The sequence below is a fragment of the Tamandua tetradactyla genome, chromosome 24 (genome assembly GCF_023851605.1).
Source record: "Tamandua tetradactyla isolate mTamTet1 chromosome 24, mTamTet1.pri, whole genome shotgun sequence".
NCBI lineage: Eukaryota > Metazoa > Chordata > Mammalia > Pilosa > Myrmecophagidae > Tamandua > Tamandua tetradactyla.
Window position 1 is genome coordinate 25,874,202 of NC_135350.1, and position 144,179 is coordinate 26,018,380.

Genomic DNA, 144,179 nt, shown 5'->3' on the forward strand with positions numbered 1-144,179 from the left:
TATGTTTATTAGGGAGATGGGCCTGAAGTTTTCCTTTCTTAAAGCATCCTTACCCAGTTTTGGTGTTAAAATCATATTAGCTTCATAAAGTGAATTAGGTAGTTTTCCTTTTTCTTCCATTTTTTGGAAAAGTTTGAGCAGGATTGGTATTAGTTCTTTTTCAAATATTTGATAACATACCCCTGTGAAGCCATCTGGATCTGGGATTTTCTTTGTAGGAAGATTTTTGATGACTGATTGAATCTCTTTACTTGCGATTGGTTTGTTGGGGTCTTCTACATCTTCCTGAGTCAGTGGAACTTGTTTGCGCATTTCCAGGAATTTGTCCACTTCCTCTAAGTTGTCTAATTCTTTGGCATATCATTGTTCATGGTATCATCTTATGATTTATTTTATTTCTTCAGTGCCTGGGGTAACACACCCTTCTCATTTCTTATCTTGTTAATTTGCACCTTTTCTCTTTTTTCTTTGTCAATCTTTCTAGTGGCCCATCAATTTTATGAATTTTCTCAAAGAACCAACTTTGTGTTTTATTGATTCATTCTATTGTTCTTTTGTTCTCCCATTCATTTAACTCTTTAATCTTTGTTATTTCTCTTCTTTTATTTGCTTTAGGGTTAGTTTGCTATTTTTTCTCAAGTTCCTACACATAAGCAGTTAAGTTCTCAATTTTTGCTCTTTCTTGTTATTTTAATATGGGCATTTAGGGCAATAAATTTCCCTCTCAGCACAGCCTTTACCACATCCCATAAGTTCTAATATGTTGTATTCTTGTTTTCACTTGTCTCCAGATAGCTACTGATTTCTCTAGCAATTTCTTCTTTGACCCACTGGTTGTTTAAGAGTGTGCTATTTAATCTACATATATTTGTGAATATTCTTACTTTTTGGTGGTTATTGAGATCCAGCTTCATTCCATTTGATCAGAGAAAGTGCTTTGAATAATTTCAATGTTTTAAAATTTATAAAGACCTGTTTTGTGCTCCAGCATATAATCCATCCTGGAGAATGTTCCGTGAGCACTAGAAAAGAATGTATAACCTGGTATTTTGGGGTGCAATGACCTATATGTCTGTTAGATTAATTCATTTATCAAGTTGTTTAACTTCTCTATTTCTTTGTTGATCTTCTGTCTGATTGTTCATCTATAGAGGAAAGTGGTATATTGAAGTGTCCTACTATTATTGTTGAAATATCTATCACTCCTTTCAGTTTTGCTAATATCTGTCTCATGTACATCAGAGCTCCTTGATTGGGGGCATAAATATTTATGATTGTATTTCTTCTTGGTTAATTGTCCCTTTAATTAATATATAGTGTCCTTCTTTGTCTCTTATGATGTCTTTATATTTAAAGTCTATTTTGTCCAATATTAGTATAGCTACTCCTATTTTCTTTTGGTGCAACTTGTGTGAACATATTTTTCCGTCCTTTCACTTTCAATCTATTTGTATCCTTGTGTCTAAGATGAGTCTCTTATAAGCAGCATACAGCAGGATTGTATTTCTTAATCCATTCTGCCAATACGGATCTTTTACTTGGTAAATTTAATCTACTAACATTCAAAGTTATTACTGAAAAGGCATTTCTTGAATCCACCATCTTATCTTTTGGTTTTTTTTTTTTTTTGGATCTATATATTCTTTTTCCACTCTTTCCATTTATCCTTCAAGTTACTGTTACTGGTACTCTTCAATTCTATGCCTTCCTCCTGTCTTTTTTTTTTCAACTGGCAGAATTCCCTTTAGTATTTCTTGTAGGACCAGTCTCTTGTTGATAAATTCTTTCCAGATTTGTTTGTCTGTGAAAATTTTTTTAACCTCTCCCTTAGTTTTGAAGGACAATTTGCCAGGGTACAGAATTCTTGGCTGGAAGTCTTTCTCTTTCAGGATCTTAATTTAACATACCACTGCCTTCTTGCCTCCATGGTGCCAGTTGAGCAGTCTAAACTCAGTTTTATGTGGTTTCCTGGTATGCAGTAGATGTTTTTTTCTCTTGCCAGTTCAGAATTTTCTGCTTCTCTTCAACATTTGACAGACTGATTAGTATGTGTCTTGGGGAAGGTCTATTTGGATTTATTCTATTTGGAGTTTGTTGAGCTCATTTGACTTGTATATTTATGTCTTTTATAAGGGTTGGAAAGTTTTCCCCTATTATATCCTCTACTACTCTTCATAGTCCTTTACTCCTCTCTTCCCCTTCTGGAACACCAGTGAGTCTTGTATTTGTGTGCTTTGTTTTGTCCATCATTTCCCTGAGATCCAATTCCAATTGTTTCATCTTTTTTTGCCATTTGCTGTTTTGAGTGTTCGAAATCAGTTATTCTGTCCTCTAGTTCACTTATTGTTTCTGCTGCCTCTTCAAATCTACTGTTGTGTGTCTCTAATATGTTTTTTATTTGGTCTACCAAATCTTTAATCTCTAAGATATCTGCTATTTTTCGATCTATTCTTTCAAATTCCTCTTTATGCTCGTCTAGGGTCTTTTTCTTCTCCTTTATGTCATTAGGCATCCCACTTACTTTATTTAGTAGAGTTATATGAACATCTTTGATTAGTTGTTCCAATGTCTGTGTCTCCTCTGGAGTTAATTTGGTCCCTAGGCTGGGCTATATGTGTTTGCAGAGTGATATAATTAGTGGCCTTTTGTGTTTTAACTCCATGTCAATATCATGATTGGTTTACTTTGGGAGTTGATTTCCTTCAGTAGTCTAAAGCCTTGTGTTTGTGGGATGGATGTGTAGCAGGATGCAGGGCACAGGGTGGGGCACAACAGTGTGGTAATGCATTGCAGTGCAGGAATAGGTGCAGGATAGGGATATTATGCTGATGCCTGTGAACGTGGGTGCCCAGTGGTTAGATGTGGTTGTGTGGCTTCATGGGTCTGGGGGGCATGGTGATGGGTCAGTGTTATGCCCCCATGGACTGGGAGCTGATGTGACCTGGATGCGCAGGTCAGGGCTTTCCTGGAACTGGGGGGCATGACTGGGTTTGTGCACATGCACAGGTCTAGGAGTGCCATACTTTTGTACTTGCATGGCAAGCTCAGGGGGACTGCGCCGGAGCTGTGTGACTGTATGGGCTGGGGATGGGTGTAACCTGGGTATGGAGGTTTGCACCCACAGTGTTTATGCACTGGCAACCACCTGAAAGGAGCAGAGAGGGGGAGATAGTGCTTGGAAGGGCACAGGAGAGATGGCTTGGGTTGCACCTGGGGTGGGGGTGGGGGGCTGTTATGTGTGCATGTAGTTGGTAAGGCAGGCAGCACTTGGAGCATGGGAAGTGGGAGCAGGTGACAGGTTCAGGTGTGTAGGGTGTGGGGTGAGTCACAGGTGCACTGGTGAGGGTAGCACATTCAAGGAACATAGCTTGGCTTACTTTCTAATCTCTCTGTCTGTGCACTCTTGAGGGCTCTGGCCTTCCACTTTAGGCTGTTTGCACCACTCAGATGTTTCCAGTTCTCTGCTTCTCAGTTCCTCAGAACCAGGTCTGCCCTATGTGATACAGAAGACTATCCCAGATCTGTTACACTCTGGAATCACCATCTCAGTCTCTCTCCCATTCCTTCTCTAACTTTTCCTTGGAGCAGGACTGAATTTGATCTATCCTATGCTGCCATCTTCCCAGAACCTCTCCAATAAACTTTAATATCCAGATCATATAAAAAAATTCTTCAACTTAACAATAAAAAGACCAAAAAATCCAATTTAAAAATGGGCAAAATGGTGGTGTGATGGTACCTCAGCAGGCAGAATTCTCACCTGCCATGCCAGAGACCTGGGTTCAATTCCCAGTGCCTGCTCATGCAAATAAAAATAATAATAATAAAATAATAAAAATAGGCAAAAGACTTGAATAGACATCTCTTTGATGAATATACACATGTAGCCAGAAAGCACATGAAAAGATACTCAACACCATTAGCAATCAGGGAAATACAAATAAAAACCACAATGAGATACTAGTTTGTACTCATTACAATGCTGCCAATAAAAAATAAAATAAAACAAATACCAAGTGTTGGAGAGGATGCAGAGAAATAGGAACACTCATTCATTGCTGGCAGCAATGTAAAATGGTGCATTCTTTGTGGAAGCAGTTTGGTCACCTCTAAGAAACTCAGTGTAGAACTACCATATGACCCTGAAATACAACTACTAGATATATACCCCAAAGAATTGAAAGTAGGGGCTCAAATATCTGCACAACAATATATGTAACAGCATTATTCACAATTGCCAGAAGATGGGAGCATCCCAAGTATCCATCAACCAATGAATGGATAAATAAAATGTGGAATTTATATACAATGAAATATTATTTGGCCATGGAAAAGAATGAATTCCTGATACATGCAACAACATGGATGAAACGTGAAAACATCATGTTGAGTGAAATAAGCTAAATACAAAAGGACAAATATTGTATGATATCACTGATTTGAAATAATTAAGAGTCCAGAATCTGGAATATAGGCTACAGTGGGATGGGATAGTGATAAGGAATGGAAGTTAAGGCTTAGAATATACATGACCTCCTTTTGAAATTATGGAAATGTTTAGGTAATGGATTGCTGTGATGGTACAGTAACATTGTAAATGTAATTAACAGTAATGAAATTTATATCTGACTATGATTAAAAGGGGAAATGTTAGGTTGTATATATGGTAACAGAATAAACATTTCTAAAAAATCCATGGAATTACACTATGCAAACAGGGAACCCTAAGTTAAATGATGGACTTTAAATAATAGTATGATTATAAAGGCATGTTATCATCAGTTGTAACAAAAGTTCCACACCAATGCAATGTACTGGTGATAGGGTGGGGTATAGAAATCCTGTAATTTATGCATGATTGTTTGGTAAAGAGTTCATCACCACAGGACTTGCCCTGAAAGCAATCTAAAGGTAGTTCTTCAGACTGAAAGGAAAGGACACTAGGTAAGGTTCAAAACAGCATAGAGAAATAAAGACTTGTGGTAAGGGTAATTATGTGGGGAATTACAAATACTGGTTTTATTATAGTGTTTTGTTTTGTACAGTATACTTCCTACTTCCAACAGATGCTAAATGTAAATACATAAAAAGTAATGATAAATCTATGGTTTGGGACATAAAACATACAAAGGTATAAGTGGTAGTAAGTGCAAAAAAGGTGGGGAGCAAAAAGATATAGGAGAAGAATATGTGTATGGTAATGAAGACTAGACAAACACTTCCCCCAAACAATAGAACTGAAATGCTTCTCAAGTGAAGATGAATCATTTTCCAGGTTAAACCATATATTAGTTCACAAAAGAAGTCTCAATATATTAAAAAACATTGAAATCATACAGTGTGTCTTCTCTGACCACAGTGTAATGAAGCTAGAAATCAATAACAGAGGGAGAAAAGAAAAATTCACAAACATGGAAAATGAACAGCATACTCTTAAAAATACTAATAGGTGAAAGAGGAAATGACAAATGAAATCAGGAAATATTTTGGAGCTAATGAAAATGAAAATACAACATACCAAAAGTTATGGGATGAAGCAAAGGCAATATGAGAGGAAAAATTATAGCTATAAATGCTTACATTAACATAGAAAAAGAACTTCAAATTAGAGACCTAACCTCAAAACTGGAAGAACTAGAAAAAGAAGAACAAACTAAATGCAAAGCAAGCAGAGGAAGGAAATAACAAAGATCAGAGTGGAAGAAAATAAAATAGAGAAAAAAACCAAGAGAGAGAATCAACCACCAAAATTTGATTCTTTGAAAAGATCAGTAAAATGGACAACCTTTAGCTAGACTGACAAAGAAATACTGAGGGGCTCCAAATAACAAAAATCAGAACCAAAAAAATCTGTATTACTACCAATCCCACTGAAATAAAGAGGATTATAAGAGGAAGAGGATACTATGAATAACTGTATTCTGATAAATAATAAGATAATCTAGATGAAATGGACTAATTTTAAGAAAAAAAGAAACCAACAAACTACTTACATTGACACCAAAAGATCTCAACAAGCCAATACTTTGGGAAAAAATAGAATCAGTAATCACAAACCTCCCAAAAAGAGAAGCCCAGGACCAAATGACTTCACAGGTGAATTTTGCCAAACATTCCCAGAGGAATGAACAGTTATCCTGTTCAAAACATTCCAAAAAATTGAAGAGGAGGCAACACCCTGTATTTCATTCTACGAGGCCAACACCATCCTCATACCAAAGCCAGATAGATACCACAAAAAATGAAAACTACAGTCCAATATCTCTTAGTAATATACATGGAAAAATTCTTAACAAAATACTAGCAAACTCAGACAACTTCCAGGAAGATGGTGGAATAAGGACAAGCAGAAACTCAGCTGCTCCACCAAAAGCACCTAGAAAACACACAGGAATTATCCAAAGCATTGGCTTTGGGCTTAGGAGACCAGGGAAGAACCACTGCAACGTATGAAGAAGAGCTGGATAAAAAAAGTGGAGAACCCATGACTGAGAAATTGTGGTGAGTGAATTCAGCCACAGCACTTGGTGCTTCTCCCCCAATCCTGAACCTAGCAGCTGCGGAATGGCTTGGTTCTCACCAGTTGGTGAGACAAAAGACAGTTCTGCTTCAACGGAAGGTCAGTGAAGTTAAGCCTCCTGGTCCCGCAGCCTAGAGCCTTTCCATACAGGGCTACGGAAGCTTGAAGCCCTTTTAATCACAGAAACTGAGAGACTGCAGTGAGAGACAAATCTCCACTGTGGCTCTCCAACCTCTACCCCAGGCCAACAGATACTGAGAAGTCCTGGGCAAACTTTTGGCTTACAGAGAAGTTAACCCTCTCTGTCCTGCAGCCTAGAGCCTTCCAAAACAGAGGCTCAAGAGCCTGCACTCAATTAGTTCCACAAACAGAGAGACTGTGGTGAGACACTGATCTCTACTGGGGTACCAAGCCCCCATCCCCCACCCCTGAGACTAGCAGATGCAGTCATCTCTGGCTCTCATCCATCTGGCTGCAGTAGAGTGGGAGAGATAGGGAGGCCCACCCCCTCTAGGAAAGTGGAGAATGTGGCACAGTCCTGTTCTAGCTATTTGCCAGAGACAGTGACCCCCTGGGTCTCACAGCTTTGAATCTTTCTACTCAGGAGCAAAGCATGCTCACCCCCACAATACCAAAGCTTGATAAAGATAATACAGGGAAAGAAGCTACAGATCAATCTCTCTAATGAATATAGATGCAAAAATCCTCAACAAAATACTTACAAATCAAATCCAAAGCAAATTAATAGAATTACACATTGTGAGTGACTAAGTGGACTTTATTCTAGGTATGCAAGAGGTGTTCAACACAATAAAATCAATTATGGTAATATACCACATCAACAAATCAAAAGGAAAGAACTACATGATCATCTTGGTGAAGCAAAAAAGCCATTTGACAAAATCCAGCATTCTTTCTTGATAAAAATACATCAAAAGGCAGAAATTGAAGGAAACGTCTTCAACATAATAAAGGGCATATATGAAAAATCCACTGCTAACATTGCACTCAGTGTGAGAGATCAAAACCTTTCCCTCTAAGATTTGGAATAAGAATAGGGTACCCACTGTCAACACCATTCAACATTAAGCTAGGGGCTCTAGCTAGAGCAATTAGGCAAGAAAAAGAAATAAAAGGTGTTCAAATCAGAAAGGGAAAAGAAAAACTTTTGCTATTTATAGACAACATGAGCTTATATTCAGAAAATCAAAAAAAAATCTATAACAAAGCTACTTGAGCTAATAAGTTCAGCAAAGTGACAGAATACAAGATCAACATGCAAAAATCAGTAGGGTTTCTATACATTAGTAATAACTTATTCAGGGAGATAATCAAGAAAAAATCCATTAATTATTGCAACTAAGTGAATTAAACAACTGGGAATAAATTTACTAAGGAAGTAAAAGACCTTTCACAGACACCTACAAAACATTGCTAAAACAAATCAAAGCAGGCCTAAATAAATGAAAAGAAATGCTGTGTTCATGATTGGAAGGCTAAATGTCATTAAGATGTGAATCTACCAAAATTGATCTACAACTTAAATATAATACCAATCAAAATTCCAACAGCCTACCTTGTAGAAATAAAAAAGCTAATTATCAAATTTATTTGGATGGGTAAGGGGCCTCAAATACCCAAAAACATTGAAACAGAAGAATAAAGTGAGAAGACTGACATTTCTGTACTTTAAATCATATTATAAAGTCTCAATGGTGAAAACAGCATGGTATTGGTATAAAGATAGGCATATTGATCAGGGGAATCAAATTGAGAGTTCAGAAACAGACCCCTAGATCTACAGTTAACTGATTTTTTGCAAGGCTCCCCAAATCACTCAACTGGGACAGAAGAGTCTCTTCAATAAATGATATGGAAGAACTGGATATCCATATCTGAAAGAATGAAAGAAGATGCTTATCTCACATCCTACACAAAAATTAATTCAAAATGGATCAAAGACCTAAATATAACAACCAGTGCCATAAAACTCCTAAAAGAAAATGTAGGGAAACAACTTCAAGGTCTAATGATAAGAGGTGGTGCCCAAGACCTTACACACAAAGCACGAGCAATAAAAGAACAGATACATAATTGCGACCTCCTCAACACTGAATATTTCTGTGCTCCAAAGGACTTTCTCAAAAGGGTGAAAAAAGAGCTTATTTGATGGGAGAAAACATTTGGAAACCACATATTTGATAAGGGCCTGATACCCAGAAAACATAAGGAAATTCTGTAACTCAACAATAAAAAGATGAACAGTTCAATTAAAAATGTGCTAAAAACATGAACAGACATTTTTCCAAAGAGGAATTACAAATGGCTAAAAAGCATGTGAAAAGATGCACAACTCCACTAGCTATCAGAGAAATACAAATAAAAACCACATTTCACACCTACTAGAATGGCCACTATTATACAAACAGGAAACCAGAAGTGTTGGAGAGCATGTAGAGAAATAGGAACACTTACTGCTGGTGGGAATGTAAAATGGTACAGCCACTGTGGAAGACAGTCTGGTCTGGTGGTTCCTTACCAGTACTAATCCCACTACTGGTATATACCCAGAAGATCTGAAAAACACTTGCACACTGATGTTCAGAGCAGCATTATTCACAATTACCAAAAAATGGAATCAACCCATGCCCATCAACAGATAAATGGATAAACAAAATATGGTGTAATAGGATGGAATATTATCCAGCAGTAAGAAGGAATGAAGATCTGAAGCACAAGACAACATGGTTGAACCTTAAGGACATTACGTTGAATGAAATAAGTCAGACACCAAAGGACAAATATTGTATGATCTCACTAATATGATCTATTTATAATATGCAAACTCATAGACATAAAATCCAGAACATAGGTTACCAGGAGATAGAATGAGGCTAGTGAATGGGGAGAAGATGCTTAATATATGCAGAATGTTTACTAGGTTGAACTTAAACATTTGGAAATGGATAGAGGTGGCAACAGCATATTGCTATGCATATAATTAACAGTGCTGAATTGTGAGTGAATGTAGTTGAAAGCAGTAGATTAAAGTCATGTGTGTCACCAGAATTAAAGCTAGAGGTGAAAACATGGGAATATATAATACTGTGATTCTTCTGGTGAGCAATGACTGTGATTAACAGTACAAATATAAATAAGTTCTCTCATGAACTAGAACAAATGTATGACACTATTACAAAGAGTTAATAATAGAAAGGTATTTGGGAGTAAATGTACCTATTGCAAACTAAGGATTATAATTAACAGTAGTATATTAATATTCTCTTATCAGCAGTAACAAATGTACTGCATCAATACTAGGGTTCAACAATAGGGGAAATAAAGGGTATGTGAAAATCTCTTCCACCTCTATTTAATTTAAGTTGTTAAAAGTCAAATTATATTAAAAGTGAACAACATAAAACCCATTAAGAGAAACTTTCTATATAAATTGTGGTAGTAATTACCATGGAAAAACTTTCCTTATCAAGAAAATATATAAATGGCATATATTGTTTAATTTTTTAAGTGATTAATGTAATCCTAGTAAAAACATACAGTACAACCCTGAGAAATATAGGAATTTATGTGTTTTTACAGAAATACAGTACAAAATTACCTACATATCAAGAGTGCAATACAGTGCAAGATTATATAGAAAGAGTTCATAATTAGCAGTTGATGCCAGAATATAAAGGCCTATTTTAATGGTGTTAATATGCAATTTGTACTTCAACAGAGAGCATACATTATTGCATTTTATATACACATACATATTACGGAAAAAATATTTTGCACATTATTCCAAATTGCCTAATGCAGGAAAAAGAAACTGCAGGATGATTTTAGACTGAATAATCCCACAGGTTAACTGGTTGATTTTTATTTGGGAAGAGTAGGAATTAGTGAAATCCTTGAAAACCCTTTAGCAACCTGATTTCAGAGAATTGGATACGTTAAGTATACACAGGGCCATACATTTTAACTAATTGAATCACTCTCCCTTTCCCATATAGATCATGGCCACAGGAATCTGTCACTCAGATGACCATGGCATCACTGAGTCTATTGTCACACCACTCACTGCAATATTAGGCCGCGAGGGAGCCGACATCGTGGGGAGCATTGGTGAGGGGGTGACTGCAGTCAAACCAGGTACAGTTTGGTTGTGTCTGCATTCAGGCCTTCCAAGGTCAAGCAGCCTGGAGGAGGAAACTGAGGCAGTGAGACATGAGAGAACTGCACAGGTCCTAGCAGCAGCCAATGGTGGAACTGGAACTAGACAGGGGGTGTCCTTGTTTCCTCTCTCCCTGCATGACTTCCTTCATGTGTCCAGGCAGGTCCCCAGGACAAACCTCATGATTCTCCCCTTCAACATCTCCCCTGACTCCCCTCCTGGATGTCAGGCACCAGGTTAGATCCCGGGACACTGGAAGACCAAGGAGACAGAGTGACTGCCGTCCTGGTTTCATATTCTAATGCCATTTTAGAATTCCCAAGCACTGTCTTCCTTCAGGTCCCAAAACAGAACTACAAATGGGACAAGAGAAAACTACATGAATTAAGGAACAAAAACACATACTAATCTGAGACTCTAGGTTAGTATGTAGTAATTGTGATTCACTGAGTTCATAGGATAGGATGTGAGGCTATGGCTGAATCAATATGAAATCTTGTATGTCCATTGGTGGAGCCTGTTCATTATTTCCTCCTCCTTTGTGGCCTCCCTTCATTTGTGGAACAAATGAAACAGACCAGATAGAGGAGGCCTGGTAGAATGTATCCCCCCCAAACAGAGTCTATTTTATAACCTTTATCCACTGATGAAAATGTCATATTAGGAATTATTGAGTAAATATTCATTTTTAATATTTAGTATACACTAACCACATTTTACATTAATATAGATGAGAATTTTAGAGGTAGGGGGTGAATACAATTACAATTTCCATACTGTCATTTCCACTGAAAGTCTATCTATTACATATTTTGGTTCAATCATTATTTTGATAGTATGTAATAAGTAGCATGGTTGATTAAAAATAAAAAAATACATAATTCTAAAAAATTTCTTTATCCTGTAAAATGCAATCTCTTCTTTTACCAAAATTTAACTTGTCCTGTGAACAGAAAAAACAAAACAGTTGTCTGGTTTGAGTTTGAAATTTTGGTATTTTCTTTTTACAAAAATGTAAATAATAAATGAAATAATGCCCTTACTTTACACCAAGGCTCCCTCCACCACATGCAAAAGTAGATAACTCACAAATTAAATTAACAGCCTAAACCCACTTGTCAGGATTTCTGATTCTAAAATAAAATGCCTGCCCAAGATTGAAGTATTTAAGCAAATTTTTCAAATTCCTCTTCATTGCCCCATTCCTTTTAATATTCCTTTAAAAGTACTAAATTAAAAAATAAGCATTCATTTCATAATAAAGATAAGCGAGAGATTTCATAAACCATTATTATCAAAATTCTCAATATTATTGCAATATGTAATATGGATTACAAAATATCATATTGCCATTAAGATGTAAATAAAATTTATATTAATGCCTATGTTAAGAATGTTTAAGAATTAATTAACTAAGGATTAAATGGGACAAAGTGTATAAAGCCAGAGTAGAAATTTAGATACACCAAAAGATAATCAATTATTCATGCAATAAAACAATACAAATTCATGTTATTTTCCACACTTGTTTTTCTTTCCCAGAATATCCAAGCCCATAAAAAAATAAGTTGATAAACAATGCTGACAGGCAATCACCAATGACATAGCGATGACTGCACTCTCTTTCTTGGGAGACTTTTCCAAGATGTATGCCACTAATAGATGTACTTATGCTTAATTTTTTATTCTATTAGTTATTTGGTAGAAATATAATAATAATTTGCTTTATCCCCTTCAGGTAATAAAATCGTCCCATTGGGTGTTCCACAGTATGGAATATGCAACATTTGTAAATACCCAAAAGCCACCTGAGTGAAAATGGAGTAGGTTTCTTATACTTTGCAGATAGAGCCAATTAGTTTGCACATCAGGTGAGCTCCTGTCTCATGCCCTTCTGTTCCTATCTCTGTTAAACTGCCCATCTTTCCAGCTAAATCCTACCTAACCAGAATTCTCTAGAACAATAATGAAAAATTCCCCAAATCAATAAATCCACATTGTGTCGTTGCCCCAGTAAGTCCAAGGTTCATCAGTCCTATGGAGCAGCACGTTGAGAGCAATGATCTTCACAGCCTTGATCTTGGACAAGACACCACAGACAACTGAAGTCCAAGAGATTCCCACTTTTTGCAAGATGGCATTTTTTTCTCCTTAGGTTTTTTTTCTATAGTTTTCTCCTGTATTCTCACTTGGACTAAATTGTCACTTTAGCTGATGATACCAAATATCTGTTAACCACCAGTTCTATGGATATCTGACCTTCCAAATCTTACTCTAAACCGAAAGGAGTAAGAAGTATATATTCCTGAGTCATTTTCTTTCTACAAACGTGTTCAAAGGCCTGACTGGAGGACAAGTCCTCTGGACTGTCCTTTTTTTTTTTTTTTAACTGTCTTTTGAGATTCTAGAATAAAAGGTGATGTTTAAAGTAAAACCAATATACCTTTTTCAAGGAAAACGTAACATGTACAACATGTACAATTTAGAAATGGACAATAAAAGAAGGATCCACTAAAAGGGAGAACATCAGTTGGACAAGATACAAATTTTGATTATATAATCAACTTATATCTGGTTCAACATCAGTAAACCTGATCTAAGCATGAGGTTCAAAGTATCTGCTAAATAAATAAATAAGAAATGATTAACCACATGATTGATGACCTTAGATCATGTAATGATGAAACATTACCCTTTTGTCAGAGATCAAATATGCCTATTTTTGTAACAATGTTAGCCTTTTTAACACATTATGAGAAAAAACTGTGAGACATAATTACATCCACACAGTCTCTCATCCAAAAAATATTTTCTGTGTATTCCCTAATCCACAGCTACTAATCTTCACACAAAGAAGAAGAAGACAAACATCTACCCTCCACATATGCTTAAGCTAAGTTGATACTAAATGAACATTTTCACTATATTATGGGCAGGAACTATCAGAAAACTTATTTTTACAATGCAAAATATTAATTTCATTTCAGCTAGAGGCACTGCCATGCTGTCACAAGGCATTTGGTGTGAGTATCATTATAGGGAGGCTTCCAGAATCCCAAAAACTCTCCATGAACCCTATGTTGCTGCTGGCTGGATGCACATGGAAAGGGACAATTTATGTTGGTACATTGTTAAGGTTAAGGACCAAATTTTTATTAACCCAAAGATTTGTTCCATTTTGTGACTGACATGGCCAGGTTTTGAAAATAATTTGGTCAAAGATAAGTTTAAAATCCTAATGTATCTTTAGGCTCCACATCCACTAGATGTGAAACTATTTCAGCCTGAAGATCCCAAGACACATCTCTGATTGCCCCCAAAACTAGCTGAGACCTATAACAAATCCTCTTTTGATATTGATGACTGGAAAATGAACTGAAATGTCCAGTATGACCCAGGAAATTCATAGCAGTTCATGTTTGCACTCTTTGCCCAAATTTAGACAACTGCTGAATTGGCCCCTTTACTTTGGACATAACTATCTGTACTATAATTTCTCAGTGAGAGGGCTGATATTGAAGGGTCAGAGCCTACCAGGGCATAAACACTAAAACACAAAAATGTCAAATTGCTACAGAAAGATATTGAAATATAATATCTCTTGTTAGGCCCAGTAACAACAATCTGTGGAATACAGTTAATTTTATACACTATGATTTCAATTCAATTTGAAAAGTCTCCTCTACAATTATCCTACTTAGTGCTGTCTGAATCTGCAAATTATGTCTTCCTCTTTCTAGGCTTTAAGAAAGGTTTTAAGAGTAGAGATTCTGTCCCCAAACTTGTGGCTGATTTTATGGCCAACAAGTTTCCATTGGATCCATTAATAACCTATGTTTTACCTTTTGAAAAAAATAAATGAAGGATTCAACCTCCTCGCTCTGGAAAGAGATAGATATTTTCCTCTTTATTTCTTTTCTTTTTTTTTTTAACTTTTTTTATTGATTAAAAAAATATTAGCAAACAAAACATTTAGATATCATGCCATTCTACATATACAATCAGTAATTCTTAATATCATCACATAGTTGCATATTCATCATTTCTAGTACATTTGCATCGATTTAGAAAAAGAAATAAAAAGACAACAGAAAAAGAAATAAAATGATAATAGAGAAAACAAAACTATACGTACCATACCCCTTACCCCTCGCTTTCATTTGCCACTATTTCAAACTGAATTTATTTTAACATTTGTTCCCCTTATTATTTATTTTTATTCCATATGTTCTACTCTTCTGTTGATATAGTAGCTAAAAGGAGCATCAGACATAAGGTTTTCACATTCACAGAGTCTCACTGTGAAAGCTATATCATTGTTCAATCATCATCAAGAAACATGGCTACTGGAACACAGCACTACATTTTCAGGCAATTCCCTCCAGCCTCTCCACTACATCTTGAACAACAAGGTGATATCTACTTAATGCATAAGAATAACCTCCAGGATAACCTCTCAACTCTGTTTGGAATCTCTCAGCCATTGACACTTAGTCTCATTTCACTCTTCTCCCTTTGGTTGAGAAGTTTCTCTCATTCCCTTGATGTTAATTCTCAGCTCATTCTAGGGTTTTTCTCAGTCCCTTGATGCTGAGTCTCAGCTTATTCCAGGATCTCTGTTCCATGTTGCCAGGAAGGTCCACACCCCTGGGAGTCATGTCCCATGCAGAGAGGGGGAGGGTGGTGAGACTGCTCATCATGTTGGCTGGAGAGAGGCCACATCTGTGCAACAAAAGAGGCTCTTTTGGGAGTGACTCTTAGGACTAAATTTTAAGTAGACTTGTCCTATGCTTTGTGGGGTTAAGTTTCATATGAACAAACCCCAAGACTGGGGGCTCAGCCGATAGCTTTGGTTGTCCACACTGCTTGTGAGAATATCAAGAATTCAACTTGAGGAAGTGGAATTTCTCCCCACTCTCACCATTCCCTGAAGGGGGTTTGCAAATACTTTTCCAGCCACTGATCAAATCATTCTGGGATTCATCAGGGGATCACTCTGGACAAACCAACAAAATCTCATGTGCTACCTGAGATTCCAAGCACTTATGACATTCAATCAAACCATCCACATGAGTTATATTAGGAAATGCTCTAGTCAAAATCTAAATTTTGTAACAAATAAACATTTTTTGCTTTAGTCTCACACATAAGGTGACATTTTAAAGTATTAATTATCATCTATTTTCAGCACCCTGCAGTAATGACATTCCTTTGTTCTTCCTCATGCCAAAACATTTTTAAAATTTGTACATTGTACATTTCACTATTATTATACACTCTAGGCATTTGTAGATTATACCATCTTGATGTTTAACATCTATCTTTCTTTCTGATTTCATTTATGTCCCCAGCCCTCCACCCTCTATCATTCTCACATGCAGCTTCATTCAGTGTTTTAACATAATTACATTACAGTAAGATAGTATTGTGCTGTCCATTTCTGAGTTTTTGTATTCAGCCCTGTTGCACAGTCCATATCCCTTCAGCTCCAATTACCCACTATCTTACCCTATTTCCATCTCCTGATGGTCTCTGTTACTAACAACATATTCCAAGTTTATTCACTAATGTTGGTTCATATCAGTGAGACCATAAAGTATTTGTCCTTTAGTTTTTGGCTAGCATCACTCAGCATTATGTTCTCTAGGTCCATCCATGTTGTTACATACTTCATAAATTTATTCTGTCTTAGAGCTGCATGATATTCCATCGTATGCATATACCACAGTTTGTTTAGCCACACCTCTGTTGATGGACATTTTGGCTATTTCCATCTCCTTGCAATTGTAAATAATGCTGCTATAAACATTGGTGTGCAAATGTCCATTTGTGTCTTTGCCCTTAAGTCCTCTGAGTAGATATCTAGCAATGGTATTGCTGGGTCATATGGCAATTCTATATTCAGCTTTTTGAGGAATCGCCAAACTGCCTTCACAGTGGTTGCACCATTTGACATTCCCACCAACAGTGAATAAGTGTGCCTCTTTCTCCACATCCTCTCCAGCACTTCTTCTCATTTTCTGTTTTGTTGATAATGGCCATTCTGGTGGGTGTGAGATGATATCTCATTGTGGTTTTGATTTGCATTTCTCTAATGGCCACGGACTTTGAGCATCTCTTCATGTGCCTTTTGGCCATTTGTATTTCCTCTTCTGAGAAGTGTCTGTTCAAATCTTTTTCCCATTTTGTAATTGGGTTGGCTGTCTTTTTGTTGTTGAGTTGAACAATCTCTTTATAAATTCTGGATACTAGACCTTTATCTGATATGTCATTTCCAAATATTGTCTCCCATTGTGTAGGCTGTCTTTTTACTTTCTTGATAAAGTTCTTTGATGCACAAAAGTGTTTAATTTTGAGGAGCTCCCATTTATTTATTTATCTATTTGGTGCTCTTGCTTTAGGTGTAAGGTCCATAAAACCATCTCCAGTTATAAGATTCATAAGATATCTCCCTACATTTTCCTCTAACTGTTTTATGGTCTTAGACCTAATGCTTAGGTCTTTGATCCATTTTGAGATAACTTTTGTATAGGGTGTGAGATACGGATCCTCTTTCATTCTTTTGCATATAGATATCAAGTTCTCTAAGGCACCATTTATTGAAGAGACTGTTCTGTCCCAAATGAGTTGGCTTGACTGCCTTACCAAAGATCAAATGTCCATAGATGAGAGGGTCTATATCTGAGCACTCTATTCGATTCCATTGGTCAATATATCTATCGATTCCAATTGGTCAATATATCTATCTTTATGTCAGTACCATGCTGTTTTGATCACTGTGGCTTCATAATATGCCTTAAGGTCAGGCAGCGTGAGACCTCCAGCTTCGTTTTTTTTCCTTGAGATACTTTTAGCAATTTGGGGCACCCTGCCCTTCCAGATAAATTTGCTTATTGGTTTTTCTATTTCTGAAAAGTAAGGTGTTGGGATTTTGATTGGTATTGCGTTGAATCTGTAAATCAATTAAGGTAGAATTGACATCTTAACTATATTTAGTCTTCCAATCCAGGAACATGGTATGCCCTTCAATCTATTTAGGTCTTCTGTGATTTCTTTTAACAGTTTCTTCTAGCTTTCTTTGTATAGGTCTTTTGTCTCTTTAGTTAAATTTATTCCTAAGTATTTTATTCTTTTAGTTGCAATTGTAAATGGAATTCATTTCTTGGTTTCCCCCTCAGCTTGTTCATCGCTAGTGTATAGAAACACCACAGATTTTTTGAATGTTGATCTTGTAACCTGCCACTTTTCTGTACTCATTTATTAGCTGTAGTAGTTTTGCTGTGGATTTTTCAGGGTTTTTGATGTATAGTATCATATCATCTGCAAACAGTGAGAGTTTTACTTCCTCCTTTCCAATTTTGATGCCTTGTATTTCTTTTTCTTGCCTAATTGCTCTGTCTAGAACTTACAACATGATGTTGAATAACAGCAGTGATAGTGGACATCCTTGTCTTGTTCCTGAACTTAGGAGGAAAGTTTTCAATTTTTCCCCATTGAGGATGATATTAGCTGTGGGTTATTCATATATTCCCATTATCATTTTAAGGAAGTTCCCTTGTATTCCTATCCTTTGAAGTGTTTTCAATAGAAAAGGATGTTGAATCTTGTCAAGTGGCTTCTCTGCATCAATTGAGATGATCATGTGATTTTTCTGCTTTGATTTGTTGATATGGTATATTACATTAATTGATTTTCTTATGTTGAACCATCCTTGCATACCTGGGATGAATCTTACTTGGTCATTTGGTCATGATGTATAATTCTTTTAATGTGTTGCTAGATTCGATTTGCTAGAATTTTGTTGAGGATTTTTGCATCTATATTCATTAGAGAGATTGGTCTGTAGTTTTCTTTTTTCATAATATCTTTGCCTTGTTTTGGGATGAGGGTGATATTGGCTTCATAGAATGAATTTGTAGCTTTCCCTCCACTTCAATTTTTTTGAAGAGTTTGAGCAGGGTTGGTACTACTTCTTTCTGGAATGTTTGGTAGAATTCACATGTGAAGCCGTCTGGTCCTAGACTTTTCTTTTTGGGAAGCTTTGGAATGACTGATTTCTTTACTTGTGATTGGTTTATTGAGGTCATCTATTTCTTCTTGAGTCAAAGTTGGTTGTTCATGCCTTTCTAGGAACTTGTCCATTTCATCTACATTGTTGTATTTATTAGCATAAAGTTATTCATAGTATCCTATTATCACCTCCTTTATTTCTGTGAGGTCAGTGGTTATGTCTCCTCTTCCATTTCTGATCTTATTTATTTGCATTCTTTCTCTTCTTCTTTTTGTCAATCTTGCTAAGGGCCCATCAATCTTATTGGTTTTCTCATAGAACCAACTTCTGGTCTTATTTTTTTTCTCTATTGTTTTCATGTTCTCAATTTCAGTTATTTCTGCTCTAATCTTTGTTATTTCTTTCCTTTTGCTTGCTTTGGGGTTAGTTTGCTGTTCTTTCTCCAGTTCTTCCAAGTGGACAGTTAATTCCTGAATTTTTGCCCCTTCTTCTTTTTTGATATAGGCATTTAGGGCAATAAATTTCCCTCTTAGCACTGCCTACGCTGCATCCCATAAATTTTGATATGCTGTGTTTTCATTTTCATTCGCCTCGAGATATTTACTGATTTCTCTTGTAATTTCTTCCTTGACCCACTGGTTGTTTAAGAGTGTGTTGTTGAGCCTCCATGTATTTGTGAATTTTCTGGCACTTTGCCTATTATTGATTTCCAACTTCATTCCTTTATGATCTGAGAAAGTGTTGTGTATGATTTCAATCTTTTTAAATTTGTTGAGACTTGCTTTGTGACCCCGCATATGGTCTATTTTTGAGAATAATCCATGAGCACTTGAGAAAAAGGTGTATCTTGCTGTTGTGGGGTGTAATGTCCTATAAATGTCTGTTAAGTCTAACTAATTTATTGTAATATTCAAATTCTCTGTTTCTTTATTGATCCTCTGTCTAGATGTTCTGTGCATTGATGAGAGTGGGGAGTTGAAGTCTCCAACTATTATGGTAGATGTGTCTATTTCCCTTTTCAGTATATGCAGTGTATGCCTCACGTATTTCGGGCCATTCTGGTTCGGTGCATAAATATTTATGTTTGTTATGTCTTCATGTTGAATTGTTCCTTTTATTAGTACATAGTATTGTTCTTTGTCTCTTTTAACTGTTTCACTTTTTAAAGTCTAATTTGTTGGATATTAGTATAGCAACTCCTGATCTTTTCTGGTTGTTATTTGCATGAAATATATTTTCCCAACCTTTCACTTTCAACCTATGTTTATCTTTGGGTCTAAGATGTGTTTCCTGTAGACAGCATATACAAGGATCCTGTTTTTTAATCCATTCTGCCAGTCTATGTCTTCTGATTGGGGAGTTCAGTCCATTACCATTTAGTGTTAGTACTGTTTGGGTAGTACTTTCCTCTACCATTTTGCCTTTTGTATTTTGTATATATCTAATTTTCCTTCTTTCTACACTCTTCTCCACACCTCCCTCTCTGTCTTTTCTTATCTGTCTCTAGTGCTTCCTTTGGTATTTCTTGCAGAGCTGGTCTCTTGGTCACAAATTCTCTCAGTGACTTTTTGTCTGAAAATGTTTTAATTTCTCCCTCATTTTTGAAGGGCAATTTTGCTGGATATAGAAGTCTTGGTTGGCAGTTTTTCTCTTTTAGTAATTTAAATATATCATCCCACTGTCTTCTTGCCTCCATGGTTTCTGCTGAGAAATCTACATAGTCTTATTGGGTTTCCCTTGTATGTGATGGATTGCTTTTCTCTTGCTGCTTTCAAGATCCTCTCTTTCTCTTTGACCTCTGACATTCTGACTAGTAAGTGTCTTGAAGAACGTCTATTCGGATCTATTCTTTTTGGGGTGCACTGCACTTCTTGAATCTGTAATTTTAGGCTTTCATAAGAGTTGGGAAATTTTCAGTGATAATTTCTTCCAGTAGTTTTTCTCCTCCTTTTCCCTTCTCTTCTCCTTCTGGGACAACCACAACACGTGTATTTGTGTGCTTCATATTATCATTCAATTCCCTGAGCCTGTGCTCATATTTTTCCATTCTTTTCCCTATAGTGTCTGTTTCTTTTTGGATTTCAGATGTTCCATCCTACAGTTCACTAATCCTAACCTCTGTCTCTTGAAATCTACCATTGTAGGTTTCCATTGTTTTTTTGATCTCTTCTACTGTATCTTTCATTCCCATAAGTTCTGTGATTTGTTTTTTCAGACTTTCCATTTCTTCTTTTGTTCATTCCTTGCGTTCTTCATGTCCTCCCTCAGTTCATTGCTTTGGTTTTTGATGAGGTTTTCCATTTCTTTTCGCATATTCAGAATTAGTTGTTTCTGCTCCTGTATCTCATTTGAACTATTGGTTTGTTCCTTTGACTGGGCCATATCTTCAATTTTCCTGATGTGATTTGTTATTTTTTGCTGGTGTCTGGACATTTAATTACCTTAATTAGTTTATTCTGGAGATTGCTTTCACTTATCTTACCTAGGGTTTTCTTGCTAAATGAGTTTGTTGTCTATCTGTTCTTTGACCTTCAGTTCAGCTTTTTCTGGGCCTCTAGCTTAAGTTTTGTTTAACAGAGGGTAATTTTTCAGTTCTTGTTTTCTTGTTTCTTGTCCTGCTTGTTTGGTGTCTTTTCCCTCCCTACCCTTAGGAGGGTCTACATAGGTATGACAGACTCCAGCCAGGTTTTCCTGGACAAAACTGGCCTCCTTTTGGGGGAAAGGAGTCACCTGCGTCAGTTTTTCCTGAGGGTGAGATCCAGCAGTTTGAAAGACTTTCCTGTGAAGTCTGTAAGCTCTGTTTTTCTTATCCTGCCCAGTATGTGGTGCTTGTCTGTCTGCGGGTCCCACCAGCAAAAGATGTTGTGGCTCCCTTAACTTTGGAAGGCTCTCCATGCTGGGGGCGTGGTGGAGACAGAAGAAAGGTTGTAGGCTGGTTTTAATGGCTTCAAATTGCCAAGCCCTGGGGTCTGAATTCCTTGAGAGAGGGATTCCACCTGAGTTGTGTTTCACCCCTCCCCTGGGGAAGGCTCAGGTGGGTGACAGCCCTGAAAGCAGCCTGTTTCTGCGTATGCCTGGGGCTGTTGCAGCCTGTGTAATCCCGCTGCTGAATCCAGAGGCAGCCAAGCCTCCATAGAAACAAACACAAAAGCCTCCGTTTCATCCCCTATCCTCTTTTTAGGTTATCCCAATAGGCGACCTCCACCTTGACCAGTTTCGCCTGAGCTGGGGGCCTATTTTTAGTAGTCAGAATTTGTTTATTAATGCCATGATTGGTGCTTGGTTGGACTCAGTCCCTGCTATTGTTAGAGTCTCTTTCCTTTCCCTCCGGGAAGCCACCTTTGGGGGAGGGGCGCCAGCCACCACAGCTTGGAGAACTGCCGCAGCTTGGGGAACTCACTGTCCTGGAAACTCGCAGCAGGTCCAGCTGGTCCAGACTGGGGTACACTGTGTGTCTGATCACTATCGTGGTTTCAGGAGCTGTTCTGTACTGTTTCTGGTTATTTAGTAGTTGTTCTGGAGGAGAAACTAAAACGTACACATTAATAAGCCTCCATCTTGGCCCCTCCCTATTTTTCCTCTTTTGTTGGTTGTTGCTTCCCATGGACCAGAGCTCAAAGGATATTAAGGAATGAGGAGCGAGACAGACAGGACCAGGGGGTCTGAAGATTAGTGACAACAGACAACAAACAACTTTATTCTTAACTAGTTCCTGCTTATATACTGCAGAGTGACAAAAGGCATGCATGCATTTCCTGAGGGAACAGAGTGCTTATCTTTCAGTGCTGTCTTCCTTCATACTTAAGATAACCATTTGGGGTTAACAAACTTTCTCTTCCTCCCAGACTGTTCTCCTTAAGGCAGGTAACAATCTCCACAGTTTACTGCCGCCAACACCCTGACACCAGCTGCTCCCAACAAATTCCACAGGCCTTGTTTTAACCCTTGCTCCTACAGTTGGTGGGGGGTAAGCTAACAGAGAAAATATATTTTTGCTAAGTGTTTAGAAACATCAATGAGAAGGTAGAAAGATGAGAAAATACTGGAATGCTGGGTATCCCATACCAGTTCATTTGCATGTAGAAGATTCCGCATATTATTATGAGAAGCCACGAACAGTTGTTTGTCATTTCAATTCTGTGAAAGCCAAATTTTCTGACTTGCCACAAATCTGAATCATCAGAGCAATCCAGCCTCATGACACGAGGCTCACCGTTGAAAGAAAAGAGGATCAGAGTCACACAGTCATCAGACTATGGAGCCCCTGCAGCCTTTGCCTGGCCTTTAATACAGGCTGAGCATTGATGGATGGAAATTTAGAAGAAATCAGGACATTCCATAACTTTCATTGTACCATTTCCTACTCATTATAGAAGTAAATAGAACTACATTGAAATTGTTGTCTCTACGGATCTTAGTAGTCCTTCATAAAGGACACTATTATAATTTTTTTTTGTAATATTCAAAGATATTTTCACAAATAAAAGTTACCATAAAAGAATAGTGTCCAAATCCTATTTTTTAAAACGGCTTATGAATATCAGCCAATACCATTTTCAATCTCTAATATTTAACTTTTAACACTGCCTAATAAGATGCATTTTTACCTGCATTAAGAAGAAGCATGAATGGTAACAGTTAAATCAACCCCCTCCTAGCTCTACAATCCATGCATTTTATTGCATCCTCAGTCTACTTGTCATGAGCTTTTCAACCTCATTCTGCCTCTCCTGAAGTTTTCAATTTGAATAGTGTATCTTAGGCAATCAGAAGCATATAATATTAAACTAGACACTACATCTTATATATACACACATATATTAAGATTTCATAATTTTGAGAAAGCAAAGAAACTAGCATTGACAGTATACCAGCTACTATCCAATGTGTCTTATCTGCATTATCTCTTGTGATTCCCAATGAATGCTAATTTCTAGTCTTAATTTCATTATTTAAGAATGGGAAAAATGAGACTCAAAGAACATGTGCGGTTAGTAAACAGAAGAGCTAGAATTCAAACAGACCTGTTTCTTAGAAAAGCCAATTTATTTTCTATTACACTACACTGACTCAGAAGAACTTAAACTTGCATACGTACATGCATATATATACATAAATATGCATATGTACATGTATGTATATATTTAAATGAATAATATGGAACACTGTATTCAACAAATTTCCTTCATTGTCTCTTGGCATTTTGTTTAGTTTGAAGTTTACATGAGCTAATACATGAAAAGCATCTACCAAGGACATGGCTGTTAGCAAGAATTTATTACATGTAATTACCCATTACTGTTTTATATTCATTAATATGCCAGATACTAGGAATTTCAATAATGTTATGTGAAGATGCTACTATAGAATTAAAGTGTAAAAGAAAGTCATAGTGTGATGAGTGAGCTTATGTTTAAAGACGGCATGAGACAACCAGTAAAAGATGAGCTTCTTTTTCAGCTGTTTGTACTTGAATGTATAGGGATGGAGATGGAGTGACTGAATATGTAACCAGACTTCCACCATGACACATCACATCCTCCTGGGATTCTCACAAGCAAGTGTATCAAATATCTTATATTAAATATCAATATGTTTTATTTTCTATTTCAGTATCCGTTGTTTGCTGCCAATTAAATGCCTTCACTTGCACTTGCCTTCTGACTGCTCCAGGTACTCACCATCTAGAACATCAGACCAACCAAAGTATTGACTCAGCTCTTCAAAGATGTTACCCACAAAAACACATGGGAGCATTACAAAAGAAACAGAAATTTCTGGTGTGTTAGTTAGATTCAGTTGTCAACTTGGCCAGGTGGGCATACCTAATCTTGCTGCTGCGGACATAAGCCAACGGTACGTGAACCTCATCTGTTGCCAATTACATCTGCAGTCAGCTAGGAGACGTGTCTGCTGCAATGAGTGACATTTGACTTAATTGACTAGTGCTTAAATGAGAGAACGCAATGTAGCACAGTCTAAGCAGCTCGGCATTCCTCATCTCAGAACTTGCAGCTTGGCCCAGGCCTTTGGAAATGCAGAAAGAAGTCAACCCGGGGAAGTTGTTGGAACCCAGGGGCCTGGAGAGAAGACCAGCAGAGACCATCTTGTGCCTTCCATGTAAGAAAGAACCTCAGTGGAAAGTTAGCTGCCTTTCCTCTGAAGAACCAACAAAATAAATCCCCTTTTATTAAAAGCCAATCCGTCTCTGGTGTGTTGCATTCTGGCAGCTAGCAAACTAGAACATCTGGGAAATATTTTTTTTTGAGTTTTTAAAATGTAATCTCCTTAGCATGCTTTCAGGTTTACAGAAAAATTGTACAGAAAGTACTTTCCATATATTTACTCTTCCACACACATATGGGGCAATTTCTCCTAGTTAGTATTAGCATCTTACATTAGTGTGACACATTTGTAAAAATGCATGACACAAATATTGATACATTAATATTATTGTTATTATTATCATCACTATTGTTAACTAAAGTTCCTAGGTTACTTTAGCTTCGCTCTCTGTGTTGCACAGTTCTATGGGTTTTTGTGATGCATAATTTCATGTATCCACCATTACAGTATCATACAGAATGATTTTACTACTAAAAATGCCCTCTGCTCCATGAAATATCTTCACAAGCAAATGTCTGTGTTCTGACAGATTGGTAAAGGCCTCCATACGCCATGAAGGGGAGACATAGGTGTCTTCTTTACCCAAACTTGACTCTCTGTTCTCATTAATGTTTTAGAGGAAGGAGGCTGGTTAAAGTCAAAGTCAAAGGGGAACCCAAGTGGCTCATATCCAGTTGGGTCTGTAATGGTATACACAGCAAGGGTATGCTAGTGACTCCTAGAAGTTATATTTCTACTTTAGAATGTTATTTATTTCTGGAATCAAGAACTTTAATAGTGATTTGTCCACCCTAAAATATGTAACTCCATGAATGTACATACACTTGCACTCTTAGCCACCATTGTAACACTCAGCCAGAAGGGGGAAATTTTTCAAAGTTTGAAAATGAAGAATTTCATGTTGATTGTTTAACTAACAGCTCTGACAAATTAACTAAATCCCTTGAGCAATTGTACAAAAACAAATAATGAAAGGGGAACTTTGGGCTACCCCTTGTTACCTTACGAATTACATAAACTGATCCAGGATAAGAAAGGAATTCAATTTGGGAGAATGTACTCAGTAATCATAGTAGAGTGAGGGCAAAACTGACATTTAGTTTATTAAAATATTATTGCACTAACATACTTCGTTCTGTGCCCTCTGAAAATTTAAAAGTAACATTGTATTCAAGTGGGTTAAATTCTATTTATTTATTAAATATTTCACAAAATTTAGGAAGAGAAAAGAAAATTGGTGGGACAAAAATATGATAGAAATCTAATGAGGACGCTATAGTTGGGGCCAAATAGTCCCTTGATGAGATTAATGGTTTGATATATATATACATATCAGCTTTTTTTGTTCACTTTATTCCTTTGGGAATCAGGGTGCAGAAAAACACCTGCCCAGTACCATGACAAACATGAAGAACACCCAGAAGTTTCTTGATATTTCTTACATTTAGAAAACAGAAGAAAGAAAAATATCTAATGCCTTCTTTAGACTTTCCTTTTGAAGTATATACCAGTCACAAAATAATGCAGTAGAATTTTTATGAATGAAGGCAGGTCAGAAAATCACCATATAATTCCTATCTAATTATGAGGTTTAGAGACTAACATTCACTGAGAAAACAGTAATTTTCAGTGTTTTTGGAAGTACCCAATTGTCTTAAAGGATATTATTACAATTTCAAGTCAAAAATTTGTCACTTATTCTAAATTAAAAAAATAGATGTGCCCTAGGTGATACCATATTTTAGAGTGCTCTAGCTTGCTAGTTGCCAGAATGTGATATACTGGAAACAGAACAACTTTTAAAGGGGGAATTTAATAAGTTGCAAGTTTACAGTTCTAAGTCTGCAAAAATGTTGCAATTAAAGCAAGTCCATAAAAATGTCCAAATTAAAGCACCCACAAGAGGTTACCATTCCTCAAGGAAGGCCAGTGAAATTCAGGGTTTCTCTCAACTGGAAAGGCACATGGTGAACATGGCAATGTCTTCTAGCTTTTTCTCCAGGCTTTTTGTTTCATGAAGCTACCCCCAGGGTTGTTTTTCTTCTTCATCTCCAAAGCTCTCTGGGCTTCTCGGGACTCTCTCACAGCTCTCATCATTCTGTCACCATTCTCTGCTCTCTCAGAATCTCAAGGTTTTTCCAAAATACTTCCTCTTTTAAAGGATTCCAGTAAAATAATCAACACCTACCTGGAATGCCTGGAGTCACATCTCCCTCGAATGAAAGGATAATACCCACAAATAGGTGAGTCACATCTTTGTGGAAATAACTTAAGTTTCCAGCCTACATTATTGAATAGAGAGTAAACAAAATGGTTTCTCCCACAAGATTGATTAGGATTAAAACATGGCTTTTCTAGGGTACATAAATTCTTACAAACCAGTACATACAGTGAGTGGGAGAGAGGGTTGGGGAAGCACATTCAGGACTAAATATTTATGAACTCAAGTTTTAGGGAAATGGATACTAAGGGAAAGCTGGAGAAAAGGAAATAAGAAGACATTTGTTTTGATCTTTCCAAAATCTACAGCTGTAATGAGTAGCAGAAAGGGTTTAGAGTAGCCATTGACCATTTATTTTGAATTCACATCCATTTTTTCCCTTGGGAACATTCCAAGATGTGAGACATTCAAATGGGGATTTATGGGGTGTTATATATCTCTAGGCTGCACATAGTAAATACTATGAAATGGGTCAGTTAAACCATAGGAATATAGTCACTCATGGTTTTGTGGCCAGGAAAATGTTCAAATCAAGGCATCATCAAGGAATTGCCTTCTCTCCAAAGACCAACTATAGATAATCCTTGGCACCTCTGTCACATGGCAAGGGGTATGGCATCTCTGAGACTCTCCCTTTCCTTCTGTGTTTTCTGGATTTCAGCTTTTGGTACTATGATTTTTTTCTTGCTTTGTCTGAATTTTATTCTCTTATACATATAGCAAATTGAAACAGATTTTGATGCCAGAGAAGTGGGGTGCTGTGATTTGCAAATACCAAAATTGCTGGAATGTTTTTACAAATGGATAAGGGGTGGGTGGGCTACAGTTGCTCAGTGGCAGAATTCCCACCTACCATGCTTGTGGAAAGGATGAGTTTGCCCTTGAGTTTACAGAATGTGCCCTACACCCCAATGTTCAGGAAGAGTTTTACTGCTCCAGGAGGAGCACATTTCCTGGGGATTGGGAGAGCCTGGCCACCACCCAATTCTTCTGAAGGGGTTGAGCATGTGTTCTGGAGATGGCAGAGTCCAGATGCTGCCCAGTGCTTGGAAAGGGTGGAGCTGAGAACAAGGTGTTGTCCCTAATTCTTATAAATGTTAAAACCCTCACCCCAGTGATGGAATGAATGTATTTAGTATATGGAAAGAATATGTCATTTTGTGGTCCAGAGATGGAATGTGTTGGTTTGAAAGAGTTAGGTACCCCCGAAAAGCCATATTCTTCTAGCACATTCTTGTGATGCAGACCATGGTTGGGAGGTACATTTTGATTAATTTGTTTCTGTAGACCTGTGGCCCCTCCAATTCAAGGTGGGTCTTAATCCTTTCCTGGAGTCCTTTATGACACAAGGAGCATTTAGCTCAGAAACACTTGAAGACAGAGAAAGAAAATATTCCTAGAGATACTAAGAGAAAAAAAAAAACACCCAGAAACGTTTTGGAAACCTGAAACCAGAAGCTGGATTTCCCATTGAAACCAGAAGCTGGTAGAAAAGGACAAGTAGGTGTGGGCATGTACCCTCCCATGTGACAGAGGAACCCTGGATGCCCAGCCTTTCTTCAGTGAAGATATCCTCTTGTGGATACCTTTTTATAGCCTTTGAAATTTAAAGTTGTAACCTAATAGATTCCCACTGAGAAGCCAACCCATTTCTGGTGTATTGCGTTCTGGCAGCATTAGTAAACTGAAACATGCTTTAACTGAATTAACCTCATCAAAAGATCCCATGCAATTCTGAAAGCCTGCAGAGCATACTCCATTTTATTTCAAGGTCTGAGAGTCATCTATGGAATGATTATTTTTGTCTTCCAGGACTGACAAAGTGGCAACTTCAATCCTTCCAACTACTTTCCCAGTAGCCATGATCCTCCCAAACACTCAGTGAAGCCTCTACCCTCTCAAAGGTTGGATGGTAGCCAGGCTCTCAGTAATCCTAATAGCATACACTCTGCTCTCTCAAAATACTGAGGTGGCAGCACTCTTCCTGAACAACAGAGTGGAAAGACTGCCCTCTCCAAGTGCCATGGCAGACTCACTCTTTCTACACACATAAGTGGGTCCAATCTTATGGCTGAAAAATATCTTTGGTTTAGACCACAGCATTCATGGTTCGGCCTTTGAAGTGATCTTTCTTTCTGTCTGTCTCTTTTCTGTCTCTTTTAATACAGACTGGTAATGGTTGCATTCATACAGATCCCAGAAAAAAGTTGTTACTTTTGCCTGTAGTACACAGAAGAAAAATCCACCAGACAGTAGGATTTTCCACACATCCATACTGGATAACTGCACCTCCAATCTTGACTTGCCCTGAAATGGCTGATTGTATTTATGTTCAGGTAAACCTTCACATGGAGCACCATTCTAAGGGGGCTCACTTTCAGTAAGCTCAGAATTTTCCAAACACCATTCATTTCTGGTTTCTTATGCCCAGGAGGTCAATTCTCAGCTTATCACTTTCCTCTCATTTAACTATAAGATAAAAGGAGAAACCAAGCTTCAGTTTCCACAATTAGCTTAGAGATCTCCTCAGCTTATTGTAGATGAAATAATCCATAGATGCCATTAACTAACTGATTATTTAAGTCCACAAAATATTCTCATGGTAACAATCAGACCAGTACTTTCTTGGCCAAATAGTGGGCAACATAATTGGCAAAATTAATACATCAATCTAACCATAACACTAGGATGTGGAAAATTGTGGAATCAGTCCCTCCATGAAAACAACTATAGAACTAACAAGAACTATCCGAATCAACCACTTTAAAACTCCAGAGTCTATGGAGAACATACCCCAAGAGAGAGAAGAAGGAATAAGCTGATAAATTTCAATAAAGACCTGTGATTTTTACTCACACTGCAGCTGTTCCCATCCCTCATTGCCCCAGCTTAGTGGCAAGAAGCAGTGGGAACTGGAGCTCCAGCTACTGGATCAGGTTTCTGGCACAATATTGGGACATAATAACTAATCTTTGAAGCACTGGGAATGGTTGGTCTGATTGTGTATCTCTGCTGCTGACTAGCTACTTCAGATTGCTGAGTACTGGCTCTAAGAGCAACCATTATTTCAAACCTCCTGTGGCAAAGGCTGCAGTGTAACATTAATGTCATCAACCTTTCTCAAAACTATGTAAGATGATTAATGGGTTACATTAATTGGGCAAGTGCTTAATTAATAAAATGCATTTCAAAAGCCATAGATGAAGCTCCTGGTGTGCTTACTGGTGCCCCCACAACTCCTCCACAACACAAGATAGAGCAGCTTATGGTTTCTTTTTGAGTCCCTGGTCCTGTTTCAGAAGGAGAAGAATATCCCCTGTGTGCACACTGGAGTGCATGTATGTCAGCATTAATCTATCAAAGGAATGTCTGAGAGAGTGAGTTGAAGAATGTGTCTTGGACCAACTCTTCCATAGTTTCTCCTCAGGGCAGAGAAACTTTCTGCAGACAGGTGGGAAAGTGTGAGAAACAGTTAAGTTACAACATTCTGGGGAAAAGCCCCACCTGCCTTAAGTCCCTTAAAAGAACACCCAAGATGGGAAGGAGATCTATTTCAAAGGGAATAAAGGGAGCCCTCACTCAAACTCTTATGGACTATAAACAGGGATATCCTGGAGCTTGTAATAAGTACCAACTTTAGAGAAAAGGCAGACTTCCTTGCTGACTCTCAGTGCAATTCAGATAAGACAAAGAGAACCCTGCTCTTCCCATTTTCCTCAAGCTGATGTTTTTTACTGGAAGGCTAAGCATGGGAGATCACCAGCAAAAACAGAGCTAATTTTCAAGGAGAGTGAAAAGGGCCTTTTGCCTTCATTTGTTTTGATTAGCTCCTGGCATTCAAGAAAATCTCTATTATACCTCTAGCTGAATGCAAACTTAAGGGACAGCCCATGGAATAAACCCAAATTAGCATTTTAAAATGTTAAAATGTACAGTGTATAACAAAAGATTTCAAAGCAAACAGGAACAGGAAATATTGGCTCATTCAAAGGAATAAAAAGAAGACCAAGAATACATCAATGAAGAGGGCTAGGTTTTGGACTGAACAGACAGAGATATTGAAATAATTATCCTCTCTATATAACTTCTCAAAGAGAAAAAGGAAACACACAGGAAGAACTGTAGTAGACATGGAGAATGGTGGATGAACAACATAGCAGTCTCTCCAGAGAAATACTGGAGGTGAAGAACACAAAAACCAAAATAAGGGGGTGCAAGGGTGGTTCAGTGGTAGAATTTTCGCCTGCCATGTGGGAGACCTGGGTTCGATCCCTGGTCCATGCACTTCCCAAACAAACAAACAAGCAAACAAACAAACAAAAATTCAACAAATGGCACTGCAATAAGGGGATTCTCACATGCAAAAAGAAGGAAATATGACCCCACCATAGAGCATACAAAAAAAAAAAAATTCCCTAGATAGCATCAATAGATTTGGAGGTGGCTGAAGAAAGAATCAGTGAACTTGAAGACAAGAAAGCTCAAATGATTCAGGTTGAGGAACATAGATTTAAAAAAACAAAATGAACACAGGTGACACCATCAACATGGTGATGTAAGACATCCCCTGGAAAATTTTACCCTCAGAATCAATTAATGAATGGATAAATCCTACTTGCTTGGATCTCTGGAGTTCAATAAAGAATGGAGAAGAACTCCACAAACATGAATGGAAGAAAAAATAAAAACGAACATAATATCAAATAGGAGATTTCCATCACAAATCTGCCAGTCTGGACACCTCCATTTCAATCCTGCACCAGTTGGGGGTCACACAGAGGCAATATGGCCTGAACCTTCCTGCCATAAATGCAGACTGAAAAGCCATTCACAGCAGTGAGTTAAAACCCCACACAATTTCTGGATTGACCCTATCAAGCTTCCTCAGTAAGGATACCCTAATGGTAATGAAACTGGAGGCAGAAAAGCCTCACAGAAAACTAAAAGATTGTGTGGTGGGGGGAGGGCTGACTGAACTACTGTAGGGTAGAATGGATTCCAAACCTGGAAAATGTAATGAAATGGGGAGAATTAGTGCAGGGTAAAATTTAAACAGGTTACAGGATCTAAGGAGATGATTCTTCCCAAAGCAAACATAAAAGATGAAGATTCCCAGAAAAGTAACTGAGGAAGGGATACTTTCTCCTGGAGGTGAAATAATTGCTTTCAAAAACTGATATCTTAACACTTTAATGGCATATCAAGGAAAGAATCACATGAAGAAGAGCTGAGAATATCTAAACAGTTTTCAACAGTCTATTGTAAAGGTCAGAATAAGTTGGACCAAGTGTCAAAGAAAAGCCTTAAGACAAAGCCAATCAACAATAAAACCCTTGGTAAAAAGGAGAAACTGAATTTGGAGTTAATACATCAAAAAATCACAGGTCCAAACATCAGAAAAAAAATTGCAAGGTATACCAAGAAAAAGGCAAATATGGCTCAGTGAAACAAGCAAATTTAAGCTTCAAAGGAGACATAGAACTTGGAACAACCTATCAATGAAATTTAAAGAAATCTAAAACAATTCAAGGATATGAAGGAAATATGGATATATAGCTAAGGGATATTTAAAAGAAAATATGTGAGCATATCCAGAATAATTTGAAAGTTTAAAAGAACCATAACTGAAAATATGGGGATGAAAGACACAATAATGAAGATTACAAATATACCCAATGCATTTAACAACATATTGATCAAGCAGAAGAAAGAATCCATGAACTAGAAGACAAGACAATCAAAATTATATTGGTAATGATCAATGCTTATTACACAGAGTTTCTATATGGGTTAATCATAAATTATGTTCAATTCCTCTCCCGTGCACTTCCCCCCCCCCCCAAAAAAAGAATTCAACAAATGGTGCCCCAATAATGGGATAGCTACATGGAAAAAAAATGAAATGTGACCCCACCATGCAGCATACAGAAAAAAAAATCTAGGACTGTAAAACACAGTGAACCCTATTGTAAACAATGGACAACAGTTAATATAATCATAAAACATTCTTTCATAAATAGTAACAAATATATACTTCACTAATGAAAGTAATACTATAGGAGAACTATGAATTTTATGCATGATTTTTCTGTAAATTTACAAATTCTCTAATCAAAACCAAAACAAAACAAAAAGTGGGTTGTCTTATGAGCTTGAGAGTAATTTGAGTCTCCCCAGGTTATCAGAGTCTTCATCTCTCCAGTATTATGAGAAAAAGAAAGGAATGAGGAGTTAAGAGAGGGTTAACTATCACAACCAAGTAACAACTAAAGGAAGAATCAGACACTTTTACCTGGAATTCTGTCATTATAAGATTGCTATCTAGGGACAGAGATTTATGCCTAAATCTCTAGGTTAGTGATGAGTGTAACAAAAAAGAAAATCGCCAGAGGACATCTCAGGCTTCTGGCTCCTCAATAATGGGGAAATTGTGTTTAGAAAGTTGCAAGTATTTAGTATTACTGCCTGTTTTGATTTGTTAAAGCTACTGAAATGCAATATGTCAAAAATGGGTTGCCTTTAAATGGGGATTTATTAACTTCAAATTTACAGTTCTTAGGCTGTGAAAATGTCCAACTCAAGGCATCAACAGATGACACCTGGACTCTGAAGTCAGGCTGCCAGCATCAGAGACACCTCCGTCACATAGACAGGCATATGGCCAGCATCTGCTGGTCCTTCTCTCCCAGGTTTCATTGATTTCAGCTTCTGGCTTCAGTGAGTTCGTACTTGTTCTCTTGGCTTCTTAGGGGCTTTTTCTATAAGCTTCTCTTAATTTCATTTCTTAGCTTCTCTATAGATTTTGTGTTATTATAAAGGACTACAGTCAGAGGATTAAGACCCCCCCTCATTCACATCTCAGTTGAGATAACCTAATCAAAAAGTCCCACCCACAGTATGTCTACACCCACAGGAATGGATTAAAAGAACATGACCTTTTCTGGGCTACATAACAGCTTCAAACTACCACACTGTCCATAAAATTCATGATGGGAAATGTCTGGGCTGAGGTAAGAGTTATTCATGAACTCTGTGTGCAAGCTTTGGATTTTATCCTTTGAGCAATGGGACCTTTATTAAAAGCTTTTTGAGGGCAGGCCACAGGGGCTCAACATGCAGAGTTCTAGCCTACCATACTGGAGACCCAGGTTGATTACTGGTGCCTGCCCATGAAAAAAAAAAAATTTCTTTTTTAGCAAATTGGCAATAGGATCAATTTGGCACATGGTAAAGCACATTCTTGCATCACTGAGGATTGTATTCTGGAGGTAAGGAAAAGAACAGAGAGAGTGATGAGGCTTTAGCTTAGTAAGGAAGAAGAGAATTCAGTCTGAATTAGAGTAGTGTTGATACAGAAGAAGACAACTAGATCTATGAGACATTTCTTGGATGTGCACAAAATATGATTTAGGATCAAGATCACATGAATGAGATGTACAAAGTGCAGTTGGGGGAATCAAAGCAGATTGGAATATGTTTGTCCTGAACACTAAGTATGGATAATAAGCCCATTCACCAACTTGGGCTCTAAACACAATCATAAATTTAAGTGATGGATATGGGTATTAAAAATTATCTAGCAGGAATGAAAATCCTATAGAAACTTAAAAACATCAAAAAATTTCTCTCCCAGTGCACCATTTCTCTGGACTCTTCCTGAGAAAGTGGATCCGAATTGATCAATTAATTCAAGAAAAAGAAAGGCACAGGATCAGGGAAGAAAGTGTAGAGATTACCAAAGAAGAGGGTGGGGAAGCTCCCAGGACAGCACATGTGTGCAGGAGCAGAGAATATCCTGGTAATACGGCAGCAAGTCTGAGATTCCAGGAAGATGTTGACTGAGTATAAAATTTCTAATGATCACATCATCTCTTGGCTGAAAACAAATTGTTTCAAGTACCACATTGGAAGGAAATTTGGTATAGTCTGGAAAACTGTATTAGAAGACCTAAAAATTAGCTTTAATGATGACGCAGACATTATTGGTAGACATTCACCTGTAAAAATTGATAATAGCAGTGCTTACCTCATATAGAAAAGTGTAAATGAATTGATAAACGGAAATCATTTAGAACGATACCTTACAATAGTAAGAGTTACAATGATTTAGCTGTGATGATGATAATGCTGATGATTATGATTAGTGACAGGTGTACAGACTCTGGTCTAACTGCCTCTTGGTATTCTGGCCCTTCCATTAGCTATGGTTTCTCTGGGAAATGCAGGGAAACTTTGTAAGTCTCAGTGTTTGCATCTGTAAAATGTGTGTGGTACTGGTTTCTATCTCATAAATTATTTCAAGAAATGAATTAGATGAAACAATGTTGGATGCAATTTCCTTAATTCCTGATAACTTACTGAGAGAGTGTGTGGCATTTTGTTCCAGGAACAATGGAAAAAGAATGAAGCAAACATGGACCTCTAAGACACATCTGCCTTTCTAAACACAGCCTGGAGTGGTTCTCCAATTTTGAGACCATTACAATTAGATTGGGTTCACCTGGATAATGTAGGGTAATGTCCATATTTTAAAGTCCTTAACTTATTCACATCAATGAAGTCCCTTTTGCCTTTTAAATGCGAAAGTTCAGTTTCTAGAGATGAAGACACAGACACATTTGGGGGGCATTATTCTGCCTACACATGGAAATTCCCTGACCACGTTGAATCACTTATATCCTTTCTCCTGAGAACCTACATTTAGGAGGCAATAGATGCTTGATTTGAAACATTATGTAAAACTGGAACTGGGTTAGAGAAAAAAGAGAGAAGTAGAAGAGAGTGATGCCCTGTGAACCTTGAGAGTTTTACCACATTGCCTTTGGAAAATTGAGTTGATGTTCCAGGCCCATCATGATCCTCCTGACACTGGAGATCTGTTACCCTATCCTGTGAACTTTGCATTCTCAAACTGCCTATCTAAGCCTCTGGAAGGGAGGACAAAGGGTGAAAACGTAACAATTGCCTGATGAGTGTCAAGGAAGGTAACCGGACACAGGGAGTTTGTCCCAAAGTGTCTGAGAAATGTTGTGAAGTCATGTGTTCCTGGAGTGACAGAAGCTCAGGAATGGTAACAGGATTTCAATTCCATGAGGGCCTTTTAAGTTCCATGGTAATGGGAGAGGAGTAGAAAGGAAAACATGTTAAAGATGGGATTAAGAGAAAATGATTTGCTTAGGGTACCTTATTCATGCTGTTGATTCCATCCATACCTCTCATTTCCAGTTCACAATTTGAGGCAACTCTTAGGAAATACCTTACTCTTTCAAGATTTCCAAGATAGTAAGTAGAAACTGCTCCTTCAGTTAGTCAACAAATATCTGCGCACACACTGTGGGCTAGGCATAGAGGCACATACTGGGAAAGCCCAAATGAAAAGATTGGCTGATGTCTTGCTCCTCTGAACTCCACTTTGGAACTCTCCGCATGTACTGATCATCACATCCTTCACAGGAGAATTCTCTGTTTGAGTGATGTGACATCTGCTTAACAGCTGTTATCAAGAAGGTGCTGGATCCTATTCATTTTGAGATTCTCATGAAGTTCCTGCTCTGAGTTAAATGAGTACAACAATCATTAAACCCCTATTGTACACATGGCATTGTTCTATGCACAATGGAAGCAGAAATTTGAAAGGACACTGACCAAAAACTTTAAGTAAATTTTGAGAGTTTTGTCTCCACACTAAACACAAGGAGCAACAAAAGTGAATGGATCCCAACGCGAGAGGAGGGATGTCAGAGCTAAAAGGACACAGGGAGGGAAAGATGACTGAGATGGAGCAACCATATGTCCATGAATGAGACCTTGACCTGAGTCTCAGTTTGGGTTGAACTGGATAGATCCAACAGGTGAGCTATTCAGAGAAGGAAGATGATAAGCAAGGTCTTGAGTGAGGAATGGGCTTAGATTTGTGGGACAATGGAGACATAACTTTTAAATAACATGGATACTAGGGAAAAGCAATGTGGATGAGAAGTTTAAAGTTTAGAGTAAGGTGGGAAGGTAATTGAATTCCAGAGACAAGATTTGGAACTTGCAACTTTTCTCAAATCTTTCCTGACTAAAAGCACCCTGAAATCATAGGACCCTCCTTACTTCTTTCTGGGGAAAGGATTACCAGCTTTGGTGTGACTCAAAACAATTATACCATAAAATAGTACTCACATTGTTGTTAAATACCCATGAAATTGTTCTCACAGTAATTCTAGAGAGAAATGTCCTTTATGTTATAGTATCCTTGTGACACATTATATCTGATCAAAGAACTAATGCACTAAGGATTACAGGACTTGCAAGAATGGATAAAAGAAAAATCAAACTCCTAGTCTATGGATACATTATAATGAATCAAAGACAAAACAAATCCCAATGAGTATTTTTCTCTATTTTTCAAAGGTAATTCAAAGTCTAGATCAAATGCCTGAACCTCAAAAAACCTCTTTTTTAGAGTCAGAGTGTTTTATTCTGGACACAATGCACCCTCCCCTCTCTCATTCCCAAAGCAATATCTTAAACATAGTATATATAATACTTCCCAAATAGTCTGACATGAAAAAGGCTTAGTTGCCTATGTGACCCCTTTGCCCATAGTTTATGATTCCCTCTCATGAATAATAATTGTAGCCTATATTTCTCAAGGGTTTTCCTATCTTCTGGGCTCAATGAAAGGTGCTTTATTGATTTTTTTTCCCACATAACAACCCTGTGAGGTAAGTACTATTACTCACACTTGTCTTACAGATAAGGAAGCTAAGACAAAGGAAATTTCAATAATATGTTCACTTTCACAAAGCTAGTAAGAGATAGGGTCTGCCTAGGCCATAGCATGACTCATCTCTTATTCATCTTTGTCACCCCCGCTGTGCCAAGGTTAGCAGCTGGCACACAGTGGTATTCTGTCATCACCGACTGGTATTGAACAGAGTAGGACAAGTCAAGGACAGTGAGCACATCGCTGTGACATTTTAGGTAATAGACTTTGCCCTCAGTTTAGTACCTTCCTCTGGCTCATGGCTCTCTTTCTTGCCTCTTCTGTACTGCTTCTCTACCATTCCCACCAACTCTAACAAATAAATGGGAAGTCGAAAGTTAGTGCAGGCAAAGAGAAAACAGAACTCTGTTCTACTTTTGTGGGGTTGGGGAACAGATAAATACAAAATAGTAAAATGCAAAGTGATTAAATTTCATAGGAAGAGAAATATGTTACCTAAGGAAAATGAGACATCTGAATTTGGCATATTGCAAAATTGAGTTGTGAATACCAGTTCAGTGTCCTTTCCTAACTGATTCTATTTGGGCTGAGAATAAACTAGTGGGTGTGGTTTAAAGATCCCTGATCACATATGTAGAATTGGGCATTACACAAGCAAACAAAATACCTGACAGCATCTGCTTTGTGTCCCTGATCAAGGAGGAAGTCCACAAGAATTCACCAGTCCCCTGTCTGCAGAGAAGACAGAAACATCATGAGCACAGCAGGAAAAGTAAGCAAATAAACTTCATTGTTAAGTATTTTATCTGTTATACAATAAATACAAATTTATTGTACTTATTGCATAATAAATGGATTGAATTTGAAACAAATAAGTTAACCTTCATATATACAAAAATATATAGTAAAATAAAACATTCAATTTTTGTAAAAATTCTATGTTTATTCCTATGTATATTTGCCATATATATATCATGTGTATTTATTGTTCTCTCCTTTTGTTAAATAAAAATATGGCTCACTAGTTAAGGTATAGTTTAAACATATCAATGGCTAACTTATAAACCTAAATCAGAAATGTTTTAATCAAGCAATTATGGGATATTCAAAAAACAGAATTTAAATTGTGTTACATGGTAATGAAAACATAAAAATGGATGCATCTCTTTTCTTTAGACAGCCAGATTTGTGACTTTAGGAAAACTACACAATCAAGTTTAGCCTCAATATTTCCATTTGTAGAATCAGGCCAGAATTCAAGACTTGCCCCCAGTAGCATCCCAGTAAAGTTTAAAAGTCTAACATGGAAATCCCCAGGAACAGGACACAGTATGCCTATCAATCATATACACCAACATTCAGGAACCATTACCGTCAATGTACCTTTTCCAAGAACTCTCATATTTATTGTGTCATTGGAAGGATTTTAAAAAATAAATAATGGAAATGAATTTCAATATAATTTATTTTATCATAATTATAGGTTTATTGTTTCACTATTGAAAAGGCACTAAATCTATACAAACTTTGCCAACTTGAAAGCAGGTTTTAAAGACTTTCTCAAACCTTGAAAATATATTTTATCTCTTATTTTGAAGAACATCTGTGGTTAAGCTATTTGCGATAGCAAATCAAAAAAACAAGCACAGATCTCCTAATTTTAAATTATATGTGTATTCATATGGGAATGTTTGTTTTTGCATTTACCAGTCTCCAGTTTAACTTGTCAATTTTGGTCCAAATGTATTCTGAAACAAGTGGTTACTCATAAATCACACAAGAAAACAGTTTTGGAAAGACTATGCTCCAAATGAATAACACAAACAGAAATATACAGAAGTGGTGGGGAAGGAAAATAAATCAAAGATAGAAGCAGGCAGGGAAACAGTGAGACAAAGAAAATATTCCCAGACAGAAGACAAATTGTGCTTGTTATCATAAATTCAGATTCTTTTGGCTCAAGTAAAAAAAAAATGCAACAAGAGTGCAACAGGTTTTACATGAATAATAGAAAATCTTTCTGTGAATTACAGTGACACAGATCTTCATGTATAAGCCAACAGTTGTGGGTCAACAAATCATCAGTGGCTAGCATTAGAATATATCAAGAATAAATATCCATGGAAAAAAGATGATATGTAAAAATGACCTAGAAAAAGTATGTGCAAATGTATCACAATGTCTCATTATGACTAATTCTCCTATTATTTCCCTATGTTATTCTTTACATGCTTAAAAATTATTTTTATTATTTTCCTACCCAGAACTTGCCCATTTCAGTACACCAGTTGTTTGCACTATACATGCAGCTAAATGTTGCAAAGCAAAGACAAAAAGACAAAATCCCTGACTTCAAGATGGGGAGAAAACAAGCATTATATTCTGTTTGATATTCCAGGTAATAAAATGCAAAGCAGCTGTGCTTTGGGAGATAAAGAAACCCTTTTCCATTGAGGAGGTGGAGGTCGCACCCCCAAAGGCCTATGAAGTTCGCATCAAGGTAAAACCATTCCCTATCTCTATTTAATTTAAGTTTATTAAAACCAAAGAATACGAAAAAGTGGAAACTACATTAAATCCATTAAAAGAAAGTTTTTTGTGAATTATGATAATCAGTACAATGGAATTACATTGGTTGTCAAGAGAAGATATAAATGACATATTTCATTAAATATTTTAAAGCAATCAAAGTAACCCTAGAAAAAAATAAGGAACAAGCCTAAGAAATATAAAAAAGAATGTACGTGTTTATAGAGGAATACAGTACAAAAGGATATATATCAAGATTTCAAAGTCAATCAGCAGCTGATTGAATATAAAGGTCTATTTTCATGATATTTTAAATTTCTACTGCATTATTGTATATTGTAGAAGTCATACAGGTTACAGAAACGTTTGTCGTGTAGATTATTCCAGATTGTCTAATGCAGGAAAGGAAAGTATAAGATGATCTTAGACTGAAAATCTGAATTTTTAATTTGTTAACAGTATGAGTGGGCTAAATTCTTTAAAACTCTTTAGAAGCCCCCTTTAGGGAATTGGATACTTTAAGACTATCCTGGGGACATAAATTTTTCTGAATGTAATTATTTTCCCTTTCCCTCACAGATGGTGGCCACAGGAATCTGTCGCTCAGATGACCATGTGGTTAATGGGAATCTTTCTACACCACTTCCTGGGGTCTTAGGCCACGAGGGAGCCGGCATCGTGGAGAGCATTGGCGAGGGGGTGACTGCAGTCAAACCAGGTACAGGATTCACTCAGGGATATGTCTGCATTCAGTCCTCCCAAAGTCAAGCAGCCTGGAGGAGGAAACTGAGGCAGAGAGACATGAAAGACCTGCACAGATCCCAGCAGCAGCCAATGGTGGAACTGGAACTAGACAGGGGTGTCCTTGTTCCCTCTCTCCCTGCCTGACTTCCTTCACGTGTCCAGACAGGTCCCCAGGACAGACCTCATGATTCTCCCCTTCATCAGTGACTCATGGAGCCCCTCCTGGATGTCAGGCACCAGGTTAGATCCTGGGACACGGGAAGACCAAGGAGACAGAGCAACTGCCATCCTGGGGGTCATATTCTAATGCCATTTTAGAGCTCCTGAGCACCATCTTCCTTCAGGTCCCAAAACAGAACCACAAATGGAACAACAGAAAAACTGTATGAGTTGAGGAACAAACATAGGTCTATGTCCCAAGACACTGGGCTAGTGTATGGAAACTGTGATTCACTGAGTTCAGAGGGTGGCGCTGTGCAGCTATGGCTGAATCTACATGAAAACTTTTATGTCCTGTAGTGGAACCTGTTCACATTTTCCTCTTCCTATGTAGCCTCTCTTCTTGAACATGGAGCAAATGAAACAGACCAGATGGAGGATGTTCTAGTTTGCTAGCTGCCGGAATGCAACACACCAGAGACAGACTGGCTTTTAATAAAAGGGGATTTATTTTGTTGGTTCTTCAGAGGAAAGGCAGCTAACTTTCCACTGAGGCTCTTTTCTTACGTGGAAGGCACAGGATGGTCTCTGCTGGTCTTCTCTCCAGGCCCCTGGGTTCCAACAACTTTCCCCGGGGTGACTTCTCCAAAGGCCTGGGCTGAGCTGCTAGTGCTGAGATGAGGAATGCCGAGCTGCTTAGCAGTGCTACGTTGCGTTCTCTCATTTAAGCACCAGCCAATTAAGTCAAAAGTCACTCATTACAGCAGACACGCCTCCTAGCTGACTGCAGATGTAATTGGCAACAGATGAGGTTCACGTACCAAGGTTCACATACCACTGGTTTATGTCCGCAGCAACAGGACTAGGTATGCTCACCTGGCCAAGTTGACAACTGAATCTAACTAACGCAGAGGAGATCTAACAGAAAGCATCCTGCCTGAAGAGTGTCTATTTCATTACCTTTAGTCATTGATTAAAATGTCTGATTATGAGCTACTGACCAAATATTTCATTTTTGGTATTTAATTTACCATAATTATATTGTATAATCTATCCTAATTTTATTAATATAGATCAATAGTTTAGAGGTGAAGGGTAAATGCAACAGAAAATGTCCATGCTATCATTTCTGTCTAAATGTTATCTATTAGACATAATTGTCAAATCATTTTTTGATCATAAGGAATAGGCAGTTTGGTGGATTAAAAATAAAAATGATGTTTAATTCTAAAAAAATTCTTTTTAGGCAGTGGATACACTCTCTCCTTCTGAAATATGTATCAAAATGACCTGTGAAGAGAAAAAAATAAGTTGTTTGGAATGAGATTGAACTTTTAGCATTTCCATTTTACAAAAATCTAAATAACAAAATGACAGCCTCGCTTTATACCTCAACTCCCTCCGCCACCACCCAGGGTACAAATAGATCATTCAAAACTTAAAAAACTGCCTAAATCCGTTTCACTGATACGTCTATTCTACAAGAAAGCGCCTGACTTGGAAATGCTTTCGGTATTCATAGAAGTTTCTTGAATTCCAATTGTTGAAAAATTCTTGTTAGCTTTCCAAGAAAAGAACTAAATTAAAAATAAATATTTACTTCAAAAAAAGGTAAGGAAGGATTTTGGAAATCATATTTATGAAAACACTCAATATTATTGCAATCAAACTCTTACAAAATATCCCCATAATGTCAGTCTACTTACAACTAAAATTTATACTAAATCTTACATTGAGAATAATTAAGATTTAATTAACTAAGATTAAATGAGACTAAGTATATAAAGCCCTACTAAATCTGGACATATAAATGATAATTATCCATAAGTAGAAATAATACAAATTCATGTTGTTTGCCACATTTGCATTTCTTCTTTGGGAATCCTCAAGCCAACATAAAACCAAACTGATAAACATTGCTGACAGTGACACGGTGGTGTTTGTACTCTATGTCTTGGGAGATTTTTACAAATCTGTTGACTCTGATATATATATATATGTACACCAAAGCTTGTTCTTGTTCTAATAATTCTTGGATAGAAATTTAAAAAGCAATTGTTTTATCCTCTTCCAGGTGATAACGTCATTCCATTGTTTACACCCCAGTGTGGAAAATGTGCTGTTTGTAAACACCCGGAAGCCAACAACTGTGTGAAATTGGGGTAGGTTTCTGATACATTGCAGATGGAGCCAAAGTGTTTGTACAACAGGTGAGCTCCTGCCTCATGCCCTTCTGTTTCTCTCTGCTACACTGACCAGTCTGACCAACCCTCCGGGGACCATGCAGGATGGCACCACCAGGTTCACCTGCAAAGGGAAGCCCATCCACCACTTTGCCCACACCAGCACCTTCTCTGAGTACACAGTGGTGGATGAGATCTCAGTGGTCAAGATCGATGCAGCAGCACCACTGGAGAAAGTCTGCCTCATTGGCTGTGGATTTTCTACTGGCTATGGGTCTGCAGTTAAAGTTGCCAAAGTAAGAATGACCACATGTGATAACTCCACATCTACTCCAACTGTCAGAAACACTTTTTTCACAGGAAATCTTGGATCATTCCTCTAAATTGTGACAGCTTTCCCCCTGCTACTGTTATAGTATCCATATATCCTTTAGAAGTTGGCATGTGATTTTAGGTAGAATATGGGCCCAGAAGGAATTGAAAGCATATCCTAAAAAAAAAGTCACCTGCCTGTCAAAGAACAAGCTGTTGATATTTAGGAGAGTTGGGCATAAGAGTACAAGTCATTCTGATAGCATTCAATAGCAGCACCTTATCTAGGTTAGATGTTTCCTAACAGCATTTCTTATTTCATTTTTGTCCTCTCTAAAAATTCAGGTCACCCCAGGTTCCACCTGTGCTGTGTTTGGCCTTGGAGGAGTCGGGTTGTCTGTCGTCATTGGCTGTAAGGCAGCTGGAGCAGCCAGGATCATTGCGGTGGATATCAACAAGGACAAATTTGCAAAGGCCAAAGAGCTGGGGGCCACTGAGTGCATCAACCCTCAGGACTTCCAGAAACCCATCCATGAGGTGCTGAAGGAAATGACTGGAGGTGGTGTGGACTTTTCGTTTGAAGTCATTGGTCGGATCGACACCGTGGTATGTACCATGACATGCTCTGATTCATGATTTTTTAATTAAGGGGATGTTTTAAACAGCAGAATATTAATATTTTGTATTAGTTCTATTTTTAATTATTAATTTCAATATTCTATCACTTGTTTCTTACTGATGATTATTTTATCCATTATTATTGATAATAGTCTTTCATTCCATCAGCTAAGGAAAAATGTCTCAAGCCAAAGTTGCCCATTGGAGGTTGTTTTATATTAAACCATTATAAATGTATTTTATTAACTTGAGTAAAAAAAATCTCAAAATGAAGGAAATAGAAACAATAAACATTCTTTTCTCCAAGAAAATTGCATTTTCCCCATATTCTTGAAAATGTGTTAATAATTTGAATATGTCTGTGGATTAAGATTTCTCTTCACATGTCCTATTTGGTGAAAAGTAATAATGATCACTTTTAGACCAAAAAAATCATTAGCCAAAACATGCCCTAAATAATGTCACACATTTAATGGCTGCTGGGTAGCCACATAACACGCAGCGCTTGGTACTTAATAGTCACTGAACCTCTATATGTAGTGTTGAAACTATAAAAGATTGACAGATTTTCCTGCCAAACAAATTTAAGGCATACATATTTCACAGCTTTATATGCATAAAATAGCATTACATACAATCACATTCATGAAAATTCTTAACATACTGCCACCTGGCTAGTAGTAAAGCACTCAATAAATGTTAGCTGGCCTTATTGTTTTAAGAAACGGTATCCAATCTCGAAGAGTTTTCAACATCTTTAGAATGTCCATGATATTACTTCCATATAATAATATATGAAATTATATATAAATATCATGAACTGTGGTGGATAACATATCTCTAGCTCCATTCCACCTGACCAGAATTCTCTAGAACCTAATGAAAAAGTTCCCAGATCAATCAATTCTCATTGTTTACATTACCCAATAAATTCAAGCAGCATTAGTCCTATGGAGCAACACCTGAGAGTAATGATCTTTACAGCCTTGATCTAGGAAACTGCATAGACAACTAAAGTTCCAAGGGAATCCAACATTTTGCAAGATGGCAGTTTTACCTAAGTTCATATTATATTTCTCCCATATACTCACATGGACTGGATTGCTATTTTATTTGATGATATCAAATACTTGTTCTATGAATATCTGGCCTTTCAAATGATATGCCAAAATAAAGGATTAATAAGTGTATATCCCTGGGGAATCCTAACCAATTTTATTAGTAGAGAATGTGTTCAAAGACCTTAATCAAGGGCAAGTCTTGTGGACTATCTTTTAAATTTCAAAATAACGGGTGAAGTTTAAAGTAAAACCAGTGTACATTTTGGGAGATATACAACATTTATAACATGCTCAATTTAGAGATGATTAATAAAATAGGAATCCATTAAAAAGATGTGCATGCAGTGGACTAGAGACTAACTTTATTGATGTAACTAAAATTAAATCTTTTTCACCATCTCAATACTTGATCTAAGTATATGGTTAAAAGTGACTCTAAATATATAAATGAAAAATGATAAACCACCTCATAGATGGCCTAAGGTTCATTTGATAGTGAAACATTGCCCGCTTACGGGGAGCCAGCTTTATCTATAAAGTTGTAATAATGACTGCCTCTTTAATACTTTACAAGACAAGTTATGCATACACAAATGCATCCTTTAATTCTCTCATCTAAAAATATTTTCTGCCCATTCCCTAATGCCACAGCACTTACAGAGACACAAAGAAGCAAACCACGAAATTTGTACCCATCACTACACAGAACCTAGGCTGATTTTATGTGAATTCTTAGAGTGTATTATGAGTGGGAACTATCAGAGGACCTATTTTACAATGCTGAATATTAATATCGTTCCAGATGGAGGCCCTGTCATGCTGTCACGAGTCATACGGCACAAGTGTCATTGTAGGGGTGCCTCCAGGTTCCCAAAACCTCTCTGTGAGCCCTATGCAGCTGTTGACCGGACGCACCTGGAAAGGGGCATTTTTTGGGGGTATGTTGTCAGATTTAAGGGGGTGAATTCTTATTGACCCCAGGATTAGTTCCATTTTACAAATAACAAGGCCAGGTTTTGGATAGCAATGTGGTCAATAGTCCTCATGTATCTTTAGGCTACAAATCCACTAGTGATAGAGTGAATGCAGCCTGAAGCTCCCAAGGCACACAATCTAATCACGAATAAACTAATAGGACATATACCAAAACCTCTTTGGAAAATAGCGAGCAGATGAGGCACTGAAGTACGCAACAGGACCCAGGAAATCCATAGCTCAAAGGTTCCTGTCTTCACTCCTTGCCCAAATTTAGACAACTCCTAAATTGATCACCTGAATTTGGGCATAATCATCTTAGTACAATTTCTGTATAAAACAGTTGATAGTGAAGAGCAATAGTTTATTAGAGGGTAAACAACACACAAAAAATTCAATTTTCTGCAGAAAGGTATTGAAGTACTTTATCTCCTACTAACCCCAGTAACAGCAGTCTGTGGAATGCAGCTCACTCTATACTATTTGATTTTAATTATCTTTAAAACGTCCCTTCTCCAATCCTCCTGCTTATTGCTGCCTGAATCTACCAATGATGTCTTCTTCTTTCTAGGCTTTAAGAGTAAAGATTCTGTCCCCAAACTTGTGGCTGATTTTATGGCCAACAAATTTCCACTGAATCCATTAATAACCCACGTTTTACCTTTTGAAAAAATCAATGAAGGATTTGATCTGCTTCGCTCTGGAAAGAGGTAGATTATTCTTCCATCTCTCTTTATGGGGTGGGTTAGGCTTGCAGATAAAATTTTATTTTCTCAGAGATTTGACATATCTATGGGATGATAGAAGGATAAGAAAAACTGTGGAACAGAGTGCTTGGTTTTTTCTTAAGTTCATCTGCATGTAGAACATTTTACATCTTATTATGAAAAGCCAAGAATAGGTACTTTCATTACAGTTCTACCAAAGCCAAATTTTGTGGTTTGTCACAAATATAAAAGATCAGAGCAGTTCAGCCTCTTGACAGTAGAACACTTACTCTTGAAAGGAAAGAGGGTCAAAGCCACCCAGTCATCATCAGACCATGGAGCCTATGCAGCCTCTGCCTGGACCCTAATACAGGCTGAGCACTGATGGTTGGGAATTTATATTATAATCAGGATGTCCCATATGTTTCACTATAGGTGTAAGTGAAGCAGCACTGGGAATATTTCCTATACGTATCATCATAGTTCTTCCTAAAAGACACAATTACTGCTAATTTCATTTTTCACTATTCAAAGTATGTTCACAAATCAAGTTATTAGATTTAGGGTTCAAAATACTACTTAAAAAATGTTTAGGAATATAAGCCAATACTGTTTTCAACCTCCAACATGTAACTCTTACCGTCACTCAAAAAGATGAATTTTGTCACCTGCATTGATATGAGGCACAACTAGTAATAAGTAATTTTATTTAAACCCAACCCTCTAGCTCAACAGTCTATGCTTTTTCTGCAACCTCACTCCTCCTATGAGGGTTTCAATTTAAATAGCATATCTTAGGTAGCCACATGCATATAATGTTATGTTAGATATTGCATCTGACAAAAAAATAGGACTATGTACAAATATATTCTTGAAGAAGCTAAAAAGCTAACATCCACATATCACTAGCTACTGTACAAAGAATCTTACCTACATTACCTCTTGTGTTTTTTAAGGAATGCTGATATCTGTTCTTAATTTCGCTATTTAAGAAAGGAGAAAATGAGAATCAAACAGGACTTACAATTAGCATGGGGGCAAGAATTCAAAGTTAGAACTGTTTCATTGCAAAGCCAATTTATTTTCTATTATACTGCAATGACTCACAAGACCTCATATATGCATACATACATATGTCTGTATGTGAGGGGATATATATATATATATGGGTGTACATAATGATTAGCAAATCTTAATCATTGCTCCATGGTGCGCATTTTTGTTAGGTTAAGGTTTAAATGCATGAAAAGCGTCCACAAGGTTCATGGCAGAAAGCAAGAATTAATTATACCTTATTACCCATTGTTGGTTTCAGGCACTCAGAAATTAAAAAGATGACTCTTTAAGATGCTAATATAGAATGAAGTTTAGAGGAATGCACATTATGAGATGATGTGTGAGCTTAAATTTGAAGAAAACATGACAGAACAATTAAAAGATGAACTTCCTTTTTACTTGTTTGAGCTAAATGCGTTAGGATGGGAGCAGAGTGGCTAGAAACACAGGCTTCCACTGAGACATAAAATCCTCCTTGGACTCTCAAATGGAAGCAATCAAGTGCTGATGTTAAAATAATTAACGTATTTTCTTTTTATTTCAGTATCCGTACTGTCCTGACATTCTGAGGCCTTCACTTGCACCTACCTTCTGGCTGCCCCAGGCTCTCATCATCTTGAACACCAGACCAATACCATTATTGACCCTGCCCATCACAGATGTTATCAATAAATGCATTCCAAAAGAAAACAGAAATTGTTGTGAAAATATGATTTTCTGGAGTTTTAAATATAAATATTTTCTTAGAGAACCTTCAGGTTTACACAAAAATTGCACAGGAAATACTTTCCATGTACTCATTCTCCTCCACCCCTGTGGGCAATTTCTCATATTATTGGCATTTTACATTAGAGTGATAGATTTGTAAAAATACATTACCCAATATTGGTTATTATTATTATCATTATTGACATAAGTCCATGGGTTACTTTAGTTTCTCTCTTTGTGTTTCACAGTTCTGTGGGTTTTTATAAATGCATAGTTTCACGTTCCACCATTAGAGTAGCATACAGAATAGATTCACTGCCCTAAAAATGCCCTGTGCTCTGTGAAATCACTTCTGCAGCATGTCTGAAAGGCATGTGAGTCAGATGAAATGGCATACATTAGCTGTGTAATTGAGGTCAGTAAACCCTTCTTCTTGATCATTTTATATGTGTTGTATTTCCCATTGAGCAAACATTTTTCTTGTGACTTTATACCCTTTTTTGTATTTCTTGCTTCCCTTAATAATTGAAGCCCACTGGAGGGAACTCTCATTATCTCTGCCCTCTATACACACATGACAAGCTATTGTGCATGAAGCCATAGACTTCTTCTCTATTCCCACTGCCTGTTTATTTCCATCCTGTCGTGGTCTGCTTCCTGTGTCAACTTGGCCAAGTGGTGGTACCTGTTTTTCTCCTTGGGCAAGTGCTGGCCTGTCTGTAGCAATGAGGACATTTCACAGGATTAGATATCACAATCACTTCAGCTGCATCCTCAGCTGATTGCATTTGTAATCAGCCAAGGGGAGTGTCTTCTACAATGAATGATGCTCACTCTAATCACTGGAAGCCTTTTAAGAAGGATTCAGAGGAGACAGACTCTCTCTTTCTGCTTCGGCTGGCAAGACTCTCCTGTGGAGTTCATCCAGACCCTCCATTGGAATCGTTGGCTTCACAGACTGCGCTGCAGATTTTGGACTCTGTGTTCCCCCAGTCACGTGAGACACTTTGATCAATTTTATATTTGCAAGTGTTCCCTGTTGATTCTGTTTCTCTAGAGAACAATAACTAATACATTGAATATTATAAAATATTCAAGTCTCGGGTAAAAACTACAAGAGACCGTACAGATTCAGATGTATATATGGAGAGGTTCTAGAGATTCGAAATTCAGTAAAATTCTTAGTAATTCAAGGGAAACACCAATCATTTTCATAAAATAAAGGAAATTGGTTTTTATTGTTTCTATTGTTATCTTACAGAGAATATAGAACTTCCTTTGAAATAAAAACAGGTTTCTGGCTACATATGATATAGTGAGGTTCAGATATTAAAGAGAAAACTGAACTATTCCTAGAGCCATATTGAAACATTGGCAGTTCTTACTCATTGACATGCTTTACTGGTTAAATAGTCTTCTTGATTAGAACTGACTTAGAATTGAGGTATAAGGTAATTTAAAATGTAACAAGGTTGTTTGAAGTACAGAGATAGTAATGAAGCCAATGGGAACTCAGGATATAAACTGGGTTACTAAGAAATGGCACAATCATCCAAAACATAGATGTACATTTTTACAATATTATTTTCAATCTATTGGCTTCTATGTCTTAAATCATTTTCTACCCTGGAATTAGTTGAATAATATGAATATAGAAAAACTATGCTACCAGTTTGACATTGTTTTCCAGTTGCAGCTGAACATTTGTATTTTGAGCTTTATCTTTCAGGTATTTTGAAAAGTAAAGTCATATATTTATTTCCAAATGCATTATTTGTTAGCAAATCCACTAACTACTTGATATTATAGAGAAGATGCCATTATTACAGAAAATTATATTCTGTTTGCTGTATTAACTTCAGTGAGTCACTCACACATTCTGAGCCTGTTTTGTCTTTTATTTATAAAAATTACTCCACCAACCTTTTAAATATTTAGGAAGATTACAGAGATGATGCTCATGGAAGTGTTGTGTAAATGCAAGGTGCCATGTGAATTTGGAAATAGTTTGCTTATGATGTCAAAGACAATAATGGAAATATTGAGGGTCAAGAGAGTCTTAAGAATATCCCAGAAATAAGACATGGGACATTGCCTGTTGCTGGTTCTCTTAGATTTTTATATTGGTGGTGATATTGTGGGATAGAGCAAAAGGAGAGGGTGTTCCAAATGCATGTGACAGGACAGTGGGCATAAAATCCCTCTGGTTGCACAAAGGCTAGCCCTCTAACCCCCCTCCTTCCTAGATGAAGGGGAGTAGAGAAGTCGTGGGGGATAGGAGTGCAGCGTCAATGTTAACTTCATTCCCTCAAAATACCTGCACAGAATCTGCACAGCGATATCACAAACATCAAGAACACCCAGATGTTGCTCACTAACTCACGTACAAAGATAACCACAAGAGAAAAATATCTAGTGTCCTTTTCCAAGCTCGTTCTTTGAGGTATGTAGCCTGTCAACAAATAACTCAGTCGTGTTATGATGACTGAAAGATCAGAATATCACCAGATAATACTTATTGAATTAGGATGTTTCAGAACACCCACTAACCAAGCAAACAGTAATTTGCAGTGTTTTTGGAAGCATCCAATTGTCTTGAGGGCTATAGCTACAATTTCAAAGCAAAAAATTCAGTTTATTCTAAATTAAAATAATAAATACTTCCTAGGTGACATCATCTTACAAAGTGGGTGGGAGGGAGATGTTGAGAAGACCCTTCAGAACTAAGTATTTCTGAAGTCAAGTTATTGAGAACTAGATATCAAGGAAAAGCTAGAATGAAAGAAATTCCTCTATCAGTGGAAGGAAATATGATGGCATTTGGTTTCATCTCTCCAAAATCTTCAAACAATAATGAGTAGCAGATTTTTATTGTAGTAGCATATTAGATGTAAGGAGAGTTGACATGTTTTGGAAAACTGTACTTGGAAAGTCAAGGAGTGGCTTCAGTGACAAGGACACTAATGAAGCTTGTTTGCAGCTGTTATCACCCCAGAAAAGGCCATGTTCTTTTAATCTATTCCCTTGGGTGCAGACCTATTGTGGGTCAGACCTTTTGGTTAGGTTATTTCAACTGAGATGTGCCCAAGGTAGGTGTTAACCATTTTACTAGAGTCCTTTATGAGGATAAAATAAAAACTCAGAGAGAAACACCTAGAGAATTTTGGATAGAACTTAGAGAGAAAAGCACCAGAGATGCTAAGAGAGGACAGAAGCTCAGCGAGAAGTCCCCTGGAATAAGAGGCTGAAAACAACAGCAAGACCTGGGAATAAAACACCAGCAGACGCTGGTCATGTGCCTTGTTACCTAGCAGAGGAAAGACAGATGTCAGCAGCCTGTCTTCAGTGAAGTCATCCTGTTGATGCCTTAATTTGGACATTTTCATGGCCTTAGAACTGTAAATTTGTAAGCTATTAAATCTCCATTATAAAAACCAACCCATTTCTGGTATATTGCACTCCTGCAGCTTGAGCACCAAAACAGACACTATTGATAAACATTCATCTTTTAAAAGTGATAATAGGGGCACTTATCTCATATAGTGAGGTATAAATGAGTTGTTAAATGTAAAGCAATTGCAAAGGTACAGAACAATAGTAAAAGTGATAATGATGATGATAAGGAAGATGATGATTAGTGGAAGGTGATAGACTCTGGAGTTAAGCCTCTGGGAATTCTGGTTCCTCCTTTAGCTATGCTATGTTACTTTGAGAAATTTAGGGAAACTCACTAAGCCTCAGTGTTTTCATTTATAAAATGTGCATGGTGATAATATCTATTTCATCAATTAATTCTATGAATTCAAGTAGATGATACAATGTTGGATACCATTTCTTGCCTTCCTGCTAAATGCTGAGAAAATGTGTACTAATTTGTCCCATGAACTAGAAAATGAATGAAACAAACATGGCCTTCTAAGACACTTCAGCCTCTCTAAACAGCCTGGAATGATTCTCCAATTTTGAGATCATTATGATTAGATAGGGATCCCTGGTAAATGCAGTATAAATGCAACATTGTAAGGTCCTTAACTTAATCATATCTGCAAAATCTCTTTCATTCTGTTAAGTGGTAAATTCAGTTTCCATGGGATCAGATGCAGACACTTCTGGAGATGATGAAGGGCCTTGAAGTACAGACCAAAGATTTGGAATTTCCTACTTTCCTCAAATGTTTTCTAACTAGTAGTGCCCTGAAATCCTAGGACCTCTCTTGCAGCTCTGCTGGGGAAGGGCTTGCCAGCCCTGGCATGACTCTCAAGAACTACATCATAAAACCTGACTCACAAAGCTGTGAACTAATCATAAAATTTTTCCTGGCAATTCTAGAGAAATATGTCCTTTATGTTATAGTTTTATTGCAATAGATACATCTAAATGAATAGAAATATGTCTTATAGATTACAGGACTTCTTTTGCAGATTAAAGAAAAATCACAGACACATGCCTGGGAAACTCTACACATTGTAGTTACAATAAATCAAAGGAAACAGAAATGACAAAGTAAGGATTTTCCCCTAATTTCCAAGATAAGTTAAATCTAGTTCAAATGCTTACTCCTCTACAAAAACTCTTTTTCAGACTCAGATTCTTTTATTCTGGGCACAACACCGCATGGACCCTTCTTGCTCCCAAAGCACAGTCTTATACCTCACATGCAGTAATTCCTACACAGGCTGACATAGAAAAAGGCTTGGTTGCTCACCTGTCTCATTTGCCCATAGATTGTGCCCTTTCATGAATAATAATTGTAGCCTACATTTATGGACAGTTTTCCATTCTGTTGGGATCCATGAAAAGTGCTTTATATCGATTTTCTCATTTATTCACCAAACAGTCCTGTGAGGAGGTACTATTATTCATCCTCATTTTAGAGAAAAGGAAACTAAGACAAAGAACATTTAAATACTGTGTCCACATTTATACAGCTAGGAAGTGATTGGGTAGCCTGGACCCAAAAGCCATGAATTTAGCCCCTTCCCCATATTGACTATTTGGGTAGACAGAGAGTCTCTTACTCACCTTTGCCATGCCCATACTACCTAGATTACTGCCAGGCATAGGGAGGTTCCCAGTCACGGTTGACTGGTATTGAGTGAAGCAGAAATGCCAGGCACAGTGAGTAACTTGCTGCAACCTTTTGGATGCCCGGACTCTCTGCTCTGCAGAGGAAGGTTCTGAATCAAACACCTTTTTCAAGTTGGTAGCTCTCTCAGCCCTGCCTTATCTGCCCTGCTTCTTCACTCCCAGTATCTTGCTGCAACAAATAGATTACAAGTTGGAGTTTAGTGCAGATAAAAGGAAAACAGAACTAGTTTTTTGAGAATGAGGAAGGACAAACAGGAAAATGAGAGTGATTAAACTTTATGTGCAGGGGGTGCATGAGTAATTCAGTAACTAAAATGCTTGCCTTTCATGCAGGAGATGTGGGTTCAATTCCGGGACCATGCACCGCGCCCCCCCCCCCCCCGCAAAAAAAAAAATAGTAGTGCAAGGAAATGTTTAACCTAACATAAAGATGTTATCTGAATTTGACATTCACAAAGTCCGGTTTTGAATACTGGCTCAGCATCCTTCCCTAACTAATTCAACATGGACTGAGAAGAAACTGGAGCTGTGCCTTAAAGACTGGAGATCACATGGGTTGAAGTGACTTACTAAAGCAACAAAATATCTGGCAATATATCTGCTTAGTCCATAAGAATTCACAAAGCCTGAAGAGAAGACAGAAAGAACATGAGCACAGCAGGAAAAGTAAGCAAATAGCAACAACAAAACTTATTTTGAAGTTAATTTCTCTTATATATAATAATTAAATATAAAATATTATATTTATTGTATAAAAAGTAAAAGTGTACAGTTTTTAAAGAATAATTTAAATTTTCTATTTAAACTAAAAGCAACATATTATAAAATATAAAACTATGCTACCATATACAATGCTTTTAAACTACTTGGAAATAGGCTACTTTCAAATAACTTTATCAGATGTATTGCATCTGTTTGTCTTCTTTCCTACCATTAAATTAGCACATACTAGTTATTGTGATAGTTTACCCAAGCAAATCATGAGTAACTTATAAATTGAAATCTAAAAGTGTTTTAATTAGTAAATTATCTTTGTATTACAAAACATAATTTAAATGTACTAATCTGTGTAATCATATCCTCTTTATAAGCACAGGAATGTTCAGTCTGTCTGACAAAAGATTTATAAGAGTAATTTGATTCCCAGAAATCTAAAAATATCCTCTGAAATTTAATACAAAGCCTCTTACAAAATGCACCTTGATTTCAAAGTATGAAAATCATCAAGGTTAAGCAGTCAACAGCTACACAAATTCTGATTATTAATGTTTCATTATTGCACATTTTTAAAAATTCTGTAGAACAATATCTTGTCAATACAAGGTTTCAGAAAATTAATTCTGATATAGTTCAAACTACTTATTAGAACTGGAAACAGAGATATTTGGTTCTGAGGCTCCTAGTTGTTCATTGTGTTGGCAAGTTAGAGAAATGCATGTGCTCATTCAATATAATCAATTAGTTTTTTAATTGCAAAAAGCCTGTGCAAGTCTTTCTGTTACATTTTATGTTAGGAGTGAATCACATTATATAATATCCTGCTATAATAACCCAATTTAAAGTTTCTGAGGCTTCTACATGGATACTTTGTGACATTAGGAAGGCCTATTTCCATAAAATGGATAGACAATCCCATGAGTGGCCAATTGTCAATTTTCTTACTCCAATACAATGGAGTAAGAGAGTACCAATACAATTCCAGATGAATTGATACAATGGTACATTTCAAAATGAAAGATAGCGAGGAAAAGGAAAGATTAAATACAACAAATAGCAGCTTAAAAAGAAATAATAGGAAAGAGTTCCTAGAACAAAAGAGTAAACCAATTGCTAATGAAAATGATAAATAAATATGTGATCAATCCTTCTGCCTATAATGCAATATCAATTACTTTTAGCTTTGTGATAAGCTTCATATGTTTACACTTCTGCATTTTTTACCTCAAATATTAAATAGGAATAATAATAATACCTACATCATAAAGTGATTGTGAAAGTTTAATGAATTAATACTCTAGAGCACATAGATTAATACCTGCTACATAGAAAGATCTCGATAAATATTAGCCAATACTGTTACTGGTGTTGATGATGTTATTTAATGTTCTGTGAAAGTACTTGGACACCATGAGGTGGGAAAAAGATAATGATAGATTCATCTTAATTCTCTGAACAGCGGTTTATGGTGTTTGGGAAAATTACTCAGTCAATTCAAGCCTCAGTAGTTGCATCTTGAAAATAATACTAATAGTCCAATATAGGGATCTGGCAGCATCCTCGTCAGGGTTAAACATCAAGCATGAAAAACCCCAGAATAGGTCACAATGTGCCGGTCTGTCATAGACACCAACAGTCAGGAACTACCACCATAAGTGTACATTTCCTAAGAATTTGCATACTAACTGCTGCATTGTCCATAAGAAAAAGCTTGAAAATTGGAAGTAATTGAAAAATAATCATGTTAATGAGTTTCAAAGGAATACATTTCAATCAAATTGTTTTTCTCCTATCTGCAGTTATCACAATTTGCTATTTAAAAGCACTCTTAACTGTATACACCACACTTTAGAGCAATGGAAAGAACTTAAAATATATTCTCAAAGACTGCAACATTTGAACTCAAACACTGTTCAACTTTTATTTTGAAACACATCTCTGGTTTAGCTCTTGTAGCTAGAAATTCAAACACAAACACAGTTCTCTTATTTTAAAATATATTAGTATACATATGGAAGTGCATGGTTGTAATTTGGTGCAAATGTAATCTGGAAGGAATGCCTGACACACACATCTAAAAATTAAACAAAGCTGCAATGCTAAGTGCCAAAAGCATGATGCAAACAAGAATGCACAGTGGTGGGTGTCAGGTTTTAGATGGTAGCTGACTGAGAAATCAGAGAAACTGAGTCCGAGTTTGAAATTTTATTGTCCCGGGGTGAGGTTCCTGGTCCGGGTGGTCAGGGTGCAGGCTGGGGAAGTCGCGCCCCCCTAGAAGCGGCGGGGTTAGATATAGGCTAGCTAGTGGGGGGTGCTGACGATGCCTATGGGGCCTCCTGTGGTAGGTTAGGAGTTTCGCCTGCTTTAGGGCCAGGGGCATAGATACGGGCAGTGACTGGGGGGCATAACTAAGGGCCATGTGCAGTGGGCATAGCTATGGGATGTGTGCAGTGAGGGTCCTTTGTATGTCAGGGCAGGTCCTGATTGGCTGAGTTTGAACAGCTGTATGCCTGGATGTTCACAGGTTTTAGTTCGGGTGGGGGCCTTCCAGCCAGGTGGCACCCTTCCAGCCAGAGGCTACCAGGCCAGGCCTTACATTCCAGCCTTTTTGATATAACAGGGCATTGTAGTCTTTCTGGCTACTTCCTGCAGAGTGGGGGCATCGTTGGGTAGGGGGTTTTAGCTGGTCAGTGCTTTGACTGAAAGGGGGGCATAGGTGTGTAGCAGCATCTGATTGATTGTCACCCAAGAGGGTTCCTTGAGACGCTCTTGTAGGAACCTTAAAACAAAAGGAATGAGCATTAACAGTAGGCAGAAAACTAAAAATGGGGTGAGTACTGGGGTTAGCCACATCAGGACAGGGGAGTTCCACCAGGAGGATGACTGGACAACAGCCTGCTTTTCTTTAAGGTCTTTTTGCAGTTTCATCAGGATGTTGAGGTTCTCTTCTACTAAGCCACTTTCATTGATGTAGTAGCAGCATTGTTCCTACAGAAATAAACAAGTGCCGCTGTTTTCAGCTGTTAAGAGGTCAAGTGCTCTTCAGTTTTGTAGGGTTGCCTGCACCAAGGAGGTGATTCGATTTGAAGGGAGGTGAGGGACACCTTTGAGGCACCAATGGCTGCATTCAGTTTGTCCTCAAAGTTTGCCATGGCCGTCAAGCTATGGCCTAATGCAACCCCTCCTACACCTGTGGCAGCAGCTGCAGAAGCAAGAGACAATCCTACAAGTACAGGTAGAAAAATTGCCCACCTGCTATGAGGATCAGGGGGAAGAGATAACAGCTCAGCTTCCCCATAGAGGTTTAGCTGTGGAACTAGAGTTGCTGGGATGCAGGGTAGGGGAGAGGAGGAGTTTATGGTTTTTGTAAGTGTCCCATTGCACCAGAAGAAGTGTGTTTCCGCATGGAGTGTCTTTTCCACCGTGATAGTTGTGTTACATGTGAAGTTTGATTATGCTGCAATATAACAAATGCTGAAGCTAGAAAAGTGGCTTTTGAGTAGAGGGACTAGAAAGGAGTGAAATTGCTGGTCATGCCCATTCTGCATGCTGGTATTAAGGGCCTCTGGTAACGGGGCAGCTGCCCAGAGAGGCTTTTCAAGGGAGGTGCAAATGAAGCAGGTAGAGGCATTAAAAATGTGAGTGGTATTGAGTGTGCTTGTAATTAAGCATAAAAAATTTTTCCAGGTGAAAGGGTTTCAGGGTTTTGCAGATTGCAAGATTTGTTGGGCCTGGGTTTCACCTTGCTGGATTACATCTTTGATTTCCAGCAGAGTGTCTACTGGCTCGGCAGTTATTCGGCAATGACTTTGGACTATGAGCCATTTTCCCTGTCGGGGGGACCACCTGAGATCTTTATAGACCGCTGCTGCTTCACCCTTTTCCCATCTGGGATTCCATGGGTCTGCTATTCTTAATTCCAGGGATTGGTTGGGGTGGTAGGTTAGTGAGCAATCCAGGTTTGGCAGCAGTACCTGTTACCTGCCCAGGGTATGGTTATTCTGCAGGAATAGTAAGGACATCCTCCATATGTTTCCGGCCACCTGCGGCAGTAGCCATGTTGATGCTTATAAAGGAAGCATAACGCAAGTGCGTTTTTTGTTCCCGGATCGAGGCAGCTTTTACCCTGATCAATGATAATGGAAATAGGCTTTTGACACCCTTCCTCTGGACAAGTAGCTTGGACAATAATTTGAGAGTGTTCTGTGGATCCTGCGACCCAAATTTCTTTTATGGTGAATTCCCAGGCATACACCTGCGTGTCGGGTCGGTGGGTCTTAGGGATCATGAAGAGAAGAAGAATGAGGAGAAGAATTGTGTGGGAGCCCATGATGGCATGTGAGGTGAATTTGGGTGGGAGATAGTGCAGTGGCCCTCCACCGGTCTGATGAGGTCAGTGGGCAAAGCTTAAGATGAGACAGATGACTCCACGTGCTATGTCCCAAGAGTTTTGCTGCTGTAGGGTGGTTAGTAAGACTATATATGGGCCTGACCACCTAGGTTGTAAAGATTGTGGCTTTAATTCATGGAGTAGGACACTGTCACCTGGCTGTAAAGTTTTGCTGGGCAGACATGTAGAATTACCTGTTATAACCAGCAGGGCTCGGTCTGCATGCTCCCAGAGCAGTTCCCTTAGTAGGGAGAGATAAGGTAGGTACGTTGCTAGGGGAGGTGGATTAGTAGGGAGGCTGGGGAGAAGAAACGGCCTACCATACAGGAGTTCGAATGGGCTAAGGCCTGTGGGCTCCCGCAGGGCAGCATGAATGCGAATTAGCGCCAAGGGAAGAAGTTTGGGCCAGGAAAGTTTTATCTCAATCACTAGTTTGGTTAGGTGGGTTTTGATGCTCCCATGTGCCCGCTCTACCTTTCCCAACAACTGTGGGTGGTAGGGGATGTGGAGCTTCCACACGATTCCCAGCGACCACATTATGTGCTGAACAATGCAAGAGATGAAAGCCGGCCCATTGTCGGACTGGATGGTGTTGGGTAAACCCAACTGTGGAATAATTTCCTGGAGTAGAAGGGAAGCAGCTGTTTCCTCAGTCCCCTTGGCAGTGGAGAAGGCTTCAATCCAACCTGAGAAGGTATCCACAAATGTTAAGAGGTAACGGAATTTTTTGTGAGTGGGCATGTGGGTGAAGTCTAGCTGCCAGTCTTGTCCAGGGAGATGGCCCCGTAACTGGTGAGTGGGTAGCCCTGGTCAGAGTGCACCTTGGGATGTAGTTTTAGAGCAGGTAAGACAGGTCTTTTGTGTCCTCCTAATAGCCTGTAGTAAAAGGGAGGAGGAAAAGAACAGATAGAGAAAGCAGTGCAATGCCTCTGGCCCGATGTGCAGGGACTGGTAGATTTCAGTAATGAGAGGTAGTAGTTGGAGCTGAGGGATAGCAATTTTTCCCTGGAGGAGGATCCACCCTTCCTGTGATATACTGCCTCCCCTTTTTAATAGGTTTTCTTTTTCAGATTCAGTGTAGTGAGGTTGTGTTTTGTTTGTAGGAAGAGTATAGTAGAAGGTTGGGAGGGTGAGGTAGTAAGAGACTTGGCTATTGCATCAGCTTTAGCGTTACCCCTTGATACTGAGGAGGTTTGTGCCTGATGTCCTCAGCAATGAATAATTGGCGCTGCTGCTGGGAGTTGCAGCGCTGTGAGCAAATCTGAGCTTTAGCTAACATTTATTATGGGAGATCCTCTTGTGGTGAGAAAGCCTCGTTCTTTCCATATAGCTGAATGACGGTATGCAATAAGGAAAGCATATCTCGATTCTATGTAAATGTTTACCTTTTTCCCTTTTGAGAGGGTAAGGGCACGGGTGAGTGCAGTCAGTTTTGCTTTCTGTGAGGTATATCCTATGGGGAGTTTTTTGGCCTCTATTATTGCAGAGTCCGTAACAATAGCATAGGTAGCTATTCGTTGTCCCTTGGCTGTGATGTTGGCACTGCCGTCTATATACAAGGTAAAGTCTGGATGGGGCAGAGGCTGATCTGAAATATGTATGTATGGTTTGGCTAGACTGTCTAACACTTCTACGCAGGAGTGGATAGGAGGAGATGCCATAGGCAGGTCCGGGAAGAGGGTAGCTGGGTTAAGTCATGGTGAGGTTAAAAGGCTGATGGCGGGCAGGCCACTGTGGCTCAGCAGGCAAGAATGCTTGACTGCCATGCCAGAAGACCCAGGTTCGATTCCTGGTGCCTGCCCATGTAAAAAAATATTTAAAAAATAAAATAAAAATAAATAAATAAAAGGCTGATGGCTGGGTGTTCTATGAAGAGGAGGTGAAATGTTTGGATGTGTGAGGGACCTAGGTGTTCTAAGGATTTGTGTGCAAGCAGATAAGCTAGCCAGTGAGGCGAGAAGACAGATTGGTTGGCCAAGGGTGAGATTAAGTGCCTCTTTCATAAGGTCTGCAGCCGCCACAAGTGCGCATAAACACGGTTGCCATCCCCTAACTGTGGTGTCTAGTTGTTTGGACAAGTAGGTTGCAGGTTGGTGCTTTGGTCCTAGGGGCTGTGCTAAGACCCCAATAGCTATTCCCTGTTTTTCGGTTGTAAAGAGGTGAAAGGGACATTAGGGGTTCAGTAGAGACAATGGAGGAGCTGCTGTTAATGCCACAACCAGAGAGTTGAATGCTTTCCAGACAATGGTTGGTTGAGAGAGCGGCCCGGTCGGCGTCTCCCTTGCTGTGGCATAAAGGGGCTTGGCTAGGAGCACAAAGTTGGGGACCTGTGTTAGTTAGATGCAGTTGTCAACTTGGCCAGGTGAGCATACCTAGTCTTGTTGCTGCAGACATAAGTCAATGGTACGTGAACCTCATCTGTTGCTAATCACATCTGCAGTCAGCTAGGAGGCGTGTCTGCTGCAATGAGTGACATTTGACTTAATTGGTTGGTGCTTAAATGAGAGATCACAGCATAACACAGCTAAGCAGCTCGGTATTCCTCATCTCAGCACTAGCAGCTCAGCCCAGGCCTTTGGAGATGCAGAAAGAAGTCACCCTGGGGAAAGTTGTTGGAACCCAGGGGCCTGGAGAGAAGACCAGCAGAGACCATCTTGTGCCTTCCATGTAAGAAAGAACCTCAGTGGAAAGTTAGCTGCCTTTCCTCTGAAGAATCAACAAAATAAATCCCCTTTTATTAAAAGCCAATCCATCTCTGGTGTGTTACATTCCGGCAGCTGGCAAACTAGAACAGGACCCATTGATGGAAGAATCCCACAAACTTGAGGAAGGGTATGATTTCATTAGCCATGGTGGGTGGTTGCAGAGCCATAATGGCTTTGCGATGGTTGACAGTGATTTGCTTGGTGGTAGGAGTTATTGTTAGCCCTAGGTAAGAGACTGAGGCTTGGCTTTTTTGGTCTTTGGCAGGAGAAGTCCAATACCCTTTTTTGCCTAAAAAGTTTAGGAGGGTAGCCGTTTGTTGCTGAGAGTGGGATAGGGAGGGGCTGCAAAGGAGGAGGTCATCCACATATTGCAAGAGAGCATTCAGTTGAAGTTTGCGGTTGAGTAAATCAAATGCAAGAGCCTGCCAAAAAATATGGGGGCTGTCCCTGAATCCCTGGGGGAGGACTGTCCAAGTGAGTTGCTGGGACAGGTTGGTGTGGGGATCTGTCCAAGTAAATGCAAACAGAAAAAATGAGTCCGGGTGTAACAGAATGGTGAAGAAGGCATCCTTGAGGTCTAGGACCATAACGTGAGTAGTTGGGGGAGGAATCTGTGATAGTAGGGTATAGGAATTAGGAACGATGGGGTGGAGGGGGACCACAGCTTTGTTAATGAGGCGGAGGTCTTGGACTAGACAGTAGTCCCCATTTGGTTTCTTTACCGGTAAAATGGGGGTGTTGCATGGAGAGCTGAATGGAATAAGAAGTTTGCGCTCTAATAGGCGGTCAATGATAGGTTTCAGTCCTAACCAGTGAGCTTTGGAGATTGGGAACTGGGGCCGTGATGGAAAACAGGAAGACTGTTTGAGTTTAATAATAACTGGAACATGATGTGTGGACACTATAGGTTCTGAAGTGTCCCAGACCTTGGGGTCAACTATGTCTGGTGGGAGCAGCGGAGATAGACCCTTTTCTGGGATGAGGGCTGCCAAGAAGAGTCCCGCCACCAGGAGGGGGAAAGAGGGCCAAATTGGATTGAGGCTCCCAATTTTTGGAGAATGTCTCACCCTAGTAATGGAGTTAGGCATGAGGGCAAAATGAGGAAGGAGTGAGAAAAGGGGGTTTGGTCGAGGTTGTACGACAGTGGTGGCATTTGCTGTGGTTGGCAGGTTTTGCCATCAATTCCAACCACCGAGACCTGGGAGGGGTTGCTAAAACCAGAATGAGAAGGCAAAACTGAATAGGTGGCTCCCGTGTCCACCAAAAAGGAAATGGACTTACCTGCCACCTGTAGCATTACCCTGGGCTCGGTGAGGGTGATAGGGGTTGCTGAGTCTGGGCTGCATCAGTCATCCATCAGGTTGAGGAGTTCCAGCGCTGGTGCCTCATCTGGTTGGCAAGCTGGCACTCTGTATTGAGGTGCCAAGGGCGAGCCAGTTTACCAATTTGGGCAGTCGCTGCACCAGTGCCTGTGCTGCTTGCACTCTGGGCACGGCTTGGTGGGTGGCCTGGGGTGTGGACACTGGTGGGAGCAGTGTCCTTCCTGGTCGCACTTAAAGCACGCTCCCAGTGAAGTGCTCCTTGCCACTTTCGGTGAACCCCTTCTTCCTGGTTGCTGAAGATTTGCCGGCCTTAGGGCTGCTACTAGGGCCTGGGCTTGTAAATTTACTTTTTGGTGGAGGTGGGCCTGCCGAGTGGCTTTGGCTGTGTCCTCCTGGCTATTAAAGACTTTAAAGGCCATGGTCACCAGGTCATGGATGGGGGTTTGAGGGCCATCCTCGGCCTTTTAAAATTTCTCTTTAATGTCTGGGGCAGACTGAGTTATAAAGTGTGTGGCTAGGACCATGGCTCTGGCTTGAGATTCGGGGTCTAGCCTAGTGTGCTGAATCAGAGCTTCAGTAAGATTTAGAAAAACTGCAGGGTTTTCTGAAGCTTCTTGGGTAACCTCCTGGAGTTTATCATAATTAATAACTTTTGGGGCTGTCTTTTCTAATCCTGCTAATATGCACTCAATCATTTGGTCCCAGTGCTTGTGTCCGGCCCCTCCCACCTGATAGTCCCACTTTGGCTCTTCCATGGGAACTGCGGTCTCACCAACCAGCATGCTAGGATTGGACAGGTGTAATTGATCCGCATGCGCAGGGAGGCAGCTATGATATGACTGCGTGCATCAGGGGTGAGAGTAGAAGACAGGATTACATAAACATCATGCCAGGCAAGGTTGTAAGCTTGGGTTAAATGACATAACTCTTTAATATATGCCTCAGGATTTGCAGAGTAGAACCCCAGGTGTTTTTCGGTAGCCACTAGATCAGAGAGAGAGAAAGGAACGTGAAAGTGGACCACGCCCTCGGTTCCCGCGAATTCACAAAGGGGACAGAGAAGTGCAGAAGTTGATGCTGGGGCAGAAGGTGGCGCTGGAGGGTTATGTGATAGAGGACAACAGAGTGTGGAAGATGGCGCAAGAGGTTCATGTGATGTGGAAGATGGCGCCTGAGTGTCATGTAATGTGGAAGATGGCACCGGAGGGTCATGTGATATGGAGGGTTATGTGATGTGGAAGATGGCACCGGAGGGTCATGTGATGTGGAAGATGGCGCCAGTGGGTCATGTGATGTGGAAGATGGCACCAGAGGGACATGTGATATGGAAGAAGGCACCGGAGGGTCACGTGATTGAGGACAAAGGGGTGTTTGGACCATGCTTTCGGCTTCCGTGACTTTACATGAGGAATTAAGGAGCGTGGAGGGTGGCGCCAGAACAGAACATGGCGCTGGAGGGCCATGTGACCGGGTGTGCAAGCTGACTGGGGAAGCAAGAGGTTCCAGGGCACAGGGAGGGAGAAGGGGGTTAGCAGGAGGGGCTGGAGGAGAGGCAAGCTCTTCCGGCTCATCAGAGAAAGCACAAGGCGAGGATGACTGAGGAATAAGGGAAGGAGCGGGTGAGGGTTTCTTTTCTACAAGGAGAACATGAGCGGTATTGCAAGTAGTGCATAAATCGGGCCGGGATCTTAGATGCCAGAAAGCCTGGACATATGGGACCTCCAACCATTTGAGGGTCTGTTGGAAGAAAGTGTCCAGATCAGAGAAGATCTTGAAATCTAAGGTGCCTTCAGGTGACCAGGCTGACCCATTTGGGAGGGGATACTGGGGCCAGGCTATGGTAGACAGGAAGATAAGCTTTTTCATTTTTATGGATATGCCCAATTTAGCCATATGGTGGATTAAACATCTGAGCAGGGTTTTGGGTCCGGGCAGGACTTCTGGTTGCCCATAATGTAGGTCAAGTCCGGAAATAGTCATACCAAGTCGCGGCATCCCGAGGCGTGGCCAGGCTATTGGAACCCGGTTCCCCTGGGGAACTGGCAGGGAGGAGTGAGAGTGAGGACGTCTCCACACTTCACATTCCTGGAAACGGCAGGATACCGAGAGGCCCTCCAGGCATCCCTGGAGGACGACTCGGACAGAGAGGGTCTCCTGACACAGCCGCGATTATGGACAGGTCCCTCCAGCAGCGACAAGACCGAGGTATGGGCAAGGGATAATGCACCGGCTCGGAAGGCACAGGTCAGTAAAAGTCCGCTTGGAGAACAGGCCAGCTGATGGGTAGCAGAGGGGTCCCAGGTCCGTCCAATAAGGAGGAGTCAGTTCCCCCAGAAGGGGTAGTGAAACTCCACCCAGGTTTTCAGCACCAAAATGTCAGGTTTTAGATGGTAGCCAACTGAGAAATCAGAGAAACTGAGTCCGAGTTTGAAATTTTATTGTCCCGGGGTGAGGTTCCCAGGTCCGAGTGCTCAGGGTGCAGGCCAGGGAAGTCCCGTCCCCCTAGGAATGGTGGGGTTAGATATAGGCTAGCTAGTGGGGGGTGCTGACGATGCCTACGGGGCCTCCTTTGGTAGGTTAGGAGTTTCCCATGCTTTAGGGCTGGGGGCATAACTACAGGCCGTGTGCCGTGGGGGTCCTTTGTTTGTCAGGGCAGGTCCTGATTGACTGAGTTTGAACAGCTGTATGCCTGGATGTTCATGGGTTCTAGTTTGGGTGGGGGCCTTCCAGCCAGAGGCTACCGGGCCAGGCCTGACAGTGGTGACCCAGGACTCCATACACAAGCCAACAGTTGTGGATAAACCACAAATTTCAGGACAGAATTAGAAAGAAAGAATAAACATATAGAATTATTTAGAATAATAGTCAACTTTATCTCAATGTCTTCTTATAGCTAAGTCTGTTTCTTCTTTCTTTATTCTTTATAAGTTCGTCTGTTTGTTTAATATTTTTATTCTTTTGCCAAAGAGAGATTCCTCGTTTCTGTACAGCAGCTTTTGTATAGACTTGAAACTACATGTTGGAATAAAAAGATGAAAAGGCAAAATCCCAGGTTTGAAGGGAGGGCAGGAATTAGAATGATCTTTTTGTTTGATTTTCCAGATAATAAAATGCAAAGCTGCTGTGCTTTGGGAGGTAAAGAAATCCTTCTCCATTGAGGAAGTGGAGGTTGCACCCCCCAAAACTTATGAAGTTCGCATTAAGGTGAAACACTTTTTTCTGCTTCTATTTAATTGAGGTTTTATATAATTTTTAAAAATCAGAGAATATAAACATATGGAAACAACCAAAATCCATTAAGAGAAGCTCCATATATAAATCATGGTAATCCAGACAATGGGATTATATTGGTTGTTAAGTAAAGGTATCATCAAAGTTCTTTGAAGTGGTTAAAGAGCAGGGAATGTATTTATTCCCCCAGCAAAATAAAGAGTTTGCCTTTCTTCAGAAAAAAAAAAACTGCAAAGGAAAATATATTAACAAAAAAATTGGTTAGGATTTGATTATATAATATAAATGGTCATTTTCTAGGTGCTAATCTTAAATTTTTACTACAGTAAAAAGCATGCATTCCTGTACATTATAAATAAGATTTACATATTAAAGAGAAAATTTTTTCACAGATTATTCTATATTTTTAAAGCAGGAAAGGAAATCAATTGAGGGTCTATATTGAACAATATCAAGGATAAACAATGTTTAATTTGGTCAGAGTGAGGAATCAGCAAAATCCTTGAAACTTCTTTAAAAACCCAAATTCAGAGAAGTAGTGGGTAATACATTTTTCTGAATGTAAATATTTTCCCTTTCCATCACAGATGGTGGCCACAGGAATCTGTCGTTCAGATGACCATGGTGTCACTGGGTCTCTTGTCACACCACTTCCTGTGATCTTAGGCCACGAGGGAGCTGGCTTCGTGGAGAGCATTGGCAAGGGAGTGACTGCAGTCAAACCAGGTACAGGATTCACTCAGGGAATGTGTCTGCATTCAGGCCTCCATGGTCAAGCAGCGTGGAGAGCGAAACTGAGACAATGAGACATGTAAGACCTACACAGGTCCCAACAGCAGCCAATGGTGGAGCTGAAACTAGACAGGAATGTCCTTGTTTCTCTCTCCCTGCCTGACTTCCTTCACATGTCCAGGCAGGTCCCCAGGACAGACCTCATGATTCTCCCCTTCAACAGTGACTCATGGAGCCCTCTTGGATGTCAGGAACCAGGTTAGATCCTGGGACACTGGAAGACCAAGGAGACAGCATGACTGCTGTCTAATTAAAATTATTTTAGTATTCCTAAGCATTGTCTTCCTTCAGGTCCCAAAACAAAACAATAAATGGGACAAGGGAAAAACTATATGTCAAGGAATAACAAAATGTCTACATCCCAAGACTCTGGGTTAGTATATGGGAATCGTGATTCACTGAATTCACAGGATAGGCTGTGAAGCTAAGACTGCATCAACGTGATACCATTTATGTCCAGCAGTGGAACCTGGTCACTGATTCTTCCTCCTATGTGGCCTCCCTTCTTGAATGTAGAACAAACGAAACAGACCAGATAGAGGAGTCATGGCAGAACACATGCTGCCCAAAGAGTGTCTATTTTATTACCTTTAACCATTGATAAAAATGCCTGATTATGAACTATTGACTAAATATTTCATTTTTAGTATTTAATATCTTAATTGTATTGTGTATTAATATTCACAAATATTTAGGTAAGGGGTGAATATGATGGAAAACATCCACACTATCCTTTCCACCTAAATGTTATCTATTAGATAAAATGGTCCAATCATTATTTTGAATATAGGGAATAGGTAGCTTGGTTGATTAAAAATAAAAATGGTGTTTTATTCTAAACACCAGTAGACATAAGCTCTCCCTTTGAAATATATGTTAAAATGACCCATGAAGAGAAGAAAATAAGTTATTTGTTTGAGGTTGAACTTTTATTTCCTTTTTACAAAAATAAAGTGATGCCTTTACTATATACCCCTGCTCCCTCCAACATAGGAGAAAACATAGATAATTCAAAAATTAAGTAACTGTATAATCCATTTCAGCCATATTTCTTATTCTACAAGAAAGTGCCCGACTTGGAAATGAATAGGATATTCAGAGAAATATCTTGAATTCCTCTTGTTTAATGCATTCTTGTTAGTTTTCCAGGAAAAGAACCAAATTAAATGACCTTCAAAATAGAGATAACGAAGAGATTTTGTAAATCATATTTATGAAAACACTCACTATTATTGCACTTCAAGCATTACAAAATATCACATCTCCATTTTAATGGTTAGCTTGCAACTAAAATTTATATTAATGCTTACAGTGAGAATACTGAAGGTTTAATTAACTCAGATTATATGAAAAAAATGTGTAGAGACCCAGCAGAAATCTAGACATGATAAAGGATGATTATTCATAAAGTAGAAACAATACAAATTCAGATTGTTTGCCACATTTGCATTTCTTCTTTGGGAATCCTTAGGCCAATAAAAAACCAAACTGATAAGCATTGTTGATAGTCAAGGATACAGTGGTGATTGCACACTATTTATTGGGAGATGCTTCCAAAACAAATAAGTTTAATATATACATCAAAACTGTAGGTTCTGGTTGCAATAATTAGGTAGAAATTTTTAAAGGATTTGTTTTATCCTTTTCCAGGTGATAAAGTCATCCCATTGCATACACCCCAGTGTGGAAAATGTGCTGTTTGTAAACACCCAGAAGCCAATTTCTGCATGAAAAATGAGTAAGTTTCTGATAGTTTGCACATAGGGCCAATGCATTTGCACATCAGGTGAGCTCCTGCCTCATGCCCTTCTGTTTCTGTCTCTGTTACACTGACCAGTCTGACCAACCCTCGGGGGACCATGCAGGATGGCACCACCAGGTTCACCTGCAAAGGGAAGCCCATTTACCACTTCGTGAACACCAGCACCTTCACTGAGTACACAGTGGTGGATGAGATCTCAGTGGTCAAGATCGATGCAGCAGCACCACTGGAGAAAGTCTGCCTCCTTGGCTGTGGATTTCCTGCTGGTTATGGGTCTGCAGTCAAAGTTGCCAAAGTAGGAATAACCAGATGCATTAACCCCACATATACTCAAGTTCTCAGAAACATCTTTCTCACAGGAATCTTGGATCATTCCTCTAAACTGTGCCAGCTTTCCCCGTTACCATATAACATTTATATATACCTTAGAATTTGGGGTGTGATTAAGGATAGAATATGCCCCCAGAAGGAATTGCAAGCCTATCCTAAAAAACCAGTCACCTGCCTGACAAAAAACAAGCTGCTGATAGTTAGGAGAGTTGGGCATAAGAGTACAAGTAATTTTGATAGCCTTCAATAGCGGCACCTTATCCAGCTTAGATGTTTCCTAACAATACTTCTTATTCCATTTTTGTCCTCTCCAAAACTGCAGGTCACCTCAGGCTCCACCTGTGCTGTGTTTGGCCTTGGAGGAGTCGGATTGTCTGCCGTCATTGGCTGTAAGGCAGCTGGAGCAGCCAGGATCATTGGGGTGGATACCAACAAGGATAAATTTGCAAAGGCCAAAGAGGTGGGGGCCACTGAGTGCATCAACCCTCAGGACTTCCAGAAACCCATCCATGAGGTGCTGAAGGAGATGACTGGGGGTGGTGTCGACTATTCTTTCGAAGCCGTTGGTCGGCTGGACACCATGGTATGTACCATGACATGCCCAGATTCATGCTTCTTTAATCAAGGGGATATTTTTAAATAGCAGAATATTAATATTTTTATAAGTACTATTTTTAAATAATGAATTGCAATTTTCTATCACTTGTTTCTTACTGATGATTATTTTATCCATTGTTATAAGGAATCCTTCATTCTATCAGCTAAGGAAAAATGTCTCAAGTCAAAGTTCCCCATTACAGGTTGTTTTATAATAAGGCATTATAAAGTTATTCTATTAACTTTGGTAAAAAAAATCTCAAAATGAAGGAAATATAAATAATAAATATTCTGCCTTCGAATTCAGAAAATTGCATTTTTCCCATACTCTTAAAAATGTGTTAATTTTTAATGTCTGTGAATTTAGATTTCTCTTTACATGTCATACTCTGACTAAAAATAATGATGATCACTTTTAGACCAAAAAATCATTCTATTAATCTAAATATGCCTTGAAGAAAGTTACACTTTTAATGTTTCACTATATATCCCCATAACAGACAGCATGGTGCTTGGCACTTAATAGTCAGCCAATTATATGTCTGATATAAAAAACTATGACAGATTTTACTACCAAACAAATTTAAGTCATACATATTTCAAAGCATTTGTTCTGGTTTGCTAGCTGCTGGAATGCAATATACCAGAAACAGAATGGCTTTTATAAAGGGGAATTTAAAAAGTTGCTAGTTTACAGTTCTAGGGCCAAGAAAATGTCCCAATTAAAACAAATCTATAGAAATGTCCAATCTAAAGCATCCAAGGAAAGATACCTTGGTTCAAGAAGGCTGATGAAGTTCAGGGTTTCTCTCTCAAGTGGAAGGGCACATGGTAAACACAGTCAGTGTTTCTCTCTCATCTGGAAAGGCATATGGTGAACACAGTCATGATTTCTCTCTTGGCTGGAAGGGCACATGGCAAGCAAGGCATCATCTAATAATTTCTCTCCTGGCTTCTTGTTTCATGAAACTCCCTGAGAGGCATTTTCCTTCATCATCTCCAAAGGTCACTGGTTCGTGGACTCTCTGCCTCATGGTGCTGTACCATTCTCTACTCTCTCCAAATCTCCCATTCTCCAAAAAGTTTCCTCTTTTATAGGACTCCAATAAACCAATCAAGACCCACCCAAATGGGTGGAGACATGTCGTTACCTAATCCATCTTAACAACCACTCTTGAGTAAATCTCATCATCCAGGGAGATGATTTGATTACAGTTTCAAACATACAGTATTAAATAGAAATTATTCTACCTTTATGAAATGGGATTTTGATTAAAACATGACTTTTCTAGGGGGCATACATCCTTTTCAACCAGCACAGGATTACATGCAAAAAATAGCATTACTACAATTACATTCAAGAAAATTAGGTTACTGCCAACTGGCTAGTAGTAAAGCACTCAATAGATGTTAGCTGGTTTTATTCTTTTCAGATACTATTTCCAACCTTGAAGTGCTTTCAACATCTTTGGAGTATCCATGATATCATTTTCATATAAATATAAATATCATGAATTGTGACGGATAACATATCTCTAGCTCTATTGCACCTAACTAGAATTCTCTAGAACCTAAAGAAAGAGTCCCTGCATCAATCAATCCCCATTGTTTACATTACCCCATATATTCAAGCAATGTTAGACATATAGAATAGCACTCTGAGAGTAATGATTTTGCAGAACTGATCTAGGAAAATATCCCATTGACAACTGAAGTTCCAAGAGAATCCAACTTTTTGCAAGATGGAAGTTTTTCTGATTAAGCTCTTATTGTATTTCTTCCATATTCTCACATGAAATAGATTGTTACTTTATTTAATGATGTCAAATGTACAAATTTTATGGATATCTGATCTTCCAAAACATACTCCAAACCCAATAGATTAATAAGTACACATTACAGGGAAATCCTAAACAATTTTCTTACTAGAGAATGTATTCAGAACCTCAATGGAAAATAAGGCCATTAAATTTCAAAATAATGGGTGAAATTTAAAGTAAAGCCAACATACATTTTGGGAGATAAATGTAACATAATATGTCCAATTTAGAGATAGATACTAAAGTAAGAATCCATTAAAAGGAAGTAAGGAAGTAAATGAAGGAGACCAGAGACAAATTTTATTGATGTAATCAACATTACGTTTTGTTCACTATCAAAATACCTGGTCTAAGTATGAGGCTAAAAGTGACTGCTAAATAAATAAATGAGAAATTATTAACTACCTCGTAGATGGACCTAAGATACACATGATGATAAAGTATTACGATTTGGGGGGGACCAACTTTATCTATGTCTATAATAATGTTTTCCTCTTTAATACTTTATAATAAAAGTACAATTATTACATGTACATACAAAGGATGTATGTACAAACAATACATCCTTTAATTCTCTCATCCAAAAGTATTTTCTGCCCATTCCCTAATGCCACAGCAATTACAGACACACAAAGGAGAATAAAGAAGGAAAACACAAAATTTCTACTCACAATCTAAGTTGATTTTACATGAATTCTTAAGTGTATCATGAGTGGGAACTATCAAAGGACTTATTTTACAATGCTGAATATTAATTTCATTCCAGGTGGAGGCGCTGTCATGCTGTCACGAGTCATACGGCACAAGCGTCATTGTAGGGGTGCCTCCAGGTTCCCAAAACCTCTCCATGAACCCTATGTTGCTGTTGACTGGACGCACCTGGAAAGGAGCAATTTTTGGGGGTATATGATTAGTTTTAAGGGGATGAATTCTTATTGAGCAGGATTTGTTCCATTTTACAAATAATAAGGCCAGGGTTTGAAAAGCAATGTTGTAAAAGATCAGTTAAAAGTCCTGATACATCTGTAGGCTAAATATCTACTAGATTGAAAATGAATGCATACTGATGTTCCCAAGATTCATCATCTGATGTCCCAAACTAGCTGAGATGTATAGCAATACCTATTCTGATACTGGTGATCCAATAAGGCACTGAAATACTCAGTAGTACCCAGGAAATCCATAGCAATAGTTCATGACCACATTTTTTACCCAAATTAGATAACCCTAAATTGACTCGCTGAATTTGGGCATAATCATCTGAACTATAATTATTCTATAAGAGTGTTGATAATGAAGGGTCCTAGTATACTAGGGGTAAACAAAAAAAAAATGCAATTTACTACACAAGGATATTTAGCACATTATCGCTTATCAACCCCAGTTATAGCAGTCTGTCCAATGCAGCTCATTTTATACATTTTGATTTTAATTATAATTGAAAGCTCTCTTCTCCAATTCTACTGATTGCTGCCTGAATCTACAAATGATATCTTCTTCTTTCTAGGCTTTAAGAGTAAGGATTCTGTCCCCAAACTTGTGGCTGATGTTATGGCCAACAAGATTCCCCTGGATTCATTAATAACCCATGTTTTACCTTTTGAAAAAATCAATGAAGGATTGGAGCTACTTCGCTCTGGAAAGAGGTAGATTATTGTTTCCTTCTCTCTTTATAGGGTGGACTAGGTTTACAGAGAAAATTGCATTTGCTCAAAAATTTGACATGTCTATAAGAAGTAGAAGGATGAGAATAAAAGTGGAGTGCTTGATTTTCCCTACCAGTTCATTTGCATGTAGAATATTTTACATCTAATTGTGAGGAACCAAGAAATGGTACTTCTCATTTCAATTCTGTTAAAGCCAATTTTTGTGGCTGCCACAAATATGCAAGATCAGAGCAATTCAACCTTTTGAGAGTAGGACACTCAGCCTTGAAAGAAAAAAGGATCAGAGTCACACAGTCATCATCAGACCATGGAGCCGTTGCAGCCTCTGCCTGGCCCCTAATACAGGCTGAGCATTAATGGATGGATATTTAGATTATAATCAGGACATTCCAAAATTTCTTTCTAGAAGTAAGCAGAGCTACATTGGGATTGTTTCCCATACAAATATTAGTAGTTCTTCCTAAAAGACACTGACTATTACTGTTATTTCATTTTGTAGTATTCAAAAATATGTTCACAAATAAAAATTATTGGAAAGGGTTAGGGTTCAAAATGTTTTTTTTTAGAAAATTGCTTAGAATATAAGAAACCATTTTCACCCTCTAACATGTGACTCTTGCTATCACCCAATAAGATGAATTTTGTCATCTGCCTTGATATGAGACACAACTAGTAATAGGCAATTGTATTCAAACCCAACCTTCTAATTCAACAGTCCTTGCTTTTACTTCACCCTCACTCTTCCCATGAGGATTTCAATTTAAATAATATATCTTAGGCAACATGGATGTAATATTATACTAGATAATGTATCTGACAAAAATATGCAAGTATATTTTTGAGAAAGCTAAGAAGCTAATATCCACATATCCTTGGCTACTCTACAAAGGATCTTATCTGTATCACCTCATGTGATTCCCAAGGAATACTGCTATTTAGTCTTAATTTCACTATTTAAGAATGGAGATGAAACTCAGTCAGGGCATGCAGTTAGTAAGCACAGGAGCCAGAATTCAAAGGTAGATCTGTTTCTTAGCAAAGCTGATTAATTTTCTAATATAGTACACTGACTCACAAGAGCTCATATATACTTACATACACACACATATATATATACACACACACACACACACACATTTAAGTATACAGTTGATCACAGTAGTCAACAAATTTCAGTCATTGTCCCATGGTGGGCATTTTTGTTAGTTTGAGGTTTAAATGGGTTAATGTATGAAAAGTACCTACAAAGTTCATGGTAGTTAGCAAGAATTTACCCATAGTCATTACTCACTGTTGGTTTATATTCGCTAATTTGCCAGGCACTCAGAATTTCAAAAGTTATTTTTGGAGATTCTAATATAGAATGAAGTTTATAAGGATGTATATCACAAGGTGATGTGTGAGCTTTAATTTGAAGAAACCATGAGAGAGAACAAGTAAAAGATGAGTTTCCCTTTTATTTGTTTGCACTAGAAAGTATAGGGATGGGAATGGAGTGGCTAGAAAAAAGCCAGGCTTCCACTGAGACAAAGAAATCCTCCATAGACTCTCAGGAGGAAGAGATCAAATATCTGATGTGAAAATAATTAATGCATTTCCTTTTCTATTTCAGTATCCGTACCATACTGACATTTTGAGGCCATCACTTGCATCTATCTTCTGACTGCACCATGTTGTCATCAGCTGGAACACCTGACTAACACCAGTATTGACCCTACCCTTCAGAGAGCTTATCAATAAATAAACATGTGAGCGTTCCAAAAGAAACAGAAATTCTGTGAAACCGTTTTTTTGTTTGTTTTTTAACACTAAAAACAATTTGTTGGCATGAAATACTATAATTATAGATGTGTGAAAATTTTAAATCTTAAAGTCTCTTAACATAATCATGTATATTTATGTATAAAACATACATAAAGTTTACTTTATTTAAAATATATGAAAGAAATCATTTCAAATTACGCTAGATGTAATAAATATGGAACTTGCTTTGTTAGAAATCTACAGTATTCATTCAAGCAAAGGCTAAACTTCCAGTGCCACCTAGACAAAAATTAAAGATTTACAATAATCAGTTTCCTAAAAGTACTATTTTTAATACCTATAAGAGGTATATTTACTACCTAAAAGAGGAAACTCATTTTAGTGCTTTTGTTTCCATTCAAACATTTATACATTCCTTGTTTTCATAGAACCAGATGTTTCTGTTACTAGAAACATGTATCCAAAGTCTTTTTTGCTTCATGGGTAGACACCAGGAATTGAACCTGGGCCTCTGGCATGGCAGGTAAGAACTCTGCCACTGAGCCACTGTTGCCCACCCCCAAGTCTTTTATATCTTTTAAAACCAATTTAACATTCTAGCTCTTCAGAACAAGGACAGAGAAATCCAAAGAAATAACTCAGACCATCTGTCTTAAATTATTAAGAGATGATCGACTTTATGGCAAACCTTGTTTCAACTTATATGTGAAATGTTATGAACAGATTATTGAAAAAAATTCAGGTCCACATATCTAAGGTAAGTTCTCTTTACCTTAGAACTCTACAAATTCTCATGTGGAGCATCTGCTTTAGCAACCTTCCTGTGATATGGGTCTGGATGCCACCTTCAATGTCTGGCTTATACATTCTCTTTCAACTTGATTTGGTTTAATTTCTTCAGGAGTTAGTTATATCCAGCACATTGCTTGAACTATGTTCAGAAACACAGGAACATGCCTGGCAATAGTCTGATGTATGCAATTTATTTCTTAGAGCACTTTCAAGATTACATGAAGTTTGCACAGATGGTATTTTCCATATACTCACTCTCTCCCACACCAATGGGCAATTTCTCCTATTAATGTCATCTTGCATTAGTTTGATACATTTGAGAAATTCATTGCCAATATTGATACATTATCATTATTAACTAAAGTCTATGGAATATTTTGTGTTTCTTTTTTTGCTTTTTGCTTTGCACAGTTCTATGGGTTTTTTACAACTGCAATATTTCAGATGTTTTACCATCATGATATTGTACACAATAGTGTTACTGTCCTAAAAATGCACTGTGCAAATGAGAGGCATATGAAATGGGGAATATCAGCTGGATTTTTGAGTCTAGGAAACTTTCCTCCTTCTTACAATTGAATAATATTCCCTTGTCTTTATATACCATTTTTTATACTGGTGCAATGATGATGAATTCTTTTTATCTTTTATTTTTTTTTTTTATTGAGAAATCTTCACACACATACATTCTATATACATATCATGTACATATTTATTGTATGATACAATATCATCACATAGTTGTGTATTCATCACCATGATCACTTTTAGAACATTTGCATCACTCCACAAAAAGAAATAAAAAGAGAAAAGAAAAATCTCATACATTTCATACACCTCAACCCTCCCTCACTTTGACCAATAGTGTTTCCATCTACCCAATTTATTTTACCCTTTCTCCCTTATTACTTATTTTTTTTTAATGTTTAAAAATCAAATAGGTTTATTTCACTGCTAAATTAGGCTAAAACTGCCATGAGAGAACATATAAAATGTGGACGAAATAAAAATAACACAAGGATTTTTAAAAACCAATAATCTACTACATAGAGATTTTTTTTAAAGTAATTAATGCATAGATGCAGTGACCACTGAAAGTTAAAATTAACAACTACAGAGTCAACTACAACGTCTATTCAGTTGCAGCTAAAATATGAATTTCCTTGCTTTTAATAAATCCACAGCCCTTTCTTACTATGGGTTAGTCAACCAGATTAACTAAGGTTGATTTCTTTTAGCATTCTTTATGATAAATATTTTCCATTTCTGTTGTGGGCAATTTATTTTCACTGGTTTTATAAGCAATGTATTTAAATGTTTATGATATGTAATAAGAACCCAATATTAGAATCAAAAGTATCTCTAGATGGATTAATATGAAGAAGATTCATGAAATCTTAAATAAATAAATGATCCAATAGGCCTTACCTAAAGAAGTCTAAGGAAAACCACTCATATCTTTCCTAGTTATACCTAGAGTCAAGTTTGAAGGTTTAAAAAACTGACAACAAATTCTTAAATAGCAAATAACCATTTTACGCAGCAGGGCTTGGCAGATTTAGGGATTCATTTCTTTATCAGAAAATATCCTGAAATAAAATAGTATTTCTATTTTAAGTCCTTGTTAATTCAAGCTGTTCATTAAGATTGCATTTTACTAAAAGTTAATGGCAAGGTTTTACACTATATTTTAATTCCAATAATTAAAGTCTATATGAGCCAATGTGGGAAAGAAATCCCTGCCTCCCCAAACTGATTACATCTAGAAAGACAAAAAAGTACATGGAAATTATAAACTGAAAAGCACAAACTACACTATGGAAAACTGTCAGTTTAACCGGTAGGAAAACATATCTGATATTACAAAGTGGGTACAGTCATTTAACTATGACAATAAGTCCTCTTTCAGTTAATTTTTATATATAGTAATGCACGTGAACAAATGAGATTTTATTTAGTTGCAGGTCTGGAGTGAGAAAAAAGTAGGGGAAGAATCACAACATGTGACTGGGAAGTCAATACAACTTTGCAGACCAAACTGCATTAAAATTCATCTAATAGCTCTGAGAAACATTTCAGGGATGTTTATTCATTTTTTTTCCACTAAGAAATAATCCCACCATCATTTTTCTCCTTCAACACTTTTTTCTTTAATATAAAATAAGAAAATCATGGCTCAAGCCTGTATAAAAGAACAACAACCTACCATACCTTTATTAGAGTTGTTTTCACTTTCTTGTTTTTCTACCACAGGCTCTAAAGTAGGTTCTTTGGATTCGACTTTTTCCTCCACTTTTTCCCTTTCCTGCTCTAGCTCCAATCCTTCTCATGTTCTCTCATTTTTTGTAGTTCTTTTTCCTTTTCCTGTTGCTGTTCTAGTTCTTTTTCTTTTTCCTGCTTTCTTTCCTTTTCCATTAGTCTTTGTTTTTCCTGCTCCCTTTCCAGCTCTTTTTCCTTTTCCTGTTGTCTTTCCTTTTCTCTTTCCCTCTCCTTCTCCCTTTCCCGTTCTTGCTCTTTCTCAAGTTCTTTCTCATGCTCTCGTTCTTTTTCATGCTCCCTTTCCCTAATTTCCTCTGGAGATGGTTGTTTTTCCACAATGCCAAGCTTCTCATCCAATCGTTTCAGTTTCTCTGCACATGCTGCCTTTCTTTGTTCTTCCATTCTTCGTTCTTCCTCTTCACGTCGTTTACGAGCACGTTCCACTGCTGCAGAAACTTCTGATTGCTGTCTTCGTCTTTGCTTCCAGATTTCATCTTCATCAGGTACTTGCTGCTTGGCGGGAAAAGGACCTGGTCTTCCAGGTACTGCCTGTCGATCTGGAGGTGGATGCTGCTGTGCAAGCAATTTTGGAGGTGGTGGCAGGTGTGAAGATGGTCCACGTTCCTGATTAAATGGAGGTCCTTTCCCATAAGGACCTTTTACTACTGATGGCTGGGCAGGTATCTAAGAAGATGATTTAGTGCTGCAAACTTCATCTGCATCTTTTCGGTTTTCAGAGTTTTCAGAGGCTTTTGAAACTTGATCATCACTGCTAATCTCTTTGGGACTACTACTTCCTTGTTCATCATCATCACTGAAATTCAGTTGTTCTGTATAATCTACTTCCATCTGGGCACCTGCCCAACCTTCATCAGCTTCAGCATCTAAGTTATCAAATTTATCAAGCTCCTTCAGTTCTGATGCACTAAGGATGGAGGGGCATTCAGGCTCAGAGGCCCATGAAGGAGGTGGGCCTCTTCCTCCTGGGCCTTTGTTTGTTTCAGATAAAGAAGGTGGGAACCTCATGGGACCATGTAGAGGAGGATATGCCATTCTAGGATACTGTTGAAACATATAAGGAGGCATCATAGCTCTATACTGGGAAGCAAGTGCAGGTTGCTGTCCATTCAGTTTAGCCTGTGGTGGACCACAAGCTATCCTCTTTTCCACAACTTTGAGGATATCATTTTGTTCTGATGTTCCAGCTGTGTTCTCATCCTGGCCAGAGAGCTTTTCATCTTGATCAGATGGAGAAGGTGAGCCAACAGACTTTCCACCGTCTCTCCAACAAGCAACATTTGGTGGACGTAAACTGGGTCCAGGTCCATAGTTGTCATCATTTGCTTCCTTTTCTTTTTTTTCCTGATCTCCAGCTGCCTGGAGGCTGGGAAATTCTTGCTGAAAATGACTATTCACTTGGATTCCATCTCCTTGCCCACCTTGCTTGTTATTGGCCCATGATTTGGGAACAGGTGGTACTTCTGGGTGAGCTGCAACCCCAGGTTTTGGCTGTGCTGGAGGCACTTCTGGTGTTTTTTTTTTCTTCTTCATGCTGTTCTTGTTTTGATGCCCATCCAGTGCCATCTTTAGGTACAATGTTCACATTAGGATTGTTGCCTTTATTTTCTGCTTTGAGACTTGGAAGATTAGCTGGTGGAGGCATACGCCGTGAAATACCAACTTTTCCAAGACTTTGTAGTCCATGTCGAGCTGCAACTGTGGTCTTCTGAGTTTCTAATGATTTACCCTTGTAAGTATTAAATAAACTGAGTGTTGCATACTTTTTCCCATCCTTTGCTTTTGTGCTCTGGCCTGACTTCTCCGACATTTCGGTGGAAACTCATCGAGTCCAAAAACCTCCTGCCACTCCCCTTAAAACGTGTCGGCCAGGGTGAGTGTCAAGATGAGTCTATGCGCACTTCTAGGGTCTCCGTTGAGCTCCAATCAAGGCTTACTTATTTTTTTATCCATACTTTTTACTCATTTGTCCATACCCTGGATATAAGGAGCATCAGACACAAGGTTTTCACAATCACACAGTCACATTGTAGATGTTATATCTTTATACAATAGTTTTCAAGAATCAAGATTATTGGAATACAGCTCTACAGTTTCAGGTACTTCCCTCTAGTCAACCCAATACACCATAAACTAAAAATAGATATCTATATAATGCATGAGAATAATCCTCAGGATAACCTCTTGACTCTGAAATCTCTCAGCCACTGAAATGTTATTTTGTCTCATTTCCCTCTTTCCCCTTTTGGTTAAGAAGCCTTTCTCAGTCTCTTGATGTCAGGCCCCAGCTTATCCTGGGTTTTCTGCCCCATGTTGCCAGGGAGATTTACATCCCAGGAGTCAAGTCCCACATGGGGGGAGGGCTGTGAGTTCACCTGCTGGGTTGGCTTAGAGAAAGAGGCCATATCTGAGCAACAAAAGAGGTTCTCTCAGGGTGTCTTTTAGGCCTAATCTTTTTTTTTTTTTTTTAGGGGGACCAGCCGCCCGTGCAGGACTGTGCCTGTGCACAAGCATGGAAGGCCTGCCCCCTAGGCCTAATTTTAAGTAGGCTTAGCTTATCCTTTGTAGAAATAGGTTTCATAGGGTGAACCCCAAGGTCAAGGGCTTAGCTTATTGAATAAGTTGCCCCACTGTTTGTGAGAATATCAGAAATTCTCCAAATGGGGAAGTTGGATATTTCCTCCTATCTCCCTAGCCCCTCAAGGGGACTTTACAAATACTTCTTTATTCACTGTCCAAATTACTCTTGGATTTATCAGGGCATCACAGTAACCTGGACAAATCAACAAAATCTCTTGCCCTATTCAAGACTCCATGTACTTATGGTGTTAAACTAAACTGATCATACAAGGTAAGTTAGGAAATGCACTATCCAAAATATAAGTTTTGCTCCAAATAAACATCTCTCCCTTTGGTCTTACACAGAAGTTTAAGCTTTAAAATGTATATACCATATTTTGATAATCTGTTCATCAGTCGATGGACACTTGGGATGCTTTCATCTTTTAGCAACTGTGAATAATGTCGCTATGAACATTAGTGTGCAAATAACAGTTTGTAATCCTGCTTTCAATTTTTGTAAGTATATACCTAGTAGTGGAATTGCCAGATAATATGGTAATTCTATACCTAACTTCCTGAAGAAATTCCAAACTTCCACAGTTACTGCACCATTTTATATTCCCAGCAGCAGTAAATGAGAGTTCCTATTTGTCTACATCCTCTACAACACATGTAGTTTTCTGTTGTTTTAATAATGGCCATTCTAGTAGGTGCAAAATAGTATATCATTTTAGTTTTGATTTGCATTTCCCTCAAAGCTAGAGATGTTGAGCAACTTTTCATATGCTTTTAGTCATTTGATTTCCTCTTTGGAAAAATGTACAGTCAAATTTTTTGACCATTTTTAATTGTATTGTTTGTCCAATTAAACAAATTGGATTTGTTTACTGTTGAGTTGCATAAATTCTTTTATATTCTGGATATTAAACCCTTATTGGATATGTGGTTTCCAAATATCTCCTGCTATTGATTAAGCTGCCTGTTCAGTTTCTTGACAAAATCCTTTAAAACACAAAAGTTCTTTAATTTTGAGGAGGTTCCATTTATCTATTTTTTTTTCTTTCATTGCTTCTATTTTGCATGTAAAGTCTATGAAACCACTGGGTACCACAAGCTCTTCAACATATTTCCCTATATTTTCTTCTAGGATTTTATGATCCTGCTCTTATTTTTAGGCTTTGTTCCATTTTGAGTTGATTTTTGTATAATGTGTGAGAAAAGGGTCCTCTTTCATTCTTTTGGATATGGATATCTATTCTCCAAGCACCATTTGTTGAAGAGAATCTGCTGTCCCAGTTGAATGGACTTGGCAGCCTTGTCAAAAATCAGTTGACCATATATGTGAAGTTGCATTTGAACTCTTAGTTCAATTCTGATTATTAAAATGCATATCTGTATGCCAGGACCATGCTATTTGACTACTGGTAGCTTTGTAATGTGCTTTAAAGAAAGGATGCACGACTCCTCTAACTCTGTTCTTCTTTTGCAAGATTTTTCTGGCTATTTGGGGCCCCTTAAATTTCCAATCCATTGATAATTGGATTTTCATTTCTGTAAAGCATGCCACTGGAATTTTTATTGGGATGCCATTGAATCAGTAAATCAATTTCAGTAGAATTGATAACTTAATGATATCTCATATACCAATCCATGAACCCAGAAAGTTCTTCCATTTATTTAGGTCCTCTTTGGTTTCTTTTAGCAGTGTTTTATAATTTTCTGTGCAAAGGTCCTTTACACCCTTAGTTAAATTTATTCCTAAATATTTTATTCTTTTAGTTGCTATTATAGATGAAATCTTTACTTCATTTCCTTCTCAGCTTGCCCCTACCTGTGTATAGAAACACTGATTTTTGATTGTTGATCTTGTACTTTGCCAGTTTTCTGATCTTATATTAGTTTAGTAGCATTCAGGACTTTCTATATATAAGATCATCTCATCTGAAAATAGTGAAAGTTTTACTTTTTTCTTTTTTAATTTGGATTCCTTTTATTTCTTTTTCTTGGCTAACTATTCTAGCTAGAACTTCTAGCATAATGTTGAATAGCAGTGGTGACAGTGGGTATCCTTGTCTTGTTCCAGATCTTAAAGAGAAAGCTTTCAGCCTTTCACCACTGAGTATAATGTTAGCAGTGGGTTTTTCATGTTTTCTCTTTATCATGTTGAGGAAGTTTCATTCTATTCCTCTCTTTCAAATTATTTTTTTCAAAAAAAGGATATTGTCAAATGCCTTTTCTGTATCAATCAATATGATCATGTAGTTTTCCCCCTTTGATTTGTATTGAGGTATATTACATTAATTGAATTCCTTGTGTTGTTGAACACACCCTTGAACACCTGGGATAAAACCTACTTGATCATGGTGTATAATTGTTTTAATACACTGTTGGATTCAATTTGCAAGTATGTTCTTGAGGAATTTTTGCACCTATATTTATTAAGAAAATTGGTCTGTAGTTTTCATTTCTTCTAGTTTCCTTACCTGGCTTTAGTATTGGGTGATTTTGGCTTCGTAGAATGAGTTAGGTAGTGTTTCCTTTTCTTCATTTTTTTTTAAAGTTTGAGCAAGATTGGTGTTAATTCTTCTTGGAATTACTGGTAGAATTCACCTATGAAGCCACCTTATCCTGATCTAGAGCACTAAAACATCATCTATTACTGACCTTCAAGATAGAACCATCATCACCAGGGGCAAATGTTGCAAGGAGAACAAGGTAAAAAACGGAATTTACTGAGTTTGGCTATGAGGTGTTATTACTGGTGACCTTAGCAAGAACAATATTCATGGAGTTTTCAGGTTGCTTTCAAGATGGGAGCACTTTGAAAGTAATGTTTGTCTCCTGCTGAATTTAACTTTCTCATTAAGTAGTCTGAAATGATGCTGAGATTGCCATAACATCGTAGAAAATGTATTTAACCCATATGTATTAGTTTGTTAAAGCTGTTGGAATGCAATATACCAGAAATAGAATGGCTATTGTAAAGGGAATTCATTACATTAAAAGTTTATAGTTCTAAGGCCACAAAAATGTCCAAATTAAGGCACCACCAAGAGGTTACCTTCATTCAAGAAAGGCTGATGCTGTCCAGAACACCTCTATCGGCGAGAAGGCATGTGGCTGACATCCGCTCGTCCTTGACCCAGTTCCGTTGCTTCCAGCTTCAGATGTCAGTGGTTTCCTCTCTAAGCCTCTGTGCACCTTCACTTTGTTTCTGCAGGACAAAACTGTGGGTTCTGGCTTGCTTAGTATCTCATGGTAAGGCACATAGTGACATCTGCTGGGCTCTGCCAGTGTCGGCACTCCAAGCATCACCAAATGTATCTGTAGGCTCTGAAGCAACTGTTCTCTAAGTGTATGCATCTGAGTCTTTTACAAAATGTTCCTCCATTTAAAGGACCCCAGTAAACTATTCAAGACCCACGCTGAATGGGTGGAGTCATATTTCCATATCATTAAAGGTCACACACAAAGTTGGGCACATCACATTTCTGCGGAGATGATCAATCAAAAATGTCTGCCCTACAATATCAAATCAGAAATAAAAGAAATGACTGCCCCACAAAATTGGATCGTATTAGAACATGGCTTTTCTGGGGTACATAATAGTTTCAAACCAGCACACCATACCATGTTATACACAAAGTAATTTGAAATAACATAATTGGCTACAATTTTTTCTCACAGCCTTATAATTTAATGGCCATTGACAAGTATTTATTGAGGGTCCATATATGCAAAGCATTGCTTCTCTGAGGAATATACAGATTTATGACAAGTCTCCTGCTTTCGAGAAGTTTACAATCTATTGAGAAAACAACCAGTGAGTGGTAAGAATAGAAGAGTGTGAGGTGTGTTGGGAGGGAGAAATAAAAGTGTAGTCTGAGGTGACTATATGGAGAAGAAAACATGTGATTGGGTCTTGAAGAAATGTTAGATTATATATGAAGGAGAATCAGAAAAGGCATTATGTCAGGGAGACAGAAATACCTAAAGGTCAAAGGGACAAGCCTTCACACTTATCTGTAGAACTATGAGTTGCTTGACTGAGAAATAAGAGGTATGTTTGAACAGAGACAGTCATCAGGTATGAGATACCCTCAGCTCAGGATTTGTTCTTTCTGCATATAAGAGGCAGGGAAGGTGGAGCATATGTGCCAATCCACAAAATTAATACACCAGTAGTGGTAGATAGATTGAGGTTGTAAAAGGAGATCAACTATGAGAAATTATCATGAGACATCAGTTGGAGAAATGATAGAGATCAGACCACAGAGATGGATCCAAAAAAAAAATCAGGTAAAAATCATGAGAATTGGTGTCTGTCAAGTGAGAAGACCCAAAGATGATCATAACCCTGTGGTTCAAGGGAGAGGTGAAATTGATGAGTGGGGAACATCAAAAGAAAATGGCTTTAGGAAAGGAAAGAAGTGTACTCTGTCTCAGAAACATGGATATTTGAGGTAACAGGGACATTGAACAGATGTCCAACCAGCAGCCATAGGACTTCAGGTCCAAGATGTCAGAGGAGATGTGGAGGACATTCCAGGCAAAGACAACAATAGAAAGTATGAAAATGAAAAGCATATCTCAAGATAAAGAACCAGAATATGTCCATATATCTGGAGTGAAAGAAAGAAAGATTTCTTTCAAGAATGCCCTTCAAGGCTTTTTAATTTAAATTGTTGCTAAAATTTAGTTTTCCTAATGCCCTTGACCAATTTGAACTTGAGCACCATTAGCTAGCCTAGTCCTCCCTGATATGAGCTGTCCAAACATAAAGTGCCATTAAATTCCCCCACTAAGTTAATGAGAAAGGTGGACTATTATTAATACAGTCCATATCCTTTCATATACAAAGAAAACAAATTAAAACCAAAATATTTTTGTAAGAGACACCAAAGCTGCTTTATTGTGAAAACAAATTCCCCCAAATGAGAATATGGCACCACAAGACACAGGAATGGTAAGATCCCTCCTTTCTGAGCTACTAAACAGAGTAACAGTTTATAGGTCAGGTGTTCATGTGTCACCTTACACATCACCTCTAATATTGTCCTGAACTGTTACTCCTAGATAACATTTCAAGGTCTTGTGTTTTACTGTTGCAAAAGCAGAGCTATTGCCTTACCTAATTCCCCCAGCATCTAACATAATACACTGCATACCAGTAGGGAATAGAAAATAAAGCTATGTTACTAAATCTTTCACCAGTTTGACATTACAGTTGGCAATAATTCACATATTACTGTAAAGTCAAATTTCACTAGGTCTCCCACACTAGGTTTTAACTTTAGGAGGAAAACTGGGATAACAGAAGCAGAAAGTATACTTAGCTATCAGGCTGAGAGTCATGAAGGAAACCCCAGTTTAAATAGCTAACAGACATTAATGTAAAAAGCTAGAGCTAAAATGGAAACAGCCCAGCAAAACTGAAATCTCCAAAAAGACTGTAGAATCAATTTCCTCAATACTTATTAAAGAGATGAAAGTTAAAACAAAACAAGTCTCCATTTTGTGTATTACTGCCACATAATTTAAAAATATAAACATGTATTTTTCCAAAGTGGTCAAATTATAGTAAAACTGTCACACATGCCCCAGACCCTTTGCATTAGCATATTCAGTATCTTAAGTTTTGATTATCAAAGAAAGGTATGGTCGGCCACAGCATGTAGTGTTTTCAATGTAGCTATGACATAAATGTTAATTATGAGCCATGAGAGCCAAAGCGCAGGGACAATTAAGGCTGTGAGTAAGCCTTATTACCTGCCCAGGATCCTTATTTCTATTCTGTTTCTGTCTATACATCATTAAAGAAACTATCATCCCTGTAAAATAGCCATAAAATGTTATTCTCTATAAAACCCTTTGCATAGTGTTTGGTTTAGCAAGTGTTGAGAAAATAGAAAGTTTTAACTAATTCACTCACTAATAAAAATTCATTTTATATAAAGAAAGAATAATAATGGAAGTGATCTTATTGGCTGGTATGATGGTTAGGTGCTGTGTCAACTTGGCCAATTGATGATGACCAGCTGTCTGCTCAGGCAAGCACTGGCCTGACTGTTGCTGCAAGGATGTTTCATGGCTGGTTGATAAACGAGAAGGCTGGGGTATTAAATCATCAGTCAGTTGATTGCATCTGTGGCTGATAACATCTGTGATCAACCAAGGTGTGCCTCCCACCCATGAATTAATTCAATCAGTTGAAGAGTTTAAAGGAGGAAGAGAGACTTTTTATGTTTATCTGGTGTCATGTATAAGGAAATATAATCACGAAAGTGACCCTCACATCACCACTTATTCACCAGATAATAGAATCTATCATGGGCATGGATATTCCGTCATATTCACAGGGTCCATCCGCACTTAACTGTAAGACCCACCAGGCATGCACACCAGGGTATGGAAGCTTGGGAATCCTCTTAGATTTCTGCCCAACACAGCATGACAGTAGAATTCATACCTAGTTATCCACGATGCCAAGTGCCTATAATCTATTAAAGCATGAGATTGACAGCAATTCGGTTACCATGTTTCACTTCAAGACTTTCAAGAATATCTGGTTAATCGTTAGTTTTATGAATCAGTGTGGTTAGGCTGTAGTACCCAATTATACAATTAAACATGATTCTAAGTGTTACTGTGAAGATATTTTGTAGATGTACTTAACATCTGCAGCCAGTTGACTTTAACGAAAAGGAGATGACTCCTTTTGTAGGTTCAATAGATTTTAAGTTTAATAAGGTGGCTAGCTCTCATTCAATCAGTGAAAAGATCTTACCGGCAAAATCGAGGTTTCCCTGGGGAAGAAGAAATTCTGCCTCAATACTACAGCACAGCTCCTGCTCAAGAGTTTCCAGCCCACTGACCTATGCCGCACATTTTAAACTTGCTAGCCCCCATAATTGCATAGGCTAATTCCTTGAAATAGGTCTGTTACCTTACCGAAAGACTGGTATATTTGGCAAAGTAATTTTTACTATGGGGCAAATTGTTTAAATATTTAAGTATATACATGTACATATGAAGCTATCCAGCACTGAAATTATTCATTAAGTTTGTAATCATTTATTCACATGTAAAAAGGGCAGAGGTGGGCAGATTACATAAGTGTGGAAAATTGGATTTGGGAGCAAAAGAGAAAAGGTGAACAGACTGGAGAAAATGTGCATGCTGTGTGAAAATATATTGCTGTGATTCTTCTACTTCTCATGAGACTTATTACTTCAAATAGAGAGGGAGATTGACCGTAATAATTTCATGAAGTATTTTTTAATTGACATCACATATTATTGACAAAGAATTTTTATCTTCATAAGAAAACAACAAACAACTCAAGAAGAAAATGACCAATAATAGGAAATTCATAGCAGAAGAAATAAAAATAGCTAATAAGCATTTGAAAAGGTGCTGAGCCTCTTTGGTAGTGAGCATTGAAACAGAAAATAAAAGTAAATTTAAAAAAAAGTAAATGAGATATCACTACCCACCTACTAGTTTATACTCCTGGTGGAAATCTAAATTTATGGTATTAAAAATTACTATAGCAGGAATGAATATACTATAGATTTAAAACCTATTTAAAAAGCACTCATCTATACAAACTTTGCTTCCTTGAAAACAGGTTTTAAAGACCTTCTCAAACATTGAAAATATGTGTCTAACTTATTTTGAAGAACGTCTCTGGTCAAGATTTCTGAGCTAGAAATTCAAATACAAGCAAAGTTCTCCTGATTTTAAATTATATATACATTCATAAAGGAGTGTGTATATTTTTCACTCTCTGCTTTAACCTGTGTATTTTCCATTCAAATGTATTTTGGAAGGAGTTCCTACACATAAGTAAGGCAGCAAAACAAATACACACAGGCAAAGTTCCAAATAAATAATGAAAAACGAAGCATACAGAAGTGGTGGGAAGGGAAAAATCAAAGAAAGAGGCATGGAAGGAAACTGAGACAAAGAAAAAGTTTCCTAAAATGGAAGCAAATAGCACAGTACCTGCTTCATAAATTAACAGTTTCTGCTTAAGCAATAAATTGAGCAAGAGGGCAGTAGGTTATAGATGAATAGACAGTTAATCTTCCTGTGAAAGGCAATGAAGTAACAGTGACACAGGTGCAGGCCACAGAGTCAAAAAACCTTTGCAGTACAGTATGAGAATATATCAAGAATAAATGTCCTTGAAATTAAAAAATGATTTTGCATGAGAAAGAACAAAGGAATGTCAGTATTGCAGGGTATTCAAAATAGATGGTCATCCATATTTTAAAATTTCAGTTTCTGTGTGAGACTAAAATTTATATTTTGACTAGTGCATTTTCTAACTTAACCTGTATGATCAGTTTAATTGAACAACATAAGTACATGGAACCTTGAATAGGGCATGAGATTTTGCTTGTTTGTCCAAGTTTCTGTGATGCCCCAATAAATCCCAGAGTGATCTGAATAGTGAGTAAAGAAGTATTTGCAAAGTCCCCTTGGAGGAATGGGGAGAAAGGGGGAAAAATTCAATTTCCCCATTTGGAGAATTCCTGATATTCTCACAAGCAGTGGAGACAATCAAATCAGTTGGCTGAGGCCTCAATCTTGGGTCTTTCACCCCTATCAAACTTATCCTGCAAAGGATAAGCTAAGCCTACTTAAAATTCGGCCTAACAGTTACTCCCAGAAAACATCTTTTGTTGCTCAGATGTGGCCTCTCTGTAAGCCAACACAGCAAGTGAACTCACTGCCCTACCCCCTCTACATGGGACATGACTCCCAGGAGTATAAATCTCCCTGGCAACATGGGACAGAAATCCTGGGATGAGCTGGGACTCAGCAACAAGGGATTGAGTAAACCTTCTTGACCAAAAGGGGGAAGAGAGAAATGAGACAAAATAAAGTGTCAGTGGCTGAGAGATTTCAAACAGTCAAAAGGTTATCCTGGAGGTTATTCCTATACATTTTATAGATAGTTTATGGTGTATTAGAGTGGCTAGAGGGAAGTACCTGAAATGTAGAGCTGTGTTCCAGTAGCCATGTTTCTTGAAGATGATTGTATAATGATATATCTTTTACAATGTGACTGTGTGGTTGTGAAAACCTTGTGTCTGATGTGCCTTTTTTCTGGGGTATGGACAGATGAGTAAAAAATATGGATAAAAAATAAACAAATAATAGTGGGAACAAAAGTTAATATTAATTGAGTAGCTTGAAATACTAATGGTCAATGAGAGGGAAAGGTAAGGGATATGGTATATATGAGCTTTTTCTTTTTTCTTTTTTATTTCTTTTGCTAGAGAGATATGAATGTTCAAAAAATAATCATGATGATGAATACACAACTATGTGATGATATTGTGAACCATTGACTGTACACCATGTATAGAATGTTTGTATGTCAAGAGAGTTTGTATGTTTGTCAAGTTTACAATAAAAATATTTTAAAAAAAAGAATAAGTGTCCTTGGAGAAAAGAAGGCATGTAGAAATGGTCTTTTTATGGCTAACTCTGCTTCTATTTCCTTATGTTATTACTTTCCAGTTTAAAATATATATATATATATGAACAACACTTGCTTGGCAAAAGATATATTCTTTTGCCAAGTAAGTGTTGTTCATATCAATATGGCTGTTATTCATACTGGACATGGGGTTAAATATTGAACATGCAAAGATAAAAAGACAAAATCACTGACTTCAAGACTGAGAGAACACAAGTATCGTCTTGTGTTTGACTTCTGTGCTTTGGGAGCTAAAGAAACTCTTTTCCATTGAGGAGGTGGAGGTTGCACCCTTGAGACCCATGCAGTTCACATCAAAGTGGAACATTTTCTGTCTCTATTAAATTAAGGTATATGAAAATCAGAGAACATTAGAAAGTGGAGATAAATGAAAAATCCTTCAAGTGGTGGTTTTTATATAATTTATGATCATCAGGACAATGGAATTACATAGGTTGTTAAGGAAAGATAAATAGCATATATTGTTGATTTTTTGAAATAGTCAAAGTAATATCAGTAAAATATAAAAAGTATTAAGTGCTTTACAGAAGTAGGTAATATCAGGATTTCAAACTCAATTAATAGTTGATGGTAGGCTATAAATGGCTATTTTCTCGGTTCTAGTATTAAATTTCTACTTCTATAGAAAGCATGCATTATTATACATTATAAAAGATGTACATATTACAGAACAATTATTTTGTAGAGCATTCCAGATCATCTAAAGAAGGAAAGGAAAGTGCAGGATGATCTTGGACTGAATAATCTCAGGAGTAAACTTAATTTTTTTATTTAACAATAGTAGGTATTAGGCAAATCCTTGAAAACCTTTTAGGAGCCTGACTTCAGAAAACTGGAAATCTGCCTAAGGAGTAGGTGTGTCTGCCATAATTGGCTGTAAGGCCGCTGGAGCAGCCAGCATCATTGGGGTGGATATCAACAAGGACAAATTTGCAAAGGCCAAAGAGCTGGGGGCCACTGAGTGCATTGGCCCTCAGGACTTCCAGAAACCCATCCATGAGGTGCTGAAGGAAATGAGTGGGGGTGGAGTCATTGGTCAGCTGGACACCATGGTTTGTATGACCTGATTCATGCTTCTTTCATAGAGAGGATGTTTTGAAACAGCAGAATGTAAATATTAGGAATAAGTACTAGTTTTTTTAATTATGAATTGCAATATTCTATCATCTGTTAATTCACCTATAATTACTATATTATTATGTACAGAATCTTTCATTTCATTAGCTAAGAAAAAATATCTCAAATCAAAGTTCCCCATTAGATGTTGTTTTATATCAATATTGCTTTTACATTTTATCTAAGTAAATATTAATATATTTATATTATTTATATTTAATACATTTAAATAATTAAATTTATTTTAGTAACTTGTAAAAAATATTTCAAACTGAAGGAAATATAAATTATAAAATTCTCTTTTCAGACTTAGAAAGTTCGATTTTTTTCCTATATATTCATTTAAAAAATCAATAATTTTTATGTTTAATGAGTTCAGATTTGTTTTCTCATATCAAACTTTGACCAAAAGAAATAATGTGCAATGTTAGGCAAAAAAAAATTATTTTATTAACTTAACATGCACTAGAGAATGTTACTGCCTTAATGTATCACTAGATATCCCCACAGCAGGCAGAATAGTGTCTAGCTTTTAATAGACATCCAGTCTCTGTGTTGGGCTGAAACTTATAATGCATGATGAATTTCACTACCAAATAAATTTAAGACATACATACTATGTAGCTTATAGCATTATGTGCATGTAAAATAGTATTAAAAGTGCATACATATCTCATAGCATTACAAGCATAAAATAGCATTACATACCATTACATGTATGTAAAATACTGAGCATAGGGCAACCTGGCTAATGGTAAGTACTCAACAAATGTTAGCCATATTATATCATTATAGTGAAATATTCTATTCTATTCTATTCTATTCTATTCTATTCTATTCTATTCTATTCTATCATTATATCAAATACTACTCCCAATATTTAAGTGCTTACAACATCTTTGGAATATTCATGAAAATCCTTTCAAATAAATATAAATATCATCAATTGCAATCAGTAACATCACCAACTACATTATTCCTAACCAGAATTCCATCAAACCCAGCTGAGAAAGTCCCCAGAGATCAATCAATCACCATGGTTGAGATTCCCAGCAGGTTCAAGCAGCGTTAGTCCTATGGAGCAGCACACTGAGGGTAATGATCTTTGTGCCTTAATCTGGGACAATATGCCACACATAATTGAAGCTCCTAGAAAATCCAACTTTTTGCCATATGGCAGTTTTTCTCCTTAGGTTCTTTTATAATGCTTTGCTCCCATTTTCTCCATGGACAACACTGTTACTCTACTTCATAATATGAAATGTCTGATAGCTACATATTCTGTGGATATCTGGTCTTCCAAACTTCATACTCCAAACTCAAAGGCTTAATTACTATATATTTATAGTAATTCATGTATGTATTCATACATACACCTGGGGAATCCTAAACTATTTTCTTACTACAGTATGTTTTCAAAAACCAGAGGGGAAGGAAGAAGGCTCTCTGAAATGGCTTTTGAGATTCAAGAATAATAGCTATAGTTTAAGGTAAAGCCAATAAAAATTTTTTGGAGATAAATGTAGCATTTACACCATATTCATTTTAGAGATGGACAATAAAATAGGGATCTGTTAAAAATGGAGAGCATCACGGGAACACAAGACAAATTTTTGTGATCTGGTCAGTATCACATCCTATTAACCATCAAAATATGTACCTTAAGTAAGGTTCAAATTGCCCCCTCAATCAAATGAAAAATGTTTAACCAACTCATAGCCTAAGATTCATGTGGCTAAGAAACATAACCATTGCCTCAAGAATCAATTTTATACATTTATGATGTGTTTAACTCTTTAATATTTATAAGCAAATATTATGTAGACAAAAATTCATTCATCCATTCTCTCAGCCAAACATATTTCTGGACATTTACTAAAGTCACAGCACTAACCTACACACAAAGGTGAACAAAGAAGCAAAAGACATTCTTTATACTCCACATAGTCACAATCTAGATAATACATGAACTGTTACTGTGTATTATGAATGGGAACTATCAGAGGACCTATTGTTACAATGCTGAATATTAATTTCATTCCAGATTGAGAATATTCCCAAAAGACATACGGCATAGGCATCATTGTAGGGGTGCCTCCCTTTCTCAAAACCTCTCAGTGGGCCCTATGTTGCTGTTGAGTGGATGTACATGGAGAAGGGCAATGCTTGGTGGTATGTAGTTAGGTTTACAGGCTAAATTCTTAATTACTTCAGGATTTGTTCCATTTTGTAAGTGACAGAGAAAGTTTTGCAAAGTAATGTGCTCAAAGATGAATTAAAGGTCCTGCAGTATCTGTAGGCTACATATCAACTAGATGTGGAACTACTGCAGGCTGAAATTCCCAGACACTATCTGATGTCCCAAAACAAATGAGCTAGGTGCTTGTATACAACTTGGTAGTTCACAGAAATTTTGGGCAACTCTGACACTCGGAATTAGAGTTCTGAAGCTATGAAAGTTAGCAGTGCCCCATACAGGAACTATTTAAAAAGTTGAAAAATGGATCAGACTTTGTGCAGACACACGAAGGAAGCTGATCTGGAAAGAACTAAGGTAGAGTGGAATACAGGATAAAGGATGCTATCATCCATACTTTAAAACTTCAACTTCCATATAAGACCAAAGGGAGAGATATGTATTTGGTACAAAATTTATATTTTGAGTAGTGCATTATTTATATAGTCAGTTTAGTTGAACACTATAAGTACATGGAATCTTGAATAGGGCATGAGATTGTGTTGGTTTGTCCAGGTTAGAGTAATGTCCCCATATATCCCAGAGTAATTTGTGCAGTGAATAAAGAAGAATTTGCAAAATCCCTTTGGGGGAATGGAGAGAAAGGAGAAATATTCAATTTCCACATTTGGAGAATTTCTGATATTCTCACAAGCAGTGGGGACAACCAATTCAATAGGCCAAGTCCTCAATCTTGGGGTTCACCCCTATGAAGCATTCTTGCAAAGGCTAGCCTAAGCATACTTAAAATTAGGCCTAAGGGTCACCTCAAGAGAACCTTTTTTGTTGCACAGATGTGGCCTCCCTCTCTAAGTCAACTCAGCATGTGAACTCACTGCCCTTCTTCCTACGTGGAATATGGCTCCCTGAGTAGAGCTGGGACCCAGCATCAAGGGATTGAGAAAGTCTTCTTGACCAAAAGGGGGAAGGGAAAATGAGACAAAATAATGTTTCAGTGACAGAGAGATTTCAAACAGAGTTGAGAGGTTATCCTGAAGATTATTCTTATGTATTACATAGATATCCCTTTTTAGCTTATGATGTATCAGAGTGGTTGGAGCAAAGTACCTGAAACTGTTGAGCTGTATTCCAGTAGCCTTGATTCTTTTTGTTGCTGTTATTGTTGTTGTGGGCTTTTACAGCAGTCATATTTATTCCTGAGCTTTAAGTGCTATTTCCGGATTTTTAAAAATTTTTTTAATTTATTTACTTTTATTTATGATACATAACCACATACAAACACAAACATTGTTATCATATGATCATTCTGTTCTTGTTATATAATCAATAACGCCCACTGTCATCACAATTGTATATTCATCATCATGATCATTTCTTAGAACATCTGCATCAATTCAGAAAAAGCAATAAAAAAGAAAGCAGAAAAAATTCTTACCTACCATACCCTTTGCCCCTCCCCTTCACCAATCACCAGCATTTCAATCTACCAAATTTATTTTAACATTTGTTCCCCCTAATATTTATTTATTTTTAATCCATATGTTTCACTTGTCTGTTGATAAGGTAGACAAAAGGAGCACCAGACACAAGGCTCTCACAATCACCCAGTCACATTGCGACAGCAATATCATCATACAATTATCTTCAAGAAACATGGCCACCGGAGCACAGCTCCACATTTTCCAGCAGTTCCCTCCAGCATCTCCATTACACCTTCACTAAACAAGTGATATCTAGTAATGCATAAGAATAACCTCCAGGGGCAGGCCACGGTGGCTCAGCAGTCAAGAATGCTTGCCTGCCATGCCAGAGGACCCGGGTTCGATTCCCGGTGCCTGCCCATGTAAAAAAAAAAAAAAAAAGAATAACCTCCAGGATAACCTCTCAACTCTGTTTGGAATCTCTCAGCCACTGACACTTTATTTTGTCTCATTTCATTCTTCCCCCTTTTGGCCGAGAAGACTTACTCAATTCCTTGATGCTGAGTTCCAGCTCATTCTAGGATTTCTGTCCCACATTGCCAGAAAGGTCAACACCCCTCAGAGTCATGTCACACATAGAGAGGGGGAGGGCAGTGAGTTTGCTTGCTGTGTCAGCCAAGAGAGTCCACATCTGAGCAACAGAAGAGGTTCTCTTGGGAGTGACTCATAGGCCTAATTTTAAGTAGGCTTAGCTTATCCTTTGCAGAGTTAAGTTTCATATGAACTAACCCCAAGATTGAAGGCTTGGCCTATTGCTTTGGCTGTCCCCACTGCCTGGGAGAATATCAAGAATTCTCCACTTGGGGAAGTTGAATTTTCCCTCTTGCTCACTATTCCCCCTAGAGGACTCTACAAATACTTCCCTATTCACTGTTCAAATTGCTCTGGAATTTATCTGGGCATCACTCTGGACAAATCTACAAAATCTCATCCCTATGCAAGGTTCCAAGTACTATGGTGTTCAATTAAGCTGTCTACATGAGTTATATTAGGAAATGCACTAGTCAAAATGTAAATTTTGTACTAAATATTTTTTGTTTGTCTCACACATACGTTAAAGTTTTAAAATATTAATTACCATCTATTTTCAATACCCTGCATTATTAACATTCCTTTGTTCTTCTTCATGCAGAAACATTTTTAAATTTGCACATTTAGTCACTACCATTATACACTCTAGGCATTCCTAGATTATACGAACTCAGTCTTTATTGTCTATATTTCCTTCTGATTTCATTTGTGCCCCCAGGCCTCCTCTCTCTATCATTCTCACATTCAGCTTCATTTCAGTGTTCTAACATTACTGTATTACAGTTAGGTTGTATGTGCTATCCATTTCTGAATTTTTACAATCAGTCCTATTGCACAATCTGTATCCCTTCAGTGAATTACCCAATATCTACCCTATTTCTATCTCTTAATGGTCTCTGTTACCAGCTGAAATTCTCCACATTCATTCACTAATGTCAGTTCAGATCAGTGAGACCATATAGTATTTGTCCTTTTGCTTCCAATCTCACTCAGCATAATGTCCTTAAGGTCTGTCCATGTTGTTACATGCTTCATGACATTATTCTGTCTTACAGCTGCATAATATTACATCGTATGTATATACTACAATTTGCTTAGCTACTCATCTGTTGACGAATATTTTGGCTGTTTCCATCTCTTGGCAATTGTAAATAATGCTGCTATAAACATTGGTGTGCAAATGTCCATTTGTGTTCTTGCCCTCATGTATTCTGAGTAGATACCTAGCAATGGTACTGCGGGATCATATAGCAGTTCTATATGTAGCTTCCTGAGTAATCACCACACTGCCTGTGGTTGTACCAGTTGAAATTCCCACCACAGTGGATAAGTGTGCCTCTTTTTCCACATACTCTCCAGTACTTGTTGTTTTCTGTTTTATTGATAATGACCATTCTGGTGGGTGTGAGATGATATTTCATTGTGGCTTTGATTTGCATTTCCCTCATAGTCAGGGAAGTTGAACATCTTTTCATGTGCCTTTTGGCCATTTGTATTTCCTTTTCGGAGAAGGGTCTGTTCATGTCTTTTGCACATTTTATATTTGGGTTGTCTGTCTTTTTGTTATTGAGTTAAACAATCTCTTTATATATTCTGGATGCTAGACCTTTATCTGATATATTGTTTCCAAATATTGTCTCCCATTGTATAGGCTGTCTTTTTTACTTTCTTGACAAAGATCTTTGATGCACAAAAGTGTTTAAATTTAAGGAGTTTCCATTTATTTATTTATTTATTTATTTGCTCTTGCTTTGTTGTAAGGTCTAGGAAACTGCCTCCGATTGTAAGATTTATAAGATATTTCCCTACATTTTCTTCTAAAAGTTTTGTAGTCTTAGATCTAATGTTTAGGTCTTTGATTGATTTTTAGTTAGTTTTTGTATAGGGTGTGAGATATGGATCCTTTTTCATTCTGTTGCATGTGCATGTCTAGTCCTCTAAGCACTATTTATTGAAGAGATGATTCTGCCCCAGGTGAGTTGGCTTGACTGCCTTATCAAACATCAATTGCCCATAGTTGAGTGAGTCTATAGCTGAACACTCTATTCAATTCCATTGGTCAGTATATCTATCTTTATGCCAGTACCGTGCTGTTTTGACCATGTAGCTTCATAATATGCTTTAAAGTCAGGTAGTGTGAGGCCTCCAACTTCTTTTGTCTTTCTCAGGGCTATTCAGGGCACTCTGCCCCTCCAGATAAATTTGGCTATTGGTTTTTCTGTTTCTGAAAAGTAAGTTTTTGGGATTTGAATTGGTATTGCATTGAATCTGTAAATCAATTTAAGCAGATTTGACATCTTAACTATATTTAGTCTTCAAATCCATGAACACAGTATGCCCTGCCACTTACTTAGGTCTTCTGTGATTTCTTTTGACAATTTCTTGTAGTTTTCTTTGCACAGGTCTTTTGTATCTTTAGTTGAATTTATTCCTAAATATGTTATTTCTTTTGTTGCAATTATAAATGAAATTGTTTTCTTGATTTCCACCTCAGATTGTTCATTACTAGTGTACAGAAACACTACAGATTTTTGAGTGTTGATTTTGTAACCTAACACTTTGCTGTACTGATTTATTGGCTGTAGAAAATTTGCTGTGGATTTTTCAGGGTTTGGCATATAGTATCATATCATCTGCAAGCAGTGAGAGTTTAACCTCTTCCTTTCTGATTTTGATGCCTTGTATTTCTTTTTCTTGTCTAATTGCTCTGGCTAGAACTTCCAACACAATGTTGAATAACAGTGGTGATAGTGGACATCCTTGTCTTGTTCCTGATCTTAGGGGGAATGTTTTCAGTTTTTTCCTGCTGAGGATGATGTTAGTTGTGGGTTTTTCATAGATTCCCTCTATTATGTTGAGGAAGTTCCCTTCTATTTCTATCCTCTGAAATGTTTTCAACAAGAGAGGATGTTGAATTTTCTCAAATGCCTTTTCTGCATCAATCAAGATGATCATGTGGTTTTTCTGCTTTGATTTGTTGATATGGTATATTACATTAATTGATTTTCTTATGTTGAACCATTTTTGCATATCTTGGATGAATCCTACATGGTCACGGTGTATAATTTTTTTTAATGCACTGCTGGATTCGATTTGCAAGAATTTTGTTGAGGATTTTTATTTCTATATTCATTAGAGATATTGGTCTGTAGTTTTCTTTCCTTGTAATATCTTTGTCTGACTTTGGTATGAGGGTGATGTTGGCATCATAGAATGAATTAGGTAGATTTCCCTCCTCTTCAATTTTTTTGAAGAGTTTGAGCAGATTGTTACTAATTCTTTCTGGAATATTTGGTAGAATTCACCTGTGAAGCCATCTGGCCTTGGACTTTTCTTTTTGGCAAGCTTCTTAATGACAGATTCAATTTCTTTATTTGTGAATGGTTTGTTGATGTCATGTATTTCTTCTTGAGTCAATGTTGGTTGTTCATGCCTTTCTAGGAAGTTGTTCTTTTCATCTACTTGTTGAGTTTATTAGCATAAATTTGTTCAGTGTATCATTTCATTACTTCCTTTATTTCAGTGGAGTCAGTGGTTATGTCTCCTCTTCCATTTCTGATTTTATTTATTTGCACCCTCTCTGTTCTTCTTTATGTCAACCTTGCTAAAGTTCCACCAACTTTATTGATTTTCTCATAGAACCAACTTCTGGTTTTGTTGATTTTCTTGATTATCTTCATGTTCTCAATTTCATTTATTTCTTTTCTAATCTTCATTATTTCCTTCCTTTTGCTTGCTTTGGGAAGCAAATTTGCTGTTCTTTCCATACTTCTTCCAAGTGGATGGTTAATTCCTTGATTTTTGCTCTTACTCCTTTTTTGATATAGGCATTGTTCTAGTTTGCTAGCTGCTGGAATGCAACACACCAGAGCTGGATTGGCTTTTAATAAAAGGGGATTTATTTAAGGCAACTAGTAAACTAGAACAAGCATTTAGGGCAATAAATTTCACTCTTAGCACTGCTGTTGCTTCATCCCATAAATTTGTATATATTGTGTTTTCATTTGCCTTGAGATATTTACTGATTTCCCTTGTAATTTCTTCCTTGACCCAATGGTTGTTTAAGAGTGTGTTGTTCAGCCTCCATATATCTGTGAATTTTCAGCCACTCTGTATATTATTGATCTCCAGCTTCATTCCTGTATGATCTGAAAAAGTGCTTTGTATGATTTCAATCTCTTTAAATTTCTTGAAATTTACTTTGTGATCCAGCATATGGTCTATCCTTGAGAATGATCCATGAGCACTTGAGAAAAAGGTGTATCCTACTGTTGTGGGGTGTAATGTTCTGTATATGTCTCTTAAGTTGTATTAGTTAGGGTTCTCTAGATTAACAGAATCAACAGGGAACACTCGCAAATATAATATTTATAAAAGGGTCTCACGTGACCATGGGAATGCAGGGTCCAAAATCAACAGGGCAGGCTGTAAAGCAATTGATTTGGATGGAGGGTCTGGACGAACTCCACAGGAGAGGCTCACCAGCGGAGACAGGAAGAGCTGTCTCTTTTGCATCCTCCTTATAAGGCTTTCGGTGATTAGATTAAGCATCAATCATTGCAGAAGACACTCCGCTTTGGCTGATAACAAATGGAGTCAGCTGTGGACACAGCTGACATCATCATGATTTAATTCTGTGAAATGTCCTCATTGCCTCAGGCAAGGCGGCACTTGCCCAACCAGACAAACAGGTACCACCACTTGGCCAAGTTTTCACATGAACCTGACCATGACAGTCCACCCCTTATCAACTTGGCAGCTATACAAACCACCTTAAATAATACCTAATTTCTAAACAAAAAGCAATAAAACACACATTTTTTTCTTTCACCTAACAATATGCAACTGTCCTGCATATAACTGGAAACACATTAAATCTCTCCAGAATAGGGGGAAATCCTTGGATAATATTCATTCTTAAACTTGATATCTTACAACTTAAATAGTATAACATGAACAAAACAGCATCACAGTCCTCGTTTCTGAAACTGATCACATGAGCATAGTTTGTACTTAACACTACCTTTTCCACTACCCATTCCATGTTCCCTTTACCATCAGCAAGCACTTCAGTGGTTCTTTGCCTGGTGGGGTGACCCAAACATTCACTCCTGAAGTTTCAGAGCCACTGGTACTTCTGCCTGGATTGGGTTGTTGCAGTTTTCCATTAACTTTAGTCACAGGGCATGGCAGTACAAAAAGATGCCCTAGGGAATCTCCTATATTCCAAGGAAACTCTTCATTATCCCCATTATGTAGTTGCAGTCATACTTCCCCCAATAGTCAGGGTCAATTACCCCAGACAATAATGTAATTCCCTTCTTGGCTTGTTGATTGAGTGGTATAAGTAGCCCAAAGTGACCAGGTGGCAGTCTTAACTTCCAGCTCAATGGAATGATTGTTGTTTCTCCTCAACGAAGCACTCCCCCTTTTGGAACTAAAACCTGTACACCAGCAGAGCTCAGTGTCACAGGGACAGGAAGCAAAAAATTTCCAGTGGATCACTAGGGGTATTAGTGAGTGGAATCGCTCCCATTTCCACCCTTTGGTTCCTGGACCCATGGATCCTAGCTGTGGGAGAAACAACATCATACAGCTGATGCTGATTCAGAGTATATACAGCTTCCTGGAGAACATCAGCCCAGCCTTTCAAGGTATTGCCACCTAGGTGGCACTGTAATTGAGTTTTCAAAAGGCCACTCCACTGTTCCATCAACCCAGCTGCTTCTGGATGATGGAGAACATGCTAAGACCAGAGAATTCCATGAGCATGTGCCCATTCGTGCACTTCATTTGCTATGAAGTGTGTTCCTTGATCAGAAGCAATGCTATGTGGAACCATGATGATGGATAAGGCATGTTGTAAGCCCATGGATGGTAGTTTTGGCAGAAGAATTTTAGTGCAGGAAAAGCAAAGTCATATCCAGCAGCTGTTCACTTTTGGGTGGTACCTGCATATCCCGCTGAACCATCTGTAAACCACTCCCAAATTTTCTCTTCCTCAGTCAATTCATTGTAAGGAACTCCCCAAGAGGCCATAGCTCAGGACTGGGAAACAGAAGGTAATGTGGCAGGAGTGAAGACCATGAGCATTTGGGTCACTTCTTCATGTAACTTACTTGTGCCTTCTGGACCTGCTCTGGGCCTATCTTGCATATACCATTTCCATTTTACAATAGAGTGCTGCTGCACATGCCCAACTTTATGGCTTGGTGGGTCAGACAACACCCAGCTCATAATAGGCAACTCAGGTCTCATGGTAACTTGGTGGCCCATGGTTAAGCGTTCAGTCTCGACTAAGGCCCAGTAGCAGGCCAAAAGCTGTTTCTCAAAAGGAGAGTAGTTATCTGAAGCATATGGTAACGCTTTGCTCCAAAATCCTAAGGGTCTACATTGTGATTCTCCTGTAGGGGCCTGCCAAAGTTTCCAGACAGCATGTCTATTTGCCACTGAAACTTCCAGCACCATTGGATCTGCTGGATCATACGGCCCAAGTGACAGAGCAGCTTGGACAGTAGCCTGTACCTGTCACAGAGCCTCCTCTTGTTCAGGTCCCCAATCGAAATTAGCAGCTTTTCTGATCACTTGATAAATGGGCCAGAGTAGCATACCCAAATGAGGAATACATTGCTGCCAAAATCCAAAAAGATCAACTAGGGGTTGTGCCTCTTTTTTGGTCATAGAAGGAGTCAGATGCAGCAACTTATCCTTCACCTTTGAAGGAATATCTCAACATACCCCACACCACTGGACACCTAGAAATTTCACTGAAGTGGAAGGCCCCTGTATTGTTGTTGGATTTATCTGCCATCCTCTGACACACAATTGTCTTACCAGTAATTCTAGAGTAGTTGCTACATCTTGCTCACTAGGTCCAATCAACATGATATCATCAATATAATGGACCAGTGTGATGTCTTGTGGAAGGGAGAAATGATCAAGGTCCCTGTGGACCAGATTATGACATAGGGCTAGAGAGTTGATATACCCTTGAGGTAGCACAGTGAAAGTGTATTGCTGACCTTGCCAGATGAAAGCAAATGCTTTCTGGTGGTCCTTACTAATAACCATTGAGAAAAAAGGATTTGCCAGATCAATAGCTGCATACCAGGCACCAGGGGATGTATTGGTTTGCTCAAGCAATGACACCACATCTGGAACAGCAGCTGCAATTGGAGTTACCACCTGGTTGAGCTTATGATAATACACTGTCATCTTCCAAGACCCATCTGTTTTCTGCACAGACCAAATAGGAGAGTTGAATGGGGATGTGGTGGGAATCACCACCCCTGCATCCTCCAAGTCCTTAAGAGTGGCAGTAATCTCGGCAATCCCTCCAGCAATCCGCTATTGCTTCTGATTTACTATTTTGCTCAGTAAGGACAATTCTAGTGGCTTCCTCTTGGTCTTTCCCACCATAATAGCCCTCACTGCATGAGTTAGAGAGGATTCTGCTAGTTTCTCAGTATGTCTATACCAATTATACATTCTGGAACTGGGGAAATAACCACAGAATGAGTCTGGGGGCCCACTGGACCCACTGTGAGATGGACCTGAGCTAAAACTCCATTGATCACCTCGCCTCCATAAGCGCCCACTCTGACTGATGGACCAGAGTGATATTTTGGGTCCCCTGGAATTAATGTCACTTCTGAACCAGTGTCTAATAATCCCCCAAATATCTGATCCTTTCCTTTTCCCTAATGCACAGTTACCCTGGTAAAAGGCCATCAGTCTCCTTGGGAAAGGCTTGCAGGAAGATTAACAGTATAAATTTGTGGCAGTGTAACAGCGTTCTCCCCCTAAGGGACCTGGCCTCCCCTTCATTCAAGGGGCTCTGGGTCTGTAAACTGTTTCAAGTCTGGAAATTGATTAAGGGGCCGTGACTCTGTGATTTTGTAATTCAGGTTAAACTTTCTGTTCACTTGACGTTGAACTCTTTTGTTTATACAGCTCAAACAAGAATTCAGTAATCTTCCCTTCTATTGTATTTTTAGGTATCCCATGATTTACTAGAAAATGCCATAAATCTCTGTGAGTCATATAATTTGGATGCCTGCTTTGAGTTTGCTCTCTATCATACTAGCCACGTCTACCCTTCATACAGGCAAAGCATTAGGAGAATCGAATGATGGTATTTTGACTATCTCTTTTGCCAACTCACTCCATGGTTTGGGAGTGTCTTTCTGATTACGGGAATCAGGGTCCTTAGTGCCTTTGAGTCCTGTCAGAGTAGAAAACCATTCTTAAAAACCCATTTTTAAGGTTCTGCTTCTTAAGAACTACCCCACTCTCATGCCAGGATATATTAGTTAGGGTTCTCTAAAGAAACAGAATCAACAGGAAACACTCACAAATATAATATTTATAAAAGGGTCTCATGTGACTCTGGGAATGCAGAGTCCAAAATCCCCAGGGTGGGCTGTGAAGCTGATGATTCCAATGGAGGGTCTGGATAAACGCTACAGGAGAGGCTCACCAGCTGAGACAGGAAGAGCCTGTCTCTTCTGAATCCTCCTTATAAGGCTTTCAGTGATTAGATTAAGCATCACTCATTGCAGAACACTCCCCCTTTGGCTGATTACAAATGGAATCAGCTGTATTCACAGCAGACATGATCATTATTTAATTCTATGAAATGTCCTCATTGCACCAGGCAAGGCAGCACTTGCCCAACCAGACAAACAGGTACCACCACTTGGCCAAGTTGACACAAGAACCCGACTGTGACATAAGTCTAGCTCATTCATTGTATTATTCAAATTCTCTGCCTCTTTATTGACCCTCTGTTTAGATGTTCTGTCCATTGATGAGAGCAGGGAATTGAAGTCTCCAGCTATTATGGTAGATGTGTCTATTTCTCTTTTCAGTGTTTGCCTCATGTATTTTGGAGTATTCTGGCTTGGTGATAAATATTTATGATTGCTATGTCATCTTGTTGAATTGTTCCTTTTACTAATACACAGTGTCCTTCTTTGTTTCTTTAACTATTTTACATTTTGCTCTTGTTTGCGAGCTTCCAGAATGCAATATACCAGAAACAGAATGGCTTTTTAAAAGGGGAGTTTCATAAATTGCTCATTTACAGTTCTAAGGCCGAGAAAATGTCCCAATTAAAACAAGTCTACAGAAATGCCCAATCAAAGGTATCCATCCAGGGGATGATACCTTGGTTCAACAAGGCCAATGAAGTTCAGAGTTTCTCTCTCAAGTGAGAAGGCACATGGCAAAAACAGCCATGGCTTGTCTCTCATCAGGAAGAGCACATGGCAAACACAGTGTCATCTGCTAGCTTTCTCTCCTGGCTTCCAGTTTCATGAAGCTCCCTGGGAGGCATTTTCATTCTTCATCTCCAGAGGTCACTGGCTGGTGGACTCTCTGCTTCATGGTGATGCAGCATTCTCAGGTCTCTCCAAATCTCCAATCTCCAAAATGTTTCCTCTTTTATAGGACTTCAGAAACTAATCAAGACCCACCCTAGTGGGTGGAGACATGTCATCAGCTAATCCATTTTAGCAACCACTCTCAATTACATTACATCTCCAGGGAGATAATCTAATTACAGTTTCAAACATACAATGCTGAATAGGGATTAGAAGAAACGGCTGCCTTTACAAAATGGGATTAAGATTAAAACCTGGCTTTTCTAGGGGACACACATCCTTTCACACCAGCACACATTTGAAGTCTAATTTGTTGGATGTTACTATAGCTACTCTTGCTCTTTTCTGATTGTTATTTGCATAAAATATCTTTTCCCAAGCTTTCACTTTCAACCTATGTTTATCCTTAGGTCTAAGATGTGTTTCCTGTAGACAGCATATAGATGGGTCCTGTTTTTTAATCCATTCTGTTCATCTATGTCTTTTGATTGGGGAGTTTAATCCATGAACATTTAGTGTTATTACTGTATGGGCAGTACTTTCTTCTACCATTTTGCCTTTTGAATTTTATATGTCATATCTAATTTTCCTTCTTTTTTACCTTTACTCATAATCTTCTTTTCTACACTCTTCTCTACACTCTCTCCTGTCTTTCCTTATCTGTCTCTAGTGCTCCCTTTAGTATTTCTTGCAGAGTCGTCCTCTTGGCCACAAATTCTCTCAGTGAATTTTTATCTGCAAATGTTTTAATTTCCCCCTCATTTTTTAAGGACAGTTTTGCTGGATATAGAATTCTTGGGTGGTAGTTTTTCTCTTTTAGTATCTTAAATATATCATCCCACTGTCTTCTCGCCTCTATGGTTTCTGTTGAGAAAACTATGCATAGACTTATTGGGCTTCCCTTGTATGTGATGGATTGCTTTTCTCTTGCTGCTTTCAAGATTCTCTCTTTCTCTTTGACCTCTGACATTCTGATTAGTAAGTGTCTTGGAGTACACATTTTTGGATCTATTCTATTTGGGGTATACAGCACTTCTTGGATCTGTAATTTTAAGTCTTTCATAAGAGTGGGAAATTTTCAGTGATAATTTCCTCCATTAGTCTTTTTCCTCCTTTTCCCTTCTCTTCTCCTTCTGGGACACCCACAACATGTATATTCGTGCACTTCTTGTTGTTATTCAATTCCCTGAGTCCCTGTTCATATTTTTCCATTCTTTTCCCTATGTTTTCTTTTGCTTGTCAGATTAAGATATCCCATCCTCCAGTTCACTAATCCTATCTTCTGCCTCAGGAAAACTGACATTGTAGGTTTCCATTTTTTTTTCATCTCTTCTACTGTGCCTTTCATTCCCATAAATTCTGAGATTTGTTTTTTCAGACTTTTGATTTCTTCCTTTTGTTCATTCCTTGCCTTCTTTATATCCTCCCTCATTCATTGAATTGATTTTTGATGCTGTTTTCCATGTCTGTTTGAAAATTCTGAATTAATTGTTTCAGCTCCTGTATCTCATTTGAATTGTTAGTTTGTTCCTTTGGCCCATTTCTTCAATTTTCCTAGTATGATTTGTTATTTTTTTGCTGTTGTCCAGGCATTTAATTACCTTAATTAGTTTATTCTGGAGACTGTTTTCACTTTTTTTCCCCTAGGATTTTCTTGCTGCATGACTTTGTTGTCTATCTGTTCTTTGACAGTCAGTTCAGCTTATTCTAGTCCTCTAGCTTAGATTTTGTTTAATAGATCAGAATTTTTCAGTTCTTGTTTTTTGTTTCTTGCCTTGCGTGTATGGTGCTTTCCCCCACCACTTAGGAGGGTCTACTTAGGTATTATATACCCTAGTTAGATTTTCCCAGTCCAAACTGGTCTCCCCTCAGGAGGAAAGTGTCACCTGCCTCAGTTTTCCCTGAGGGTGAGACCCAGCAGATTAAAATGCTTTCCTATGAAGTCCTGGACTTTGTGTTTTTCTTATTCTGCTCAGTATGTGGCACTTTTCTGCCTGCAGGTCCCACCAGCATAAGGTGATGCAATACCTTTAACTCCAGCAGACTCTCCCTGCTGGGGGTATGGTGGAGACAGAGGAGAGGTCGTAGGCTGGCTTCAATTGCTTCACTTTTCCAGACCCTGGGGTCTGAATTGTTTGTCAGAGGGATTACACCTGAGCTGGGCCCCTCCCCTCTCATGGGGAAGGCACAGGCACCAGACAAGTTCTCAAACAAGCTCAATTATGCCTATGCCTGGGGCAGTGAAGTCCGAGAAGCCTTGCAGCTGTATTCAAAGAATAATCAACCCATAGAAACATAGCCACAAAGGAGAAAAAGAAAAGTCCTTTTCAGATCAGTACCCCATTTCTTGGGTTTACCAATCAAGAGCTTAAGTTGGTGCATTGATCTGTGTATCTCCAGGTTCTATGTGCCCCCTCCTTTCGTACAGGGCCCAGACCTATTCAGATCCAAAAAATATCCTCTGCTTTTATTCTTTTTTCTTTTTCTGCCAGCCCTGTCCCCTCTGCACTGGGGCAAAAGCCAGTGACCTCCGCTTTTACTCGAGGTTCAGCTGAGCTGGGGGTCTAATTTTAGTAGTCAGAATTTGTTAATTAATTCCACAATTTGAGTTTTGTTGCACTCAGCCCCTGCTGCTAGTAAAGTCTCTTTGCTTTCTCTTCTGGGAAGCAGCCTGTGGGGGAGGGGTGCTGCCTGCCGTGGCTTGGGGAACCGATGGTTCTGGGTGGGCTCGCAGAGAGTCCAGTTGGTCCAGACTGGGGTAAGCTATGTGTCTGGTCATTGACATGACCCTGGCAGTTTTTCTGTACTGTTCCTGGCTATTTACTAGCTGCTCTGGAGGATGAACCATATCCCACCCCTCAGTAAGCCTCCATCTTGGCTCCCCCTATGCTTCTGATTTTTCTAGCCTTGATTCTTAAAGAAGTCTTTAAGGGTAAAGATTCTGTCCCCAAACTTGTGGCTGATTTTATGGCCAACAAGTTTCCACTGGATCCATTAATAATCCATGTTTCGTCTTTTGAAAATATCAATGAAGGATTTGACCTGCTTTGCTCTAGAAAGAGGTAGATTATTTTCTGTCTCTCTTTATGGGGTTGGGTTAGGTTCACAAAGAAAATTGTATTTTCTCAGAGATTTGATATGTCCATGGGACTGTAGAAGAAAAAGAAAAATAGTGGAGTGGAGTGCTTGGTTTTCCCTTACAGTTTATCTACATGTAGAACATTTTACAACTTACTGTGACAAACCAAGAACAGTTACTTTGCATTTCCTATTCTACTAAAGACAAATTTTGTAATTTGCATAAATCTGAAATCACCAGAGCAATTCAGCCTCTTGACAGTAGGATATTCACCCTTGAAAGGAAGGAGGATCAGAATCACACATTCATCATCAGACCACAGAGCCCCTGCAGCCTCTGCCTGGTCCATAATACAGGTGACCACCAATGGATGGAAATTTAGCTTATAATTAGGATGTTCCAAAACTTTTATTATACAAGTAGTTGGCACTACATTGGGATTGTTTCTGTACAAATCTTAATAGTTTTCCCTTAAAAAGAACATTATTATTGCTATTTCTTTTTGCAATTTTCAAATATTTTTTCACAATTAACAGCTATTGTAAAGCGTTAGAGTCCAAAATGTTACATTAAAAAATAACTCAAGGATATAAGCCAATGCCATTTCAACTTCAACATTTAAGTTTTACCATCACCCAATAAGATGAATTTTGTTAACTACATCAATATGAGGCACAACTATTAATAGACAGTTTATTCAACCTCGACCTTCTAGTTCCACAGTACATGTTTCTTCTCTTCTTTTCATGAGGTTTTCAATAAAAATAGTATATCTTATGCAACCACAAGCATATAATATTGTACTCAACACTGCATCTATCAAAAAATATAAATATGTATATGTGTCTTTTTGGGAAAGTGAAGAAACTACCATCCACGGAGAACTAGTTACTACACAAAGCATCTTTTCTGCATTACCTCATATGAGACCCAAGGAATGCTGAGAGCTAATCTTAAACTCACTACTGAAGAACGGAGAAAATGAGACTCAGAGAGAGTATGCAGTTAATAAGCAGAGGAACCAAAATTCAAACTTGGACCTATTTCTTAACAAAACCAACTTATTTTTTCTTACACTGTATTGATTCACAAGAGCTCATAAATGTATATATACATATAAACATGTGTATACCCGAAAGTGTACATATATAGTAGAAAATAGCAAATCAACAAATCTTAACTACTGTACCATGCCATTTTGGTTTAAGTTGAGGTTTAAATGGGATAATGCATGAAAAACATCTACAATGTGCATGGCAAACAGCAAAAGTTTATTACACATAATTAACCATTGTTCTTTCATACTCATTAAAATGCCAGGTGCTCAGAATTTCACAACGATACTTTGAAAATATATCAAATGAAGTCTAAAGAGAAAGATATGATGAGTGAATGTAAGTTTGATGAAAACAAGAGTGAGGCACAATGAAAGATGGACTTCTTTATACCTGTTTCCACTTGAATGTGTAGAGAAGGGAGTGAAATGGTTGAAAATGCAACCAGGTTTCCACTGAGACATACCAAATCCTCCTTGGACTCTCATGAGAAAGAGTATCAAATATCTAATTTTAAAACAAGTAATATACTTTATTTTCTATTTCAGTATCCATACCATCCTGACGTTTTGAAGCCATGCAGGAGCCTTCACTTATACCTAACTTCTGGCCACCCCATGCCTTCATCATACATAACACCAGACAAAAACAGCATTGACTCCGCTCTTCAGAGAAAGATGCTATCAATAAATACATACTGGAGAATTCCATAAGAACTAGAAATTAACGTTAAAACTTTTTTTGAGTTTCAAAAATAAACTTTTTTCTTTGAACACTTTTGGGTTTACAGAACAATTTCACAGTAAGTACTTTCCATGTACTCATTCTTCCCCACTTATAGATAATTTCTTCTTTTAATGACATCTTGCATTACTATGATACATTTTTAAAAGTTTCTTATCCAATATTGATACACTATTGTCATTATTATTCACTAAAGTCCCTGGGTTACTTTAGATTCATGCTTTGTATTGCAGTTCTATGCATTTTTCAAATACACAATGTATCTACCATTACAATAAAATACAGAAGAGTTTCATTAATGAACTATGCTCCCTGAAATTTCTTCACAAATGTTTGAACTTCAAACATTTATATGTGAAAAATATATAAGATGGTCAATTTTAGCTCGGTATTTGAGACCAGTAAACTTTCTGTCTTGATCATTCTACCTGTGTTTTCTTTCCCATTGAGCAAAGGTATTGATGGTAACTTCATACTCTTCTTGTACCTTTGCTTCCTTAATCATTGAAGCCCTGTGGAGGGAATCTTCATTAGTCATGTCCCCAAAAATATATGATGGGCTACTGTGCTTGAAGCCATGAACGTTAACCTCCACTTGCACTGCCTATATACTCCTACTTAGGAAATTATCAAAGTGTAAAAGATCCAGAAATCTAAATCCAGGGAATTTCTTTGTAACTTAGGGAAGTGTCACCCATTTTAATACAGTAAACAAATTGATTTTTATTGTTATCCTGCTACTTCACAGTAAATATAAAATTTTCCTTTGAAATAAAAACAAGTTTATTGCTACATGTGATGAAGTGAGGTTAGATAGTTAAGGGAAAAGTGAACTATTTTCTAAAACCATGCTCAAAATATCTGTAACTTTTTCTCATTAAAGTGCTTAATTGTTGTGGTGGTTAGATTCAGTTGTCAACTTGGCCAGGTGAGGGCACCTAGATTTGTTTGCTGTGGACATGAGCTGATGGTACCTGAATCTCATCTGTGCCTGATTACATCTGCAGTCAGCTAGGAGTCGTGCTTGCTGTAATGAATGATGTTTGACTTAATGGGCTGGTGCTTAAATGAGAGGGTGCAACATAGCACAGCCCAAGCAGCTCAGCTAGCCTCATCTCAGCCCTTGCAGCTCAGTCCAGGCCTTTGGAGATGCAGAAAGAAATCACCCCGGGGAAAGTTGTTGGAACGAGAGGCCTGGAGAGAAGACCAGCAGAGATTACCCTGAGCCTTCCCACATGAGAAAGAACCTCAGATGAAATTTAGCTGCCTTTCCTCTGAAGAACTAACAAAATAAATCTCCTTTTATTAAAAGCCAATCCATCTCTGGTGTGTTGCATTCCACAGCTAGCAAACTAGAACAATTTGTTTAATAGTCTTCCTGATTAGACTTGCTAAGAATTTAGGTATAAGGTAATTAAAAACTAATAGGGAGTGTGACATCATCAACATAGCAATGTAAGACATCCCCTGAAAAAGCATCCTCAGAGATTCAGTGAACAAAAGGACAAATCTCACTTACTTATAATTCTGAAAGAAGGTAAAGACTGGAGAAGGATTGGACAAACACTGAATCAAAGAAAGAGAAAAATATCAGGTAGAAAACTTACACCTTGGACTGTCCAATCCACTTTTCTTCCCACACTTAGTCCCACAAAGCTTAGGAAACATATAGAGGCAGTGAGTCCATGCATATCCAGACACAGGGATCCAAGTCCACAGAGCCCCAGAGCAGAACACACACTGCTGAGGAGTGCTGAATTACAAAAGGGCCCAAAGAGGAGCTTTCAAAATGGAGGAGTGGATTAAGGAGGAAGTGGCAGGACATACTTCTTTCCCCAAAGCAGCTAGTAGCCAAGCAGAGACAGTCTGAATGAACTGTTTGGGGATCCAAGGAACAGGGACATTCAGTACAATGCCCAGAGAAGTGCAGGACAGAGACTGATTAACCACGGTCAGAGACCAGGAGCAATTCCATCTGTGACTCCTGGTGCCCATCCCCCTCCCTTGAGGGAAGGAGCAGCAGGTGGCCCAAGTTGCCTTGGGGGATGTCTACAAACAGAGATGCCTGCCACAGCTCAGCACAGAGACAGATATCAGCTGATGAAGTATAAACATGGGATCCCAACAGTTTGAACAAGATCCCTTCCATTCAAACAGTACCATGGGTCACTGTTTCAACACTTCAGAGGTGGATTTACAGAGGTCTAGGTACTCAAAGTGCATCATCTGCTGGGCAGACATGAAAGTGCAGGAAAAAGGGCTTTTTGGAGTCTTTTCAGACCCTACACCAGGGTCCACTAGATCAGATTTATGCCTCCTGCATGGGTACCCAGCCCTGTTTTGTCTGGGAAATACTAACAATCCAACTGTTAAAGAAGAACCTTAACAAGACGGTGGCTTAGCAATGGGCGCATTTTGGTTCGTCCTCCAGAACAACTACTAAATAACTAGAAACAGTACAGAACAGCTCCCAGAGCCACAATAGTGACCGAACACACAGCATACCCCAGTCTGGACCAACACGAACAGCTGCGAACTTCCCTGAACCATGAGTTCCCCAAGCAGCAGGTGCCAGTGCCCAGCATCCCTCCCCCACAGGTGGCTTCCCAGAGGGAAAGGAAAGAGACTCTACCAGCAGCAGGGGTTGAGTCTAACCAAGCACCAATTGTGTCATTAATTAACAAATTCAGTCTACTAAAAATAGGCACCCAAGCTCAGGCAAATCTGGTCAAGATGGAGGTCGCTTATTGGGCTAATGGAAAAAGAGAAAAGGGAAGGAAATGGAGGTTTTGTGGCTGTGTTTCTATGGATACTTGGCTGCCTCTGGTCTGTGGCAGGACTACTCGGGCTGCAACTGCCCCAGGTATAGGCAGAAACGGACTGCTTTCAGGAATGTCTCCCACCTGTGACTTCCCCAGGGGTAGGGTGAAGCCCAACTCAGGTGGAATCCCTCCCTCAAGGAATTCAGAACCCAGGGCTTGGCAATTTGAAAACATTAAAACCAGCCTACAACCTCTCCGCTGTCTCCACCATGCCACCAGCAGGGAGAGTCTGCCAAAGTTAAAAGTGCTGCAACATCTTTTGCTGGTGGTACCTACAGGCAGACAAGCACAACATACTGGGCAGGAGATTCCTTTCCCCTGATAGGAGGACAGTTTAGTCTGGGAAAACCTGGCTGGAGTCTAAAATACCTACATAGACCCTCCTAAGGGTGGGGAGGGAAAAACCACCATACAAGCAGGGCAAGAAACAAGAAAACAAGAACTGAAAAATTATCCTCTGTTAAACAAAACCTAAGCTAGAGGTCAAGAAAAAGCTGAACTGAAGGTCAAAGAACAGATAGACAACAAAGTCATCTAGCAAGAAAACTCTAGGTGAGATAAGTGAAAGCAGTATCCAGAATAAACTAATTAAGGTAATTAAATGTCTAGGCACCAGCAAAAAATAACAAATCACACCAGGAAAATTGAAGATATGGCCCAGACAAAGGAACAAACCAATAGTTCAAATGAGATACAGGAGCTGAAACAATTAATACAGAATATACAAACAGACATGGAAAACCTCATCAAAAACCAAATCAATGAATTGAGGGAAGATATGAAGAAGGCAAGGAATGAACAAAGAGAAGAAATGGAAAGTCTGAAAAAACAAATCACAGAACTTATGGGAAAGAAAGGTACAGTAGAAGAGATGAAAAACACAATGGAAACCCACAATGATAGATTTCAAGAGACACAGGTTAGGATTAGTGAGCTGGAGGACAGAACATCTGCAATCCAACAAGAAACAGAAACTATATGGAAAAAAAAATGGAAAAATATGAGCAGGGACTCAGGGAATTGAATGATAATTTGAAGCACAAAAATATACATGTTGTGGGTGTCCCAGAAGGAGAAGAGGAGGGAAAAGGAGGAGAAAAACTAATGGAGGAAATTATCACTGAAAATTTCCCAACTCTTATGAAAGACCTAAATTTACAGATCCAAGAAGTGCAGTGCACCCAAAGAGAATAGATCCAAATAGACATTCTCCAAGACACTTACTAGTCAGAATGTCAGACGTCAAAGAGAAAGAGAGGATCTTGAAAGCAGCAAGAGAAAAGCAATCCATCACATGCAAGGGAAACCCAATAAGACTATGTGTAGATTTCTCAGCAAAAACCATGGAGGCGAGAAGACAGTGGGATGATATAGTTAAATCACTAAAAGAGAAAAACAGCCAAACAAGAATTCTATACCCAGCAAAATTGTCCTTCAAAAATGAAGGAGAAATTAAAACATTTTCAGACAAAAAATCACTGAGAGAATTTGTGACCAAGAGGGCGACTCTGCAAGAAATACTAAAGGGAGCACTAGAGACAGATATGAAAAGACAGGAGAGAGGTATGGAGAACAGTGTAGAAAGAAGGAAAATTAGATATGACATACAAAATACAAAAGGCAAAATGGTAGAAGAAAGTACTACCTGTAGAGTAATAACACTAAATGTTAATGGATTTAACTCCCCAATCAAAAGACATAGACTGGCAGAATGGATTTAAAAACAGGATCCTTCTATGTGCTGCCTACAGGAAACCCATCTTAACCCAAAGATAAACATAGGTTGAAAGTGAAAGGTTGGGAAAAGATATTTCATGCAAATAACAACCAGAAAAGAGCAGGAGTAGCTATACTAATATCCAACAAATTAAACTTCAAATGTAAAACAGTTAAAAGAGACAAAGAACAATACTATGTACTAATAAAAGGAACAATTCAACATGAAGACATAACAATCATAAATATTTATGAACCAAACCAGAATGCCCAAAAAAACATGAGGTAAACACTGCAAACACTGAAAAGGAAAATAGAGACATTTACCATAATAGTTGGAGACTTCAATTCCCCACTCTCATCAATGGACAGAACATCTAGACAGAGGATCAATAAAGAAACAGAAAATTTGAATATTACAATAAATGAGTTAGACTTAACAAAAATTTATAGGACATTACACCCCAAAACAGCAGGATACACCTTTTTCTCAAGTGCTCATGGATCATTCTCAAGGATAGACCATATGCTGGGTCACAAAGCAAGTCTCAACAAATTTGAAAAGATTGAAATCATGCACAACACTTTCTCAGATCATAAAGCATTGAAGTTGGAAATTAATAATAGGAAGAGTGCCATAAAATTCACAAATACGGGGAGGCTCAACAACACACTCTTAAACAACCAGTGGGTCAAGGAAGAAATTACAAGAGAAATCAGTAAATATCTTGAGGCAAATGAAAATGAAAACACAACATACCGAAACTTATGGGATGCAGCAAAGGCAGTGCTAAGAGGGAAATTTATTGCCCTAAATGCCTATATCAAAAAAGAAGAAGGGGCAAAAAATAAGGAATCAACTGTCCACTTGGAAGAAATGGAGAAAGAACAGCAAACTAACCCCAAAGCAAGCAAAAGGAAAGAAATGACAAAGATTAGAGCAGAAATAAATGAAATTGAGAAAATCAATAAAACCAGAAGTTCGTTCTATGAGAAAATCATTAAGATTGATGGGCCCTTAGCAAGATTGACCAAAAGAAGAAGAGTGGGGATGCAAAAAAATAAGATCAGAAATGGAAGAGGAGACATAACCACTGACACCACAGATATAAAGGAGGTAATAACAGGATACTATGAACAACTTTATGCTAATAAATACATCAATGTAGATGAAATGGACAACCTCCTAGAAAGGCATTAACAACCAACTTTGACTCAAGAAGAAATAGATGACCCCAACAAACCAATCACAAGTAAAGAAACTGAATCAGTCATTAAAAAGCTTCCCAAAAAGAAAAGTCCAGGACCAGACAGCTTCACATGTGAATTCTATCAAACATTCCAGAAAGAATTAGTACCAATCCTGCTCAAACTCTTCAAAAAAATTGAAGTGTACGGAAAGCTACCTAATTCATTCTATAAAGCCAACATCACCCTCATACCAAAACCAGGCAAAGATATTACAAAAAAAGAAAACTACAGACCAATCTCTCCAATGAATATAGATGCAAAAATCCTCAACAAAATTCTATCAAATCAAATCCAGCAACACATTAAAAGAATTATACCCCATGACCAAGTAGGATTCATCCCAAGTATGCCAGGATGGTTCAACATAAGAAAATCATTTAATGTAATACATCATATAACAAATCAAAGCAGAAAAATCACATGATCATCTCAATTGATGCAGAGAAGGCATTTGACAAGATTCAACATCCTTTCCTGTGGAAAACACTTCAAAGGATAGAAATACAAGGGAACTTCCTTAAAATGATAAAGGGAATATATGAAAAACCCAGAGCAAATATCATCCTCAATGGGGAAAAACTGAAAATTTTCCCCCTAAGATCAGGAAAAAGACAAGGATGTCCATTATCACCACTGTGTTGGAAGTTCTAGCCAGAGCAATTAGGGAAGAAAAAGAAATACAAGGCATCAAAATTTGAAAGGAAGAAGTAAAACTATCACTGTTTGCAGATACTATATGTCAAAAACCCTGAAAAATCCACAGCAAAACTGCTAGAGCTAATAAATGAGTACAGCAAAGTGGCAGGTTACAAGATCAACATTCAAAAATCTGTAGTGTTTCTATACACTAGCAATGAACAATTGAGGGGGAAATTAAGAAACAAATTCCTTTTACAATTGCAACTAAAAGAATAAAATACTTAGGAACAAATTTAACAAAAGAGACAAAAGACCTATACAAAGAAAACTACAAGAAACTGTTAAAAGAAATCACAGAAGACCTAAATAGATGGAAGGGCATACCACATTCATGCATTGGAGACTAAATATAGTTGAGATGTCAGTTCTACCTAAATTGATTTATAGATTCAATGCAATACCAATCAAAATCCCAACAACTTACTTTTCAGAAATAGAAAAACCAATAAGCAAATTTATCTGGAAGGGCAGGGTGCCCCAAATTGCTAAAAGTATCTTAAGGAAAAAAAATGAAGCTGGAGGTCTCACGTTGCCTGACTTTAAGGCAGATTATGAAGCCACAGTGGTCAAACAGCATGGTACTGGCATAAAGATAGATATATTGACCAATGGAATCCAATAGAGTGCTCAGATATAGACCCTCTCATCTATGGACATTTGATCTTTGATAAGGCAGTCAAGCCAACTCACCTAGGACAGAACAGTCTCTTCAATAAATGGTGCCTAGAGAACTGGATATCCATGTGCAAAAGAATGAAAGAGGATCCATATCTCACACCCTATACAAAAGTTAACTCAAAATGGATCAAAGATCTAAATATTAGGTCTAAGACCATAAAACAGCTAGAGGAAAATATAGGGAGATATCTTATGAATCTTATAATTAGAGGTAGTTTTATGGACCTTACACCTAAAGCAAGAGCATTGAAGAAAGAAAGAAAGAAATGGGAGCTCCTCAAAATTAAACACTTTTGTGCATCAAAGAACTTCATCAAGAAAGTAAAAAGACAGCCTACACAATGGGAGACAATATTTGGAAATGACATATCAGATAAAGGTCTAGTATCCAGAATTTATAAAGAGATTGTTCAACTCAACAACAAAAAGACAGCCAATCCAATTACAAAATGGGAAAAAGACCTGAACAGACACTTCTCAGAAGAGGAAATACAAATGGCCAAAAGTTACATGAAGAGATGCTCAATGTCCCTGGCCATTAGAGAAATGCAAATCAAAACCACAATGAGATATAATTGTACATCCAAAAGAATGGCCATTATCAACAAAACAGAAAATGACAAGTGCTGGAGAGGATGTGGAGAAAGAGGCACACTTATCCACTGTTGGTGGGAATGTCAAATAGTGCAACTGCTGTGGAAGGCAGTTTGGTGGTTCCTCAAAAAGCTGAACATAGAATTGCCATATGACCCAGCAATACCACTGCTAGGCATCTACTGAGAGGACTTAAGGGCAAAGACACAAATGGACACTTGCACACATATGTTTATAGCAGCATTATTTACAATTGCAAGGAGATGGAAATAGCCAAAATGTCCATCAACAGATGAGTGGCTAAACAAACTGTGGTATATACATATGATGGAATATTATGCAGCTTTAAGACAGAATAAACTTATGAAGTATGTAACAACATGGATGGACCTTGAGAACATTATGCTGAGTGAGACTAGCCAAAAACTAAAGGACAAATACTGTATGGTCTCAATGATATGAACTGACATTAGTGAATAAACTTGGAATATGTTGTTGGTAACAGAGACCATCAGGAGATAGAAATAGGGTAAGATATTGGGTAATTGGAGCTGAAGGGATGCAGACTGTGCAACAGGACTGGATACAAAAACTCAGAAATGGACAGCACAATACTACCTAACTGTAATATAAGTATGTTAAAACACTGAATGAAGCTGCATGTGAGAATGATAGAGGGTGGAGGGCTGGGGACATAAATGAAATCAGAAAGAAAGATAGATGTTAAAGATTGAGATGGTATAATCTACGAATGCCTAGAGTGCATAATAATAGTGAAATATACAATGTACAAATTTTAAAATGTTTTTGCATGAGGAAGAACAAAAGAATGTCATTACTGCAGGGTGCTGAAAATAGATGATAATTAATATTTTAAAATGTCACCTTATGTGTGAGACTAAAGCAAAAATGTTTGCTACAAAATTTATATTTTGACTAGTGCATTTCCTAATATAACTTATGTAGATCGTTTGATTGAACACCATAAGTACTTGCAATCTCAGGTAGGACATGAGATTTTGTTGGTTTGTCCAGAGTAATGCCCCAATGAATCCCAGAGTGATTCGATCTGTGAGTGGAAAAGTATTTGCAAAGCCCATTTCAGGGAATGGTGAGAATGGGGAAAAATTCAACTTCCCCAAGTTGAATTCTTGATATTCTCACAAGCAGTGTGGACAACCAAAGCTATAGGCTGAGCCCCCAGTCTTGGGATTTATTCATATGAAACAACCTCACAAAGGATAGGTCAAGACTACTTAAAATGTAGGCCTAAGACTCACCCCCAAGAGAGCTTCTTCTGTTGCTCAGATGTGGCCTTTCTCTCCAGCCATCATGATGAGCAGTCTCACCACCCTCCCCCTCTCTGCATGGGACATGACTCCCAGGGGTGTGGACCTTCCTGACAACGTGGGACAGAGATCCTTGAATGAGCTGAGACTCAGCAGCAAGGGATTGAGAAAAACCCTAGAATGAGCTGAGAATTAACATCAAGTGATTGAGAGAATCTTCTCAACCAAAAGGGGGAAGAGTGAAATGAGACTAAGTGTCAATGGCTGAGAGATTCCAAACAGAGTTGAGAGGTTATCCTGGAGGTTATTCTCATGAATTAAGTAGATATCACCTTGTTGTTCAAGATGCAGTGGAGAGGCTGAAGGGAACTCCCAGAAAATGTAGAGCTGTGTACCAGTAGCCATGTTTCTTGATGAAGGCTGAGCAATGATATAGCTTTCATGATGTGACTTTCTGATTGTGAAAACCTTGTGTCTGATGCTCTTTTTATCTACAATATCAACAAAGAGTAGAACATATGGAATAAAAATAAATACTAGGGGGAATAAATGTTAAAATAAATTTAGTTTGAAATGCTAGTGATCAATGAAAGCAAGGGGTAAGAGGTATTGTATGTATAATCTTTTTTTTCTCTGTTATCATTTTATTTCTTTTTCTGTTGCCTTTTCATTTCTTTTTCTAAATCAATGCAAATGTTCTAAGAAATGATGAATATGCAACTATGTTATGATATTAAGAATTAATAATTATATATGTAGAATGGAATGATATCTTAATGTTTTGTTGTTTGTTGTTAATTTTTTAATTAATAAATAAAAAGGAACCTTAATATATATACAAGCAACAAGAAAATCCTAGACAAGACAGAAAAACCAACCTCAGAATAAAACCATCATGATAATCAGATGACCAGGTATCAGCAAAAAATCACAGGGCATAATAAAATGCAGGAACATATGACCCATGCAAAGGAACAAATTTAAAAGTTTGAGAAGTCACAGAATTTGGAACAATTAATCAATGATGTTCAAACAAATCTCCTAAACAGATTCAATGCGATGGCTAAAAAGATAAAGAATATTAAGAAGACACTAGGTAAGTGTAAAGAAGAATGTGAAAGAATACATGGAAAAAATAAGAGATCTTATGGAAATGAAGATACTAAAGATGAAATTTTAAATATACTAGAGACACAGAACAGCAGCTTGAAGAGGAAGAAAAAAGGATCAGCAAGTTAGAGACAGAGATACTGAATTCAAACAGATAAAAGAACAAATGGATAAAAAATGGAAAAATTTGAGCAGGATCACAGGGAAATGATTGGCAATGTGAAGTGCATAAACATATGCATCATGGGTGTCCCAGAGAAGAGAAGGGAAAAGGGTCAGGAAGAATATTTCAGGAAATAATGGCTGAAAGTTTCCCACCTCTTATAAAAGACATAAATGTGCAAATTGAAAAAGCCCAATTTACTCCAAATAAGAATAAATCTGAATAGACCCACTCCAAGACACAGACTGATCAAACTGTCAAATGACAAAGAGAAATTCTGAAAGCAGCAAAAGAAAAGCAATTCACCACATACAAGGGAAGCCTAATAAAATTAAGTGCTGATTTCCCAACAGAGATCATAGAGGCAAGACTTCTATCATATAATGTATTTGAAAAACTGAAAGAAAAAAAATTACAAGCCAAGAATTCTTTATCCAGCCAAGTTATCCTTCAAAAATAAGGAAGAATTTAAAATAGCCACAGAAAAATGGAAGCTGAAAGAGTTCATTAACAAGATCCCTATGCAAACACTAAGGGAGTTCTGCTAGCTGAAAATAAAAGACAGGAAAGAAATGTTGGAGGGCAGTATAGAAATGAAGATTATTAGTAAGGGTAACTAAAAGGATAAAAGAGGAACAAAAATAGATCTGAAAAACCCAGCATCCTTACTTGATATAAACTCTTCAAAAGATAAGAATTGAAGGAAACTTCCTCAAAATGATAAACACACAAGATTGTATGCAATGGTGAGAGATCAACAGCTTCCCCTCTAAGATCTAGAACAAGACCTGGATTCCCGCTGTCACCGGTGTATTCAACATTGTGCTAGAAATTTTAGATACAGTAATTAGACAAGAAAAAGAAATAAAAGACATCCAAATCAGAAAGAAAGTTACAAGAGACTCATTTTAGATAATACCCATAGGTTGAAAGTGAAAGCATAGAAAAAGATATTCCATGCAAGCAGTAATAAAAAAAAGTCTCAGATAACTAAAATAATATCAGACAAAATAGACTTCTTAAAATGCAAAAGTGTTATAAGAGGCAAAGAGGGACACTATATATTAACTTTCACTATATGTAGATGACATGATCCTATATTTAAAAAGTCCCCAAAAAACTATGACTAAGCTTCTAGATTAATAAACATGTTCAGCAAAAGGGTGTCATAGCAGATCAACATGCAAAAATCAATAGTGTTTCTATACACTGGTAATGAGCTACCTGAGGAGATAATCAAGAAAAAACCCACATACAATAGCAACTAAAAGAATTGTGCTGAGTTGAAACTTCGTAAATGAAAACAAAAGCATAACATATCAAACCTTATGCAGAAAAGAGCTCAAATCAAAGACCTAGGTGCACACCTGGAGAAACTGGAAAAAGAGCAACAAACTAGTCCAAAACAAGTAGAATGAAAGAAATAACAAACATTATTGTTATTTCTTATTGTTATTGTTATCTCAAACCTTGGCCCAGGAAAGCAGACCCAACCACGCACTTATAAAGGGTGAGTTGGCCCTAAGGGCAGAGAGAGGCCCTTCTACCTCAATGTTCAGGAAGAGTTCTGGTGTCCCAGGCCTCAGAGAGGGTGAGGCACATTTTTTGGGGGTTGGGGAGAGCCTTGCTGCTGCCTCATTGTTCTGAGGGGATTGAGTATGTGCTTTGGAGATGGTTGAGGACCTGAATGCTGTCCCAAGGCTTGGAGAGGGTTGAGCTGAGATAAAAGGGTCTCCCAAAGTTTCCCAAGGTTGCAACCCTCACCCCAGTGTTTGGAGAGAGAAGGGCTACTCCACAGACCCTTGAAAAGGGTGGACTGCCACTTTCTAAAGCTGTTAGGATAAGTGACTCTCAGACTTTGAAATCTAATGGGGTTTGCCCTGCAGGTTTCCAAAACTGTTAAGGTACAGCAGTCCATGTTTTCCTTCCACTATCCCCCTATAGCAATGGGTTTATTTATCCTATGACTCTTCCACTTCTGTATAGTGGCAGCAGCTAAGTTTTACAGATCCAGAGCCCGATAAGAATTTTGCCTGAGGACACACCATGCCTGTAACTGACCTTGATGAGATTTTGTACTGCTTCTGACTTTGTGCTATATGTGTACTGTTACTGATATGGTTTAAGGCTTTGTGATATTGTAATGGAATGAATGTATTTTATATATGGAAAGAACATGTTTTTTTGGAGTACAGAGGGTATAATGTGCCAGTTTGAAACTGTTGTGTTTCCCAGAAAAGCCAAGGTCTTTTATCTTGATTCAATATTGGTGGGTGGGAACTTTTTATTAAGTTGTTTCCGTAGAGATATGATCCATCCAATTGTGGATAGGATCTTTTTATTATGGGGTTTCCTTGGAGATGTGTCTCCACCCATTCAAGGTGGATCACTTACTAGAGTCCTTTAAGAAGGAACCACTTTTGAAAATGCTTCAGAACTGACACATATAGAGACACTTAGAGATGCAGAAAGAAAAGCCCCTGGGAAAGCCATTTGAAGTGAAGAGAGAAAGCTAGCAGATGTCACCATATTCCTTCCCAGCTGACAGAGAAACCTGGAATGTCATCAGCCCTTTCTTGAGTCAAGGTGTCTTTCCATGGGTGCCTTAGTTTGGAGATTTTTATGGCCTTAGAACTGTAAACTTGTGACTTAATCAATTCCCTTTATAAAAGCCAGCCTATTTCTGGTATATTGCACTCTGGCAGCTATAACAACTAAAACAAGAATCAAATGTCTAGGAATAAACATAATGAAGAATGTTTTCTGTAGATAGAAAATGAATAAAACATTGCTGAAAGTATTCAAAGAAGACCTAAATAAATGGAAGGACATTCTGTGTTCATGTATTGTAAGGCTAAATGTTGTTAAGATGTCAGTTCTATCCAAATTGACCTACAGATTCAATGCAGTACCAATAAAAATACCAACAGCCTTCTCAGCAGAAAAGGAATAGCTAATTATCAAATTTATTTGGAAGGGTTGGGAGCCTTGAATAGCCAAAACTATCATGAAAAAGAATGAAGTAAAGGATTCACCCTTCCTGACTTTAAAGTATATTATATATCTCAGTAGTCAAAACAATGTAGTAGTGGGATAAAGATAAACATTGCTCATCAGAATCAAAGTGAGAGTTTGTAAATAGACTCTCACATCTATGGTTAATTGATTTTTTATAAAGCTTTCAAGTCCCCTCAACTGGGACAGAACAGTGTCTTCAATAAATGGGGTTGGGAGAACTGGATAGCCATATCTAAAATAATGAAAGAAGACCTTTATCTCACACCCTATACAAAAATTAACTGAAAGTGGATCAGAGACTTAAATATAAGAGCAATTACCACAAAACTCCTAGAAGAAAATGTGGGGGCTCATCTTCAAGATCTAGTGATAGGTAGTACCTTCTTAGACCTTATACCTAAAGCACAAGTAATGAAAGAAAAAATACATAATTGGGTGCTCTTCAAAATTGAATGATTCTGTGCTTCAAAGTATGTTGTCAAAAGGGTGAAAAGGCAGCCAATTTAATGGAAGAAAATATTTGAAAACCACATATCTGATAAAGGCTTGATGTCTACAGTACACAAAGCAATCTTATAACTCAACAATGAAAAGACAACCTAATTCAAAATGCTCAAAAGACATAAATAGATATTTTTCCCAAAGAAAAAATACAAGTGGCTAAAACACTTCAAAAAGATGTTCATCTTCACTAGCTATTAGGGCAATGCAAATCAAAATCACAATAAGAACATTCACACCTACTCTAATGGCCACTATTAAACAAACAGGAAACTACAAGTATTGGAGAGGATGTGGAGAAAAATAGGAACACTTATTCACTGCTGATGGGAAAGTAAAATGGTATAGTTACTGTGAAAGGTGGTATGGCAATTTCTCAGAAAGGTAAGTATAGCGTTGCCCTAAGATCCAGTAATCCTAGTATTCAGTGTATACCCAGAAGAATTGAAATCAGAGATGCAAACAGACATTTGTACACCATTATTCATAACAGCCTTATTCACGAATTGCCAAAACATGAAAACAATCCAAGTATCCATCAGCTAGTGAATGGATTAAAAAAATGTGGTATGTGTTTGTGTGTGTGCATGTGTGCATATGATGGAAAATTATTCAGCAGTATGAAGGAATGAAGTCCTAAAACATGCAGCAACATGGGTGAAACTTGAATACATCCTGTTGACTGAAATAAGTCAGACATAAAAGGACAAATAGTGTATAATCTCACTAATATGAACTCATTATAATGTGTAAACTCATCGAGTTAGAATCTAGAATATAGGTTACCAGGAGACAGAATGAGACTGGAGGATGGAGAGTGGTTGTGTAATATATGCAGAATTTTTAACTATGCTGAATTTAAGTGTTTGGAAATGAATAATGGTGTTAAAGGCACATTATTGTGAGTCTAATTAACACTGCTGAACTGTGGGTGAATGTGGTAGAAAGGGGAATTAGAGTCATGTATGTCACCAGAAGGAAAACTAAAGGTTAAGGGCATAAATATATAACACAGTGAATCTTGTAGTAGGTGGTGACCATGATTAATAGTACAAATATAAAAAAGTTTTTCATGATCTAGAACAAATGTACACTATTACAAGGAGTTAATAATAGAGGGGTATATAGGGGAAAATGTACCTATTACAAATTATGAACTATAATTAACAGTAATAGCTATCTTTTTATTCTTTCATCAACAGGAACAAAGGTGCCACATCAATGCTAGGGGTAATAATGGGGAGGGGGGAAATAAGGGGTATAAGATGTATTGGGTTTTCTTCTTTTTAAAAAAAGTAATGAAAATAGTCCAAAATTGTTTGTAGCATTGAACATACAACTATATGATGCTATTGTGAGTCATTGTTTATATACTTTGGATGGATTGTATAGTGTGTGAAGATATTTAAATAAAAGTTCATTAAAAAAAGTAATAGGATGGTTTGAAGTACAGGGATAGCACTGAAACCATTGTGAATTCACAGTGTAAAATGGTTACTAAGAAATGGCACACACTTCCAGGCATAAAGATATATACATATATGCAGATGTATGTCTTTATAAGATTATTTCCATCTATTAACTACCTTACATAAAATCATTCTATAATGCTGAAATTAGTTAATAAGGTGAATGTGTAAAATCTATGGTACCTGTTTGATATTGCTTTGCCACTTGCAGGGAAAGATTTGCAACTTTGCTTTATCTTTAAGGTGTCATGAAAATTTTATAGGTATGTTTTATTTCCAAATGTGCTATTTTTGCCAAATCGACCTTCTACTTGATATTGTGGTGAGGACTCCAGATTTTGAGAAAATAGTCTACTACTTACTGTGTTTTATGAAATAAATCAATCAAACATTCTGAAATTACTTTATCTTTTGTTTAAAAAAATTACTCATTGCATGTTTATGAAGATTACAGACATAATGCTAGTGGAAGGGTTGTATAACTATGATGCACCATGTGAATTTGGGAATAGTTAAATTATGCTGTCAAAGGTACCAAAGAAAATATTGAGCATCAAGAGAGGCTTCAAGATGTCCCTGAAATAAACCACAGACACGGCCTGTTGCTGGGTTTCCTCTGATTTTTATATTGGTGATGATGGTGTGGGATTCAGAGAAAAAAGAGAGTTTTCTAAATGTACATGACAGGAGAGTAGACATAAAATCCTGCTGTTTTTATAAAGAATACACCCACCAATACTCACAGGCTGTGGGGAGTAGAGGAGAGTTGGGAGTAGGAGGGCACTGTCAGTGTTCTCACAGGCTACAAAAGTCCATGGTGTGTGGAGTGTGGGCACAGGTGCCTACTGTAACATCAGCTTGCACTTTCGGCCACATTTGGAACATTTAGCTAGAGAGAAGAACATGCTCAAAGTTTAATGATAAAGAATTTCATGTTGACGGTTCAAATATCAGCTCTGATATACTGACTGCATCGCTCCAGCAACAGTGCATAAGTAATGCAAATACATGCAAACTCTGGATTGCCCTTTGCTACTTTACAAATCACATAAACTGTTCTAGGATTAGCAAGAAAGTCAAATTGAGAGAATCAGTAAAACATTACTCAGAATTTAATGTAGAAGGAGGACAAATCTGTATTTGATTACCTACCAAAACACCTGACATTTAATTTATTAGCAAAGGATTATTGCATAAATAACTACTCTTCAGTGTCCTCTGAAACTTAAAAGTCCCAATTTTTTAAAACTGGCTTAAATTATATTTGTCTATCAAATACATCATCATATTTAGGAGTAAGCCATTGCATAAGAAGAGAAAATAAACTGAAATATAAAAAGTTTGGGAGCTCTATAGCTGGGACCAAACACTCTTTTAATGAGATTAAAGGTTGTATCAATGGACTTGGTTTGCTCAATTCAACTCCCATGGGACTCAAGGTGCAGAAAATTATCTGCACAGTACTGTCACAAATATCAAGAACACCCTGAGGTTGCTTACTAACTTGTACACAAATATAACTGGAAGAGAAAATAGCTAGGGTTCTTCTCCAGGCTTGTTCTTTAATGTATGTAACCAATCAACAAATAACTGATTAGAATCCTTATTACTGATGGCAGGTCAGGGGACCACCAAATAGAAGTTTCTAAACAGAGTTTACAGTTTATATTCAAGTGTTTATGTGTTGTCTTACACATTACCTCTAAAAATGTCTTAAACTGTTATTCCTAAATAACATTTCAAGGGCATGGTAATAAATGTGTTCCTATATATATCTAAATCACCCACCCAGTACCTAACATAAGACAAAACATACTAGTAGGAGACAGAAAATAAACATAGTACAACACATACTAGTAGGAGACAGAAAATAAAGACACATACTAAATTTTCTGAAAATTTAACATTACTATTGGCAACAAATGACATATTACTGTGGAGTAGTCAAATTTCACTAGATCTAATGAAAGAAAACTAGGATAAAATTTACAAGGAAAACTGGGACAACAGAAGCAGCATGTACACTTATCAATCAGGCTGAGTGATGAAGAAAACATTCTTAGTTTGAATAGATAATAGATACTAATGCAAAAACTAGAGCTAAAATGGAAGTGACCCAGCAAAACCAAAATCTCAAAAAGAATTTAGAATCAATTTCCTTAATACTTATCAAAGAGATAATTTCAGGCTCCATTTTCTGTATTAATTCCACATAAATTAGAAACATAAATATATAATTCCCCAAAGTGGTTGAGTTATAGTGAAATTGTTGTATATGCTGCAGACCCAATAGCATGTTTAGCATGTTAAGTACTGATTATCAAAGAAAGCTGTGCTGGTACATGGCATGTACTGCTTTCAATGTAGCTGAGGTATGAATATGAATTATAAGCTCTCATGGCTCATAATTCACTGTGCATGGGACAATTTCATCAGGAGTTGAGTAAGGCTTATTGACTACACAGGATCTTTATTTCCATTTAATCCTGTTGTTGTCTACACATCATTAAATATACTATCATTCCTGTGAAATAGCCATACATTTTATACCCCATAAATCACTTTTCAAAGAGACAATTATATTTCCTTTTAGATTTGCAAGTGGTAAAAAAAAAAAGAGGCTTAATTAATAAGTTCATGAACGTATTAGTTCATTTTAGATAAAGAAAGGAATAATAACAATGGAAGTGATTTTATGGTATAACACCAACTAGCCCATGTCTGGGCAAGTGGTAACAAGAGGAAATGATTCATGAAACAGAATGTCCTACCCAGTATCAAAATTAAACATTAAGTAAGAAATAAATCATAAAGAGTCCAAACAAATACATTTAGTTTAATCAGATACTTCCCTGCATTTTGGGAGCTGGGGGGAGGGGGAAATTTATATGAGATCTACAAAAGTTGAGAGTTTGCAACACCTTGAATATAAAACAGACATTGCTTAGAGAAGTGTGAATCTCTGCTACTCTGTGGGTGAGTAAGAGTCTTGGAGCTTTCACCACACTCTTAAAAAGAAAGGAGAATCATCAGATGAGTAAAGTGTATGGAATAAAAGCAAATAATGGGAATAAAAATAAATAATTGGGGAACAAATGTTAAAATAAATTTAAATTGGGATGCTGGTGATCTGTGAGTGGGAGGGGTGGGGGGTGTAGTATGCATGAATTTTTTTCTGCTGTCTTTTTATTTCTTTTTCTGAATTGATGCAAATGTTCTAAGAAATGATCATGATGATGAATATGCAACTATGTGATGATATTGTGAATTATTGATTATATATGTAGAATGCAATGATCATTAAAAAAAAATACCCAGTGAGTAAATAAATAAATAAATAAATAAAATGTCCAAAATTTTGCTGTGAAAAAAAAAGAGAGGACTGAAGACCCAAAATACTCCCCACTAAGATAAAAACTCATGACTCCAACAATTTGCCCTTTTCCCTTTCCAATTTTCCAGATATATTGGGAGAATGGGAGGGTCATTTGGCTTAGTACTCTATGGGAAGAACCTCTAGTCTCAATTGATAGAGGAGTCCGTAAGGAATCTTTATTACATTTCCAGAATTTGTAAAAATAATTGTTTAATCCTCTACTTAGACCTTCTGTATAAAAATATCAGAAGTAGAAATAAATCATTTTAGCATTTACCTAGTATACAGGACTTTCTGAAACATGTTAGAACTTGTTTCTACTTTTTCCTTGAATTGTAATATTTTCTTCCTTAAACTAAACTTTCATTTTTAAAAAATTTTTAGCAAGTACAATTTTATTGTCAGTTTCCTCTCTGCCCTCCTAGAAGTCAAAATCTTATCCATAGTGAATTTCTCATCACTGCTCAGTAGTCTCCCTCACGTTACTCAGGAAGTTCCAAAAATTCACTCTCTTCCTTGAAGCCTTTCCTTATTAAGAGAAACTGATCACTTTCTAAACATCATCTCCCTTCATTACATGTAAAATTTTACTGTAAATTTGTAAAGCATGTTTACAAATATGGTGTAAATGATTAATATTATGAAACATTTCTTCAAAAGTGTGAGGTTTTGGGTGCATGGGTGGTTCAGTGGTAGAATGTAGCCTTCCATGCAAGGAGACCAGGATTCAATTTCCAGACAATGCACCTAAAAAAATTTAAAAATTAAAATAAAAAATTTAAAAAGTGTAAGAGTTTTCTGTTGCTATGGAACAAACATGTTTCTATGTAAGGTGCTATATTCCAAAATTAGCACCTTAGAACAATAGTCATTTATTATCTCACAGTTTGTGCAGGTCAAAACTGCAGGCATGGCTTAACTTGTACACTATCTTGCAAGGCTGAAACCAAAGGGTAACTGCTCTGCATTCCTCTCTGGAGCTTGGAATTCTCTTTCAAGTACATGTGGTTGTTGGCAGAATTCAGTTCCCTGAATCTGTAGAACTGAAGAGCATCTTTTGCTGACTATTCACAAAGGGTTACACTGGGCTCCTAGATGCTGCCCAGGATTTCTTGTCATGTGACTCACCCCACATGCCCTCTCACACTTTGACTCTTCTGACTTCCAAATAGCCCTCCAATGCTAATATAAAGTCTTATATAAGGAAACATTATCCCGAGAGTGACCCTCCCATCACCACTTATATGCCATATAATAGAACCTATCATGTACGTGAATATCCCATCACATTCACAGGGTCCATCCAAACTTAACTGTAGGGGCTACAAGGCATGCACACCAGGGTATGGGAAGCTTCAGAGACCTATTAGATTTCTGCGTAGTACAACATGACCATAGGATGCATAACTGGTAATCTGTGAGACCAAGTTCCTATAATTTATTAAAGCATGAGATTGACAGCAATTAAAATTACCATATCTCTCTTCAATACTTTCAAGAATATCTGGTGTGACAGTTTTATGTGTCAACCTGGCTAGTCTATAGAACCCAGTCATGCAATCAAACACAAATCTAGTTATTCCTGCATGAAAATATTTTGTAGATGTGGTTAACATCTGAAATCAGTTAATATCTTTGAAGAGGGATATTTCATATGTTTCACAGAACAAAGAGCAAGGTACAGAGTAATGTGTAAGGTATCATATTAAATATAATCCAACTTTTGCAATAGACAAAATAAATGAATTAAAATCCCCATACATTCATTTAAAGGTTTATATAAGTGTGGATAAAGAAAAAGAAATGTACAAAACAGGCTGATAACCTCAGCACCTGAAACTGAAGGGACCTGCAGATCTAAGATTAACTTTTAACCACAACTGTTCAGTTCCATATGTCAAAATGAGTTTTAGAGTTAACTTTATTATTTTATTACTTTGTTATTTTATAGACAGGAAAAAATGAAATATAGATTTAAGTTGCAAGGTGTCATACACAATTGTGAAATTACTTAAAAGTACTGTGATTCTTGTTTTCATTATTTTAAAAAATAAAATTAAAAAACACCATCTGACCAAATAATTGTTAAAATAAGACAAACTGACATCAGCTGCTTCTAAATCTTTGATAAGATTTTCAAATCCTCTTTGTCCATGTTGCATATTACTTACAGAGTTATAGACATGTTTATTTTCTTAGTAGATCACTAAGAGACTGAGCTTGTTTAAAGAAGATATACAAAGCAAGATGTATTAGTTAGGGTTCTCTAGAGAAACAGAATCAACAGGGAACACTTGCAAATATAAAATTTATGAAAGTGTCTCACGTGACCATAGAAACGCAGAGTCCAAAATCCACAGGGCAGGCTCCGAAGCCGACGACTCCGATGGATGGCCTGGATGAACTCCACAGGAGAGGCTCACCAGCCGAAGCAGGAATGCAACCTGCCTCCTCTGAGTCCTCCTTAAAAGGCTTCCCATGATTGGATTTAGCATCACTAATTGCAGAAGACACTCCCCTTTGGCTGATTACAAATGGAATCAGCTGTGGATGTAGCTGACGTGATCATGACCTAATCCTATGAAATGTCCTCATTGCAACAGACAGGCCAGCGCTTGCCCAATCAGGTGAACAGGTACCATAACTTGGCCAAGTTGACACCTGTCCCTAACCATGACAGTCCACCCCTTGTCAACTTGGCACATATATATATATATATATATATATATATATATATATATATATATATATATATATATATATATATATCACCTTAGACCATACTTAATTTCCAAATGAAAACAAATAAGCACACATTTTTTCTTTTACCTGACAATACTCAACTGTCCTGCATATAACTGGAAACACATTAAATCTCTCCAGAATAGCATGCAAATCCTTGGGCAACATTCATTCTTAAACTTGATATCTTACAACTTAAATAGTATAACACAAACAAAACAGCATTACAGTCCTCGTTTCTGTAACTGATCACGTGGTCGAAGTTCATATTTATCACTACCTTCTTCCACTACCCATTCCATGTTCCCTTTCCCCTCAGCAAGCACTTCAGCTGGCCATGGTTCTTTGTCTGGTGGGGTGACCCAAACCTTCATTCCTGAAGTCTCAGAGCCATTAGTGGTCCTGCCTGGATTGTGTTGTTGCAGTTTTCCATTGATTTTGATCACAGGGCGTGGTAGTACTAATAGACGCCCCAGGGGATCGCCTATATTCCAAGAAAACTCTTCTTTACCTCCATTATGTAGTTGCAGTCCTACTTCCTTCTGATAGTCAGGGTCAATTACCCCAGACAATAATGTAATCCCCTTCTTGGTGTGTTGATCCAGAGGCATAAGTAGCCCAAAGTGGCCAGGTGGCAATCTTAACTTCCAGTTCAGTGGTATCACTGTTGTTTCTCCTAGAGAAAGCACACCCCGTTTTGGAACTAAAACCTGTAGACCAGCAGAACTCAGGGTAGCAGGGACAGGAAGCAAAAATTTTCCTAGTGGATCACTAGGAGTAATAGTGAGTGGCACCACACCCATTTCCACCCCTTGGTTCCTGGACCCATGGATCCTGGCTATGGGAGAAACAGCACCATACAGCGGACGCTGATTCAGAGCATACACAGATGGTTGGAGTCACATCTCCCTCTACTCAAAGTTAATACCCACAATTGGGTGAGTCACATCTTCATGGAGATAATCTAATCAAATTTCCAATATGCAGTACTAAATAGGGCTTTAAAGAATCTGCTGACTCCACAAGATTGGATTAGGATTAAGGTATGTTTTTCTAAGGTCCATAAAACCTTTCAAACTGGCAGAGGTAGCCACTCATGATTTGGCTGAGAAATACTGATGACCCTACTGGCAAAGCAGTGTCTAATGCAAACACAGGCAGCAACTAAACCCTAGACAAGAGAGAGAAAACAACTTTTAGAAATGACTCAAAAAGATAATCAGATGACAAGATAACAGCAAAAACTCACAAGACATACTAAAACTCCAAAAGAAATGGCCTGTCAAAGGAAAAACTCAAAAAGTTGGAGGAGACACAGAATATGGAACAACCAATAAAAGATGTGCAAACATATCTGTGGACCCAATTCAAGGAAGTGAAGGAAAGTGTGTATAAAAAGATAAAGGATATTAAGAGGATACTGAGCAAGCATAAAGAAGAATTTGAAAGAATACAGAGAAAAATAGCAGACATTATGGAAGCAAAAGTCATGATAAATGAAATACAAATAAATACTGGGGATGCACAACAGCAGATTTGAAGAAGCAGAAGAAAGAATCAGTGAGCTAGGAGACAGAGAGACAAAATTTGAATAGATACATGAACAAATGGAGAAACAATGGAAAAATTTGACCAGGGTCTCAGGGAAATGATTGACAACATAAAGCATGCAAAAATATGCATCAGGGGTGCCCAAAAAGGAGAAGAGAAGGAAAAAGGACCAGAAAGAATATTCAAGAAATAATGGCTAAAAATTTCCCAATCCTTAAAAATGACATATTATGCAAATCCAAGAAGCCCAACATTCTCCAAAGAGAATGAATCTGAATAGACACACTGCAAGACACATAATAATCAGAATGTCAAATGTCAATAAGAAGGAGAAAATTCTGAAAGCAGCAAGAGAAAAACGATTTGCCACACACAAGGTAATCTAAGTAAGACTAAGTGCTGATTTCTCCTCAGACACCATGGAAGGCACTGCTGAGAGGGAAGTTTATAGCCCTAAATACCCAGATTAAAAAGGAAGAACTAAAATCAGCAACGTAACTAAACAACTGGAGAAACTGGTGAAAGAACAACAAACTAATCTTAAAGCAAGCAGAAGGAAAAAAAATAACAAAGATTAGAGCAGAAATTAATGAAATGGCAGCGAGAATCAATAAAACCAAAAGTTGGCTCTTGAGAAATTCTATAAACTCTACAAACCCTCAGCTAGACCGAAAAAGACAAAAGAGAGAAGTTGCAAATACATAAAGTCAGAAATTACCACAGACCCAGAGAAATAATAAAGAGCATAAAAAGTTCTGTATGTATGAACAACTGTATGCCAACAGACTAGAAAACTTAGATGAAATGGGCAACTTCCTAGAAACACATGAACAACCTAAAATGACTTGAGAATAAATAGAATACCTCAACAAACCAATCAAAATAAAGAGATTGAATCAGTTATCAAAAACCTACCAAGAAAGAAAAGTTCAGGACTGAACAGGTTTACAGGCAAATTTTACGAAGCATTCCAGGTAAAATTAATACCACTCCTGCTCAAACTCTTCCAAAATAATGAAGAAAAGGGAACACTAGCTAACTCATTCTATGAAGCCACCATTACTACAAGAAAACTACAGACTAATACCTCTAATGTATATAGATGCAAAAATCTACAACAAAATATGTGCAAATTGAATTAAATAGCACATTAAAAGAATTATACACTATAACCAATGGGTTTTATCCCAGGTATGCAAGGTGGCTCAACACAAGAAAATCAATTAATGTAATAAACTCCACTACAAATTAAAGGGAAAAAACAAATGATCATCTCAATTGATGCAGAGAAAGCATTTAACAAAATTCAGCATCCTTTCATGATAAAAACACTCAAAAAGTAGGAATTGAAGGAAACTTCCTCAACATGAAAAAGGGCATATGTGAAAAACCTATAGATATTCAGTGGTGAGAGACTGTCCCTCTAAGATCAGAAACAAGACAATGGATGCCCACTGTCACTACTGCTGTTCAGCGCTATGATAGAAGTTCTAGCTAAAGCAATTAAGCAAGAAAAAGAAATAAATGTGTCCAAATTGGAAAGGAAGAAGTAAAGCTGTGACTATATACAGAAAACATGTTCCTACATTTAGAAAATCCCGAAAAGATGACAGCAAAACTACTTGAGTTCGGGGTGCAAGTAGTAGAATTCTCACCTGCCATGTGGGAGACCTGGGCTCAATTCCTGGTCCATGCACTTCCCAAAACACAAATAAACAAGAAAAACAAACAAGCAAAAATTCAACAAATGATGCTGCGATAACAGGATACTCACATGGAAAAATAATGAAATGTGATCCTGCCATACAACATGCAAAAAAAAAAAAAGCTAGTTGGGCTAATAAATAAGTTCAGCAAAGCAGTAGGATAAAAGATCGACATGCAAAAATAAAATATACACAGAAAACTGCAAAACATTCCTAAAAGAAGTTTTAAAAGGTGTGAATAAGTGGAAAGACATTCCATGTTCATGGATTGGATGGCTAAATGTTGTTATTATGTCAATAGTACCCATACTGATCTATAGATTCAAATCTATTTGGAAGAGAAGGGGCCTTGAACAGCTAAATACATCTTGAAAAAGAAGAATGAAGTAGGAGGTATCAATTTAAAGCATATTATAAAGCCACAGTGGCCAAAACAGCATGGTACTAGCATAAAAACAGACATATTGATTGACCTGAGAGTTCAGAAATAGACCCTCAGATTTATGGTCAATTGATTTTGACAAGGGCCCCAAGCCCACTCAACTGGGAGAGAAAAATCTCTTCAATAAATGGTGTTGGGAAAACTGGATATCCATAACCAAAAGAATGAAATAGACACCTATCTCATACATTATACAAATATTAAGTCAAAATAGATTAAAGATCTAAATATAAGAACTAGTACCATTAAACTCCTAGAAGAAAATGGAAGGAGACATCTCTAAGATCTAGTGATAGGTGAGAGCTTTTTAGACTTTACACCAAAAGCAAAAGCAACAAAAGAAAATATGGATAAATTGGAACTTCTCAAAATTGAATACTGCAGTGCTTCTAAGAAATCTATCAAAAGGGTGAAAAGGTAAATGACTCAATGGGAGAAAATATTTGGAGACCATGTACCTGATAAGGGTTGATAGATCATATCAAGAAATCCTACAACTCAACAATAAAAAGAAAAACAACCCAACTATAAAACAGACAAAAACATAAATAGACACTTTTCTGCAGAGGAAATACAGATTGCTAAAAAGCACATGAAAAAGATGCTCAGATTCACTAGCCATCAGGAAAATGCAAATCAATGAGACACCATCTCATACCTCTTAGTATGGCTGCTGTTAAACAAACAGAAACTACAAGTGTTGGAGAGGATGTGGAGAAATGGGAACACTCTTTTACTGCTAGTGGGAATGTAAAACAGTAAAGCCACTGTGGAGGATGGTTTGACGGTCTCTCAGAGAGCTAAGTACAGAGTTGCCTTACTGCCCGGCAATTTCACTATTCAGTATATACCCAGAATATCTGAAGGCAGGGACATGAACAGACATTTGCATGATATACATAACAGCCTGATTCACAAATGCCAAAAGATGGAAAAAATACAAGTGTCCATCAACAGATAAATGGACAAAGTGTGGTATATACATATAATGTAATATTATTCAACAGGAAGAAGGACTGAAGTCCTAAAGCACATGACAACAAGCATTAAACTTTAGGACATTATGCTAAGTGAAATAAGGCACACACAAAAGAGCAAATATTGTATGCTATCACTAATATATATCTGATTATATTAGCTCTATTAGACATAAACTATAAAATATTAATTACCATGATATAGAATGAGGCTAACAAATATGGAGTGGTTGCTTAATATGTACAGAATTTTTAAGGAAGTTGAACCTAAAAGTTTGAAAAGGGACAGAGGTCATGGTAGAACATTATTTTGAGACTAATTAACAGTGCTGAATGGTGTTTGATGTGATACAAAGGGGAAGTTTAAAGTCATGTATGCCATCAGAAGAAAAGGTGGAGGTTAAACTGTGGGAATGAATAACATGATGACTTTTGCAGTGGGCAATGTCCATGATTTACTGTACAAATATTAAAAAGTTCTTTCATGAACTATAGCAGATGCATGACACTATTCCAAAGAGTTAATAACAGAGGTATATATAGGAAAAATATACTTAAAATTTTAGTATCCAGTGCAAAATGTATTTAGTATTTAGCATTTAGTGCTAACTATGGACTATAGTTAACCATAATAATTTAACACCCTTTCATCAACAGTAACAAATGGGCAACACCAATACTATGGGTCAAAATAGGAGGGGATATGGGGTGTGGGAGAATTGGGATTTCCTTTTTTATTTCTTTTCTGGAGTAATGAAAAGGCTCTAAAATTGATCATGGGGTTGTATGCATAAATATATGATGCTACTGTGAGCCAACAATTGTATATTTCAGATGGCTTGTGAGTTTGAATGGTGTGTGAATATATCTCAAAAAAACTGCATTTTACAAAAAGGTATAATAGAAGTTCTTACTTCTTATAGTAGAGTGTAAATGAGCTTGTGATGTTAAGCTATTTGAGTGGTACCTAATAATATTAAGAATGACAATAATATTGGCTATGATGATGATAATGATAATGATGGTGATTAGTGGTAGGTGCATAGATTTTGGAGTTGGGCTTCTGGGAATTCTGGCTCCTCTATTAGCTGTGTTCATTTGGAAATTTTAAGGAAACTCCAAACCTCAGGATTTTCATCTGTAAAATATTTGCAGTGATAGTACCTATCTCACAAGTTAATTCTGAGAATTGAAATAAATAGGACTATGTTTGATACCATTTCCTGACTTCCTGCTAACCTACCAAGACAGGGTGTGGTAATCTGTGCCAGTCGCAAAAGAAAGTAATGAAGCAAACATAGTCCCCTAAGTCACATTTAAACATTGCCTGGAATGGTTCTCTAAATTTGAGACAATAATGATTAGATTGGAATCACATGGATAATTCAGGATACTGTTCAAATTTTGTCCTGAATTTAATCACATCTACAAAATCCCTTTTGCCATGTAAAGTGATAATTCACAGGTTTCAGGGATTAGAAGGCAGACACACTTAGGGATATTCTGCCTATGACATGGGGATTTCCTGACTGTGTCGGTTTGAATCTGTGATGGACCCTGAAAAGACATGTCATTTAATCTTCATTCAATATTGCTGTCTGGAAGCTTTTTGATTGTTCCTATGGAGATGGGACCCACCCAATTGTGGGTGGCAACTTTTGATTAGACGGCTTCATGGAGTTGTGATTTGATTAGCTTACTGGAATCCCTTAAAAGAGGAAGTATTTTGGAAACAGAACAGCAGAGCCATGAGAATCACGAAAGCTCATGTAGCCAGAAACCTTTGGAGAGGAAGAAGAATGCACACCCAAGGGAGCTTCATGAAGCAAGAAGCCTGAAGAGACAGATAGCAGACATCACCATATTCACCATGTGTCTTTCCAGTTGAGAGAGAAACCCTGAGGTTCATCCTCCTTTCTTAAGAAACTGTAACCTGGGGCGGGCCACGGTGGCTCAGCGGGCAAGAGTGCTTGCCTGCCATGCCGGAGGACCTCGGTTCGATTCCCGGCCCCAGCCCATGTAAAAAACAAACAAACAAACAAAATATAATAAAACAAGAAAATGTTTAAAGATGTTTCCCTTTCTTCCTCCCTTCCTTCCTTCCATCCTTCCTTCCTTCTCTCTGTCTTTCCTTCCCTTCCTCCCTCTCTCTAAAAAAAAAAATAAAATTTAAAAAAAAAAAAAAAAAAAGAAACTGTAACCTCTTGTTTGGGGCCTTAATTTGGACATTTCTGTAGACTTCCTTTAATTGGGACCTTTGCATAGCCTTCGAACTGTAAACATGCAACTTAAATTCTCCCCTTTTAAAAGCCATTCTGTTTCTGGCATATTGCATTCTGGCAGGTAGCAAACTAGAACACTGACCAAGTTGAATCACTCCTCTCTTCTCTCCTAAGCATATAAATTTTGGAGGGGATAGATGTTTGAATAGAAATTAATTCTAAAACTGGGACTGGGTTACAGAAAGAGAAAGAGGAGTAGAGGAGACTAATAGCCTGCAAACCTTGAGGGTTTTACAGGGTTGCCTTTGGACAATCTATATGACATTCCAGGCCTGCATTTTCATGCTAATATCAGAACATTGGTATCCTATCTTGGGCCCTCTGCTTTCCCCACTGTCATGGTCAGCTTCATGTGTCAACTTGGCCAAGTGGTGGTACCTCTTTGTCTGATTGGGCAACTGCTGGCCTCTCTGTTGCAATGAAGGCATTTCATAGAATTAGATCATGATCATGTCCACTGCATCTACAGCTGATTCCATTTATAATCAGCCAAGGGGAGTGTCTTCTGCAATGAGTGATGCTGAATCTAATCACTGGAAGCCTTTTAAGGAGGATTCAGAAGAGACACGTTGCTCTTCCTGCTTTGGCCAGCAAGCCTCTCCTGTGGAATTCATCCAGACCCTTCATCGGAATTGGTGGTTTCACAGCCTGTCCTGTGGATTTTGGACTCTGTGTTCCCGTGGTCATGTGAGACACTTTTATCAATTTTATATTTGTGAGTGTTCCTTGTAGATTCCGTTTCTCTAGAGAACCCTAACTAATACACCCACCTACCCATCCAAAATTCTAGATGGAACAGTGAGGGGTGAGAACAAAACAAATGCCATATGGTATTAAGACAATTTACCTAACTCAAGGAAGTGTACCTCCTAGTATCTGGGGAATTTCATCAAGTCATAAGTTCCTGGGATGACAGAAGCTCATGAAAGCTATCAGGGTTCCAATTTCATAAGGGTCTTAAAAATAAGGTAGTAATGGCTATAAGTACTTCAAACTCTGGTTCTCTGGGTATGGAAGAGAAGTAAAAAAGAAACCATATAAAAGAGGGAATTAAAAGAAAATTATGGAGATCCAGGATGGCAATAGGACAGGTTGAGTTCATCCCTGCTCCAAGGAAAAGCTAGAGAAGAGAAGGGAGGGTGACTGAGGTGGCAATTCCAGGGTTTAAGTGACATGAGAGAGTTTTCGGTACCACAGAGGAGGCCCTGGTGACAAAAGTTGAAGAACTGATAAGCAGAGAACCAGGGACCATCCGGCTGGTGCAAACAGCCTAATGCAGAAGCCCAGAGCCCTCAGGAGTACATGGACCAGGAAATGGGGACTAGAAAGTAAGCCAAGCCATGTCCCTTGAACACACTAGACTCACCAGCACAGCCCTGTAACCCACCCCACACCTGATGCACCTGAACACCCTCACCTTCCCCCCATCTCAGTGCACCAAGCAGCCCTGCCCCACCAAATCCTGTGTGCGTACCAGCCCCACACCTTCATTCCAAGATTGCACATGCCTGCCCCAGCCAACTCAACTCTCTCACAAAAGTGCAGTCTTACCATACCCCTCTGTCATGGTCAGGTTCATGTGTCAACTTGGCCAAGTGGTGGTACCTGTTTGTCTTGTTGGGCAAGTACTGCCCTGTCTGTTGCAATGAGGACATTTCATTGAATTAGATAATGATCAAGTCAGCTGCATCCATAGCTGATTCCATTTGTAATCAGCCAAGGTGAGTGTCTTCTGCAATGAGTGATGCTGAACCTAATCACTGGAAGCTTTTTTAAGGAGGATTCAGAAGAAACAGGTTCTCTTCCTGCTTTGGCCAGCAAGCCTCTCCTGTCGAGTTCATCCAGACCCTCCATCGGAATCGTCGGCTTCACAGCCTGCACTGTGGATTTTGGACTCTGCATTCCCACGGTCACGTGAGATACTTTAATAAATTTTATATTTGTGAGTGTTTCCTGTTGATTCTGTTTCTCTAGAGAACCCTAACTAATACACCCTCTGTGGTAGTTAGATTCAGTTGTCCATTTGGCCAGGTGAAGGCACCTAGTTCTATTGCTGTGGACATGAGCCAAGGGTACGTGAACCTCATCTGTTGCTGATTACATCTGCTGTTGGCTAGGAGCTGTGCCTGCTGCAATGAATGATAGTTGACTTAATTGGCTGGTGCTTAAATGAGGGAGCACAACGTAGCACAGCCTAAGCAGCTGAGCATACCTCATCTCAGCACTCGCAGCTCAGCCCAGGCCTTTGGAGGTGCAGAAAGAAATCACCCCGGGGAAAGTTTTTGGAACCCAAACGCCTGGAGAGAAGGCCAGCAGAGACCATCCTGTGCTTCCCCACGTAAGAAAGAACCTCAGTAGAAAGTTAGCTGCCTTTCCTCTGAAAAACTAACGAAATAAGTCCCCTTTTATTAAAAGTCAATCTGTCTCTGGTGTGTTGCATTCCAGCAGCTAGCAAACGAGAACACCCTCCCAAATGCTGTCTCCCCATCCCTGACCCTACAGGCAGTCACCAGTGCATAAAGGTGGTGGGCACTTAAATCCATATGCAGTCTATAACCAGCCCCAGGCCATAAAATCCTGCTACCCCGCCCAGCCCCTCCCCCAGCTGTGTGCACATGTACAATAGTTTATGGCCCTCTCAGATCTGTGCAAGCACACAGCCCCGCAGTCACACCCCTCAAGCCCTGGGCAAGCACTGAAATGCATAGAGGGTCACATCTGCCCTGAGTGCATGCAGGCACAACCCCAACCAGCTGTCCTGAGATTGGTGCCTGAGCACAAATGGCCCCATACTCTGGACCAGAGCACATGAGGGCCTTGCCACCAAGACCCACGCGTCCGCACAGCTACATCCTCACCGCTACTGGGCACCAATGCTCACAGGCACCAGCATAACATCCCCAACCTGCACCTATACCTGCACTGAAATGCATCACCCAACTAGTGTGCCCCATCCCACATCCTGCATCCTGCTCCACATCCATCGTGAAAATACAAGACTTTAGACGACTGAAGGAAATCAATTTCCAGAGTATATCAATCAAGATATTTACATACTGTGAAAACAGCAGGAGATCAGTAAGCATGTCATGATGCAGACAGATATAGTACAGCCTAACAACCAAGTTAAAACACCAGAGGAGACACAGATGCTGGAACAACTAATCAAAGATGTTCATATAACTCTATTAAATGAAATAAATGGGATGCTTAATGACATAAAGAAGAGCAATGAGACACTAGAAGAACAAAAAGAGGAGGTTGAAAGAATAAGTAGAAAAATAGCAGATATCACAGACATTAAAGATGCTGTAGACCAAATAAAAAACATATGTATTAGTTAGGGTTCTCTAGAGAAACAGAATCAACAGGGAACACTTGCAAATATAAAATTTATGAAAGTGTCTCACGTGACCGTAGGAATGCAGAGTCCAAAATCCACAGGGCAGGCTGCGAAGCCGATGACTCCAATGGATGGCCTGGATGAACTCCACAGGAGAGGCTCACCAGCCAAAGCAGGAATGCAACCTGTCTCCTCTGAGTCCTCCTTAAAAGGCTTCCCATGATTGGATTTAGCATCACTAATTGCAGAAGACACTCCCCTTTGGCTGATTACAAATGGAATCAGCTGTGGATGTAGCTGACGTGATCATGACCTAATCCTATGAAATGTCCTCATTGCAACAGACAGGCCACTGCTTGCCCAATCAGATGAACAGGTACCACAACTTGGCCAAGTTGACACCTGTCCCTAACCATGACAACATACTAGACACACACGGCAGATTTGAAGAGCAGAAAAAAGGATAAGTGAACTAGAGGACAGGACAACTGATTTCAAACACTGAAAACATCAAATGGCAAAAAGGATGGAAGAATTTGAATTGGATCTCAGGGAAATGATGGACAAAACAAAGCAACCAAGTACAAGAATCATTGGTGTTCCAGAAGGAGAAGAGAAGGGTAAAGAGCTAGGGAGGTTACTTAAGATATAATGGGGGAAACTTCTAAACCTTTATAAAGGACAAGTCAAAAAAGCACAATGAAATTCAAATAATATAAATCCGATTAGGCCTTCTGCAAGACAGATACTAATCAGTCTGTCAAATGTTGAAGAAAAGCAGAAAATCCTGAAAGCAGCAAGAGAAAAACAATCTACTAAATACAAGGGTAACCACATAAGACTGAGATCAGATTACTCAACTGGCACCATGGAGGCTAGAAGGGAGTAGTTTGATATATTTAAAGTTTTGAAAAAGAAAGACCCCCAGCCAAGAATTCTGCACCCAACCAAACTGTCCTTCAAAACTGAGGGGGAGCGTGGGCCACGGTGGCCCAACAGGCAAAGTTCTCAACTGCCATACCAGAGACCTGGGTTCCAGTCCAGGGCCTGCTCATGCAAAAAAAATTAAAAATAGAAAAAATAAAAAAACACTGAAGGGGAGATTAAAATGCTCACAGACAAGCAAACCCTGAAATAATTGTCAACAAGAGACTGGCCCTAAGAAATACTAAACAGGAAGTTAGACAGTTGAAAAAAATGATGGGAGAGGGAGGCCTGAAGGAGGGCACAGAATTGAAGACTACCAGCAAAGGTAAATTAAAGGATAAAAGAGAAAGAGGGAAAAGAATATATAGATCTAACAAATAAAGCCCAAAAGTTAAGATGGCGGATTCCAGAAACCACTTTTTCAGTAATAACATTGAATGTTAATAAATTACATTTACGAATTAAAAGATACAGATTGGCAGAATGGATTAAGAAATATAATCCAGCTATATGCTGCTGTGCTGGTTTGAAAGGATGTATGTCCCCTAGAAATACCATGCTTTAATCTAAATCAAATTTCATAAAGGTCGAATAATCCCTATTCAATACTGTGTGTTTAAAACTGTAATTAGATCATCTCCCTGGAGATGTGATTTAATCAAGAGCAGTTGTTAAACTGGATTAGGTGACAACATGTCTCCACTAAATTGGGTGGGTCTTGATAAGTTTCTGTAGTCCTATAAAAGAGGAAACATTTTGGAGAATGAAGGAGATTCAGAGAGAGCAGAGAATGCTGCAGCACCATGAAGCACAGAGTCCATGAGCCAGTGACTTTAGGAGATGAAGAAGGAAAATGCCTCCTGGGGAGCTTCATAAAATAGGAAGCCAGGAGAAAAAACTAGCAGATGACAACCATGCTCACCATGTGCCTGTGGAGAGCCAGGAACAATTAATCAGGCCCATGCAGGAGTAATCAATCAATCAGGCCCAAGCAGGGAGACTCCCCTCACCGGTGGGGTGGAATGTCCCTGAGAGTTAAATAATAACCAATGCTAAGAAACTGTGGGAATGGGATAGGTTTTGGCAATGGCTAATGGCATTCTTCTGCTTCTATGAACTGCTTGCTTGCTAGCAACTTCAAAAAAAGAACACAGCATGATTTCAGCCTTAAAAGCACACCTTGAAAACCTCTAGGGGCTGCTCTCTGAATCTTCTTTCTTGGAGGTTTCTGAGGCAGTCGCTGGCTGGCTAATAAAGACTACAAATTGGCTTGCAGTTTTGAATTTTGTGGTCTCTCTTTTGGTGCGCCCCACAATATTTGTAGGCCCCAGCGAGATCGTCCCTAATGGGACATCTGGTGACCACGGGTCTGGGGGATGGCCCCCAGAACTGAGGTCCGGCCTGGGGGAAGGCCTCGGAGAGATGTTTCTCTGCCCCAGGAAAGGACCAGGAACCAGACCGGTTCTACAGGACCCTCCAAAAATATACAAAATCTGGTGGAGTCATGTGTTTATGGAAACCTCACCGGTGAGTACAGGTCTGTTACTGGATTCAGTGGGGAACTCTGGAAGGCTGGACACAGCATTACTTCCAAGGTCCAGTGTCAGAGCAAGATGTTGCCTGGGATTCTGGTTAGGAATCTATTAGGGATAAGGCATTTGTTTGTCTTAGCTCGTTTTGTCCCTCCTCTTAATTGTTTGTCTTTTCACATTTTGTGTTGTTTTTGGTGTAATTGTCATGGGTCAGTCAAGTTCATCTGTCTGTACTCTGCTTCAAAGTTTCTTGA

The 144,179-nt window shown here is 38.0% G+C and overlaps 2 protein-coding genes and 1 pseudogene across 4 annotated transcripts; 2 read left to right on the forward strand and 1 right to left on the reverse strand.

The window, feature by feature from the left end:
* Positions 1-38,128: 38,128 nt before the first annotated feature.
* On the forward strand, positions 38,129-48,803 carry LOC143668129 (alcohol dehydrogenase 1C-like). Of its 2 annotated transcripts, XM_077142738.1 has the most exons (9): positions 38,130-38,541; positions 40,168-40,269; positions 40,878-41,016; positions 43,276-43,363; positions 43,461-43,680; positions 44,042-44,302; positions 46,178-46,313; positions 46,922-47,060; positions 48,658-48,803. In XM_077142738.1, the coding sequence occupies exons 1-9, from the start codon at positions 38,524-38,526 to the stop codon at positions 48,680-48,682; spliced, it is 1,128 nt and encodes a 375-aa protein (XP_076998853.1). In that variant the 5' UTR covers positions 38,130-38,523; the 3' UTR covers positions 48,683-48,803. The 2 variants fall into 2 exon arrangements, with proteins under 2 accessions (XP_076998854.1, XP_076998853.1); XM_077142739.1 differs by lacking the exon at positions 46,922-47,060 and having other exon boundaries at positions 38,129-38,541.
* Positions 48,804-49,625: 822 nt separating this feature from the next.
* On the forward strand, positions 49,626-75,160 carry LOC143668130 (alcohol dehydrogenase E chain-like). Of its 2 annotated transcripts, none has more exons than XM_077142740.1 (9): positions 49,626-49,818; positions 66,146-66,247; positions 66,862-67,000; positions 68,717-68,804; positions 68,904-69,123; positions 69,481-69,741; positions 72,342-72,477; positions 73,083-73,221; positions 74,855-75,159. In XM_077142740.1, the coding sequence occupies exons 1-9, from the start codon at positions 49,645-49,647 to the stop codon at positions 74,877-74,879; spliced, it is 1,284 nt and encodes a 427-aa protein (XP_076998855.1). In that variant the 5' UTR covers positions 49,626-49,644; the 3' UTR covers positions 74,880-75,159. The 2 variants fall into 2 exon arrangements, with proteins under 2 accessions (XP_076998855.1, XP_076998856.1); XM_077142741.1 differs by lacking the exon at positions 49,626-49,818 and adding an exon at positions 54,331-54,575 and having other exon boundaries at positions 74,855-75,160.
* A 2,933-nt stretch (positions 75,161-78,093) lies between these two features.
* Positions 78,094-80,001, reverse strand: LOC143668131 (protein PRRC2C pseudogene; annotated as a pseudogene).
* Between the last annotated feature and the right edge of the window lie 64,178 nt (positions 80,002-144,179).

Excerpts from the sequence above, each read along its gene's own strand:
- LOC143668129 (XM_077142738.1), top strand. Across the intron at positions 41,017-43,275 it reads GGTGACTGCAGTCAAACCAG|GTGATAACGTCATTCCATTG; the intron begins GTACAGGATTCA and ends ATCCTCTTCCAG. Across the intron at positions 44,303-46,177 it reads TTGGTCGGATCGACACCGTG|ATGGAGGCCCTGTCATGCTG; the intron begins GTATGTACCATG and ends ATATCGTTCCAG.
- LOC143668130 (XM_077142740.1), top strand. The coding sequence starts at position 49,645 with ATGATGCTCACTCTAATCACTGGAAGCCTTTTAAGAAGGATTCAGAGG. Across the intron at positions 66,248-66,861 it reads CTTATGAAGTTCGCATTAAG|ATGGTGGCCACAGGAATCTG; the intron begins GTGAAACACTTT and ends TTTCCATCACAG. Across the intron at positions 69,742-72,341 it reads TTGGTCGGCTGGACACCATG|GTGGAGGCGCTGTCATGCTG; the intron begins GTATGTACCATG and ends ATTTCATTCCAG.